The following is a 121,896-nucleotide window of genomic DNA, read 5'->3' on the forward strand; positions in this document are numbered from 1 at the left end:
TTGCTAGCCTTAAAATTACATGCTCTAACAAATAAGAATATGTAATTATTTAACTATAATTACCCTTTAACCTCACAGATGATACATATAGTTGAATGATTCATTATGTCAATAATAGGTTTCTGGTATTGGAAATTATTATTGGCCTTTCACCTTTTGATTGTATAATAATAGATGGTTCCTGGAGGCACCTCTGTCTCAGATTGAATGTTTCTGAAAGGTTTTTACATTGAAAGGGCAGCATTTATACTGAAATAGTCGAAATATTCTTAAAGGTGTATATACCAAATAAAGTTATCCGTCAATAATTATCTGCAATACCACATTATATACAGTCACTGACACAAAATTATCAGGTAAGAATAAGGAAAAAAAAAAAGGAAATTTATGCTTACCTGATAAATTTATTTCTTTTACGATACGACGAGTCCACGGATTTCATCCTTACTTATGGGATATCACCTCCTGGTCAGCAGGAGGCGGCAAAGAGCACCACAGCAGAGCTGTATATATAGCTCCTCCCTTCCCTCCCACTCCAGTAATTCGACCGAAGTTAGGAAGAGAAAGGAAAAGCCAAGGTGCAGAGGTGACTTAAGTTTAACAAAAATAAATGGGTGGGCCGTGGACTCGTCATATCGTAAAATAAATACATTTATCAGGTAAGCATAAATTTCCTTTTCTTTTACAAGATATGACGAGTCCACGGATTTCATCCTTACTTATGGGATACAATACCAAAGCTATAGGACACGGATGAAAGGGAGGGACAAGACAGGAACCTAAACGGAAGGCACCACTGCTTGAAGAACCTTTCTCCTAAAAACAGCCTCGGACGAGGCAAAAGTATCAAATTTGTAAAATTTGGAAAAAGTGTGAAGAGACGACCAAGTTGCAGCCTTGCAAATCTGTTCAACAGAAGCATCATTTTTAAATGGCCATAAGGAAGCCACCGTCCTAGTAGAATGAGCCGTAATTCTTTCAGGAGGCTGCTGTCCAGCAGTCTCATATGCAAAACGTATGATACTCCTCAGCCAAAAAGAAAGGGAGGTAGCCGTAGCTCTCTGGCCCCTACGTTTCCCAGAAAAAACAACAAATAATGAAGATGATTGACGAAATTCTTTAGTCGCCTGCAAGTAAAACTTCAGGGCACGGACCACGTCCAAGTTTTGTAACAGACGCTCCTTCTTAGAAGAAGGATTGGGACACAATGAAGGAACAATTTCCTGATTAATATTTGTTGGAAACAACCTTAGGAAGAAAACCAGGTTTGGTACGTAACACTACCTTATCGGAATGAAAAATAAGGTAAGGAGAATCACATTGTAGAGCCGAAAGCTCAGAAACTCTGCAAGCAGAAGAAATAGCAACCATAAACAAAACTTTCCAAGATAACAACTTAATATCTATGGAATGCATAGGCTCAAACGGAACCCCTTGAAGAACCTTAAGAACTAAATTCAAACTCCAAGGAGGAGCAATAGGTCTAAACACAGACCTGATCCTAGTCAGAGCCTGACAAAAGGATTGAACATCCGGAATATCTGCCAGACGTTTGTGTAGCAAGATAGATAAGGCAGAAATCTGTCCCTTTAAGGAACTTGCTGATAACCCCTTCTCCAATCCTTCTTGGAGAAAGGACAAAATCCTAGGAATCCTAATCTTACTCCATGAGTAACCCTTGGATTCGCACCAATAAAGATATTTACGCCATATCTTATGGTAAATCTTTCTAGTAACAGGCTTATGTGCCTGAATCAAGGTATCAATGATCGAATCAGAGAACCCTCGCTTAGATAAAATCAAGCGTTCAATCTCCAAGCAGTCAGCTTTAGAGAAATTAGATTTGGATGATGAAAGGGTCCCTGAATGAGAAGGTCCTGCCTCAATGGAAGCTTCCACGGTGGCAGAGAAGACATGTCCACCAGATCGGCATACCAAGTCCTGCGAGGCCACGCAGGAGCAATGAGAATCACTGAAGCCTTCTCCTGTTTGATCCGAGCAATCACTCGGGGAAGGAGAGCAAACGGTGGAAACACATAAGCTAGATTGAACGACCAAGGCACTGCCAAGGCATCCATCAGTTCGGCCTGAGGATCCCTGGACCTGGATCCGTATCTTGGGAGCTTGGCATTCTGACGAGATGCCATAAAATCCAGCTCCGGCCTGCCCAACCTGAGAACCAGGGAGGCAAAGACCTCCGGATGGAGTTCCCATTCCCCCAGATGAAACGTCTGTCTGCTCAAGAAATCCGCTTCCCAGTTGTCCACTCCTGGGATGTAGATTGCTGACAGATAAGAGTGAGCCTCCGCCCACCGAATTATCTTGGATACTTCTGTCATAGCTAAGGAACTCCTTGTTCCTCCCTGATGATAGATGTAAGCCACAGTCGTGACGTTGTCCGACTGAAATCGGATGAATGTGGCTGAAGCCAACTGAGGCCAAGCCTGAAGCGCATTGAATATTGCCCTCAACTCCAAAATATTGATTGGAAGTAGAGACTCTGACCGACTCCTCACACCCTGAGCCTTCAGGGAATTCCAGACTGCACCCCACCCTAGTAGACTGGCATCTGTTGTCACTATCACCCATGAGGGTCTGCGGAAGCAAGTCCCTTGGGACAGATGATCCTGCGACAACCACCAAAGAAGAGAGTCTCTTGTCTCCTGATCTAGATCTATCTGAGGAGACAAATTTGCATAATCTCCATTCCACTGTCTGAGCATGCTCAGTTGTAGAGGTCTGAGATGAAAATGAGCAAACGGAATGATGTCCATTGCCGCCACCATCAATCCAATTACCTCCATGCACTGAGCCACTGATGGCCGAGGATTGAACTGAAGGGCTCAGCATGTATTCAGAATCTTCAACTTTCTGACCTCTGTCGAGAAGATTTTCATGGATATAGAATCTATTAGAGTTCCTAGGAAAGGAACCCTTGTCTGTGGAATTAGTGAACTCTTCTAGATTCACCTTCCACCCGTGAGTCCTTAGAAAGGATAGAACCATGTCGGTATGAGACTTTGTCAGCTGATAAGACGACGCCTGGATCAGAATATCGTCCAGGGAAGGCGCCACTGCAATGCCCCGCAGCCTGAGAGCCACCAGCAGAGACCATAGAACCTTCGTGAAGATCCTGGGTGCTGTGGTCAGCCCAAAAAGAAGGGCCACGAACTGAAAAGGTTTGTCCAGAAAGGCAAACCTTAGGGACTTGTCCCAATAGTCTCCATCTTGAAGGATGGAATTCTGAGAAACTTGATTAGACTCTGGAGAGCTAAGATAGATCTGAAAGTTCTCTCTTGGGAACTACAGACAGGAATAAAACCCGTCTCTGAAATGGAATGGGACCAATTACCCCCATAGGGGAAAGGTCTCTTAGATAGCGTAATAACGCCTCTCTCTTTATCTGGTTTACAGACAATCGAGAAAGAAAAAACCTTCCTCTGGGGAAGAATTACTGAATACCAGCTTGTATCCCTGAGACACTATTTCTAATGCCCAGAGATCCTGAACCTCCCTATCCAAACCTGGATGAAAAAAGGACAGTCTGCCCCCTACTAGATCTAGTCCCGGATCAGAGTCCAACCCTCCATGCCGACTTGGGAGTAAGCAGCAGACGTCTTGGGATGGTTACCTTGTTCCAAGACTGGTGTTAGAAGAAAGGGAAAGGAGGGTTCCCTTAAAGTTTCGAAAGGCACGAAAAATTACTCTGCCGTCCCCTCCGATTGGAGAAATTATCCAGAGTGGAGGGAATAACTTACCTCCCGAGATGACAGAAATAATCTCCTTCAAGTCAGACCCGAACAGGGTCCTTCCCTTGCAAGGAAAAGCCAAAAGCTTAAATGTAGAAGACACATCCGTAGACCAAAATTTCAATCATAAAACTCAGCGTGCTAAGACGGAAATCCAGAACTCTTAGCTGCCATTTTTAAGAAAGTATAGAATTAACTAATTTAAGAGCTTTAAGTTATTTTATATCTTAAAGCAAACTATTGTGGCGTTTGCTTCTGTGCCATCCTAAGTCACAAAGGATGAATGCACCCAAGGAACAGAACTTCCACTCTTAAAAAGCTTGTAAGCACACATACAAAGTGTAAATAGCTGCAGCAAGTTGCAAACTGCAAACCTTCCGCTAGCCAGACAGCTAAGATAACCATCAGGCTACTACAGCTAGCTGTCCTCAGTAATGGCCTAATAAAAATGAGCCTTACTGTAACCTTAACTGTAAAAAAAAAAAAGAGGGACCATTAACTAATTGTACAAAAGCAAATGATATTCGGGTGCAATATTGTACAAGCAAATTTAGGCGCCTGCCAATCTAAGGATGTAGGCGAGGAGCCAGTAAAAGGGTACCCATCGTGGGACCCTGACTAAAAGTGTTACCGACTTTATAATAAACAGTAACTAGATAGTTCACTGGGCAGAAAAAAAAAAAAACTTAGGTGATTTACAAAAGTTTATTTCAAGTACAGCTAAAAGTTAGTGTACAAAGACTGAAAGCCCCCCTTTTTGTGCTATCTTTCACTTTAAATAAACTTGTTACCAGCAAGTCTAATTTATCTGCACTAAATATGTGAAAAGTATTAAAATACTGCATAAAGCATCTAATACTTAAAATATGTCCCTTAAAACATGGGGAACAGAACAATCTGGTTAGCATTAACATACATTGCTATGTACAATAAAAAGCAATGACTAGAGCCATAATTCCCCTTGTAAGGAACCGCAGAGCACGGCCTGTGGAACATTAAAAATCTTTGGCATGTAATGACCAGTGTCAACGGACTCCTGAACAGCAATTTATAGCAGAAGGAGCATTAATAATAAAAATTACCACCACAAAAACGTTACTGTTTCTTTAAATTATAAAGTAACATTCTCTTTTGCGTTTTTTAGCAAGTTTCTTGCATAATGAGGACACTGGAGGGAAAAAATAGGCAATATTCGCCCTCTCAAACTCTTATGTAATATATCATTACAATGTAAATGAACCAGGGAAGAGATAAATAACTTCTTTATTAAACTTGTTTCCCCAGACAATCCTTTAATACAAGGAGTGACTCGGCAGAAAACGCTGACATTGAAGCGTAAACTAACACCAAGCCCATTCCGATAACCGGAAACATGATACAAAACAATACTGTTATCCCTGATCCTTCCGAGAACCGGAAGGTTAAGCAGAAAAGCGCCACAAAACTGGTGCCAGACTCCGCCCCTCGTGGGCGTGTGAACAATTATCTCCCGGTCGCCATCTTTTCAGTTACCGGGACAAGCAACGACAGGGCACTCTACCTTAAAAGGCCACTGTAAGTAAATATTTTCTATGCCTGTTACTAACTACCCCAAATACGCATTTTATCAATAGCATTTCATTAACATATCTCTACCGTATATCAGAAATATTGTCTGCAAATTTAATTGTTTTCCAAACCCACTCCGTGGGTATCCTTTGCTCTGTACCAATCCGTTTACAATACCTAGGTTTCAAAATGGCGCTTTAAACACAAAGTTATTGGTTTAAGTAATTGGAACATGCAATGCTGAAAATAGTGGGCAGGATTACGTGACATCATCGGCGAATAAAAGATATAACTTTTAGAACGTTATGAAACTTCGTTTTGGAGAAAATATAGGTCAGTAGGTTTTTATTAATGTTTATTAACTTTAATATGTTAGTTGTTTAGCTTAAAAATTATAACAGAAAGTAATCCTTTAAGTACAATAATGAGCGCCCTGGGATTAACACACCAGTCTAAACACACAGTTTATACACAAACGCAGTACCCTGACAATCTCCGCCCTCCGTGGGTGTTGCAATAGTAACCTCCCGGCCGTTCAGCCATTGTTATGGGAGAGATACCTAAATGAGCAGCAGTAGCACATGGCCCGTGTAGCATATAGTTACCCCCACACAGAGCCACAGTCTTTCCAAACATCAGATTCCTTGTACACAAATATTAAACAAAATGTATGCTTACTTGGCTTTATAGTTTTGGCTGATAGCAAGGGGAGATAAAACCACTGTTTGTCTCTCTTTTTGCCGCAAATTCAGGATTTTTTCTAAGGACTCATTGTAGGTGAATACTTGTGGAGCTGATTTACACTATTTTTCTACTAGTTCTCAGCCTTGCAGCCTGATATAGATGTGGTGCGCAGTGAAGGCCTGATCACGGTCTGGAGCCATATCTACCCCCCCCAGTACTCTGAATAATATAGAACATCCAGTCATTAGCACTGAAGTAAGAAAACTTAAGGAAAGTTAAAATATTTGATAATCCTGAAAAAAGGTGTGTAACGATTACTAAATTGCACAAAGGCAGAAGCAACCTGGGATATTGTGTCACAAAGCCTCCGCTAATGTTAATTTCCAGCATGGCGATAAATGTTGAACTGATTTTGGAAGAGTTAAGACTCACTATGGTGGAGCAGTTCAACGGTTTCATCAGAGATGTAGAAGCATTGCTCACTCCGCTGCCAGATACCATTCTAGGCGCTGAGACAATATCGGCTACATCTGAGAGATCTCCAGAACTGTCCGCACTAACGGAGGAGGCTTCTCTGGACTCGGAGATGAGGGAAAAGGCTGCCACATCTGCTAATAACTACGCTTTGGAGCTCATGCTCAAGCTTTATAAAAAGGGATTACACCAGGGATGCGACGCTGATATATTCCCCAGAGACAAAGGCAGGACAGATAGAATACTCACTCCGGCCTTTTAACAGCGCTAAGACCTCTTCCGTATGGGAACTACAACTTTTTATTGAGCATGCCGACCGATGTGTGAATAACCCTGAAGGGCTGGGGTACTTCTTGGAGCCTTCACACTACGCATATTACTGCAAGGAGAAGTCCAATTTAGCTAATCTAAACCGACTCCCCAGATTAGGAGTGGGATAAGCCAGAGGCCCGCTGCAGACGAAGCCTATCAAGCTATTTCCCACAGATATCGAGGGAATTGACCACTTGCCCTGAGTTAGAACATGAGTGCACTGATGGGGTTCTACTCTTGAAGACATATAACCAGAAAGGCACAGCTCAAGTTAAAACTATTTACTGTACAGAAACACTATGGCCATCTGGGTAACTATTGCTTCTCCCTGGCTAGAATAACTTTTACCCTAAGGTCATCACCCTGAGCCTGATATTCCGTGGACTAGCTTTTGATATGCCAATTATTTTTCTGTTTTGTTCTTATAATGTATATGGGGTCTGCATATCTATAATTTAATTGCCCTTATCTTCACATGCCTAGGTCATTATATAACACCCCTATCATGGTTTAGAATCTAGTTAGGAATGTATGGTTCCATGTTTAATAGGTATTAGTATAAAATGGAAGTTGTCAGATGCATTTGTTGTGTGCCCTTTTTCCCCTTTCTTTCAGAATTGCAGGCTAGCATGGTAGATATATCTGATTTTGACGGCCACCTTTTATGTAGTTACTGAGTCATTTTACTTGTTTGTACTATCTCTGTTAAAATATAGGAACACTAACTGACTTTTACCAATTATAACAACATTTCACTATCTTGCCCAGCTTAACTCAGGGCCAACCCTATATTACGATGATATGGTGTGAGGAAGTTTATTAAGGGGGTTTACTTCACTTGCCCTAATGTAAGTAATGGCACATAATTATTTTTATTCAACAGACCTCTGTTTATAAGATAGCTATGCAGCCAAAAGGTGTAGGGCTAGGTTGCCAAAGCATGGTAATGAAAAGTTATAGTATATCCCATTCCTATTTGCCTATAATCAGACTACTTATTAAACTCCATGCTCCTGAGCATCTCAAGTTAAATGCCATAGCACCCAAAACATATTTCTAAAGATTGCCCTGAGTTAAAGAGATCCCTCTTCTCATATGTCAATGTCTGTATATTTCTCCGCCAATAACCTGGGCTGACATACCATATTATTGTAGTTTATAGCAGACCATTATTATGTCCCTCTTGCGCTCTGCTTCTCTTAGTGGATAATTATTTTTGTGCGTTTATAAGATGTGTATTTTTCAGGCATACCTTACAAATTAGAACTATATACTACTCCTATAATTGATGTTATTAGCACATTAAAGGTCCAAAAGAGGCCTGATATGAAATGTTACCCTCCTGCTACCCTTTATAATTTACACGTCAGAGGTCCAAGAGCGGCCTCATTTATGTCAAGGAGGTAGAAAACTGAGAATTTTAATTTATTTTACACTTTACCATGCAGGCGGTATTTTTGCATTGTATTGTATTGTATCTCATTCTTATTTGCATGCTCTGTCTAGGTTTTCGTGCTATTATTGTGAAACATGTTATTGCAGATAATGTAACCTGATTCTGCGCCTGTAAATTTATTTTTTATTTTTCCTCAATAAAAAGTGTTAAAATAAAAAAATAAAAAAATGTATGCTTACCTGATAAATTTCTCTCTTGTGGTGTATCCAGTCCACGGTTTCATCCATTACTTGTGGGATATTCTCCTACCCAACAGGAAGTTGCAAGAGGACACCCACAGCAGAGCTGTCTATATAGCTCCTCCCCTAACCCCCACCTCCAGTCATTCGACCGAAGACAAGTAAGAAAAAGGAGAAACTATAGGGTGCAGGGGTGACTGTAGTTTTAAAAATAAAAACACCTGCCTTAAAGTGACAGGGCGGGCCATGGACTGGATACACCACAAGAGAAAGAAATTTATAAGGTAAGCATAAATTTTGTTTTCTTTTGTAAGGTGTATCCAGTCCACGGGTTCATCCATTACTTGTGGGATACCAATACCAAAGCTTTAGGACACGGATGAAGGGAGGGACAAGGCAGGAACTTAAACGGAAGGCACCACTGCCTGTAAGACCTTTCTCCCAAAAATAGCCTCAGAGGAAGCAAAAGTATCAAATTTGTAGAATTTAGAAAAAGTATGAAGCGAAGACCAAGTCGCCGCCTTACAAATCTGTTCAACAGAGGCCTCATGTTTAAAAGCCCATGTGGAAGCTACCGCTCTAGCAGAATGAGCTGTAATTCTTTCAGGAGGCTGCTGGCCAGCAGTGTCATAAGCTAAACGGATTATGCTTCTCAGCCAAAAAGAAAGAAGTTGCCGAAGCCTTTTGGCCTCTCCTCTTTCCAAAATAGACAAACAATGCAGATGTTTGACGAAAATCCTTAGTAGCTTGCAAATAAAACTTTAAAGCACGAACCACGTCAAGATTGTGTAACAGACGTTCCTTCTTTGAAGAAGGATTAGGACACAGACGGAACAACAATTTCCTGATTAATATTCTTATTAGATACCACCTTAGGAAGAAACCCAGGTTTGGTACGCAAAACTACCTTATCTGCATGGAAGATCAGATAAGGGGAATAACACTGTAAGGCAGAAAACTCTGAAACTCTTCGAGCCGAAGAGATAGCTACTAGGAACAGAACTTTCCAAGATAAAAGCTTGATATCTATGGAATGCAAAAGGTTCAAACGGAACCCCTTGAAGAACTTTAAGAACTAAATTTAAACTCCATGGCGGAGCAACAGGTTTAAACACAGGCCTGATTCTAACCAAAGCCTGACAAAACGCCTGAACGTCAGGAACATCAGCCAGACGCTTGTGCAAAAGGACAGAGCAGAAATCTGTCCCTTTAGGGAACTAGCCGATAATCCCTTTTCCAATCCTTCTTGGAGAAAAGAGAATATCCTAGGAATCCTGACCTTACTCCACGAGTAACCCTTGGATTCACACCAATGAAGATATTTACACCATATCTTATGATAGATTTTCCTGGTGACAGGCTTTCGAGCCTGAATCAAGGTATCAATGACAGACTCGGAGAAACCACGTTTTGATAAAATCAATCGTTCAATCCCCAAGCAGTCAGCCGCAGAGAAATTAGATTTGGATGTTTGAATGGACCTTGGAGTAGAAGGTCCTGCCTCAGCGGCAGAGTCCATGGTGGAAAGGATGACATGTCCACCAGATCTGCATACCAAGTCCTGCGTGGCCACGCAGGTGCTATCAAAATCACTGAAGCTCTATCCTGCTTGATCTTGGCAATCAGACGAGGGAGAGGAAATGGTGGAAACACATAAGCCAGGCTGAAGGACCAGGGCACTGCTAGAGCATCTATCAGCGTTGGCTGGGGATCCCTTGACCTGGACCCATAACAAGGAAGCTTGGCATTCTGACGAGACGCCATCAGATCCAGTTCTGGTTTGCCCCATAGTTGAAACAGCTGGGCAAATACTTCCGGATGGAGCTCCCACTCCCCCGGATGAAAAGTCTGCCGACTTAGAAAGTCCGCCTCCCAGTCTACTCCTGGGATATGGATAGCTGAGAGATGGCAAGAGTGAACCTCTGCCCAAAGAATTATCTTGGAAACCATCATTGCCAGGAGACTCCTTGTTCCCCCCCTGATGGTTGATATAGGCTACAGTCGTGATATTGTCCGACTGAAATCGGATGAATCTGACCGCAGCAAGTTGAGGCCAAGCCTGAAGAACATTGAATATCGCTCTTAGCTCCAGAATGTTTATCGGAAGGAGGGCCATTGCCGCTACCATCAGGCCGATCATTTCCATACACTGAGCCACTGACGGCCGAGAAGTGGAATGAAGAGCACGGCAAGAAGTTAGAAGCTTTGATATCCTGACCTCTGTCAGAAACATTTTCATTTCTACTGAATCTATCAGAGTTCCTAGGAAGGAGACTCTTGTGAGAGGGGAGAGTGAACTCTTTTCTCTGTTCACCTTCCACCCGTGAGACCTCAGAAAGGCCAGAACAATGTCTGTATGGGACTTGGCAATTTGAAAAGTCGACGCCTGTATCAGGATGTCTAGGTAAGGAGCCACCGCTATGCCCCTCGGCCTTAGAACCACCAGTAGAGACCCTAGAACCTTTATAAAGATTCTTGGCGCCGTGGCTAACCCGAAGGGAAGAGCCACAAACTGGTAATGCCCGTCTAGGAAGGCGAACCTGAGGAACTGATGATGATCTCTGAGAATCGGAATGGGGAGATAAGCATCCTTTAAAAGTCCACGGTAGTCATATATTGACCCACCTGGATCATAGGGAGGATGGTTCAGATTGTCTCCATCTTGAAAGATGGGACCCTGAGAAATTTGTTTAGGATCTTGAGATCCAAGATTGGTCTGAACGTTCCCTCTTTTTAAGAAACAACAGGTTTGAATAGAAGCCCTGCCCCTGTTCCTCCCTTGGAACTGGGTGGATCACTCCCATAACCAGAAGGTCTTGAACGCAACATAAGAATGCCTCTCTTTATCTGGTTTGCAGATAGTTGTGAGGTGTGAAATCTCCCCTATGGAGATGAACCTTTGAATTCCAGAAGATATCCCTGGGAAACAATCTCTAGTGCCCAGGGATCCTGAACGTCTCTTGCCTGAGCGAAGAGAGAAAGTCTGCCCCCTACTAGATCCGGTCCCGGATCGGGGGCTACTCCTTCATGCTGTCTTAGAGGCAGTAGCAGGTTTTTTTGGCCTGCTTCCCCTTGTTCCAAGCCTGGTTAGGTCTCGGCGAAATTTCCCTCTTGGAACGAAAATTATTCTGTTTGGTCCTTAACTTATTGGACCTATCCTGAGGAAGGGCGTGACCTTTTCCTCCAGTAATATCAGAAATGATCTCCTTCAGACCAGGCCCGAATAGGGTCTGTCCCTTGAAGGGGATGTTTAGAAGTTTAGACTTTGAAGTAACGTCTGCTGACCAGGACTTAAGCCATAGCGCCCTACGCACCAGAATGGCAAAACCTGAATTCTTAGCCGTTAGCTTGGTTAAATGAAAAACGGCGTCAGAGATAAAGGAATTAGCTACCTTAAGAGCTTTAATCCTGTCTAAAATATCATCTAACGGGGTCTCCACCTGTAGAGCCTCCTCAAGAGACTCAAACCAGAAAGCCGCTGCAGCAGTAACTGGGGCAATGCATGCAAGAGGCTGGAGAATAAAACCTTGATGTACAAAAATTTTCTTAAAGGAGACCCTCCAATTTTTTATCCATAGGATCTAGGAAAGCACAACTGTCCTTGACGGGGATAGTTGTACGCTTAGCTAGGGTAGAGACTGCTCCCTCCACCTTAGGGACCGTCTGCCACGAGTCCCGTATGGCGGCATCTATGGGAAACATCTTTTTAAAAGCAGGAGGGGGAGAGAACGGCACACCTGGTCTATCCCATTCCTTAGTAATAATTTCCGAAAACCTCTTAGGGACTGGAAAAACATCAGTGTAAACAGGCACTGCAAAGTATTTTTACACATTTTACACAATTTCTCTGGAACTACAATGGGTTCACAGTCATCCAGTCTCGCTAAAATCTCCCTATCTAAGCAATAAGCGGAGGTGTTCAAGCTTAAATTTAAACGCTGTCATTTCAGAATCAGACTGAAGCAACGCCTTCCCTGAATCTGAAATGTCACCCACAGATAGAAGCTCTCCTGCCTCGGCTTCTGAGTATTGTGAGGGTATATCGGACACAGGTATTAAAGCGTCAGAAAGCTCTGTATTTGTTCTAGCCCCAGAGCCGTCTCGCTTTCCTTGTAACCCTGGCAGTTTGGACAATACCTCTGAGAGGGTAGCATTCATAACTGCCGCCATGTCCTGTAAGGTAAAAGAATTAGACGCACTAGATGTACTTGGCGTCACTTGAGCGGGAGTTATAGGTTTTGACACATGGGGAGAGCTAGACGGCATAATCTCCCTTTTTTCAGTCAGAGAATTCTCTGGAGATAAATCTTTAAAGGGACAGTATACATTCATTTTCATATAACTGCATGTAATAGACACTACTATAAAGAATAAGATGCACAGATACTGATATAAAAATCCAGTATAAAATGGTTTAAAAACATACTTAGAAGCTGTCAGTTTGGCTCTGTTGAAAAGGTAGCTGGAAAGCCCACTGCAAGTGGCAAATAAGACACTCCCCCCCCCCTCCCCCTTCTTTTGCATATGAAAAGACCCTTTACACAAACAGCAGCAAGCTGGAGAAGGTAGCTGACAGTATTCACATAAAACTTTGGGGCTTGGTTAGGAGTCTGAAAATCAGAGCAATGTTATTTAAAAATAAGCAAAACTATACATTTATTAAAAAAAAAAAAAAAAACTTTATGGGCTATATAAATAGATCTACAAAACATTTATGCAAAGAAAAAATGTGTATAATGTCCCTTTAAGCGCCATAATATGGTCTTTATAGTTTATAGAAATTTCAGTACATTTGGTACACATTCTAAGAGGGGGTTCCACAATGGCTTCCAAACATGTTGAACAAGGAGTTTCCTCTATGTCAGACATGTTTAACAGACTAGTAATGAGACAAAAAAGCTTGGAAAACACTTCAATAAAGGTGAAACAGCAATTGAACAAAAACATTACTGTGCCTTTAAGAGAAAAAAAACTAGCACTTAAACTGCAAAATAGTGTAAAAATATAGTAAAGTCTTCGAAATTTTTACAGTATGTGTAAGGGACTAAAGCAACATTGCACCCACTTGCAAATGGATGATTAACCCCTTAGCCCCCAAACCGGATCTTAAAAAACGTCAACCACCGGTAAGACACAGTTGAGCACCTTGCCACAGCTCTGCTGAGGCTCCTACCTGCCCTCAAATATGTTTTAGTGAAGAAATAAACCCTTTATAATGGTCCTCAGATGCCAGAGGACTCCTCTAGGGAAGCTGGATGTCTCAGTCTGAAGGAAACTGCGCATCTAGAGCGCGAAAATAGGCCCCTCCCACCATGTACTGAATGTCAGAGGGGCCTTAAGAAAATACTCCTAGGAGTATCTGACTAGCCATGTGGAAAACTAGGCCCCAAATGAAGACTTATCTCCCTCAGAGAAAAAACGTTCTGTTTATGAAACATGTAAACGTTTTGTCACTAAGTAATATGAGTATTACCCTGTTTTGTAAGCATGATCCCAGTCGTTAAATCACTGCATTTAGCTTACCTCAAATAGACAAGGCTCTGTCAGCATTTTCTAGAACTTATTCATCTCTCTAGAAATAAAAATACTGAACATACCTCAAAGCAGGTAATCTGCAGACCGTTCCCCCAACTGAAGTTTTCCCATACTCTTCAGTTATGTGTGAGAACAGCAATGGACCTTAGTTACAAACCGCTAAGATCATCAACCTCCAGGCAGAATTCTTCTTCTAATTTCTGCCTGAGAGTAAAACAGTACAACGCCGGTACCGTTTAAAAATAAACTCTTGATTGAAGGTAAAACTACACTAAGTCACCACATATCTCTTGATACTTCCTTTCTTGTCGAGAGTTGCAAGAGAATGACTGGGAGTGGCAGTTAGGGGAGGAGCTATATAGACAGCTCTGCTGTGGGTGTCCTCTTGCAACTTCCTGTTGGAAGGAGAAAATCCCACAAGTAATGGATGAACCCGTGGACTGGATACACCTTACAAGAGAAAAGGGAATTCCCCTCACACTGAGCTCGAGCATCACAGCTCAGAAGAAATCTCCCGGTCGGTACCTAAAATTAAGGACCGCAAGGAGAGCCACAATTAGCCCCAGTGCTTTCCATAACGACCCAGTAACCTCTAGCACGTTAGGATTCATAGTGCAGCAACCCCTATAAGGATTATCACAGGGGGGTCAGTACAGAAATAAAGTGCTTCAACTTATTCTGAGATATCCTTCCCCCAGAAAAAAAGTTAGCACTTACCTGAAATGCTGTGCGACAGCATGGTCGTCCAACAGGTTTTCAGAGGTCCTCTCCCTCCCATAGCCCTGTGGACAAAGATCGGCCTGAGTTAGAATGTGCTAAGGCTATCTGAATTAGGGCAGCAAACATGTAATAGGAGGCGCAGTGAGAATTATGTCCCACCAGTTCCTATTGCCTTAAAGCCACCAGATGCTTCTCTTTTTGTATTGAAGAGACTGATCTGGTCTAGGGTACACCCCAGCACAAAGCAGTACTCAGAGGCACTACTTTAAAAATAAAATCTTGATTGAAGAAAATAAACACCTCACTTTGCCAGCTCCTATCTTACTAACACAGTCAAAGAGAATTACTGGGGTGGGAGGGAAGGGAGGAGCTATATATACACAGCTCTGCTGTGGTGCTCTTTGCCTCCTCCTGCTGACCAGGAGGCGATATCCCTTAAGGATGAAATCCGTGGACTCATATCTTGTAAAAGAAAAAATTATTTCCTTCTCGGCAGTGAGAGTCCACGAGAATATTCATAACCTATGGGAAATACTATTCCTGGCCACCAGGAGGAGGCAAAGACACCCCCCAAACAAGACCATAAATATCCCTCCCACTTTCCCTACCCTCCAGTAGTTCAGCCAAGGATAAGGAAAAGTGAGGAACAAAACGTGCAAAAGACTGCAGCCACTACAAAATATAATAGGGTGGGTTTGTGGACTCACTGCCAAGAAGGAAATTAAGTTAGCTTAGTTTTCCCTCTATTGGCAATGAGAGTCCACAAGAATATTCATAACCTATGGGAAACCAATACCCAAGCTGTAGAGTTCACAATGTCCGGGTGAGAAAAACGAAAAAAAGAGCAGTCCCAATTATAAGCACCATCTCCCAAATATCTCACAGAGAATAGAAAAACATAGGAACATCATGAATGAAAAGAAAGGAGCTATTGCTATCAACTACTGCTCAACCACTCAACTGAGGCCTGAACCAAAAGGCCCAAACCAAAAATCGTGATAAAGGAGCCATGCCTGTTTCCCTATAGGCCTCTGAAAGAACTCAACCACAAGAAGGAGATTCATCCCACCTGGAAAAAAAACAAAGGGCTTGATCCAACACCGTCTCCTCAAAGATGCGGTCACAAAGAGCAAAAGCTCAAACAAAACTTTATATAACCTCAAAATGAACATGCTACCTAGGGAGCAAATAGAATCAAATTAGGGAAAGCACAAGCCAAAATGTAAACAGAACTGGCAAAATAGCCAACAGAACATCAAACGTCCAAGAGTGACCCCAAACACACAGACCTTACAGTCCATCTTCAGAACCTCCTGAAGACAAGAGAAATAGACGCAGAGTCAACACTCCGCACTAAGAAGATAACACTGAACTTATCAGTGCACAGAACTATAAACAGGTCAGCTGACCTGAGAGAGAAACATTCAGGCAGAGAACATCTCTCAACCATTTAACCTCCAGGAAGTTAACTGCAGAGTATCAAGATCCTGATAAAAGAATGGACTCTGAGACAACAAATCCTGGCAAAGAGAGTGTTGCCAAAGAGGAGCAGATGACATTTTCACATTTTTAAGTCAGCATACCAAAACCTACGTGGCCACGCAGGAGCAATTAAAATAGTTTGAATTCCCTCCTTTTTGATCCAATCTACCTCTAGGAGACAAAGAATAGGAGGAAACAGATAAACCAAGTTGTAGTTCCATGAAACCACAAGCACCCATTAGCTTCACCTTAGGATCCCTAGTCATAGGGCCATACCTTGAAAGCTTGGCATTGAATCCGGAAGCCAGCAAATCTATGTCCGGAACACCTCTCTCTGCCTACCTCCATGATATGAGGCAAAGAACTACTGGAGGGTAGGGGAAGTAGGAGGTATATTTATAGTCTTGTTTGGGGTGTCTTTGCCTCTTTTTGGTGGCCAGGAATAGTATTTCCCATAGGTTATTAATATTCTTGTGGACTCACACACATAGGATATAAAAAAAAGTCAGGTTTCTGTGATGCAAAAAAATGAGACAAATAATTTCAGAACTTTTTCCACCTTTAATGTGGCCTATAAACTGTACAACTCAATTGAAAAACAAACTGAAATCTTTTAGGTGGAGGGAAATAAAAAACCTAAAATAGTGTGGATGCATAATTGTGCACACCCTCTTATAACTGGGGATGTAGCGGTGTTCAGAATTAAGCAATCACATTAAATAAGAGTCAGTACACACCTGCCATAATTTAAATTGCCTCTGATTAACCCCAAATAAAAGTTCAGCTGTCTTTCCTGACATTCTCTTAGTTGCATCCTACATAAAAAGCCATGGTCTGCAGAGAGCTTCCAAAGCATCAGAGGGATCTCATTGTTAAAAGGAATCAGTCAGGAGAAGGGTGCAAAAAGAATTTCCAACGCATTAGATATACCAATGAACACAGTGAAGATAGTCCTCAAGTGGAGAAAAACATAATTTATGCTTACCTGATAAATTTATTTCTCTTGTAGTGTATCCAGTCCACGGATCATCCATTACTTATGGGATATTAACTCCTCCCCAACAGGAAGTGCAAGAGGATTCACCCAGCAGAGCTGCTATATAGCTCCTCCCCTAACTGCCATTACCAGTCATTCGACCGAAAACATGCAGAGAAAGGAAAACCATAGGGTGCAGTGGTGACTGTAGTTTAATGGAAAAATTACCTGCCTTAAAGTGACAGGGCGGGCCGTGGACTGGATACACTACAAGAGAAATAAATTTATCAGGTAAGCATAAATTATGTTTTCTCTTGTTAAGTGTATCCAGTCCACGGATCATCCATTACTTATGGGATACCAATACCAAAGCTAAAGTACACGGATGACGGGAGGGACAGGCAGGCTCTTTATACAGAAGGAACCACTGCCTGAAGAACCTTTCTCCCAAAAACAGCCTCCGAAGAAGCAAAAGTGTCAAATTTGTAAAATTTGGAAAAAGTATGAAGAGAAGACCAAGTTGCAGCCTTGCAAATCTGTTCAACAGAAGCCTCATTCTTAAAGGCCCAAGTGGAAGCCACAGCTCTAGTAGAATGTACTGTAATTCTTTCAGGAGGCTGCTGTCCAGCAGTCTCATAGGCTAACCGTATTATGCTACGAAGCCAAAAGGAGAGAGAGGTAGCCAAAGCTTTTTGACCTCTCCTCTGACCAGAATAAACGACAAACAGGGAAGACGTTTGTCGAAAATCCTTAGTTGCCTGTAGATAAAATTTCAGGGCACGGACTAAATCTAGATTGTGTAGCAGACGTTCCTTTTTCGAAGAAGGATTAGGACACAAAGATGGAACCACAATCTCTTGATTGATATTCCTGTTAGTGACCACCTTAGGTAGGAACCCAGGTTTAGTACGCAGAACTACCTTGTCTGAATGAAAAATCAGATAAGGAGAATCACAATGTAAGGCAGATAACTCAGAGACTCTTCGAGCCGAGGAAATCGCCATTAAAAACAGAACTTTCCAAGATAACAACTTGATATCAATGGAATGAAGGGGTTCAAACGGAACCCCCTGTAAAACATTAAGAACTAAGTTCAAACTCCATGGTGGAGCAACAGTTTTAAACACAGGCTTGATCCTAGCTAAAGCCTGACAAAAAGCTTGAACGTCCGGAACTTCTGACAGACGTTTGTGTAAAAGAATGGACAGAGCTGAAATCTGTCCCTTTAAGGAACTAGCGGATAAACCCTTTTCTAAACCTTCTTGTAGAAAAGACAATATCCTCGGAATCCTAACCTTACTCCATGAGTAACTCTTGGATTCGCACCAATATAAGTATTTGCGCCATATCTTATGGTAAATCTTTCTGGTAACAGGCTTCCTAGCCTGTATTAAGGTATCAATAACTGACTCAGAAAAACCACGTTTTGATAAAATCAAGCGTTCAATTTCCAAGCAGTCAGCTTCAGAGAAATTAGATTTTGATGTTTGAAGGGACCCTGGATCAGAAGGTCCTGTTTCAGAGGTAGCGACCAAGGTGGACAGGATGACATGTCCACTAGATCTGCATACCAAGTCCTGCGTGGCCATGCAGGCGCTATTAGAATCACTGATGCTCTCTCCTGTTTGATTCTGGCAATCAATCGAGGAAGCATCGGGAAGGGTGGAAACACATAAGCCATCCCGAAGGTCCAAGGTGCTGTCAAAGCATCTATCAGAACCGCTCCCGGATCCCTGGATCTGGACCCGTAACGAGGAAGCTTGGCGTTCTGTCGAGACGCCATGAGATCTCTCTGGTTTGCCCCAACGTCGAAGTATTTGGGCAAAGACCTCCGGATGAAGTTCCCACTCCCCCAGATGAAAAGTCTGACGACTTAAGAAATCCGCCTCCCAGTTCTCCACTCCCGGGATGTGGATTGCTGACAGGTGGCAAGAGTGAGACTCTGCCCAGCGAATTATCTTTGATACTTCCATCATTGCTAGGGAGCTTCTTGTCCCTCCCTGATGGTTGATGTAAGCTACAGTCGTGATGTTGTCAGACTGAAACCTGATGAACCCCCGAGTTGTTAACTGGGGCCAAGCCAGAAGGGCATTGAGAACTGCTCTCAATTCCAGAATGTTTATTGGTAGGAGACTCTCCTCCTGATTCCATTGTCCCTGAGCCTTCAGAGAATTCCAGACAGCGCCCCAACCTAGTAGGCTGGCGTCTGTTGTTACAATTGTCCAGTCCGGCCTGCTGAATGGCATCCCCCTGGACAGATGTGGCCGAGAAAGCCACCATAGAAGAGAATTTCTGGTCTCTTGATCCAGATTCAGAGTAGGGGACAAGTCTGAGTAATCCCCATTCCACTGACTTAGCATGCACAATTGCAGCGGTCTGAGATGTAGGCGTGCAAAGGGTACTATGTCCATTGCTGCTACCATTAAGCCGATCACCTCCATGCATTGAGCTACTGACGGGTGTTGAATGGAATGGACACGGCATGCATTTTGAAGCTTTGTTAACCTGTCTTCTGTCAGGTAAATCTTCATTTCTACAGAATCTATAAGAGTCCCCAAGAAGGGAACTCTTGTGAGTGGAAAGAGAGAACTCTTCTTTTCGTTCACCTTCCATCCATGCGACCTTAGAAATGCCAGTACTAACTCTGTATGAGACTTGGCAGTTTGAAAGCTTGAAGCTTGTATCAGAATGTCGTCTAGGTACGGAGCTACCGCAATTCCTCGCGGTCTTAGTACCGCCAGAAGAGCACCCAGAACCTTTGTGAAGATTCTCGGAGCCGTAGCCAATCCGAATGGAAGAGCTACAAACTGGTAATGCCTGTCTAGAAAGGCAAACCTTAGATACCGGTAATGATCTTTGTGAATCGGTATGTGAAGGTAAGCATCCTTTAAATCCACTGTGGTCATGTACTGACCCTTTTGGATCATGGGTAAAATTGTCCGAATAGTTTCCATTTTGAACGATGGAACTCTTAGGAATTTGTTTAGGATCTTTAAATCCAAGATTGGCCTGAAAGTTCCCTCTTTTTTGAGAACCACAAACAGATTTGAGTAAAACCCTTGTCCTTGTTCCGACCGCGGAACCGGATGGATCACTCCCATTAATAAAAGATCTTGTACGCAGCGTAGAAACGCCTCTTTCTTTATTTGGTTTGTTGACAACCTTGACAGATGAAATCTCCCTCTTGGGGGAGAGAATTTGAAGTCTAGAAGGTATCCCTGAGATATGATCTCTAACGCCCAGGGATCCTGGACATCTCTTGCCCAAGTCTGGGCGAAGAGAGAAAGTCTGCCCCCCACTAGATCCGTTCCCGGATCGGGGGCCCTCGATTCATGCTGTCTTAGGGGCAGCAGCAGGTTTCCTGGCCTGCTTGCCCTTGTTCCAGGACTGGTTAGGTCTCCAGCCTTGTCTGTAGCGAGCAACAGCTCCTTCCTGTTTTGGTGCAGAGGAAGTTGATGCTGCTCCTGCTTTGAAATTACGAAAGGAACGAAAATTAGACTGTCTAGCCTTAGGTTTGGCTCTGTCTTGAGGCAGGGCATGGCCTTTACCTCCTGTAATGTCAGCGATAATTTCTTTCAACCCGGGCCCGAATAAGGTCTGCCCTTTGAAAGGTATATTAAGCAATTTAGATTTAGAATTAACGTCAGCTGACCAGGATTTTAGCCACAGTGCTCTGCGTGCCTGAATGGCGAATCCGGAATTCTTAGCCGTAAGCTTAGTTAAATGTACTACGGCATCTGAAATAAATGAGTTAGCTAACTTAAGGGCTTTAAGCTTGTGTGTAATCTCATCTAATGGAGCTGATTCAAGTGTCTCTTCCAGAGACTCAAACCAAAATGCTGCTGCAGCCGTGACAGGCGCAATGCATGCAAGAGGTTGCAATATAAAACCTTGTTGAACAAACATTTTCTTAAGGTAACCCTCTAACTTTTTATCCATTGGATCTGAAAAGGCACAGCTATCCTCCACCGGGATAGTGGTACGCTTAGCTAAAGTAGAAACTGCTCCCTCCACCTTAGGGACCTTTTGCCATAAGTCCCGTGTGGTGGTGTCTATTGGAAACATCTTTCTAAATATCGGAGGGGGTGAGAACGGCACACCGGGTCTATCCCACTCCTTAGTAACAATTTCAGTAAGTCTCTTAGGTATAGGAAAAATGTCAGTACTCGCCGGTACCGCAAAATATTTATCCAACCTACACATTTTCTCTGGTATTGCAACTGTGTTACAATCATTCAGAGCCGCTAACACCTCCCCTAGTAATACACGGAGGTTTTCCAGCTTAAATTTAAAATTTGAAATATCTGTATCCAGTTTGTTTGGATCAGAACCGTCACCCGCAGAATGAAGCTCTCCGTCCTCATGTTCTGCAAATTGTGACGCAGTGTCTGACATGGCCCTAATATTATCAGCGCACTCTGTTCTCACCCCAGAGTGATCACGCTTACCTCTCAGTTCTGGTAATTTAGCCAAAACTTCAGTCATAACAGTAGCCATATCCTGTAATGTGATTTGTAATGGCCGCCCAGATGTACTCGGCGCTACAATATCACGCACCTCCCGAGCGGGAGATGCAGGTACTGACACGTGAGGCGAGTTAGTCGGCATAACTCTCCCCTCGTTGTTTGGTGAAATTTGTTCAATTTGTACAGATTGACTTTTATTTAAAGTAGCATCAATACAGTTAGTACATAAATTTCTATTGGGCTCCACTTTGGCTTTAGCACATATAGCACAGATAGCACAGATATCTTCCTCTGAATCAGACATGTTTAACACACTAGCAAATAAACTAGCAACTTGGAAATACTTTTCAAGTAATTTACTATAATATGAAAACGTACTGTGCCTATAAGAAGCACAGAAAAAGTTATGACAGTTGAAAATTAATAAACTGAAAAGTTATAGCATCAAATCTTTGTAAAAAACACAATTTTAGCAAAGGATTGCTCCCATTAGCAAAGGATAACTAACCCTGATAGCAGAAAAAAAAAAAAAAAAATACAGAAATAAACGTGTTTTTTTTTTATCACAGTCAACTACAATCTCACAGCTCTGCTGTGAGTGATTACCTCCCTCAAAACAAGTTTTGAAGACCCCTGAGTTCTGTAGAGATGAGCCGGATCATGCAGGGAAGACAATAAACTTCTGACTGAATTTTTTGATGCGTAGCAAAAGCACCAAAAAAGGTACCTCCCCCTCACACATAACAGTGAGAGAGATCAGTAAACTGTCATAAATTAAATAAAACGACTGCCAAGTGGAAAAAAATAGTGCCCAAAACATTTTTTCACCCAGTACCTCAGAAAATTAAACGATTTTACATGCCAGCAAAAAAAGTTTAACATTAATAAATTGAGTGTTATTAAAAAGCCTGTTGCTAGTCCCTGCAAATTAGGCTAAAGTTTTATGCATACAGTATAATTCCAGTGAAGTGCCATTCCCCAGAATACGGAAGTGTAAAATATACATACATGAAAGCCTGATACCAGTTGCTGCTACTGCATTTAAGGCTGAGTTTACATTATATCGGTATGGCAGAATTTTCTCATCAATTCCATTGTCAGAAAATAATAAGCTGCTACATACCTCTTTGCAGATTAATCTGCCCGCTGTCCCCTGATCTGAAGTTTACCTCTCCTCAGATGGCCGAGAAACAGCAATATGATCTTAACTACTCCGGCTAAAATCATAGAAAAACTCAGGTAGATTCTTCTTCAAATTCTACCAGAGAAGGAATAACACACTCCGGTGCTATTATAAAATAACAAACTTTTGATTGAAGGTATGAAACTAAGTATAATCACCACAGTCCTCTCACACATCCTATCTATTCGTTGGGTGCAAGAGAATGACTGGTAATGGCAGTTAGGGGAGGAGCTATATAGCAGCTCTGCTGGGTGAATCCTCTTGCACTTCCTGTTGGGGAGGAGTTAATATCCCATAAGTAATGGATGATCCGTGGACTGGATACACTTAACAAGAGAAAACATGGTTATATTAATACACTTTATCTCTGTGATTACCTTGTATCTAAGCATCTTCTGACAGCCCCTGATCACATGACTATCTATTGACTTGCATTTAAGCCAATTAGTGCGGTGTTAGAACCCACGGGCGTCAGCACAATGTTATCTATATGGCTCACATGAACTAGCTTCCCCTGTTGTGAAAAGCAAATACAAAAGCATGTGATCATGGGGCTGTCTTTAGGGACTTAGAAACAGACAGCAATTTAGAGGTTTAAATCCCACAAGACATTTCATAATTACCTGTGAATCAGACAATGCTTAACTAGGAGTTGTCCTTTTCTTCAGGTCCACTCTCCCCCCCTGCCTAGTTAGTTTTCCCTTGGGTCACCTAAAGCTTTACTCAATTCAAGTGGTCTGGTGCTTAAATATCCATGACATATTTCCCTGTGATCATACCCCACATGTGACCCTGCACCTTACCCAGCTCTCTTAGTGGGACACCAGGAATCTGGAAACCTTAAGCTGGCTGGTGATGTGGGTCCTGAATCTGTCCAAGCTGGAGACAAGGAGGAAAGCCATCAATGACTCATGATAGCAAACAACCTACCATTATTACAAAGGGGTGACTTTTTGTACATGTACAATTTCGTGACCCTCTATGGCTTATTGGATAATAGGGCTCTAAAAACCTGCTACTCCTTATCAATAACCACCCTGTTGCCTAAAGTTGCTGGTGATCCAGATTACAGTAATTCCACCTACTAAAAAAAAGTCTGTTGTCCTCAATCAATAGTGGGTGCCTCATGACCCTCCAAATGCTCATGTTCCACCCCAAGCATGAGCCTCTGCCTTCATCCAAGTCCCCAATGAGTTAGATGTCATCATGTATCACCAGAACCTAACAATGCAAATACTGATGTTCCTCGAGAGCAAGAGGTTTATAACTGTAGAACGTAAACATTTCATATTGTAAAGAGCCAAAAATAAAAAAACACCCATGTAAGAGAAGTCAAAGCTTTATTGAGACACAGCAACACAACACTTAAAATAGCAGCCAGAGGCCATAAATCCAAATTACATCCATGTTTATCGTTCAAGGTAGTCGAAGAAAAATGCTGCACTTCGGCCATCATCACCTTTTTCCCTGTGCGCACCGTGTGTGTATATAAGTTTAATTGTTCATCTTTAAAGAGACAGCTATGACAGAACCTGCAATAAATAAAAAAAATAAAATGAGCACATGGGACAAACATTCATGCCAAACAGAAGTTTCCATCCTACAATACAATCATCTGAGCAGTAACATAGCTAAAAGGCCATTTATAATCTAAAAATAGGTTGCAATTTGAAAAGGGACAGTCAAGTACAAAATAAACATTAATGATTCAAATAGGGCATGTAATTTTAAACTTATTCCAATTTACTTTTATCACCATTTTTTCTTTGTTCTGTTGGTATTCTTAGTTGAAAGCTAAACCTAGGTAGGTTCATAAGCTAATTTTTAGACCTTGAAGGCCACCTCAAATCTGAATGCATTTTGACAGTTTATCACCACTAGAGGGCATTAGTTCATGTAAATAACATTGAGCTCACACACGTGAAGTTACCTAGGAGTGAGCAATGATTGGCTAAAATGCAAGTCTGTCAAAAACTGAAATAAGGGGACAGTTTGCAGAGCTAATCAGGAGGTAAAACGTGTATTTTATAACTGTTGGTTAATCAAAACTGGGGAATGGGTAATAAAAGGGATTATCTACCTTTTTTTAATAATAAAAAAAAAATCTGGTGCGACTCACTTTACGACTAGCGACCCAGCACCTTAGGGGTAAACTTATAGTAAAGTACCGCTTGGGACTCTTAGAGCACCGCTGGCTCAGAATGAAAGCTGCTACTGATCCTATCAAAAGCTCTTGTTACACAGCTGGGGTCGGGCAACTAGCGCTTCCTGATGAGCAGCAGTTTCTGCCCAAGACCTGCAGTGCTCTTCAGTACTTCTAACCCCTTTGGACTAATAATCATTTTATTGCATAATTTATAATAAAATCAATTTATATTAAATTGTGCAATTTGTGCTTTGGTTAGCTCAAAAGAAGGACACAAGTCAAAATGAAACCTTTATGATTCAGATAGAACGTGCAATTTTTATCAACTTTCCAATTTACTACCATTAAGATGTGCAGTCTTTTTATATTTACACTGAGTCACGAGCAGCAACACAGTAAGTACCATGGGCTGTTTGGATTAACTTGATTGGTTAAATATATTGTAAAATAATATGAATATACCCATTTTATTTGCACTGCCAATTGTACCAGTGTCCTCTTTTTAAAAAGGGATTATAAAAATAGGAATGTATATTTTTATTTCATTAGGACAACTCATTTTATTTTTCCTTCTAAAACAGACAAAAATCTGCACTTCCAGTCCAGTGCTTAAAGTGAAGGTCAATTTTCATCAATGAGTGCCCGGTTTTTAAAAATACTTTTTAAAACAGGGGCACTTTCATTGATGAAAATTAACATTGCACTGGATTTTAAGAAATACTTACCTTTTTCTCCTGCAAAACCGGATCGCCGATCTCAGCCTCAGTTCCTCTGTAGTGACGTCAGAAATGACAAAAACCGGCTTCCTCCAATCATGGATTGCACCCCAGAGCGTCCAGCTCGTGATGCCTGGCTGTGATTGGAGGAAGCCAGTTTCGTCATTGCTGTTGTCTACAGCAGGAAGAAGAAGGAGGGAGATCGTCGGACCGGCTTTGCAGAAGTAAAAGGTAAGTATTTCTTAAAATCCAGTGCAATGTTAATTTTCATCAATGAAAGTGCCCCTGATTTTAAAAGTATTTTTAAAAACCGGGCACTCATTGATGAAAATTGACCTTCACTTTAAACAATACGCTGCATATTAAATAAGTCACTGCTGTGATCAGTCCGATTACAAAGCAAGTGAGCAAATATGCTATTAACCATTCCTGAATGTCAATACACTACCAAACGCAAAACCGTTCATTCTTACCTAGCTTAATGTCACTGGGCTAAAGTCACAAGTTGTGTTCCAATTATTCAATAGTTGCATAAAGGCGTTCGATTAGGTTCTCTGTAATCTGTGAAAAAAAACACAAAACACACACTTAGCGTAAGAAACCAGACAACTTGATGCTTTAGGTGAATCAAGTATACAAATGTACAGAGTTGTTGCCTTTCCCATATTAGCATAAAAAAAACCATATCAACAATTTGATTTGAGAAATCTCTTCCGTCTGTTTTGCATGAAAATCTAAACGGTGAAGAATTCTATTTGAAGTGAAAAACAAGAATGAAGTGAAAAGTGATGGTATGGAAACCATTTATCTTTTGGGGACTACCTACCCAACTGCTAAGAATGCACAACACATGCTATCAGCTCAAAATCTCAGATATCAGACAAAAGTAGAAGAGATGCCTTATTATGCAATCTCTCTTATACTTGGAGATTCACATATATTCAATATACAGGGTACTCAAGGAGAATGCACACAGTGCAATACAGACAAGCCAAGGCTTCGGAGCCACTCTGCTGGCTCACTCTCTCCACCAAGGAGCATGAACGTGTGTCGATTGCTCACACCTATGAAAGCATAAGCACCGGGCAAAGAAAATGCCAGATTACACAAATTGAAGTCTTTTCAGAGGATTTCTTGTAACTGTTCCATCAAGGTCGGTCACATCCCGAAGACCCCAACGGTAAAGAAATTTCTTTCAACCACTGACGGTATGGAGAGACAAATAGGAGGGACCATTTACCTTTTGGTCACTACCTACCCAATTGCTAAGAATTCACAACACACGCTATCAGCTCATCACATAAGGGAAAATTGTGCCAAAGGCAACTTCCCTAACTATGCATGGCCAAAAGAACCGATTGCGCTCTGCTTCCACTTCCCATGATCACAGAATGTGGGAACAGCCGCACTCTGCTCCCACAGCCTGTGAACACAGTTGGCAGTCACAGAATGAAATGTTTACCTTCTGACCATGTTGAGAAGACATTTCCCTACCTATTTCCCTTAGGCTCAGAGAGATAGCACATGAAGTAAACATTAACAACTGGGTCAGCGCACAAGCCATAAAAAACAAACAATATTGTACACAATATCGTATCAGAGGTGCGCACACAAATAAAATATATGGAACGTAAGACTGTAAAATATGATAGCACAATCAAAAAAGGCAAAACAAATGATCACACAATTGGGGAAAATTGATTAAAAAGTCAGTTGAGAAATATCTGTGACCAGATTATCTCAATCCAATATTATGAGCAGTCTGTTCTCTTCGAATGGTGAAAAATACAATGTCCTAAGACAAAAGTAGAAGAGATGCCTTATTAGTCTCTTATACTTGGAGATTCACATGTATTCAATATACAGGGTACTCACAAGGAAAATGCACACAGTGCAATACAGACAAGCCAAGGCTTCGGAGCCGCTCGGCTGAATCACCCTCTCCACCAAGGAGCATAAAACGCGTGTTGATTCCTCACACCTATGAAAGCATAAGCACCAGGCAAAGAAAATGTCAGATTACACAAATTGTGTGATTTCTTTGAACCACTGACGGTATGGAAAGACAAATAGGAGGGACCATTTACCTTTTGGTCACTACCTACCCAATTGCTAAGAATCCACAACACACGCTATCAGCTCATCACATAAGGGAAAATTGTGCCAAAGACAACTCCCTACCTATGCATGGCCAAAAGAACCGATTGCACTCTGCTTCCACTTCCCATGACCACAGAATGTGGGAACAGCCGCACTCTGCTCCCACAGCCTGTGAACACAGTTGGCAGTCACAGAATGAAATGTTTACCTTCTGACCATGTTGAGAAGACATTTCCCTACCTATTTCCCTTAGGCTCAGAGAGATAGCACATGAAGTAAACATTAACATCTGGGTCAGCGCACAAGCCATAAAAAACAAATAATATTGTACACAATATCGTATCAGAGGTGCGCACACAAATAAAATATATGACACTGTAAAATATGATAGCACAATCAAAAAAGGCAAAAAATGCACACAATTGGGGTACATTGATTAAAAAGTCAGTTGAGAAATATCTGTGACCAGATGATCTCAATCCATTATGAGCAGTCAGCTCTCTTCGAATGGTGAAAAATACAATGTCCTAAAAGAAAAAAGTAGAAGAGATGCCTTATTATGCAGTCTCTTATACTTGGAGATTCACGTGTATTAATTATACAGGATACTAAAGGAGAATGCACACAGTGCAATACAGACAAGCCAAGGCTTCGGAGCCACTCGGCTGAATCACTCTCTCCACCAAGGAGCATGAACGCGTGTCGATTCCTCACACATATGAAAGCATAAGCACCGGGCAAAGAAAATGCCAGATTACACAAATTGAAGTCTTTCTTGTACCTGTTCCATCAAGGTCAGTCACATCCTGAAGACCCCACCGGTAAAGAAATTTCTTTGAACCACTGACGGTATGAAGAGACAAATAGGAGGGACCATTTACCTTTTGGTCACTACCTACCCAATTGCTAAGAATCCACAACACATGCTATCAGCTCATCACATAAGGGAAAAGTGTGCCAAAGGCAACTCCCTACCTATGCATGGCCAAAAGAACCGATTGCACTCTGCTTCCACTTCCCATGACCACAGAATGTGGGAACAGCCGCACTCTGCTCCCACAGCCTGTGAACACAGTTGGCAGTCACAGAATGAAATGTTTACCTTCTGACCATGTTGAGAAGACATTTCCCTACCTATTTCCCTTAGGCTCAGAGAGATAGCACATGAAGTAAACATTAACAACTGGGTCAGCGCACAAGCCATAAAAAACACCACCAAACAAACAATATTGTACACAATATCGTATCAGAGGTGCGCACACAAATAAAATATATGACACTGTAAAATATGATAGCACAATCAAAAAAGGCAAAAAATGCACACAATTGGGGTAAATTGATTTAAAAGTCAGTTGAGAAATATCTGTGACCAGATGATCTCAATCCAATATTGAGCAGTCAGCTCTCTTTGAACAGTGAAAAATACAAACAAACAATGTCCTAAGAGACAAAAGTAGAAGAGATGCCTTATTAGTCTCTTATACTTGGAAATTCACATGTATTCAATATACAGGGTACTCACAAGGAGAATGCACACAGTGCAATACAGACAAGCCAAGGTTTCGGAGCCGCTCGACCGATTCACCCTCTCCACCAAGGAGAATGAACGCACGTTGATTCCTCACACCTATGAAAGCATAAGCACCGGGCAAAGAAAATGCCCAATTACTCAAATTGAAGTCTTTTCAGAGGATTTCTTGTAACTGTTCCATCAAGGTCAGTCACATCCTGAAGACCACACCGGTAAAGAAATTTCTTTCAACCACTGACGGTATGGAGAGACAAATAGGAGGGACCATTTACCTTTTGGTCACTACCTACCCAATTGCTAAGAATCCACAACACACGCTATCAGCTCATCACATAAGGGAAAAGTGTGCCAAAGGCAACTCCCTACCTATGCATGGCCAAAAGAACCGATTGCGCTCTGCTTCCACTTCCCATGATCACAGAATGTGGGAACAGCCGCACTCTGCTCCCACAGCCTGTGAACACAGTTGGCAGTCACAGAATGAAATGTTTACCTTCTGACCATGTTGAGAAGACATTTCCCTAACTATTTCCCTTAGGCTCAGAGAGACAGCACATGAAGTAAACATTAACAACTGGGTCAGCGCACAAGCCATAAAAGGCATGAGCACCGGGCAAAGAAAATGCCTGATAGCTGTAATTGAAAGTCTGTTTGCTGATGCAAACACAAATGGAAGTCTTTCCAGTTGTCTATTGACAACTGGTTGAACAGAAGATGACAACAAATAAAATCTAGCAGTCACTGCAAGTTGATAACAATAAAGCATATGACATAGGAAAAGGTCCTTACCTGTAAACAGTCGTCATGGTTCCACTGCAATGAGCGAGAATCTAGTGACAGCGTGGAAGAATTTCTTCTGCGTAAACAAGAGGTGAAGTGAGCTTCTCTCCATACACGGTCACATATGCTGAGGAAGAAAAAAAGAAAGCTTTCATGCTCTCGTAGTGCCATATATATTTTACTGCAATTAGAAAAAACCTCTCAAAGCCACCTTGGTCCCACTAGAAACCAACAAGCGTTATATTTCTCACCACCTCTAATTTTATCTGCACAATAACAAAATTAGCTTGCATTTTCTAAATACGCTTCCATAAGTTGTGTCACCTTAAAAACAATTTTACATTTCAGCAGAGGGTATTAGAAGACTTTTTTTTAGTGTTAAACAAAGTTATAAATTATCAAATGGAGCTCAAAATGTAAAATTTTGAATTAAAGATCCCTGAAAGAATTTTATGGATAAAGTAAAAGTGTTCTCCCCAAGACCTTTTTGATTAGGGCACTAAGTCTACTATTTTACTGACCCCAGATAAAATGTAAGCCAATATTAAGCTAAAATAGCCAATATTCATTTTTCAATGTTTTCTTGCCTAAAAAATTAAAAACTTTTATACAAAATTGTGCAATTAATGTGTGCTTTGTATTATAACATTTTCTGCCAAAGTATTGCACTGCCCCCACTCAGCAACTTCCTCATCCCACCAGGATGGCTACATTTTCTGTGAGTGTTTTAGCCCTGTATCATAAAATCTATACTCTACAGTGTGCTTTACTTCATACACTACTCCCTACAGTTAGTATTCCTTTCAAGGGACATATATGTTAATATATTCACAATTATAAGGGAGATTAAAGTGACACTTTTCTGGTCCAGTAATTTTAAGAGACAATTCAATTTACTTATATTAACTAAATGTACTTTTATCTCTTGAACTCTTTTTGCACTTCTACGTATATCTAAAGTGAACTTCACAATCAAGAGGAAGAACAATAGCGTGATAAATAACCATGTACCCATCAAATTATGGTCCCTTTACGCAAATACATTGGAATTGGTACACATCACAAAATACACCTATGTATATTAGCAAGTGTTCTCTTCAGGGCATATTTAGTGGGTGTACCACCAACAACTAATTTTACAGACCACCTAAATAAAATTTAAGCCAGTATTAAGATAAAATAAGCAAATAAATATTTGTAGTTCAAATTATCATTTAATCAACATATGTTAAAAACTCAGCAATTAATGTGCGATTTGGAAAGTTTAAAAAAGACACTAAACCCATTTTTTTTCTTTCATGGATTATATAGAGCAGCAATTTTAATTCATGTAAGCTTACCAAGCTGGCCCATTTTCAGTTCAGAACCCTGGATAGCGCTTGCTTATGGGTAAGTCGCCAATAAGCAAGCATAACCCAGGTTCTCAACCAAAAATGAACGGGCTCCTAAGCTAAACATTCCTGATTTTTAAATAAGGATAGCAAGAGAAGAAAAAGTGATAATGGGATTAAATTAGAAAGTTGTCCTAAATCATGAAAGCATTTTGTGTGTGTGTGTGTGTGTGTGGGGGGGGGGGGGGGGGGGGAAAATTTAGTGTCACTTTAAAGTAAATGTAAAATTAAAGCATTTAAATATTTACATTTTGTAATCTAATACATTAACAATGATTTATTGCTAGGCTTAAAGGGACAAACTATCCCCAATTTTTATTTTTTGTGTAACAGCAAGTTGGAAACCCCCCCCCCAAAAAACTTACTTATATTAGCAAATTTACTTTATTTTCATGCATTTCTTTAAGAGATACTTCTGTAGAAAGTGTGCACTTGTCTAGAGAACTATAAGGCAGCAGTTTTGCAAGAATGCTTTTGAGCACTAGATGGCAGCAGACTACACACAATGTACAATATTGTTACAAGCATTTTTGTAAAACTCCTACAATATGGTTCTCCTGACACATGGATGCTCCTGAACCTATTTACCTATTTTTTCTTTTGTTTTACTTAACATAGGATAATAGAATATACATTTGCTAATAGACATAACATGAGAGACATAGGTTGTCCTGAAAAATTAACAAGATTACCCAAAGTTCTAGTATCAGAGAGAAAAAATAAAACTACAAAGATAAACTAAAATAAATCATTTTGCTGCTGATCAATGCCTATAGATTGAGTTGTTTTTTTTGTGGTTTGCTCCCCAAATTTTAAGCTTTTTTGTGAGGTACCCATATAAACATACATCGTTTTCAGGCGCCCAAACATTAGAAAATAACTTTAGTTTACAGAAATAGAGTAAATGCCACCACACGCAAACTTGTAAAGATTCCACTCTGTATTGTAGGAGTTAATGTCAAGTGTAAGGAACAGGATCCAACATCACTGATTTGTGAATGTGCGCTGCTTATGTCACACAGGGTGCAAGAATACGAGAGATGGAAGCTTCATCAATTGGCACCACTAAAAGTTTAAAATAAAAAGTGCAGTTTTGAAGACCGCAGCCAGCACAGGAGGGAAAATAATGTCTTAGTGAGTATTAACCCACTACATGGTGCAGACACATTAAAAAGGGACACTAAACCCAATTTTTTTCCTTTTGTGATTCAGTTATAGAATGCAATTTTAAGCAAATTTCTAATTTACTCCTAATATCAAATTTTCTTCATTCTCTTGCTATCTTTTATTTAAAAAGCAGGAATGTGATGCATAGGAGCCGGACCATTTCTGGTTGAGAACCTGGGGTTATGCTTGCTTATTATCCATGGTGCTGAACCTAAAATGGGCTGACTCCTATGCATCACATTCCTGCTTTTAAAATAAAGATAGCAAGAGAACAAAGAAAAATTGCTAATAGGAGTAAATTAGAAAGTTGCTTAAAATTCCATGCTCTCTGAATCATGAAAGAAACAATTTCGGTTCAATATACCTTTAATAAGAAGATACCTAGAACTAAATGCTAATCTGGATTAAGAATCTAACCCCCCCCCCCCCCCAATTAAAAGTATACAGATTGCAAGCAGCAATATACATATGCTATGTTATATAGCTCACACATACTACAAAGAAAACAAACACCTACCTAGGTATCTACTCAACAAAGAACACCATGAGAATGAAGCAAATTTGAGTGCAAAAAGAAATTGGAAGAGAGAAATTGTGGGTTTAATATCCCTTTTAAAGGAATAGTAAGTGGTAGTATACATTTGTAAGTGCCTATGGCAGAAATATGAAGGATACTACCACTTACTATTCCTTTAAAAATGGATATTAAACCCACAATTTCTCTTTTCCAATTTCTTTTTGCTCTCAAATTTGCTTCATTCTCATGGTATTCTTTGTTGAGTTGATACCTAGGTAGGTGCCTGGAGCACTACATAACAGGAAATACTTGTTAAACTGCTGCCATATAGTGCTCCACAGCTTACCTCAGCTTTTTAAAAAAAATTAAAAAAAAAATACCAAGAGAAACATTTTGTTTATACAAGTTAGAAAGTTCTTTAATCCCTTCAATGCACAAATGTGGGGAATCGCCGATCAAAATAGTTTTTTGGTAATCCCATGCAATGCAGGCCGGGGACCATTAGTGATCTAATGGACGGCACTCCCAGGCTTCACAGGAGTGCTGGTGATGTCACCACGTACGTGATTACATCACAAAGGGGCTGAACCAGGATGCACCAGTAGCAGAAAGGGAGCTGGATGGGGGGGGGGGGGGGGGGGATTTTCAAAGCCTTCAAGACCCCTTCATTTGAAAGAGAAGAGTCTACTTTTTCAAATGGTGGTCATTTTGGAGTAGTAATAAAAAGCAGATCTTTTAAAAAAAAAGTAAAACAAAAACCACATGGGGATTTGCAGGGGGATGGGATATATGCAAAATAAAACATTGTCTAGAGATCCCTAATCAAGTTTATTTTCTAGCAGACAAGTCCCTCTCTTAAAAATATATTAATTTTGTCTGTAAAGTCCGGTTGGTAACAGTGAGTACCTTGCAAGGAAAAAAAGTACTTAATTCTGTACCGCACAGTGGGGCCTCTCCAATCTATATTATAACCCCTAAAAGCCTTTATGGCTACCAATGACAGCAATGGGGCAAGGTGATCACAGTAACAGCATTAGTTATTGAGGAATATTAATTATTATTTACTAAAACAAAATGTTTACAGTTTGACGCAGCTATCTCACATGACAAATATTGTGAATCTGCTGCCCTGCAGAAAAACAAAAAACAGTGAGCGACAGTGTGGGTCACTCACTCAAAATCTGGGTTTTATGTCCCTTTAGCAATATACAAGTATTAAAAGTACAATCATACCACAAATGGCAGTGGAGAAAATTACACTGATCATTTTGGTGCAGACAGTGGCGTATATAGGTTTTGTGCTGCCCTAAATTTGAATGTGTGGCTGGCAGTTTTAATTGGTGGTCGAGTTAAGTGAGGGGAATACATGGGTGTCTTGAGGGATTCCGCCCAGGGCACCAGGGACTACTTATAAGGCTCTAGTTGCACCGTGACACCGGTTGTTGTCAGGCTCAGCCTTAGAGGAAAGATGGTGCCAGCTTCCCCAAATCTGCCGCTCTGGCACATACCTTGTTGGCCTAGGCTAGAATACGCCCACGGGTGCACATTTATTAGCCATTATGGAGGAAACACGCAGCTCATACACTATGAATTTACTTTAGTTTAATTCTTACCTGCGCTAAGATCACAGGACAGAAGAAATTCTTCTACGAACCAGGCACTGTAAGGTTTATCGACTTCTCACCTGTGGCTGTAGATCATTTAAACTCCAGCATCACCTGCAGATCATAGAAATGTTACTTAAATATTGTGATAAATTTGCCTTGCCTATAAGTTAATACTCAAGCAGAAAATGGAGATAAGCAGACTTGTTAAAAGAGCTTGATACAAATTTACAGGGCAAAGCATAAGTCATTGCATAAAAGGTAATGGTCACAGAAACTGTTCCGTATTCCTATTCTTGGCTGGGCACAGTCTGTATTTACAGGGTTTATTACATTAACACACACACAATTGCTCCATAGTACTATAATGAATTAAGTACATAGCTTCCAATTCCTAAAACTACAGCTGCCATGGAGATTGATTGCTAGCGAATTTGCACTAGAAGGATAGATATGCCATGTTCGAGGTAATCATGTTGGGAAAACATGGGGAAGGCTTGCAGGATATAGATCTCTGCCCAAGAGGTATACTTAGATATGCAATGTTAGAGGCAGTCTTGTGGAGAACTAATGGAAATAATTTATTGGTTCAAATATGGATATATTTGGGTCTTATTTTATCCTAACTACATGTCCAAACGCTTCAATGACAGTTCACAACCTATCAATAGCTTTACAGGTGCACACTGCTTCAAATGTCTAAAAGTGTAGCTGCCACCATGTGCAGATTGCTCACTGTAATGTTTGCCAGTGGCCATGTTGGGCCTAACAGCATTTTGAACAATATGGCGGAAGTTAAGGTGCCATTTTAGAGGCATTATAGCTGTACCCGTGGACACAGGGGTAGGTGCAAACTGCTCCTTATGTCCACAAGCACAGCTACCACCATGTGCAGATTGCTCACAGTAATGTCTGCCAATGTTGGGCAAAACAAGACTTTGGGAAAAATTAAAATGCCATGTTAGAGGCATTAATAATTTGTTAATTTAAATTCATGCCCAGAGGCTTCAGAGACAGATGACGCTATACCCGTGGGCACAGAGCGGACTGTTCCTTGTGTCCACAAGCGCAGCTGCCACCGTGTGCAAAGTGCCCACTGTAACATCTGCCAATGACAATATTGGGCCAAACAAATAAATCAGTCTGCACTTATCGGTAAACTGGCCTCATAACCTTATAAGAAATAAAGTTGCCATATTTTTCCGATTTCTGCAAATGCATTCCTAACTGCTGGAGCCATTTCCAAAGTGAGCAGATATTCCTGCAGATCAAATTAACTGATAAACCAAAATTAAAATGCATTGTTTAAATAAATGCCCAGAGGCTTCAGAGACAGTTCACAACCCACCATAGCTTTAAAGCTATACCCATGGGCACAGGGGGTAGCCACGGACTGCTCTTATGTCCACAAGCACAGCAGCCACCATGTGCAAATTGCTCTCCATAACGTCTGCCAATGAGCATGTTGGGCCTAATAAATAAAGCAACCGGCACTTACCTGCAAACTGGCATCATAACCTTATGATAGAGAAAGTCGTTATATTGTTGCGATTTCCCAAAATGCATTCCTAACTGCTGGAGCCATTTCCAAAGTGATAAGAGATTCCAGCAGTCCAAACTGGAAGATATAAAAAAAAAAATTAAATTAAAATACCATGTTAGAGGCATTATTAAAATGTTTGTTTAAATATATGCCCAGAGGCTTCAGCAACAGTACACAACCCACCATAGCTTTACAGCTGTAGCCGTGGGCACAAGGAGCAGGTGCGGACTGCTCCTTATGTCCACAAGCACAGCTGCCACCATGTGCAAATTGCTCTACGTAATTTCTGCCAATGACCATGCTGTGCCATAATGGAGCCATTGCTGAATTTTTTTTAAAATACATGCCCAGAGGCTTCAGAGACAGTTCACAACCCACCATAGCTTTACAGCTGTACCAGTGGGCACAAGGAGCAGGTGCGGACTGCTCCTTATGTCCACAAGCACAGCTGCCACCATGTGCAAATTGCTCTCCGTAACGTCTGCCAATGACCATCCGGTGCCATAATAGAGGCAATACTGAATTTAAATACATGCCCAGAGGCTTCAGAGACAGTTCACAACCCACCATAGCTTTACAGCTGTACCCGTGGGCACAAGGAGCAGGTGCGGACTGCTCCTTATGTCCACAAGCACAGCTGCCACCATGTGCAAATTGCTCTCCGTAACGTCTGCCAATGACCATGCTGTGCCATAATAGAGGCAATATTGAATTTAAATACATGCCCAGAGGCTTCAGAGACAGTTCACAACCCACCATAGCTTTACAGCTGTACCCGTGGGCACAGGGGGCAGCCGCGGACTGCTCCTTATGTCCACAAGCACAGCTGCCACCATGTGCAAATTGCTCTCCGTAACGTCTGCCAATGAGCACGTTAGTCCTAATAAATAAATCAACCTGCACTTACCTGCAAAGTGGCATCATAACCTTATGATAGAGAAATAATCATCATATTCTTGTGATTTCCCCAAATGCATTCCTAACTGCTGGAGCCATTTCCAAAGTGATAAGAGATTCCAGCAGTACAAACTGGAAGAGATGAAACAAAATTAAAATACCATGGTAGAGGCATTAATAAATTGTTACTTTAAATACATGCCCAGAGGCTTCAGCGACAGTTCACAACCCACCATAGCTTTATCCATGGGCACAGGGGGCAGTCGCAGACTGCACCTTATGTCCACAAGCACAGCTGCCGCCATGTACAAATTGCTCTCTAACGTCAGCCAATGACCATGCTGTGCCATAATGGAGCCATTGCTGAACTTTTTAAATTTAAATACATGCCCAGAGGCTTCAGAGACAGTTCACAACCCACCATAGCTTTACAGCTGTACCCGTGGGCACAGAGAGCAGGTGCGGACTGCACCTTGTGTCCACAAGCACAGCTGCCACCATGTGCAAATTGCTCTCTGTAACGTCTGCCAGTGACCACGCTGTGCCATAATAGAGGCAATACTGAATTATTTTAAAGGGACACTCAATCAAAATTAAACTTTCATTATTCAGATAGAGCATGTCATTTTGAACAACTTTCCAATTTACTTCCATTAACAAAATGTGCACAGTCTTTTTATATTTAAACTTTTTTTAGTCACACGCTCCTACTGAGCATGTGCAAGAATAAGTGTGTATGCATTTGTGAATGGCTGATGGCTGTCACGTGGTATGTGTATGCATTTGTGACTGGCTGCTAGCTGTCACATGGTACAGGGGGAGTGGAAAAAGACATAACTTTTAAAATTGTCAGAAAAAAAATCTACTACTCATTTGAAGTTCAGACTAAGTGCTATTGCATTGTCTTGTTATCTTGCATTTGTTGATTATGCAAATCTACTGTGTTGACTGGTCCTTTAAATTTAAATACATGCCCAGAGGCTTCAGAGACTGTTCACAACCCACAATAGCTTTACAGCTGTACCCATAGGCACAGGGGGCAGCCGCGGCCTGCTCCTTATGTCCACAAGCACAGCTGCCACCATGTGCAAATTGCTCTCCGTAACGTCTGCCAATGACCATGCTGTGCCATAATAGAGGCAATACTGAATTATTTTAATTTAAATACATGCCCAGAGGCTTCAGAGACAGTTTACAACCCACCATAGTTTTACAGCTGTACCCGTGGGCACAGAGGGCAGGTGCGGACTGCTCCTTATGTCCACAAGCACAGCTGCCACCATGTGCAAATTGCTCACTGTAACGTCTGCCAATGGCCATGTTGGACATAAATAAAATCAACCCGCACTTACCTGCAAACTGGCATCATCATAGAGAAATAAAATTGACATTCTTGCGATCTCCACAAATGCATTCCTAACTGCTGGAGCCATTTCCAAAGTGAGCAGATATTACAGCAGACCAAACTGGAAGAGATAAACCAGAGTTTGTACAATTACATATTAGTATATTAACCAAGCAGAGGTGCTGTGGAAATCGCAAAAGAAATAATTTATTATTAAAAAAAAAAAAAAAAAACACACAAAAAAAAAAAAAAAAAACAACCTTCATTTTATGTAAAAATGTCCCATGCTTCCTGTGAGTCTAAAAAGCTACTTTGTAACCAGCAAAATTAAAAAGGGACAGTTTTATTTAGGGTTGCACCGATACCATTTTTTTTATGACCAAGTACAAGTAACGATACTTGTTTTCAAATACTTGCCGATACCAATTACCGATACTTTTTTTTTTAATGTCATGTGACACTTTACCAAGCACAATACAGACTAATTATTTAAGATTCTTTCTTTATAATTATAAAGGACTGTAATTCCAAAGACATTATGAAATAAAAAAAGTTCACTGAACATGTTTATAAATAAAAAATATTACAATAAAATATTAAATTTAAAGGGGTGATACAATTGGGTTGTAGGGCTGTTATATAACATCAATCTGACATTTGTATGGAGGTTCGACTCTAAGCCGAACAGTCTCACTTTCCACACTACTGCATGGGGCAGAAAGATATTTTTGGGCCATTTTAGCCAGAGCTGGAAATCTGTTAATTAACTGCCCAGTACTTCAGGGGTTTGTCTGAACGAGGTAAAGTGATCTCTCCTACAGTAATACAAATAACAGCAATTTTTATTGGCAGAACAGTGAAATGGGAACATGCAGTTTGAAAAAACGCCACAAGGTAGCATATGGGTAGGTAGTGGACGTATTGGTATAAGTATCGGTGCATTTGCACGAGTACAAGTACTCATGCAAATACTTGGTATCGGTGCAACCCTAGTTTTATTGTATTAAAAGATAGATAATCCCTTTATTACCCATTCCCCAGTTTTTCACATAAAACACTGTTATATTAATACACTTTATCTCTGTGATTACCTTGTATCTAAGCATCTTCTGACAGCCCCCTGATCACATGACTATCTATTGACTTGCATTTAAACCTATTAGTGCTGTGTTGTTAGAACCCACGGGCGTCAGCACAATGTTATCTATATGGCTCACATGAACTAGCTTCCCCTGTTGTGAAAAGCAAATACAAAAGCATGTGATCATGGGGCTGTCTTTAGGGACTTAGAAACAGACAGCAATTTAGAGGTTTAAAGGTTATAAAGTATATTAATATAACTATGCTTTTGTGCAAAGCTAGGGACTGGGTAGTAAAGGGCATTATCTATCTTTTTAAACAACAATTTTTGTGTTGACTGTCCCTTTAAAGCAGTTGCAAAACAAGTTTGCTTTTTGGCTTATTTGGGGAACGTGGAACTGAGCACAAAACCAATGGTGGTTAAAAAGGGAAACAAAATCCAAATTTTTTTCTTTCATAATTTAGGTAGAACATGCAATTTTAAACAACTTTCCAGTTTACTTCAATTATCTAATTTGCTTCATTCTCATTATATACTTTGTTGAAAAGCCTATCTAAATAGGCTCAGTAGCTGCTGATTGGTGGCTGCACATAGATGCCTTGTGTGATTGGCTCTCCCATGTGCAGTGCTACTTTGTCAAAGGAAAGAAATTAAATAGAAGTATTGGAATGTTTAAAATTGTATTCTTTATCTGAATTATGAAAGAAAATGTTGGGGTTTCTTGACCCTTTACCTTATCCAAAAGCTAACTATTAAACAGATCAAAAATACAAGTAAATTGGTGTCTTTTTCTATAGAAGTTTATAAAGAAAGCCAGTTCCTCTCAGTAAAATTAGACAAGAAATAAACTGATCTGCAGGTGTGTGTGTGTAAAACTGCTGACTACAAGATACATATTGGGGTAGATTTATCAAGCTGGGCACAGCCAATCACACGCGGGCAGGCGCTGTCAATCTCCCCGGTCAGACGAGTCCGGAGAGATTGAAATTCGCCACCTAAGAGGTGGTGAAAAGGTTAGGGAAGCAACAGTCTCATGACCGCTGCTTGTTAAATACGTACTGCAGGTTGGGAAGCCTGCCGAAGGGTTTGATAATCGACCCCATGACAATGTAAACACAATTAGGAAATGTGGCATAATGCAAACCATTTTAAACTTCCAGCTGCAAATAGCCTCTGTACAGGAAGTAACCAATACTTAAGACAGGTCAGAGTGAAGGTGGGTCCGTTTAAAGGAACATGAAACCAAACATTTTCTTTCATGATCTAGATAGAAAGTACAAATTTAAAAATTCCAATTTACTTCTATTATTTAATTCTTAAGATATCCTTTATTGAAGTAAGAGCCATACACATGGGTGAGACAATCATATGAGGCATCTATGTGCAGCAGCCAATCAGCTGTTACAGAGCCTATTTAGATACTTTAAAACAAAAGATATCAAGAGAATGAAGCCAATTAGATAATAGAAGTAAATTGGAAAGTTGTTTAAAATTGCATGCTCTAAATCATGAAAGATAGATATTTGCGTTTCATGTTTCTTTAAGCTCAACTACAAATCCCATAAAACTTTGCAAGGCTTTTTGATCGTGTGGAATACAACCACCAAACAAAAAAGTTTTGTGTTCTATTTTTTTCATTTTAAACAAGCTTTTTGTATTTATAACATTGTATGAAAAGTGAATTTCCGACCAAAAAATATTTCTTAAATACGTTTTAAGTAGTTTTAAATTGTTTTCATTATTTGCCTTCCAAGTTACCAAAAAACACATTTTAATAGAACCTAATCAAAATGTATTTTAAATTATATGCAATGTATCTATGATACATTGGTTTTTAGAGCTCTTTGGCAATAAATATTTAAATATTGCACGTGATATGATCCATATTTAGGTGAGTAAAATCCCTGTTTCCCCATAGACTTTGCCAAGGCAGCACCTACACATCAGCTTCTTTCACCTACATGTACATTGTATGAAACCCTCAGCCTACAGTTTTGTATTAATTTCAGCGATTTTTTACGTATAACCGTTTGCTTTACACAGAGACATAAAGCGATCCTGCCAGTACCAACTCTATAGGCACCAACTGCTGAGACACTAATATTCTCACAGCACAGTCTTAAAGTGAAGGTACATTGATGAATTAGTGCCCAGTTTTTAATAAACCTATTAAAAACAAGGGCACTTTAATTCATCAAAATTGACATTTCACGGTTTTCTTCAAAAACTTACCTTTTAATCCTGGCAGCCGCTCCAGCGATTCCCCAGGCCGTTGGAAGCCTCCACAGACGTCAGAAATGGATGAATCCGGCTTCCTCCAATCACAGCTTCCCCCAGGGGAATCTTGGCCTGATGCAACGCTGTGATTGGAGGAAGCCGGATTCGAAATGTTGGACCCGCGAAGACGGCTTGCGACGGGCGGAGGAAGTGCTGGAGCAGCTGCCAGGATTAAAAGGTAAGTTTATGAAGAAAACAGTGAAATGTCAATTTTGATAAAATAAAGTGCCCTTGTTTTTACTAGGTTTATTAAAAACCGGGCACCAATTCATCAAAATGGACCTTCACTTTAAAAAGTTACAGCTCACTGCATGCTCACACAGGGTTAAAAAGGCAGGCACACAAAAACCACACAGACTTTAAAGAGACAACTCACACCATACACAGTCTTAGACATATTATAGCATGCACATGCACATCCTTGTACAGTCCAGTGCTCGACAAATCTGTTTAAAAGTTAGGAGCCAGTAACAATATTTAGGAGCCAGGCATATTTTTAGAAGCCAGACAGTGGTATTTTTATATAGATATATAGGAAGTTAACCAAAAAACTTAGCTGCCAGGGATAGAATTCTAGGAGCCAATGGCTCCCTGGCTCCGTCGAGTCCTGTTTTACACATTCAAATTCTTAAAGGGAAAGGTACAGCTTACACCACATGCAGTCACATCAAGTGCACATTCTAAAATGGACAGATCACAGTATCCACATAATCTTGCATGCTATCAGTCATAAAAAGAGGGACACTCAGTCTTAAAGGGACAGGCGCTCCCCACAAGAAACGTACAACTCACTGCACTCTTACTCTAAAGAGATACTGACTCCAAATGTATACTTTCTTGATTCAGTTAGGAGTGAATTAGAAAATTGCATGCTCTATTAATTGTTATTTGTTCTCTTGGTATCTTTATTTGAAAAAGCAATAATGTAAAGCATAGGAGCCGGCTCATATTTGGTTCAGCACTTTCTGATTGGTGTCTAAATTTAGCCACCAATCAGCAAGCACTTCCCAGGTGCTTAACCAAAAATGGGCCAGCTCCTAAGCTTACATTAAAATAAAGATACCAGGAGAACAAAGAAATGAATAGGTGTAAATTAGAAAGTTGCTTAAAATTGCTGCTCTGTCGGAATCATAAAAGTTTAATTTTGACTAGACTGTTCCTTTCCATGGAAAGTTTTTTTATAAATGCATGCTCTAGCTGAAACTTGAAAGATATGTTGAGTTTTGTGTCCCCTTAAAGCAGGGATGGGGAACCTTGGCACTTGATGTTTCAGAACTACATTACCCATGATGCTTAGGCACCCTGAAGCCATGTTGAGCATAATGGGAAATGTAGTTCTGAAACATCTGGGAGGGCCAAGATTTCCCATCCCTGCTTTAATGTGAAGGTCCATTTTGATGAATTAGTGTCCGGTTTTATATAAACCAAACAAGGGCACTTTAAATCATCAAAATTGACATTTCACCGTTTTCTTCAAAAACTTACCTTTTAATCCTGAATGCTGCTCCAGCGATTCCCCCGGCCGTCAGAAGCCTTGGCAGATGTCAGAAATGACGAATCAGGCTTCCTCCAATCACAGCTTCCCCCCAGGGGAATCTTGGCCTGATGCAACGCTGTGATTGGAGAAAGCCGGATTCGTCATTTTGGATCCGCGAAGACTGCTTGCAACGGGCAAAGGAAGGGCTGGAGAGGCTGCCAGGATTAAAAAGGTAAGTTTTTGAAGAAAACCGTGAAATGGCAATTTTGATTAATTAAAGTGCCCTTGTTTTTAATAGGTTTATTAAAAACCGGGCACTAATTCATCAAAATGGACCACTAAACACATTTGATGCACCTCTCTGGGTGCTGCCATTATGGAACCTAGGTTACACTGCAGGTATATGAAGGAGGGTTACTGCACATGTCTAAACAGGTCAAGCAATGGAACGTAGTGAAGGATTTCAACACGGCAGCACCCATGGCTAGAGGAAGACAGGGAATAACCTCAATGCTCCGCTTATAAAAATGTATTTAGCATTTAATGCCCCTTTACAGGAACAGCTCCCCACCCTCACACAAAAGGACAGATGCACTCACAACATTAAAGCACAACAAATATAGTCTTAAAAGGACATATTACAGAGTGCACAAAAACAGACATGGTGCATGCACTCTTAAAGTGACAGCTAACACCACACCGTCTTAATGGTACAGTACAAAGCCTTAAAGGAACATCTCACAACATGTGAACAGCTCATACCACACACCAATCCTTAAAGTGAAGTTCAATTTGGATGAATTAGTACCCTTGATATAAATAAATTATAAAGTTGTTTGAAATTTCATGTTCTATTCAATCAATTTAAAGGGACATAATTCCCCATATTTGTGTCTACCATGATTCAGATAGAACATATTTGAAACTTCCCAATTTACTTCCATTATCAAATTTTCTTCATTCTCATTTGCTGAAGGAGCAATGCATTACTGGGAGCTAGCTGAACACATCTAGTGAACCAATCACAAGACAAATGTGTGCAGGCACCAATCACAATCTAGCATCCAGTAGCGTAGAAATTTACATATTTTTCAACAGGGGATAACAAGCATGTTAGAAAATAGAAATATATTTAAAGGTGTTTTTAAAAAAAATGACATGCTCTGTCTGAATCATGCAGGTTTAATTTTGACTTCCCTATTTCTTTAAAGAGACACTGAACCCCAATTTTTTTTCTTTCGTGATTCAGATAGAGCGTGTAATTTTAAGCAACTTTCTAATTTACTTCTATTATCGCCGTGCAGTAAAACAGGCTCCCATGGGCGCCGGATTTACCGGAGCTAAGAGATGCGATCGATTGAATCAAATAAAAGAGCTGTCTACATGAAGCATCTTATACTTCATGAATGAAAGTGCCCTTTATTTGTTTCAATAGTAAATCCTAGCGTTCGTAAAACACTAGGATTTACTTTCACTTTAAATGTGACAATCATAATTTAACAAAAATTACTATTAGACCGAATTTTAAAAAAAAAAACAGACACAAACTGAAAGCATCTTTTTAAAATATTAAACACCTCTTGATGTTGTGTAAAAATTATGCTTTGTTCCAAGCTCCATTGGAGTCTAAAAAGCTACTATGTAACCTGCAAAATGTAAAGCAATTTTAAAACCTAAGTTAGACTTTTGCTTTTTAGATTATCTAGGGAACGTGGATTCCAACATCAATTTGGTTAATTTCCCTTTACCACAATCCAAAAGGTTACTATTAAACAGAACAAAAACACAAGTAAAATGGTGTATTTTGTATAGAAGTTTATAAAGAAAATCAGTTCCTGTCAGTTATATCAGAAAATATCTTCCCTGTACTCTGTATAAGAGATCTTCTATAACATAACCATAGTAAAACAGTGCCAAACACACTGCAAGTTTCAGCACTTCAATCCTACAAAACTAAATAGAGTTTAGATATTTCCAGAAATATCCAGCAAACGAGCATAAACTACTGAGGTTAATACAATGATTGTGCAACTTAGCTGCAGCTAAACAGATGAGCTGGTGAAATAAACACAGAATATAAGGCGCAATAAGCAGTTACACAAATCTGCAGATTAGGCTGCTGAATTAAACCGATAAGCTGGTGATATAAAACCACGTACACTATAAGGCGCAATAAGTCTTTAGACAAGAAAAACGCACACAAATCCGCAGATTAGTTTAACTGCCAAATACGAGATACAACTTACAGTTTGAAACAACTAGGAAGTGGAACAGTAACATGCAGCAAACAATTTCAAACTTCCCGCTGCAAAAGTGCAAATGGCCGCTGCTGTCCCGACCCGGAAATCTCATCTACAAATCCCATCAAACTTTGCAACAGCAAGGCTTTCAGATCATGTGGCATAGAACGAACCAATCAGATTATTATTATTATTATTTTTAAAACACGCTTTACGTATAACATTGCATCTGAGAACAAAGTGAATTTATTTCTGACAAATACATTTTAATAGGACCTAATCAAAGTTTATTGTAATTAAATTTAGTTATTCTATGGTGCTTTGGTTTTTAGAGCTCTTTTGCAATAAATATTTAAATAAATATTATGTGATATGATCACTTCACTTAGACAAGAAAGAAGCACACAAATCCGCAGATTAGTTTAACTGCCGAATACGAGATACAACTTACATTTTGAAAACAAGTAGGAACAATAACATACAGCAAACAATTTCAAACTTCCCGCTCCAAAGTGCAAATAGCGTGTTATCCCGACCCGGAAGTCACTTATACGTCTTTAATAAGTAGGTCAAAGTGCAAGTGGGTGGGTTTAAGTCAACTACAAATCCCATCAAACTTTGCAACAGCAAGGCTTTCAGATCATGTGGCATAGAACGAACCAATCAATAGATTTATTTTATTTATTTTTTAAACACGCTTTACTTTTATATAACATTGCATGAAAAGTGAATTTATTTCTGACAAATACATTTTAATAGGACCTAATCAAAGTTTATTTTAATTACAGGTGTTGTATCATAAATGGTTCCCCTGTAGAATTCCGTGACTTCGGCTCTTCGGCAAGAATCGGAACTCCGCCCCCCACCGCAGCCACTCCCATCTCATACATTTCCATATCCCGTCTTGAAAGCTCAGTCTTCATGCTCGTGCATGAGAAACGTCCCCTCCCCCGCCACCCTGCTATCGGCACAGCTTCTTCTGCTTATATAATGCAGCTTGTCACACGCTCCCTGCTCCCTTCTATATTTCATTAGACAGCTCGAATACCTATTGCTCTTCCAAAATACTACAATACATATTCTGCTGCATTTTGTTTATGTGTTTAAAGAAACAGTTTGTAAAATCATCCAATAAAGATTATTAACAATAATGTGCATGGTTCTTTACTACTTTTGTTCTCTGGAAATCCTTTGTTGAAAATACTTTTCTCAAATACTACAATACATATTCTGCTGCAATTTTTTTTTTATTGTTTAAAAAAACAGTTTGTAAAATCATCCAATAAAGATTATTAACAATAATGTGCATGGTTCTTTACCACTTTTTTCTCTTGATATCCATTGTTGAAAAGACGTTTTTCAAATACCACAATGCATATTCTGCTGCAATTTTTTTTATTGTTTAAAGAAACAGTTTGTAAAATCATCCAATAAAGATTATTAACAATAATGTGTATGGTTCTTTACCACTTTTGTTCTCTGGAAATCCTTTGTTGAAAAGACTTTTCTCAAATACTACAATACATATTCTGCTGAAATTTTTTCTTTATTGTTTAAAGAAACAGTTTGTAAAATCATAAATAAAGATTATTAAGAATAATGTGCATGGTTCTTTACCACTTTTGTTCTCTTGATATCCTTTGTTGAAAAGACGTTTTTCAAATACCACAATACATATTCTGCTGAAATGCTTTATATTGTTTAAAGAAACTGTTTGTCAAATCATCCAATAAAGATTATTAACAATAATGTGCATGGTTCTTTACTACTTTTGTTCTCTGGAAATCCTTTGTTGAAAAGACTTTTCTCAAATACCACAATACATATTCTGCTGCAATGTTTTTTTATTGTTTAAAAAAACAGTTTGTAAAATCATCCAATAAAGATTATTAACAATAATGTGCATGGTTCTTTACCACTTTTGTTCTCTTGATATACTTTGTTGAAAAGATGTTTTTCAAATACCACTATGCATATTCTGCTGCAATGTTTTTTTATTGTTTAAAGAAACAGTTTGTAAAATCATCCAATAAAGATTATTAACAATAATGTGCATGGTTCTTTACTACTTTTGTTCTCTGGAAATCATTTGTAGAAAAGACTTTTCTCAAATACTACAATACATATTCTGCTGAAATTTTTTTCTTTATTGCTTAAAGAAACAGTTTGTAAAATCATCAAATAAATATTATTAACAATAATGTGCATGGTTCTTTACCACTTTTGTTCTCTTGATATCTTTTGTTGAAAAGATGTTTTTCAAATACCACAATGCATATTCTGCTGCAATTTTTTTTATTGTTTTAAGAAACAGTTTGTAAAATCATCCAATAAAGATTATTAACAACAATGTGCATGGTTCTTTACTACTTTTGTTTCTTGATATCCTTTGTTGAAAATACTTTTCTCAAATACCATAATACATATTCTGCTGCAATGTTTTTTTTATTGTTTAAAGAAACAGTTTGTAAAATCATCCAATAAAGATTATTAACAATAATGTGCATGGTTCTTTACTACTTTTGTACTCTTGATATCCTTTGTTGAAAATACTTTTCTCAAATACCATTATACAAATTCTGCTGCAATGTTTTTTTTATTGTTTAAAGAAACAGTTTGTAAAATCATCAAAAAAAGATTATTAAGAATAATGTGCATGGTTCTTTACCACTTTTGTTCTCTTTATATCCTTTGTTGAAAAGACGTTTTTCAAATACCACAATACATATTCTGCTGCAATTTTTTTTATTGTTTAAAGAAACAGTTTGTAAAATCATCAAATAAAGATTATTAACAATAATGTGCATGGTTCTTTACCACTTTTGTTCTCTGGAAATCCTTTGTTGAAAAGACTTTTCTCAAATACTACAATACATATTCTGCTGAAATTTTTTTCTTTATTGTTTAAAGAAACAGTTTGTAAAACCATAAATAAAGATTATTAACAATAATGTGCATGGTTCTTTACCACTTTTGTTCTCTTGATATCCTTTTTTGAAAAGACGTTTTTCAAATACCACAATACATATTCTGCTGAAATGCTTTATATTGTTTAAAGAAACAGTTTGTCAAATCATCCAATAAAGATTATTAACAATAATGTGCATGGTTCTTTACTACTTTTGTTCTCTGGAAATCCTTTGTTCAAAATACTTTTCTCAAATACCACAATACATATTCTGCTGCCATTTTTTTATTGTTTAAAGAAACAGTTTGTAAAATCATCAAATAAAGATTATTAACAATAATGTGCCTGGTTCTTTACTACTTTTGTTCTCTGGAAATCCTTTGTTAAAAAGACTTTTCTCAAATACCACAATACATATTCTGCTGCAATGTTTTTTATTGTTTAAAGAAACAGTTTGTACAATCATCCAATAAAGATTATTAACAATAATGTGCATGGTTCTTTACTACTTTTGTTCTCTGGAAATCCTTTGTTGAAAAGACTTTTCTCAAATGCCACAATACATATTCTGTTGCAATGTTTTTTTATTGTTTAAAGAAACAGTTTGTAAAATCATCCAATAAAGATTATTAAGAATAATGTGCATGGTTCTTTACTACTTTTGTTATCTGGAAGTCCTTTGTTGAAAAGACTTTTCTCAAATACTACAATACATATTCTGCTGAAATTTTTTTTTATTGTTTAAAGAAACAGTTTGTACAATCATCCAATAAAGATTATTAACAACAATGTGCATGGTTCTTTACTACTTTTGTTCTCTGGAAATCATTTGTAGAAAAGACTTTTCTCAAATACTACAATACATATTCTGCTGAAATTTTTTTTCTTTATTGTTTAAAGAAACAGTTTGTAAAATCATCAAATAAATATTATTAACAATAATGTGCATGGTTCTTTACCACTGTTGTTCTCTTGATATCCTTTGTTGAAAAGATGCTTTTCAAATACCACAATGCATATTCTGCTGCAATTTTTTTTATCGTTTAAAGAAACAGTTTGTAAAATCATCCAATAAAGATTATTAACAATAATGTGCATGGTTCTTTACTACTTTTGTTCTTTTTATATCCTTTGTTGAAAAGACGTTTTTCAAATACCACAATACATATTCTGCTGCAATTTTTTTTATTGTTTAAAGAAACATTTTGTAAAATCATCCAATAAAGATTATTAACAATAATGTGTATGGTTCTTTACCACTTTTGTTCTCTGGAAATCCTTTGTTGAAAAGACTTTTCTCAAATACTACAATACATATTCTGCTGAAATTTTTTTCTTTATTGTTTAAAGAAACAGTTTATAAAATCATAAAAAAAGATTATTAACAATAATGTGCATGGTTCTTTACCACTTTTGTTCTCTTGATATCCTTTTTTGAAAAGACGTTTTTCAAATACCACAATACATATTCTGCTGAAATGCTTTATATTGTTTAAAGAAACAGTTTGTCAAATCATCCAATAAAGATTATTAACATTAATGTGCATGGTTCTTTACTACTTTTGTTCTCTGGAAAGCCTTTGTTGAAAATACTTTTCTCAAATACCACAATACATATTCTGCTGCCATTTTTTTTATTGTTTAAAGAAACAGTTTGTAAAATCATCAAATAAAGATTATTAACAATAATGTGCATGGTTCTTTACTACTTTTGTTCTCTGGAAATCCTTTGTTGAAAAGACTTTTCTCAAATACCACAATACATATTCTGCTGTAATGTTTTTATTGTTTAAAGAAACAGTTTGTACAATCATCCAATAAAGATTATTAACAATAATGTGCATGGTTCTTTACTACTTTTGTTCTATGGAAATCCTTTGTTGAAAAGACTTTTCTCAAATACCACAATACATATTCTGCTGTAATGTTTTTTATTGTTTAAAGAAACAGTTTGTACAATCATCAAATAAAGATTATTAACAATAATGTGCATGGTTCTTTACTACATTTGTTCTCTGGAAATCCTTTGTTGAAAAGACTTTTCTCAAATACTACAATACATATTCTGCTGAAATTTTTTTCTTTATTGTTTAAAGAAACAGTTTGTAAAACCATAAATAAAGATTATTAACAATAATGTGCATGGTTCTTTACCACTTTTGTTCTCTTGATATCCTTTTTTGAAAAGACGTTTTTCAAATACCACAATACATATTCTGCTGAAATGCTTTATATTGTTTAAAGAAACAGTTTGTCAAATCATCCAATAAAGATTATTAACAATAATGTGCATGGTTCTTTACTACTTTTGTTCTCTGGAAATCCTTTGTTCAAAATACTTTTCTCAAATACCACAATACATATTCTGCTGCCATTTTTTTATTGTTTAAAGAAACAGTTTGTAAAATCATCAAATAAAGATTATTAACAATAATGTGCCTGGTTCTTTACTACTTTTGTTCTCTGGAAATCCTTTGTTAAAAAGACTTTTCTCAAATACCACAATACATATTCTGCTGCAATGTTTTTTATTGTTTAAAGAAACAGTTTGTACAATCATCCAATAAAGATTATTAACAATAATGTGCATGGTTCTTTACTACTTTTGTTCTCTGGAAATCCTTTGTTGAAAAGACTTTTCTCAAATGCCACAATACATATTCTGTTGCAATGTTTTTTTATTGTTTAAAGAAACAGTTTGTAAAATCATCCAATAAAGATTATTAACAATAATGTGCATGGTTCTTTACTACTTTTGTTATCTGGAAGTCCTTTGTTGAAAAGACTTTTCTCAAATACTACAATACATATTCTGCTGAAATTTTTTTTTATTGTTTAAAGAAAAAGTTTGTACAATCATCCAATAAAGATTATTAACAACAATGTGCATGGTTCTTTACTACTTTTGTTCTCTGGAAATCATTTGTAGAAAAGACTTTTCTCAAATACTACAATACATATTCTGCTGAAATTTTTTTTCTTTATTGTTTAAAGAAACAGTTTGTAAAATCATCCAATAAAGATTATTAACAATAATGTGCATGGTTCTTTACTACTTTTGTTCTTTTTATATCCTTTGTTGAAAAGACGTTTTTCAAATACCACAATACATATTCTGCTGCAATTTTTTTTATTGTTTAAAGAAACATTTTGTAAAATCATCCAATAAAGATTATTAACAATAATGTGTATGGTTCTTTACCACTTTTGTTCTCTGGAAATCCTTTGTTGAAAAGACTTTTCTCAAATACTACAATACATATTCTGCTGAAATTTTTTTCTTTATTGTTTAAAGAAACAGTTTATAAAATCATAAATAAAGATTATTAACAATAATGTGCATGGTTCTTTACCACTTTTGTTCTCTTGATATCCTTTTTTGAAAAGACGTTTTTCAAATACCACAATACATATTCTGCTGAAATGCTTTATATTGTTTAAAGAAACAGTTTGTCAAATCATCCAATAAAGATTATTAACATTAATGTGCATGGTTCTTTACTACTTTTGTTCTCTGGAAAGCCTTTGTTGAAAATACTTTTCTCAAATACCACAATACATATTCTGCTGCCATTTTTTTTATTGTTTAAAGAAACAGTTTGTAAAATCATCAAATAAAGATTATTAACAATAATGTGCATGGTTCTTTACTACTTTTGTTCTCTGGAAATCCTTTGTTGAAAAGACTTTTCTCAAATACCACAATACATATTCTGCTGTAATGTTTTTATTGTTTAAAGAAACAGTTTGTACAATCATCCAATAAAGATTATTAACAATAATGTGCATGGTTCTTTACTACTTTTGTTCTCTGGAAATCCTTTGTTGAAAAGACTTTTCTCAAATACCACAATACATATTCTGCTGTAATGTTTTTTATTGTTTAAAGAAACAGTTTGTACAATCATCAAATAAAGATTATTAACAATAATGTGCATGGTTCTTTACTACTTTTGTTCTCTGGAAATCCTTTGTTGAAAAGACTTTTCTCAAATACCACAATACATATTCTGCTGCAATGTTTTTTATTGTTTAAAGAAACAGTTTGTACAATCATCCAATAAAGATTATTAACAATAATGTGCATGGTTCTTTACTACTTTTGTTCTCTGGAAATCCTTTGTTGAAAATACTTTTCTCAAATACTACAATACATATTCTGCTCAAATTTTTTTCTGTATTGTTTAAAGAAATAGTTTGTAAAATCATCAAGTAAAGATTATTAACAATAATGTGCATGGTTCTTTACTACTTTTGTTCTCTGGAAATCCTTTGTTAAAAAGACTTTTCTCAAATACTACAATACATATTCTGCTGAATTTTTTTTATTGTTTAAATAAACAGTTCGTAAAATCATCAATTAAAGATTATTAACAATAATGTGCATGGTTCTTTACTACTTTTGTTCTCTTTATATCCTTTGCTGAAAAGACTTTTCTCAAATACCATTATACATATTCTTCTGCAATTTTTTTATTGTTTAAAGAAACAATTTGTAAAATCATCCAATAAAGATTATTAACAATGATGTGCATGGTTCTTTACCACTTTTGTTCTCTTGATATCCTTTGTTGAAAAGACTTTTCTCAAATACCCCAATACATATTCTGCAGAATTTTTTTTCTTTATTGTTTAAAGAAACAGTTTGTAAAATCATCCAATAAAGATTATTAACAATAATGTGCATGGTTCTTTACTACTTTTGTTCTCTGGAAATCCTTTGTTAAAAAGACTTTTCTCAAATACTACACTACATATTCTGCTCACATTTTTTATCTTTATTGTTTAAATAAACAGTTTGTAAAATCATCAAGTAAAGATTATTAACAATAATGTGCATGATTCTTTACCACTTTTGTTCTCTTGATATCCTTTGTTGAAAATACTTTTTCTCTATTACCACAATACATATTCTGCTGCACTTTTTTTTTTTTATTGTTTAAAGAAACAGTTTGTAAAATCATCCAATAAAGATTATTAACAATAATGTGCATGGTTCTTTACTACTATTGTTCTCTGGGAATCCTTTGTTGAAAAGACTTTTCTCAAATACCATTATACATATTCTGCTGCAATGTTTTTTTATTTTTAAAGAAATAGTTTGTAAAATCATCTAATAAAGATTAATAACAATAATGTGCATGGTTCTTTACTACTTTTGTCCTCTTAATATCCTTTGTTGAAAATATTTTTTTATAAATACTCCAATACATATTCTGCTTCATTTATTTTTAATGTTTAAAGAAACAGTTTTTAATATCATCCAATAATGTGCATGGTTCTTTAATACTTTTGTTCTTTGGATATCCTTTGTTGAAAAGCCTTTATTGAAATACTGAAATACATATTCTGCTGAATTTTTTTTTTTTTTAATGTTTAAAGAAACAGTTTGTAATAACACCAAATAAAGATTAATAACAATACTATGCAAGGTTTTTTTTACTTTTGTTCTGTGGATATCCTTTGTTGAAAATACTTTTTTGAAATACTCAAGTACACAAAGAAATAGGTTGTAATATTCATCCAATAAAGATTAATAACAATAATGTTCATGATTCTCAGCCTGGACCAACGATATTTATGGCAAATAAACTGATGCCAACCTTGCCACTTTATATATTTTCTAATTAAGTAAATATTTTAAAATGGTTGAAATCCTTTGGGACACTGTTTTTAGTGTGGTTTTATAGGGTGTGAGCACCTTTATACAATCTACGTATTTTCACACTGTATTGTTCAAAATATTTCTATGGCAACGAAACCATTTCAAAATATCAGTAACTTATTTAGAAAAGGTTAAATATGTGATTTGACAAGGTTGTCATCAGTTTGTTTGTCATAAAAATCATTGGGCTAGGCTGAGAACATGTCTGTGACATAAAGGGGCTCACGCCCTGTATTTATCCACATAGAAATGAGTGTCTCAGAGGATTTTTACCCTTTTAAAATAGCGCCTATTCTGAAAAGGTAAAATATATGAAGTGGCAATGTTGTTACCATTGCCAAATTGCCATAAAGAGCGTTGGGTCAGGCTGACAACATTTCTGTCCTATGATGTGTTCATGCCTTGTATATATTCACACATAAATGAACGGCCCACAGTATTTTAACCCTTTTAAATTACCAGTTGTTTATTCAAAAAATGTAAAATATATGAGATGGCAAGTTTGGCACAATTTTGTTTGCTCCAAAAAGCATTGGGCCATGCTAAAAAAAACATGATTATCCTATGAAGGTCTTCAAGTCCTTGTATGTATCCACACAAAATGTATTGGCCCAAAGGATTTAATTTTTTTTAAAATAACAGTTACTTATCCAGAAAAGGTAAAGTATGAACTGGCAAGGATGGCACCATATTGTTTTCCTTAAAAAGCATTCGGTCAGGCAGAAAATACGTGTATTCTATAAATGGGGTTCAAGCCCTGTATATATCTACACAGAAATTTGTGACCCAAAGAATGTTAAGCCTTTTAAAATACCAATAACTTATTCATAAAAAAGGTAAAAAATATGAAGTTTCAAGGTTGTCATCAATTGTTTTTCCATAAAGAGCGTTGGGCCCAGTGGCGGCTGGTGACTTTTGAAGATGGGGGAGCACTAGCCCTGCCCCATCAGATGGCTCCGCCCATTTTAATGTATATATATATATATATATATATATATATATACACATACACAGTATATATATATATATATATATATATATATATATACACACACACACACACACACATGTACATATATACATACACACACACAGACATATATACACACACATGTACATATATACATACACACACACACAGACATATATACACACACATATACATATATACATACACACACACAGACATATATACACACATATATATATATATATATATATATATATATATATATATATATATATATATATATATATATATCAGGGCAATTACATTCTAAGATAGCATGATCACACAAAATAAATTGTGTTTGGTATATATACTCAGACACTTGACCCTAACTTACAACAAAAAAAAGATAGCAATGCAGGCTTAGTAGTTTAAGGCTGATGTTAAGAAATTTATAAGCAATTGGCTGTCAATTATTGTAACATCTAGCTATACTCTCTATAGCAGCAATAACCAAATAAAATTAAATAGGCACTGGATTTCATTGGTGTATGCATTCACAAGCAAAACGTTGATGGATGGAACATAGAAGAAATTATAAATAACTTAAAGGCAGATAAAATTAATTCAAAACCTTAACATCCACATTTTTATATTTTAGAAATGCACTTATATATATATATTTTACAGACTGTATATTCTTTTCAAGTTTTGATTTTTTTTATTGATTTTTTTAACAAAATTAATTTTAGTAGCCAATTAGTGAAAATATAGATGCACAATTTTAATAATTATAGATCCAATTAGACTTTTTGCAAGAATCTGTTTAAGTGTGTGAAACTGCAGAGGGAAGGGTAAATTGTGCCTAATTTTTTTTTATACTACATGTACAGCAGCTTAAGAGTTAAATTAAACAGTCCATGCCACTTTCAGTGTTACCAGTAAGGAACACTTTTCCCCTTTCACAGCCTGCATAGCTCAGGTGATTTATGATTAGCTCTGTCTTGTGTATTTTGGATTTTCAGGAGAGGCTGCAGATAAACCTGCAAGTTAACCACTCGTCTGTGTCTCTGAGAAGCGCTACTCTCTGAACTCTTAGTCTGCATTCCTTGTTAGGCAGTTTAATTAATTGCTCTTGCTCAATCAAGAAGTGACTAACAGGAAGGATCCAACACATGCAGCGTCCCTAGTTCAGTTAGCTCATATACATTGCTGCTCTATTTGATAAGCCCATTTGTAAATGTTTAAAGCTGCAAGCCTGATATGTTAAACACACAAGAAAACATTTGAGAGTTATAGATGCACACATCTAGCTGCCGATGTTTACACTATAAGTTATAATGTAAACATCGGCAGCTAGATGTGCTGCAACCCCCATGCCTCAGTCTGAATTCAATCCTTCAGAAGCAAAGGGGGGGGAGGGGGCACATAAAAATGTAAAGCATTTAAACAAAGAGCGTAACGCTGCTCATCCTTCATCCCAGACCCCACACATTGAAATTATATGTGCTGATTAAATGTGAAAGTGCTGTGCTAACAGTCAGGTGTTGTATCAAATATAACCAGGACATATATTTTAATTTGTGGGGGTCTGGGATCCCTAAACATAGGAGCCATAGCATTGCTTATTTCTTACCGGTCTAACAGCCTGCCACTGCATACCTCTCACATGGTGCCTCAAGTTCAGCAGCGGTAGTATCGAGTAGCTGCTCCAGCTCCATCCACTCCTCTCTGCAAGTGCAAAAGCCCGCGCAGTGAATGTTTACTGGCTTCTTTCTCAAATTGGAAAACCCACCAGTGTCACCCGGTGCAGGCCACACCCCCCTAGTGACGCTACTGCCTCCACACACAGCTCTTAGTGTGCTAGTGTCACGTGACAGCTGGCTCTCGCACACTAAGAGCTGTGCGGTTATGAAGACCTATGGGCTGGCCTGTAGGTGGCACTGCTGTCAATGCAGCTTTAGAGTGGGAAGAGCTTTTGCCTATTCTTCTAGCTATCGCACTGCACATCATGTGCGATAGATAGAAGTATTAGGCAAATGCCCATTCCACTTTCAGCCTAAATAAGGCAATTTTAATGTTTTTACTGTGGAGCCTGGAGTATTTCGGGAGTATTTTTTAATTTAATTAACAAAAAAGTTTAAATATTTATTTATTTATTTTATTTCTCACGTTTTTTTTTTTTTTCTTTTTTTGCTCATCAGGGGTCAGGGGGCATCAGGTGTCAGGCCCAGGCCCAGGGGGTGCACGTGCTCAAGTGCTCCTATAGAGGAGCCTCCACTGGTTGGGCCAGGCTGATAACATGTCTATCCTATGATGGGTTCACGCCTTGTATATAGACCACACATAAATGAGTGTTACAAAGGATTTTAACCATTTTTTAAATACCAATTACTTATTCATAAAATGTAAAATATATAAAGTGGCAAGGTTGGCAATAAATTGTTTGCCATACAGAGCGTTGTACAAGGCTGATAACATGTCTGTCCTATGGAGAGGCTCACGCCTTGTATATATCCACACATAAAGGAGTAGAACAAAGGATTTGCAAACTTTTATAATATCAGTTACTTATTCAAAACAATCAAAAATATGCCATGTTTTCTATCTGTTTATTGCAGTATAAGCTGATTGTTTTTTATATAATGTAATTTTCTTTCGGTTTTTGGAAAGTGTATTATTTATTATGAAATAAAAAAAGGATAGTAATTATAAACTGTAACACTTTAACAATATATTTTTTTATTCAATTATGCAATATATAATAAAAACAACTTTTAGAGTATATGTATTAACCACTTAAAGATACATGTTCGGTTTTCACAATGTTTTAATTACATACAAGGTACGTTGCTGATTTTTAAGCGTTTAAATAACTAATGCATAACATCACTTCTATTTTATATTTTTACAGCGGTAGCAAATAAATTCAGAATCTTTATTGTTTGGCCTTTGTGATTCTTCAATGCATAAACAATGGAACCAATAATTGCACACATCACATGCAACCTGAAAAAGAAAAAAAAAAAGTTACCTTTCATTTTGAAATATTATATTTTCATCATCAATTTCTGATTTCAATGGTCAATTCAAACATTTCCATTTAAAAAATAAAGAAATTATACCACATGTACATTCTAAATAAATGATATATTCCTTGTGTAAATAGTGAGTATAAATTCTAAATTTTTCCTTGACCTTCTCTGCATCACACAATCCAAAAAGTTATTTTCAACATTTTAAGATTTTTTTCCCCACTACGGCAATATCAGTATTACTGCGCAATTATAATGAAAAAAAATATAATAATGTTTACCCATTGTTCATCTCCATCCGCTTTATCAGAATTTTGACTTGCGCAAATGCAGCATAAATTATCTATATTTTCTGTTTAAAAAAAATATTATCAATTTAAATACAATTCATGTTATGTCATTTTTAAACATTTTGTTTTTGGTAATAAAATGAATCTTTAAAAGAAAAGGTAAAGTCTACTTGTTAAAAAATAAAATAAACATTTAAACCTTCAAAGTATATTCAACATAATTTTGGTTATATAATTTACATAGCAAATACAATTTTTCAAGAATTGTATTATTTATTTATATTATCTCATTTAATAATTTATGTAGGTACCCAGTTTATAGCATTAAAAGGACATGGAACCCAAAACATTTCTTTCATGATTCAGATAGAAATATAATTTGAAACAACTTTCCAATTTACTTCTATTATTTAATTTGCTTCCTTCTCTTGTTATTCTTTGCTGAAAAATGTATCTATAAAAGCTCAGGAGCAGCAAAGAACCTAGGGTCTAGCTGCTGATTGGTGACTGCATAAATATACCAATTGTCATTGGCTGATCCCATGTGTTCACCTAGAAACCAGTAGTGCATTGCTGCTCCTTCAACAAATGATTCCAAGAGAATGAAAGAAATTAGATAATTGAAGTAAATTAGAAAGTTGTTTAAAATTGTATGTTCTACCTGAATCATGAAAGAAAATGTTTGGGTTTACTATTCCTTTAAGGCCCTGTTAGCCTCAGCACCTCATTGCTGTTTGCTGATTTACTACATGCACATGTGGGTAAAAGCACTAGTGATGTCGCAAACCTAAAATTTTCGGTTCGCGAATGGCGGACTCGAACTTCCGGTATTGTTCGCGAACCCGCATTGAATTCAATAGGCAGGCGAACTTTAAAACCTACAAGGACACTTTCTGGCCACAATAGTGATGGAAAAGTTGTTTCAAGGGTACTAACACCTGGACTGTCGCATGCTGGAGGGGGATCCTTGGCAAAACTCCCATGGAAAATTACATAGTTTATGCAGAGTCTGCTTTTAAGCCATAATGGGTCTAAATCAACTAACATTCCCAAAGTGGCTGTCTCAAAACATCCCGGACAGAAGATAGATTGATAGATAGGATAGATAGATATACATAGATTGATAGTTAGATAGAATCGATAGAAGAGAAATAGATAGATTTGTTAGATATATAATTACCCTAATAAAGTCTAATAATTAAACATGCGTTCTTGGACCCAACTAGCTTGTGTTAATTAGTACTTTTCTTAGCACTTTAATCCCTGTTCCCCCCCCCCTATCGGGGGTGTTCTATATGGCCTGCCAGATTACCCTGAAAAATTATAATAATAAGACATGCGGTCTGCTACCTATTTTAACTAGGTTGTGTTTTAAGTACTACCATTCTTAGCACTTTAATCTCTGTAACTCCCCCTATTTGGTGAGGTCTATACAGCCTGGATGATTACCCATACAAAATATAATAATAAGACATCTGCTCTTGGTATGCGACCCATGGTAACTATGTTGTGTTAATTAGTAATGTCCTTCGCATTTTAATAGCTGTTACTCATACTCACCCTATTGGTGGGGTGGAGGTCTATATGGCCTGCATGATTACCCTTACAAAATATAACAACCAAACATATGCTCTGGGACCCATGGTAAGTAGGTTGTGTTAAGTAGTACTGTTCTTTGCAGTTTAATACCTGTTACAACACCAAATGGTGGCAGGTCTATCAGGCCTTCATGATTAGCTGCACCCAAACCCAAAAAAAAGCCGAGTGGTCTTAGACTAACACCCATGGCTAACTCGGTTGTTTCAATTAGTACTATTCTTAGCACTTTCATCCCTGTTACGGGTGGTCTACATGGCCATCATGATTAGCCGAACAAAATACTACAATCCAACCTTTGCTCAGTCTTCATAGGCCCTTCATTGTCTGTATTTTGATAGTACAGTTACACTTATTATTTTTATAGCTGATACAACACTGAATGGTGGCAGCTCTATATGGCCTGCATGATTAGCAGCACCCAATACAAAAATAAATCCAAGCGGTCTTGGATTAACACCCATGGCTAACTCTGTTGTTTCAAGTAGTACTATTCTTAGCACTTTCATCTCATCATCCCTGTTACTTCCAGGACTCTCAGTGGTGGTGGTCTACATGGCCATCATGATTAGCCTAACCAAATACTACAATCCAACCTTGGCTCAGTCTTCCTAAGGCCCTTCATTGGCTGTATTTTGGTAGTACTGTTCTTATTAGTTTAATAGCTGATACGACACCGAATGTTGGCAGCTCTATATGGCCTGCATGAATAGCCACACCCAAAGCCAAAAAAAAAGCCAAGCGGTTTTGCACTAACACCCATGGCTAACTCTGTTGTTTCAAGTTCTACTATTCTTAGCTCTTTCATCTCATCCCTGTTACTTCCAGGACTCTCAGTGGTGGTGGTCTACATGGCCATCATGATTAGCCTAACCAAATACTACAATCCAACCTTGGCTCAGTCTTCCTAAGGCCCTTCATTGGCTGTATTTTGGTAGTACTGTTCTTATTAGTTTAATAGCTGATACGACACCGAATGTTGGCAGCTCTATATGGCCTGCATGAATAGCCGCACCCAAAGCCAAAAAAAAGCCAAGCGGTTTTGCACTAACACCCATGGCTAACTCTCTTGTTTCAAGTTCTACTATTCTTAGCTCTTTCATCTCATCCCTGTTACTTCCAGGACTCTCAGTGGTGGTGGTCTACATGGCCATCATGATTACCCTCACCAAAATATAACAACAATACGTGCGTGCAGGGAACCATGGTAAGCTTACTTCCTTTCGCAAAATCAAGTATAACAGTTGCAGGCAGAGTTTCTGACCCTGCATTATGGCTGCACCTCTCCCTAAAAGAGGCATGCGTTACAGAGTCTGTGGGCATGTATGCAAAGAGCTGGCCTGCCTAAAAAGAGGAGCAAGGCTGTACAGGTTGTTCTCCTTCAGCCGTTTTATACGCTGTCCCACGGCCACGACCCTCAACAACCACAACAGAATGAAACACCACATATGCCATCCTTTTGAACAACCAAGTACAGGTATGGCATTGATTTTAGTTACACAGCGATATTTATTATGAACCGTGAAATAGAAAACAAAAACATGATTGGACACCCAGTACAGTACAGGTCATTCTCCTTCTGCCTTTTTAGAATAGTGTTCCGGACCCCCAACAAAAACAACAGCAGGAAAGATGACATATGGCATCCTTTTGAACAATAGATGACAGGTAAGGCATAGATTTTACAAAGCCATAGATAATTTTTTTGCAACTGTGAAATAAAAAAAAACATTGATTGGACACCCAGCACACTTCTTTATCCTTAGGCCTTTTTATAAGAGGCTCCCAGAACCTCAACTGAAACAACAGCATGAAAGAGGATATATGGCATCCTTGTGAACAATTGATTACAGTTAAGGCATTGATTTTAGAATCCCAGAGATCATTTATATGACCCGGGAAATAGAAAAAAACATTGATTAGACAGCCGTTACACTTATTTATCCTCAGGCCTGTTTAATAAGAGGGTCCCGGAGCCTCAACTGAAACAACAGCATGAAAGAGGAGATATGTCATCCTTTTGAATAATAGATTACAGGAAAGGCATTGATTTTAGAAACGCACAGATCATTATTTGCAACTGTGAAATATAAAAAAACATTAATTAGACACCCGTTACACTTTTTTATCCTCAGGCCTTTTTAATACGAGGGTCCCGGAGCCTCAAAAAAAAACAACAGCATGAAAGAGGAGATATGTCATCCTTTTGAATAATAGATTACAGGAAAGGCATTGACTTTAGAATCCCAGAGATCATTTATATGACCCTTGAAATAGAAAAAAACATTCATTAGACACCCGTTACACTTATTTATCCTCAGGCATTTTTAATAAGAGGTTCCCGGAGCCTCAAACGAAACAACAGCATGAAAGACGAGATATGTCATCCTTTTGAATAATAGATTACAGGAAAGGCATTGATTTTAGAAACCCACAGATCATTTATATAACCCGTGAAATAGAAAAAAAAATTGATTAGACACCCGTTACACTTATTTATCCTCAGGCCTTTTTAATAAGAGGGTCCCGGAGCCTCAACCAAAACAACAGCATGAAAGAGGAGATATGTCATCCTTTTGAATAATAGATTACAGGAAAGGCATTGATTTTAGAATCCCAGAGATCATTTATATGACCCGGGAAAAAGAAAAAAACATTCATTAGACACCCGTTACACTTATTTATCCTCAGGCCTTTTTAATACGAGGGTCCCGGAGCCTCAACCGAAACAACAGTATGAAAGAGGAGATATGTCATCCTTTTGAATAAAAGATTACAGTAAAGGCATTGATTTTAGAAACCCACAGATCATTATTTGCAACCGTGAAATAGAAAAAAACATTGATTAGACACCCGTTACACTTATTTATCCTCAGGCCTTTTTAATACAAGGGTCCCGGAGCCTCAACCGAAACAACAGCATGAAAGAGGAGATATGTCATCCTTTTGAATAATAGATTACAGGAAAGGCATTGATTTTAGAAACCCACAGATCATTATTTGCAACCGTGAAATAGAAAAAAACATTGATTAGACACCCATTACACTTATTTATACTCAGGCCTTTTTAACCCCTTAATGACCACAGCACTTTTCCATTTTCTGTCCGTTTGGGACCAAGGCTATTTTTACATTTTTGCGGTGTTTGTGTTTAGCTGTAATTTTCTTCTTACTCATTTACTGTACCCACACATATTATATACCGTTTTTCTCGCCATTAAACTAACTTTCTAAAAATACCATTATTTTCATCATATCTTATAAATTACTATAAAAAATAATATAAAATATGAGGAAAAATTGAAAAAAACACACTTTTTCTAACTTTGACCCCCAAAATCTGTTACATATCTACAACCACCAAAAAACACCCATGCTAAATAGTTTCAAAATTTTGTCCTGAGTTTAGAAATACCCAATGTTTACACGTTCTTTGCTTTTTTTGCAAGTTATAGGGCCATAAATACAAGTAGCACTTTGCTATTTCCAAACCACTTTTTTCCAAAATTAGCGCTAGTTACATTAGAACACTAATATCTTTCAGGAATACCTGAATATCCCTTGACATGTATATATTTTTTTTTAGTAGACATCCCAAAGTATTGATCTAGGACAATTTTGGTATATTTCATACCACCATTTCACCGCCAAATGCGATCAAATACAAAAAATCGTTCACTTTTTCACAAATTTTTTCACAAACTTTTGGTTTCTCACTGAAATTATTTACAAACAACTTGTGCAATTATGGCACAAATGGTTGTAAATACTTGTCTGGAATCCCCTTTGTTCAGAAATAGCAGACATATATGACTTTGGCGTTGCTTTCTGGTAATTAGAAGGCCGCTAAATCCTGCTGCGCCTCACACGTGTATTATGGCTAGCAGTGAAGGGGTTAATTAGGGAGTTTGTAGGGAGCTTGCAGGGTTAATTTTAGCTTTAGTGTAGAGATCAGCCTCCCACCTGACACATCCCACCCCCTGATCCCTCCCAAACAGCTCCCTTCCCTCCCCCACCCCACAATTGTCCCCGCCATCTTAAGTACTGGCAGAAAGTCTGCCAGTACTAAAATAAAAGGGTTTTTTAAAAAAAATAAAATATTTTTTTTAGCATATTTACATATGCTAGGGTGTAGGATCCCCCCCGTAGCCCCCAACCTCCCTGATCCCCCCCAAAACCGCTCTCTAACCCTCCCCTCTGCCTCATTGGGGGCCATCTTGGGTACTGGCAGCTGTCTGCCAGTACCCAGTTTGCAAAAAAAAGTGCTTTTTTTATTTTTGTTTGGCTTTTTTCTGTAGTGTAGCTTCCCCCCCCCCACACAGACAAACCCCCACCACCTTGCTGATCTTTTTTTTTTTATTAAATATTTAGACATTTATAAGCTTTTTATTAATACATTTTCTGTAGTGTAGCGGTTCCCACCCGCTCCCTCCCCGTGCACGCGCCCGCCCCCGCCCTCCCGTGCACGCGCGCGCGTCCGTGCGTGCCCCCGCTCATCCCCGCCCACGATCCCGCCCCCCCTGCACATAACCAGGGCCATCGATGGCCGCCACCCGCCTCCCGGTCCGGCTCCCACCCACCAACGCAGGGAGCCACCGATCTCCGGTGCAGAGAGGGCCACAGAGTGGCTCTCTCTGCACCGGATGGCTACCAAAGGTTATTGCAGGATGCCTCCATATCGAGGCATCACTGCAATAACCGGAAAGCAGCTGGAAGCGAGCAGAATCGCTTCCAGCTGCTTTCCACACCGAGGACGTGCAGGGTACGTTCTCAGGCATTAACTGCCTTTTTTTTGAGGACGTACCCTGCACGTCCTCGGTCGTTAAGGGGTTAATAAGAGGGTCCCGGAGCCTCAACCAAAACAACAGCATAAAAGAGGAGATATGTCATCCTTTTGAATAATAGATTACAGGAAAGGCATTGGTTTTAGAATCCCAGAGATCATTTATATGACCCTTGAAATAGAAAAAAACATTCATTAGACAACCGTTAGACTTATTTATCCTCAGGCATTTTTAATAAGAGGTTCCCGGAGCCTCAACCGAAACAACAGCATGAAAGAGGAGATATGTCATCCTTTTGAATAATAGATTACAGGAAAGGCATTGATTTTAGAAACCCACAGATCATTATTTGCAACCGTGAAATAGAAAAAAAACATTGATTAGACACCCGTTACACTTATTTATCCTCAGGCCTTTTTAATAAGAGGGTCCCGGAGCCTCAACCAAAACAACAGCATGAAAGAGAAGATATGTCATCCTTTTGAATAATAGATTACAGGAAAGGCATTGATTTTAGAATCCCAGAGATCATTTATATGACCCGGGAAATAGAAAAAAACATTCATTAGACACCCGTTACACTTATTTATCCTCAGGCCTTTTTAATACGAGGGTCCCGGAGCCTCAAAAAAAAACAACAGCATGAAAGAGGAGATATGTCATCCTTTTGAATAATAGATTACAGGAAAGGCATTGATTTTAGAAACCCACAGATCATTATTTGCAACCGTGAAATAGAAAAAAACATTGATTAGACACCCGTTACACTTATTTATGCTCAGGCCTTTTTAATACGAGGGTCCCGGAGCCTCAACCGAAACAACAGCATGAAAGAGGAGATATGTCATCCTTTTGAATAAAAGATTACAGGAAAGGCATTGCTTTTAGAAACTCACAGATCATTATTTGCAACCGTGAAATAGAAAAAAACATTGATTAGACACCCGTTACACTTATTTATCCTCAGGCCTTTTTAATACGAGGGTCCCGGAGCCTCAACCGAAACAACAGCATGAAAGAGGAGATATGTCATCCTTTTGAATAATAGATTACAGGAAAGACATTGATTTTAGAATCCCAGAGATCATTTATATGACCCGGGAAATAGAAAAAAACATTCATTAGACACCCGTTACACTTATTTATCCTCAGGCATTTTTAATAAGAGGGTCCCGGAGCCTCAACCGAAACAACAGCATGAAAGAGGAGATATGTCATCCTTTTGAATAATAGATTACAGGAAAGGCATTGTTTTTAGAAACCCACAGATCATTTATATGACCCGTGAAATAGAAAAAAACATTGATTAGACACCCGTTACACTTATTTATCCTCAGGCCTTTTTAATACGAGGTTCCCGGAGCCTCAACCGAAACAACAGCATGAAAGAGGAGATATGTCATCCTTTTGAATAATAGATTACAGGAAAGGCATTGATTTTAGAATCCCAGAGATCATTTATATGACCCGGGAAATAGAAAAAAACATTCATTAGACACCCGTTACACTTATTTATTATCAGGCATTTTTAATAAGAGGTTCCCGGAGCCTCAACCGAAACAACAGCATGAAAGAGGAGATATGTCATCCTTTTGAATAAAAGATTACAGTAAAGGCATTGATTTTAGAAACCCACAGATCATTATTTGCAACCGTGAAATAGAAAAAAACATTGATTAGACACCCGTTACACTTATTTATCCTCAGGCCTTTTTAATAAGAGGGTCCCGGAGCCTCAACCAAAACAACAGCATGAAAGAGAAGATATGTCATCCTTTTGAATAATAGATTACAGGAAAGGCATTGATTTTAGAATCCCAGAGATCATTTATATGACCCGGGAAATAGAAAAAAACATTCATTAGACACCCGTTACACTTATTTATCCTCAGGCCTTTTTAATACGAGGGTCCCGGAGCCTCAAAAAAAACAACAGCATGAAAGAGGAGATATGTCATCCTTTTGAATAATAGATTACAGGAAAGGCATTGATTTTAGAAACCCACAGATCATTATTTGCAACCGTGAAATAGAAAAAAACATTGATTAGACACCCGTTACACTTATTTATGCTCAGGCCTTTTTAATACGAGGGTCCCGGAGCCTCAACCGAAACAACAGCATGAAAGAGGAGATATGTCATCCTTTTGAATAAAAGATTACAGGAAAGGCATTGCTTTTAGAAACTCACAGATCATTATTTGCAACCGTGAAATAGAAAAAAACATTGATTAGACACCCGTTACACTTATTTATCCTCAGGCCTTTTTAATACGAGGGTCCCGGAGCCTCAACCGAAACAACAGCATGAAAGAGGAGATATGTCATCCTTTTGAATAATAGATTACAGGAAAGACATTGATTTTAGAATCCCAGAGATCATTTATATGACCCGGGAAATAGAAAAAAACATTCATTAGACACCCGTTACACTTATTTATCCTCAGGCATTTTTAATAAGAGGGTCCCGGAGCCTCAACCGAAACAACAGCATGAAAGAGGAGATATGTCATCCTTTTGAATAATAGATTACAGGAAAGGCATTGTTTTTAGAAACCCACAGATCATTTATATGACCCGTGAAATAGAAAAAAACATTGATTAGACACCCGTTACACTTATTTATCCTCAGGCCTTTTTAATACGAGGTTCCCGGAGCCTCAACCGAAACAACAGCATGAAAGAGGAGATATGTCATCCTTTTGAATAATAGATTACAGGAAAGGCATTGATTTTAGAATCCCAGAGATCATTTATATGACCCGGGAAATAGAAAAAAACATTCATTAGACACCCGTTACACTTATTTATTATCAGGCATTTTTAATAAGAGGGTCCCGGAGCCTCAACCGAAACAACAGCATGAAAGAGGAGATATGTCATCCTTTTGAATAAAAGATTACAGTAAAGGCATTGATTTTAGAAACCCACAGATCATTATTTGCAACCGTGAAATAGAAAAAAACATTGATTAGACACCCGTTACACTTATTTATCCTCAGGCCTTTTTAATACGAGGGTCCCGGAGCCTCAACCGAAACAACAGCATGAAAGAGGAGATATGTCATCCTTTTGAATAATAGTTTACAGGAAAGGCATTTATTTTAGAAACCCACAGATCATTATTTGCAACCGTGAAATAGAAAAATAAATTGATTAGACACCCAGTACAGTTATTTTTTTTCTGGCCTTTTTAATAAGACCCGGGAAATAGAAAAAAACATTGATTAGACACCCAGTACACTTATTTATCCTCAGGCCTTTTTAATAAGAGGGTCCCGGAGCCTCAACCGAAACAACAGCATGAAAGAGGAGATATGTCATCCTTTTGAACAATAGATTACAGGAAAGGCATAGATTTTAGAAACCCACAGATCATTTATATGACCCGTGAAATAGAAAAAAACATTGATTAGACACCCGTTACACTTATTTATCCTCAGGCCTTTTTAATAAGAGGGTCCCGGAGCCTCAACCAAAACAACAGCATGAAAGAGGAGATATGTCATCCTTTTGAATAATAGATTACAGGAAAGGCATTGATTTTAGAATCCCAGAGATCATTTATATGACCCGGGAAATAGAAAAAAACATTCATTAGACACCCGTTACACTTATTTATCCTCAGGCCTTTTTAATACGAGGGTCCCTGAGCCTCAACCAAAACAACAGCATGAAAGAGGACATATGTCATCCTTTTGAATAATAGATTACAGGAAAGGCATTGATTTTAGAAACACTGAGATAATTAGCATACGAAGAGAGAAGCGCTCTACCAGGAACGAACAACAGCTCAGTGGCTTGTTCTATGGCGATTTACCACCCGGAAGCAGCCTCTTTTAGACCAGTGTGCTTTTCACAGAAGAAAACTTTCCTGAAGTATATCAGTCTGATCCTGCCAAGTAAGGTCAGTCCAGCCCCGAAATACCAGGCAATTCTAATCTGAACAAGGAACATGACAACCCCAGATGATCGTTTCGGCCTCCTATGGGCCTCGTCAGCGAGGTGCAGCCACATTCCTCTAAGCACACTGGGCAAGGAGTCCACGTCTGGTTTCCCCCATCACCCATAGGGAGATAATTAGTTGCAACCGGGAAATAAAAAAAAACATTGAACAGACACCCAGTACACTTCATTATCCATAGGCCTTTTCAGCAGAGGCTCCAGGACCCTCAACAAAAACAAGAGCAGGGAGCTGGGCATAGGAGTACAATGGAGTGTGACAATAATAATCGTGGGAACTTAGTACTTGCAATGACCTTGCTCTGGTGAATCCATATCACAAATGTGTTATTTAAGCCACTGTTTGTCTATTTTTTTGAATATCAGCATTTGGTAAATGAAGCTCAACTTAAGGCTGGTGAGAACCGGCCTTTCTTTTGGCTGTTTGCAAATGTTGTGGCTCTGGACAAACATGTGAATAAGGGGCCATCAGCCATATTCTGCACGCAACCCCTTTGATGATTGACGATAAACATGTGTCACCTGCAAGCAGAGCTTGTTACTTCTGTCTAAATTATCTTCCTGGTATGGACAGGCCACTGTTTCCCACAGCAAGTACGAAGCTTGAAATACAAGATTGTCTTGAGTATGGTAGGAAACCAAAGTTTATTTAATTATGTACTATCACCACAAAAACTGAACTTCTTGAAGCTACGAAAATGCCAGCAATTTCATGTGCTTATGGATGACAAGGACGTCCTGTCCTGTGGTGCACAGAGATGGAGAGGATTTTTGCCCTCCCTGTACACTACCCAGATGTCTCAAACATCACCAGAAACACAATACAGCCACTCTTGTGAAGTTCCTGGAGTGTTCCGGTAGCCATCTCTTTCCGCTCCTAAAGGAATACTTTATCAGTGTTTTTGTATACATCCGACAACAGCTTCGGAGACTGTGGTGACGCACATGTTATTTACTGTTGTTCTAGCTGTGGCAATATCAATTGGCATTAAAAAGTTAAGATTTTTTCTCTCTGTAGCTTTCAGGAGGATCAACTCTTTTGGACTTCCTGTTGGAGGCGGGGCATGCAGGTATCTGCAGGTAGCTGCAGGTGTTGTGAAGCTCCGTGCCTTGAGAGAGGCCTAAAGACATCACGAACATATGCTTTGTTTCCCTTGGCCATGCACAGGCTTGGGAGTAAGGATTTCGATCCAGCATGGGAAGTTAAAGTTGCAGCCTAGATATGCACGGTGGCTGGTGCACACCATTTCTACAGGGGCTTCTAAGCACCGGAATAAACTCCTTTAGATAAAGCCCTCTTATTATGCCCAGGACTTTACGTCGACGATTACTAGTCTCCTTACCTACTGCATCTGTGTTTTAAAACCCAAACTGTTACGGGACTTGCTCATACAGGTGCAGACCCCTGGAAAAACTATCTACACGCTGAGTTATCTCAGGGAGGGAGAGCTTACTCACCTGGCTGAGACTTGTGATTGCTCTGGCAGCGGCTCCCTCTGTCCCCTAGCGGGTTTTAGCCCGTTCGTTGAAAGACCTGAGTTGGGTGAGCCCACCTGAAGTTCCAGTATCGGAAGTGACAGAGTCCCTCTCCCTGGCTAGAGAGTGGATCGAAGACAGCTGTGAGATCATCATGGAAAGTCTGAGCCCCCTGGTTGGGCAAACGGCCAAGAGGATCCCGCCTCCCCCTGCGTGAGACGACGGGGGTGTTGCCGTATACCGGTCCTGACCGCTGCCTGTCCAAGCTCTCCTGTTCTGCGGCCCGCTACAAATGGTGAAGAGGGGTCGGTGTGACCGATTGAATTGTCGCTCTCCCTGATGTGGGCGGGCTTATCCACTGCACAACCGACTCCCTACCCTGGCCGCAACCGCGGTCTCCCTCAGTGAAACGTAAGCAGGGAAGATCGAAGAGACAAGGCTCCCGGTTAGACACCTGCAGCGAGGTATCGTATCTTGATTTGTTTAATGGTGTCCTGCAGGGGAGCAAAGTATCTTGACTCTGTGTAGCGTAGTTGCACAGACTGCTTAAGTATTTTTGCTGGACATAATATACAACGCATTGGCCCCCTGGCAGATGCATTGACCGAAGTAATAACTGATGCTGACTGGGCAATTGGCTGCGGCGGCAGTGAAGATAATAGTGGGACTTATTATGTGGTCTCAATAAATTTAACCTGAGGACTTAATATGGGGAAATTATTACCCTCAGTTTTGCTTATAACCTATTGGGTGTATACTATACTGTTATAAGGCCTTTTTCCTTTCCAGGCTTTATTATTGAGATTCTGGCACCTCTGAATGTTAGATTAAGAGGGTACAACAACTGCAGAAGATCTCTTGGTAATTAAGCATAGCGGCTAGATTATGCAGAAATTTCTTCCTGGCATTTAGCACCTGTAAGAGATTGCCAAGGCTGAGTTTTATACACCCTAGTTAAGTAATATAGATAAGTATTATATAATATTGATGCGGTTAAGATAAAATACTAACTGCTTTGGATAGAAGTTTTCCTTAAATCAATAGTATTGAACTATAGGATTTTGAACCCTATGTCTATCTAACTAAGGGTATAACTGTCCATTACTGTAGATCCACATACACAAGTTATTTTGGGTAATTTTTACTAGGTTGCTTTAGGATAGGATAAGAAGTTGTCTACCTATATATATACCTATCTATTCACATCTATCTATTTAAAAGTTTTGTGCTACTAGCTTTAACCCTACACACGTTAGAAAGGGTTTTGAAGCAAGTAATAGCCCTCTTCTCACTTTAGATGAAATTGTGGTCCAAGGAATTTAAGGAATAGAATGGATACCTGACATAAAATAATATTTCTGCTGGAACATAAGATACTATGCCATATATGTTGTGCTAAATATTAAGATATCAGGTGCTGTTTTTTGTTTTTTTTTTGTTTATAGTATTGAATTACAATACTTCAAACACAAGCACTATTAATTAAGCCAACAGTTATCTATCTTGGTAGGTTTATATGCACAAGCTATCTGGATAATTCTTTACTGGGTTGCTGTATGTTAAGGAATTATTTATCTCTACCTATATTTATTCATTTATAATTATCTATTCAAAAGCACTGTTACTAGTATTAACCTCACGTTACAACACACATTAGAAACTATTTTGAAGTAAGGAATAACTTTTTAAAATTTTTTTACACTTTACACTTTAGATAAAGGTAAAGTTTGATCTAACTACTAGAAGGGATACTTGGGGTTAAAACACTATCACTTTGGGAGTATAAATTGTTTCAATAAATTAGGAAAGTTAACACTCTTTCTCTCTGTACACAATTATATCTTCTGTAGAATATAGGAGGCCCTATATAAAGTATACTATTTGGAGATAGTTTGTCAGAGCATAGGTGTTTTTTTTTTTTTTTGCTCTAAGATATATAGTTAACATCTGTCACGATACAGACACATATCAGTTAGTCCCTGTCCATGGACAAATATATGCAGCAAAGGAGCTCTCCCTCCAATATGGCTCCTAAAACAAGAGAAAAAAAAGGGAGCAGCAGGAATTTGGATACTAGCATTGTTTCCCCCTTGGAAAAAAGCGCTTCCATTCCCTCCCCTAACAATATGATAGAATTTGCAGCGGAAGTGGCTAAAATTCTGACACCTCAGTTTGATATGATCAAACAGGAGATCAAAAATGAGATATCAAACCTCACCTTGGAGGTCAGACAATTTTCATCTAGATTAGATGAAATTGAGAACCGGATCTCAGACCTGGAAGACAGATTTAATGTTGCTGATCCTACAGTGGATACTCATAGTAAAATTATCACTTCTTTGCAAGCTAAGATTGAGGATCTCGAGGATCGATCGAGACGTAATAATCTTAAAGTGATTGGTCTGCCCGAGTCCCCGGAGTTCCAAGACCTAATGAATTTTGTCACCATTACATTACCACAAGCTCTGCAGATCCCAGCTCCTGCTGCTCCCTTTATGATAGAAAGGGTGCATAGGATAGGCCAACGACGTGAATCTAGTGAGGTCCTGAGACCCAGACCAGTAATTTTTAAATTTGTGAACTTTCAAGACAAATTACTATTCCTCATTACAGGAAATGTAGTCCTCTTTCCATAGGCCCTCATAAGTTACTATTGTTTCAGGACTTCTCTTCGGAAACACTTACCAAGAGAAGAGATATGTCTTTTTTTTATGGGAGACTACAGAAAGAAAATTACAATATCAGATTAATTTACCCTGCAAAGTTAATTGTGCAGAAAGATGGTAACACACATACACTCAACAATGTTATGGAGGCTGAGGCCTTCTGCAGGGAAGCAGGGGTCCCATGAACACGTATCTAATTTTCTAAGAGAGGTTTTATGTTTATAGAACTAGAATATCTAGTTGCTTAGAGGTAGTTAGCCGGTTAATATGGTATCTGAATTCAGGTATATGGTAGTTACAGAAATGGTGTTTGTAGGTCCTGCGGGGGGGTTATGTGGGGGTTGTGTTGTGTTTCCTTTTTTTTTTTCTTTTCCTCTCTTTCCTCTTCTCCGCCGCCTGCTTCTCCCCGTTCCCTGTCTGTCCCTACTTGCGTACCATTGTTAGAGCTGGCCCCCTGGGTTCCCCTAAGCGGGAGGTTATGGGGAGTACCCCCTTTGACATCCAGGGTCGTCAAAATAAATAAGTGTTGATGGCGTATAACCTTAAGCTATTGTCTTGGAATATAGGGGGCATTAATTCACCCATTAAAAGAAAAACCGTAATAAAACATCTGGGGAAATTTAACCCCGACATAGTTCTCCTACAGGAACTACACCTTAACGTTAGTGAAATTTCCAAACTTAAATCTAAATGGGTGGGGGAAGTTGTGGCGGCTCCATTTACCTCAAGGAAGAGGGGGGTCGCAATTCTATTGAATCGAAAACTAGACTACCGAATAGTTAACATTGAACCCGATCCTGAAGGGAGAGTTCTAATACTGGAATTGGAAATCAATAATATTAGATACATACTTTGTAACATATACGGACCTAATCAAATTGACCATAATTTTTGGTCAGCTCTTTCCGTTAAATTACATAGATTTATAGGGCTCAATTTAATTATCGCAGGAGATTTTAACCTGGTTGCAGACCCCTTTTTGGATAATTCTAATAGGAGGGCGCTAAACAGCAGAAGCAGAAAAGTCCGGATCTTTCAGAAGTTATGCTCACACCTGGGTATGGTCGATTTATGGCGAGTGCAGAACCCAGATGCTCGCACATTTACGTGTGTATCTCAGGTTCAACGCTCCTTCTCTCGGCTTGACTACTTTCTGATATCAGAATCAATGCTTTCTAGGAATTGGGCCACTAGAATTGAAGACATAACTATTTCTGATCATGCTGTGATAGCATTAAATCTTACTATCGGACATAGTCGGCCTGGTAAGAATTATATTTCTTTTCCCAGATATTTAAGTAATAATATCAAATTCCAGAACCATTTACGTCTGAAATGGGCAGAATACCTTAAGAATAACGGTAATTACATAGATAAGATCGAGACATTCTGGGAGGCCTCTAAGGCCGTACTACGCGGAGAGATTAAATCCTACACACTCTATTGGACAAAAAAAACGCAGTTTATTGGCTAGACAATTAGCCAATCGGGTCAAGAACACATATAGAGCCTATATTACCAGGCATACTAGAGAATGTTGGGAGGAATATATTGCAGCTAAGACACTGCGGGATACACACATAAAACAGACCAGTGCCCAGGAAGAACTTAGAATGAAAGCCAGATATGGGGGGTTCACAGGTAGATCAGCTAAGTTCCTAGCGAAGCTAACTAAACCTTCAGCTAGACACGCAATTGCTGCTATCAAACAAGGATCCACGAGATTTACGAGGCACACAGATATAGAAAAAGGGTTCTTTGACTTCTTCCAGGATTTATATAAACAAGACCCTCCTAATCCAGATAAGAAAGAGGCCTTTTGGGGAAAGATTAAAGTACCGCGTTTATCCATAGAAGCTAGGGATAGCATTAATATGCCCATTACTGAAGAAGAAATATTATGGGCAATTAAAAATGCAAAACTTAATAAAGCACCTGGTCCAGATGCCCTTCCCATCGAATATTACAGAATTCTACAACCTCAGGTGTTACCTATACTTACTAAGTTATTTAATCTTTACTTCTCTGAGAATACAAGGTGCTCTGCCTCCTTCTCAGCTGCAAATATCTCTCTGATATTAAAAAAGGGGAAAGATCCCGAGTTACCAAGCTCCTACAGACCTATCTCGGTCTTAAATACCGACTATAAGCTGCTCGCGTCTATTGTAGCCTCACGATTGAAACCTCACATGGGCGATTTAGTCCATGAGAATCAATCTGGTTTTATGCCTGGACGTAAGCCGGTAAGGAATATGAGGAAATTGTTAATCCTGATGGAATCCTTCTGGAATACATACAAGGCTATGAGTCTCACGAAAGTATAGATAAGGCTATTTTAACGGTCGACGCGGAAAAGGCTTTCGATAGGGTTAGTTGGGACCATCTGTTTGGTGCGTTAAATCAATTTGGGTTTTCGGGTTCTTTTAATAACTATATACGTTTAATCTATAGTACTCCCTCTTCCGCGGTAATTATTAATAATACATCTACTAATCGATTTAACCTATTCAGAGGGACTAGACAAGGTTGCCCACTCTCCCCCTTCTTGTTTAATCTTAGCGTAGAACCTCTGGCTATACGATTACGTCAAGAGCTTAATGGGATTTCATTTGCAGGTGAGAAGATGGTTCTTCTCCTCTACGCGGATGATCTTCTTCTATTTCTATCTAACCTTAAAGTGTCATTACCCGTTTTACAGAGTATTACCCAAGAGTTTGGTGAAATCTCAGGGTTCAAGATCAATACTTCTAAGTCGGAATTAATGTGGATATACAAAAACACCTCACCGCAGGTGAACCATCCCTTTCAAGAGGTCCTCCAGATTACATATCTTGGCTTAAGACTATCCAGAAATCCGGAAGAATGGTATAGCTTAAATCATAAGATGGTGATGGACTCCTGTAAAAGGGAGCTGGAGGAATGGGCCAGGTTACCGATTTCATTAACTGCACGGGTGACTCTGATTAAATCAGTTATCTTCCCAAAGCTTCTCTACATCTTACAAAATATCCCATGGTTCTTGCATAAAAAAGATATTACTATATACAATAAGGCTTGTTCCAAATTCTTATGGAATGGCAAGAGACCGCGGATTGCCTCTCATAGGCTCATGAACTCCAAGATAGCAGCGGGTCTGGCACTACCTAATATCCAGACATACAATCTGGTTATTATAGCTAGATTTGCAATAGATTGGTTAACTGGGAAGGAGCAAATTACTTTGTGTACTTGGGAATCACAGGTTGTGGCTCCCTTCCAGGTGAAAGCTCTTTTACACTGTCCACTCACCTCAATCCCATCCAACATATTTCATCTAGGCACTTTTAAGAATGTTATTATGGCTTGGCAAAGGCTATGTACAGAACTGGGTAACTCTCCCTATGTTTCACAATATTTACCCATGGTGGGTAACCCAGAGTTTAGTCCTGGCATTTCCAACCAGATATTCAAAGATTAGGAGGCAAAAGGTCTCCAAACTTTGTGGCAATTACGAGATGCAGGAGGATTTCCATTATTATTTCAGGAAATTGCAACTCGGTTTGATATAGGTACGCGTCAATTCTATGCCTATCTCCAAGTTAGACAATTTCTCCAGCAGCTGCTCACAAAATACAGAAATAATTGGTCACTAGGTGAGCTGCAGACAAGGATCTCTATCTATGCAGCAGGAATATATGCAATCTCTCCTTTGTATCTACTGTTAAACCAGAAAGCGTCAAACTTACAAGTAAATGAGATAATTGATAGATGGGCTACCCTATTTCCGGATATAGATGAGCAGACTATTGTGGGGAGTTTTAAAATAGTCCAACAGAGTTGGGTCCCGACATCATGGAGGGAGTCACAGATGAAAGTTGGGTTACAGAGATACCTTAACACCTGCTGTCCTCTCTAAATGGTACAAATCAAAGGTTCTCTGCCCTAGATGTTCAGCCATAGGAGCTGACTTATTCCATTGTTTATGGAGCTGCCCACTGGTTTGCCAATACTGGGGGAAAATCATATTTTGGATGACGGTAATTTTGAAATTGGACTATAAAATATCTCCGATTGAGATTTTTTCTTGGTAAAATTCCAGGGTATACCTAAGAATTATAACCTAATAAATACTATTATATTAGCAGCACGTAACCTTATCTTTAAAACATGGAAAGCATCTACTGCACCTACAATGGCCCAATTCAAAAGGGCTTTGACGGATCAATTCATAATAGAACAGATTAACATACCATATCCACAAAACAAATATTTAGCAGTATTTAAAAAAAAATGGGAGGTATATGTAAGATCTTTGCCCCTAATACATCAAAAAAAGTTAATTAAACCAATCAGAAACGCGGAATTTATACAGATGAATATCTTGGCGGGCCATTTTCCGGGTGAATGGCTAGAGGACACCGAGTGAGGGGTCGGGGGGAGGTGGGGGCTGGGAAGAGAGGATAGGCCTTTTTTTTTTTTTTTTTTTGTCGTTTTTGTTGCGGGGGTGAGGGGTGGGGGGGGCGAAAAGATAAAAATGCAGCTAAGATAAAGAAAGATTAGTGATTTGATAAAAGTTTACACGGTTACACTATGCACTTTTTAACCGATATATGAATGCTTGTTCTAACAAGTTTGTAAGATTTGTATTTATGCACGGACACTTTAGAATTCTTATTTAACTATGTATGTATGCTTTATAATTATTATGACACCTGTATTTGCTCTTATTTGCTAACCGTCAATGTAACAAATTTCTTTGTCTTTGTTATAAATAAAGATAAAAAAAAAAAAAAAAAGTTAAGATTTGTGGGTGGCGGAGCCTATAGCTGTTGCGGTAGGACGTGTGTTTGAGGAGCTCCAGGTCTTACAAGTTACTTTGGAGTTAGTTTTCAACCTTAATTTAATTTTCTTTTTGGGATTCATAGTCACACTTTCTGGGGCTATCCAAGAGGAGCCTGGTAAAAGCACTATAGTCACCCCTTATATCAACGGGTACGGAGACCTGTTTTTTGCCTTTCCAATATGGCGCCGGACACCCCTGAATGAAAAAAAAAAGGTCAGATTTTGACTAGTGACGCACATTTTATGCACGCTGTGGCAATTGCAATTTGCAATAAAAATAATCTGCTAACAACAACCACTACCTACGACCACACCTGACTCCTGAAGTCATGCATCAGTTATTAAGTCAAGTTAAATTATTATTTTTTTTTTTTTATTATGCTCAGCAGAGGCTCCAGGACCCTCGACAAAACCAGCAGCAGGAAAGAGGACATATGGCATCCTTTTGAAAAAATGATTATAGGAAAGGCATTGATTTCAGAAACACAGAGATCATTAGTTGCAACCGGTAAATAGAAAAAAAACATTGATTAGACACCCAGTACACTTATTTTTCCTTAGGCCTTTTTAATAAGAGGCTCCCGGAGCCTCAACAGAAACAACAGAATCAAAAAGTACATATGGCATCCTTGTGAATAATAGATTACAGGAAAGGCATTTATTTTAGAAACCCGTGGATAATTTTTTGCAACCGTGAAATCTAAAAAAACATAGATTAGACACCCAGTACACTTCTTTATCCTTAGGCCTTTTTAGCAGAGGCTCCAGGACCCTCAACAAAACCAGCAGCAGGAAAGAGGACATATGGCATACTTTTGTAAATTAGATTACAGGAAAGGCATTGATTTTAGAAACACAGAGATAATTTATATGACCCGTGAAATAGAAAAAAACATTGATTGGACACCCAGTACACTTCTTTATCCTTAGGCCTTTTTAGCAGAGGCTCCAGGACCCTCAACAAAAACAAGAGCAGGGAGGTGGGCATAGGAGTACAATGGTGTGACAATAATAATGTGAAGGGGAAGATTGCGGAGTTGTGTCATTTTAATTTTGTTATTGTGGGAAATACTTGCAATGACCTTGCTCTGGTGAATCCATATTGCAAATGTGTTTTTAAAGGCACTGTTTGTCTATGTTTTGAATATCAGCATTTGGTAATTGAAGCTCAACTTAAGGCTGGTGAGAACCAACCTCTCTTCTGGCTGTTTGCAAATGTTGTTGCTCTGGACAAACATGTGAATAAGGGGCCATCAGCCATATTCTGCACGCAACCCCTTTGATGATTGACGATAAACATGTGTCACCTGCAATCAGAGCCCGTTACTTCTGTCTAAATCATCTTCCTGGTATGGACCGGCCACTGTTTCCCACAGCAAGTCCGAAGCTTGAACTACAAGATTGTCTTGAGTATGGTAGGAAACCAAAGTTTATTTAATTATGTACTATCACCACAAAAACTGAACTTCTTGAAGCAACGAAAATGCCAGCAATTTCATGTGCTTATGGATGACAAGGACGTCCTGTCCTGTGGTGCACAGAGATGGAGAGGATTTTGGGCCTCCCTGTACACTACCCAGATGTCTCCAACATCACCAGAAACACAAGACAGCGACTCTTAGTCTTGGGAAGTTCCTGGAGTGTTCCGGTAGCCATCTCTTTGCGCCCCGAAAGGAATACTTTATCAGTGTTTTTGTATACATCCGACAACAGCTTTGGAGACTGTGGTGACGCACATGTTATTTACTGTTGTTCCAGCTGTGGCAATATCAATTGGCATTAAAAAGGTAAGATTTGGGTGGGCGGAGCCTATAGCTGTTGCGGTAGGACGTGTGTTTGAGGAGCTCCAGGTCTTACAATTTACTTAGGATTTAGTTTTCAACCTTAATTTAATTTTCTTTTTGGGATTCATAGTCACACTTTATGGGGCTATCCAAGAGGAGCCTGGTAAAAGCACTAGTAGTCACCCCTTATATCAACGGGTACGGAGACCTGTTTTTTGCGTTTACAATATTGCGCCGGACCCCAAACTAATCCTGAATGAAAAAAAAGGTAAGATTTGGACTAGTGACACACATTTTATGCACGCTGTGGCAATTGCATTTTGCAATAAAAATAATCTGCTAACAACAACCACTACCTACGACCACACCTGACTCCTGAAGTCATGCTTCAGTTATTAACTCAAGTTAAATTTAATTTTTTTTTTATTATTATGCTCAGCAGATTCAAAACATACCATTCTTCAATCTTCTAGTCATATCACACAACATGTCAAAATGCTGCATGGAAAATGGCAGTGTGCAAAGTCATAATCTTAGTGAACCTATAAGTGCATTACATTTTCTAAAATAAACAGAAATACAGAGAAAAAAAAAAAAAGGAAAGAGGACATATGGCATCCTTTTGAACAATAGATTACATTTAAGGCATTGATTTGAGAAACCCAGAGATAATTTGTTCCAACCGTGAAATCTAAAAAAACATAGATTAGACACCCAGTACACTTATTTATCCTTAGGCCTTATTAGCAGAGGCTCCAGGACCCTCAACAAAACCAGCAGCAGTAAAGAGGACATATGGCATCCTTTAGAAAAATAGATTTCTGGAAAGGCATTGATTTTAGAAACACAGAGATCATTAGTTGCAACCGTGAAATCTCAAAAAAATTAGATTATACACCAAGTACACTTATTTATCCTTAGGCCTTTTTAGCAGAGGCTCCAGGACCCTCCACAAAACCAGCAGCATGAAAGAGGACATATGGCATCCTTGTGACTAATAGATTACAGGAAAGGCATTGATTTTAGAAACCCGGGGATAATTTGTTCCAACCGTGAAATCTAAAAAAACATAGATTAGACACCCAGTACACTTCTTTATCCTTAGGCCTTTTTAGCATAGGCTCCAGGACCCTCAACAAAACCAGCAGCAGGAAAGAGGACATATGGCATACTTTTGTAAATTAGATTACAGGAAAGGCATTGATTTTAGAAACACAGAGATCAGTTATATGACCCGGGAAATAGAAAAAAACATTGATTGGACACCCAGTACACTTCTTTATCCTTAGGCCTTTTTATAAGAGTGTCCCGGAGCCTCAACAGAAACAACAGCATGAAAGAGGACATATGGCATCCTTTTGAAAAATAGATTACAGGAAAGTCATTGATTTTTTGAAACACAGAGAAAATTTGTTACAACCGGGAAATCGAAAAAAACATTGAATAGACACCCAGTACACTTCTTTATCCTTAGGCCTTTTTAGCAGAGGCTCCAGGACACTCAACAAAACCAGCAGTAGGAAAGAGGACATATGGCATCCTTTGTGAAAAAAAAGATTATAGGAAAGGCATTGATTTTAGAAACCCGGGGATAATTTGTTGCAACCGTGAATTTGAATAAAAAAAATGATTGGATGGACACCCAGTACAATTCTTTCTCCTTAGGCCTTTTTATAAGAGGGTCCAGGACCCTCAAACAAAACACCAGCAGGAAAGAGGACATATGGCATACTTTTGAACAATAGAGTACAGGAAAGGCATTGATTTTACAAAACCAGAGATCATTTTGGTCAATTGTTAAATAGAAAAGAAAAATGAGTGGACACCCAGTACACCTTTTTCTCCTTAGGCATTTTTATAAGAGGGTCCAGGACCCTCAAACAAAATACCAGCAGGAAAGAGAACATATGGCAAATTTTGGAACAATAGAGTACTGGTACGGCATTGATTTGTGAAACCCACAGATTATTGTTTGTAAAAGTGAAATAGCCCCAAAAACCATGCTTGGACTCCCACTCCAGGTCGTTCTCCTTCAGCTTTTTTATAAGAGGGTCCAGCACCCTCTACAGAAACAACTGCAGGAAACAGCACCACATATTCCATCCTTTTGCACAAGCGAGTACAGGTATGGCATCCATTTTAGAAACCCAGAGATAATTGAGAGGAACCAGGAACATTTTTCTAAAAACTGGATGGGGCACCCATTACAGGTCGTTCTCCTTCAGCCTTTTTATATCATGGGCCATGACCCGCAACAGGCACAACAGCATGAAACACCACATATGCCACCCTTTTGCACAATAGAGTACAGGTATGGCATAGATGGAACACAGAGATAATTTGGAGCAACCAAGAGACGGATAAAGATGCTTGGTCGGTCCTACTCTTTCAAATTTGTGGCATTTTGCGTTCAATTTAATGGTCCACCGGATATGAGTGGTGTGTTAAGTTGTACAATTCGTAACAGTTTAATCACTAGTGTTATGTGCCTTTTTTTTTTATTTGAGTTTTGTACCCACAGAGCTGCAGCAGAGGCCAGAAAAATTCGGAATGTACAAATGACTGAAAAATTGGGGTATTGTTGTAGCAACTGCTGTAGCAGCGGCCAGAAAAATCGATGTTTGTAAAACATTTATAAAGTGCCCTAAAAGCTTGTGGCTTGAACACTAGTTCTGGCGGATAAGTCAAGCAAGTCCTCCGGCTTTATAACCAAAAAAAAGGCCAGCCTGTGTACCAGTTGTAGCCCAAGCCAGCTCATCTCATCATCAGGACTTTTTTTATTCAAATGTATCGCCCAATGTCAGTCCCTTCGGGATCCAGCCCTCATTCATTTTTATAAAAGTGAGATAGTCAAGGCTTTTTTGACCTAGGCGACTTCTCTTCTCAGTGACAAAACCTCCTGCTGCACTAAAAGTCCTTTCGGACAGGACACTTGAAGCGGGGCAGGCCAGAAGTTCCATTGCAAATTGGGATAGCTCAGGCCACAAGTCCAGCCTGCACACCCAGTAGTCAAGGGGTCCATCGCTCCTGAGAGTGTTGAGATCCGCAGTTAAAGCTAGGTAGTCTTCTACCGGTCGGTTGAGTCTTTCTCTAAGGCTGGATCCCGAAAGGCTCTGATGGTGCATGGGAGTTAAAAATGTACGCATGTCCTCCATCAACAAGACGTCAGGAAAGCGCCCGGTCCTTGCCGCCGTGGTCGTTGGAGGAGGAGGATTAATTTCATCTCTTCCCCTGTGACATCCCCGTGGTGCTGTGACATCACCCTTATACGCTGTGTAAAGCATAGTTTTTAATTTATTATGAAAATGCTCCATCCTTTCCAACTTGCGGGAATTTGGTAACATTTCAGGCACTTTATGCTTATACCGGGGGTCGAGGAGCGTGGACACCCAGTACAGGTCGTTCTCCTTCAGCTTTTTTATACGAGGGTCCCTCAACAGGCACGACAGCATGAAAGAACCCATTTGAACAAGGTTGGATGCTGAGCTAATCATGTCGCGTTCCTCCTCCTCACTGATCTCACTGATGGTATCTTCTTCCCCCCAGCCACGTACAACACCACGGGTACCAGAGAGGTGACAACGAGCACCCTGGGATGACTGTTGTGCTTGGTCTTCCTCCTCCTCCTCCTCCTCCTCCTCCTCCTCCTCCTCCTCCAAGCCACATTCCTCCTCTGACTCCTCTTCCTCACAATCCTCTTCCTGCGTTGCCGCAGGTCCAGCAAGCAATGCTGATTCGGCTGTTTGCGGGGGTGATGGACACCACAACTCTCCCGCTTCCTCTTCACGCTCATCTACTGCCTGATCCAGCACTCTTCGCAGGGCACGCTCCAGGAAGAAAACAAATGGTATGATGTCGCTGATGGTGCCTTCGGTGCGACTGACAAGGTTTGTCACCTCCTCAAAAGGACGCATGAGCCTACAGGCATTGCGCATGAGCGTCCAGTAATTTGGCAAAAATATCCCCAGCTCCCCAGAGGCTGGCCTAGCACCCCGGTCATACAAATACTCATTAACAGCTTTTTCTTGTTGGAGCAGGCGGTCAAACATTAGGAGTGTTGAATTCCACCGTGTCGGGCAGTCGCAAATCAAGCGCCTCACTGGCAGGTTGTTTCGACGCTGGATATCGGACAAGTGCGCCATGGCCGTGTAGGTACGCCTGAAATGGCCACACACCTTCCTGGCCTGCTTCAGGACGTCCTGTAAGCCTTGGTACTTATGGACAAATCGTTGTACAATTAGATTACACACATGTGCCATGCACGGCACATGTGTCAACTTGCCCAATTTCAATGCCGCCACCAAATTACTTCCATTGTCAGAAACAACCTTGCCAATCTCCAGTTGGTGCGGAGTCAGCCACTGATCCACCTGTGCGTTCAGGGCGGTCAGGAGTGCTGGTGCGGTGTGACTCTCCGCTTTCAGGCAAGTCAACCCCAAGACGGCGTGACACTGCCGTACCCGGGATGTAGCATAGTACCTGGGGAGGTGCCATAGATGTGGAGCAAGACGCAGAAGTTGAAGAGGACTCAGCCGAGGAAGAGGTTATGGAAGAGGATGGAGTAGGAGGAGTAGAGGAGGTAGCAGCAGGCCTGCCTGCAAGTCGTGGCGGTGTCACCAACTCTTCTGCAGAGCCACGCATTCCATGCTTGTCAGAAGTCAGCAGGTTTACCCAATGCGCAGTGTAGGTGATATACCTGCCCTGACTATGCTTTGCAGACCAGCTATCCGTGGTCATATGGACCCTTGCCCCAACGCTGTGTGCCAGACATGCCATAACTTCCTTTCTCACAACAGAGTACAGGTTTGGGATTGCCTTTTGTGAAAAGAAATTTCTGCCAGGTACCTTCCACTGCGGTGTCCCAATAGATACAAATTTTTTGAAAGCATCAGACTCCACCAGCTTGTATGGTAAAAGCTGGCGGGCTAAGAGTTCAGACAAGCCAGCTGTCAGACGCCGGGCAAGGGGGTGACTTTGAGAAATTGGCTTCTTACGCTCAAACATGTCCTTGACAGACACCTGACTGTGGGCAGATGACCAGGAACTGCTACGTAAGAGAGACTGAGTGGAGGATGGTTGAGAGGGGGCAAGGAGGACAGCACTGGTTGACGTGGCTGAAGATGCTGGAGCAGGAGGGCGGCTTTCACTTTGTGTGCTGCTTCTACTCATGTGTTCTTCCCATCGGCCTTTGTGATGGGAGACCATGTGCCTTCGCAAAGCAGTTGTACCTAGGTGGCTGTTGGACTTCCCACGACTCAGTTTCTTTTGGCACAGGTTGCAAATGGCATCGCTGTTGTCAGAGGCAGACACACAAAAAAAATGCCACACTGCTGAGCTCTGCGATGACGGCATTCTGGTGGTTGCAACAGCATGCGTTGATGGGCATCGGCGTGCTGTCTGGCTGACCCCTGGTGACGATGCATGCTGTCTGACTGTGCCACTAGCTCCTTGAGACGACCTCCCCGTGCTTCCAAATCGTCTCCTCCTCCTCTCTGTCTCCCCATCTGAACTTTCCCCCTCTTCTTCTTCTCTTCTAGCAGGCACCCACGTGACATCCACCGACACATCATCATCAACCGCTTCACTTGTATCTGAAACATCAAGAAAGGAAGCAGCAGCGGGTACATCATCATCACACCGTACCTCCATGTCAGTAATGCTGCCTGACTGAGACTGATCACTATTATCTACATCCTCTGTCAATGATGGTTGCGCATCACTCATTTCTTCCAAATGATGTGTCAATAACTCCTGTGACAGATCAAGTGAAGCGGCTGTGGTGCTAGTGGTCACTTGAGACCTGCGCAAAGCACAGCTGGACTTAGATGGTGCATCAAGGTTAGGAGGACTAGCAGCGGAAGCTGAAGAAGATTGGGTGTCCTGTGTTAGCCATTCAACTAGGTCCTCCTCAGAAGTTTTTGCGTCCCCCCTGGCACCCGGCGTCTGAACAATGTGCATATTTGTAGGGTCTAAAGGAATCACAGCACCACGACCACGGAACCTGCGGGGTGGCCTGCCTCTGCCTGTCATTTTTTTTAAATGGACACTAACAATACTATTACACCAATTGAGTGGTGGCACTGTGAAAGTGGGCACAGTATACGCTGTGAGACTGACAACAACAAAAAAGACAGATGTTTTAAAAATCACAAATTGTTAATTTTTTAAAATATTACAACTTACAAGTACTGTGGCAACAAATATGATTGTTTGGCACTATTTGTCAAATGGGCCTGTCTGACACACACGCTGGGAGAAAGGAAACTGCAATTCAATGGCACTGGGAGACTGAAGAATCACAGTCAAAACAGTTTTGATTAACAAAAATTCCAATCCTGTTACAATAAATATGAGTGGTGGCACTAATTGGCTAGTTGGGACTGGCACACAGGCAGGCAGGAGGAAAATGCAATTCAAGGGCACTAGTAGACTGCAGATTGACAGTCAAAACAGTGATGAATGACAAATTTTGCAATACTGTTAAAAGAAATATGATTGCTGGCACTAATTGGATAGTTGGGCCTGGCACACAGGCTGACAGGCAGTAGAAAAGTGCAATTCAATGGCACAAGCAAACTGAGGATTAAGATCAACAATCAAATTTTTTTTAATTTTAATTAGTAACTATACTGTGACAACAATTATGATTGGTGTAAATAGTTGGCAAGACGGCCTGGCACAAAAGGCTGGCAGGCAGGAGGTAGATGCAATTCAAGGACACTAGGAGACTGATTACTGACAGGCAAAACAGTGATAATTGACAATTTTTGCAATACTGTTAAAAGAAATATGATTGCTGGCAACAATTGGCTAGGTGGGCCTGGCTCACAGCAGGCTGCAAGGCAGGAGGAAAGTGCTATTCAATGGCACCAGCAAACTGAGGATTCACAACAACTATTACCAAAAATTTTAATTTTTAATTATTAGAATACTGACACAACAAATATGATTGGTGTAAATATTTTTTAAGTAGGCCTGGCACACAGGCTTGGAAGGCTGTAGAAAAGTGCAATTGTAGGGCACGAGCAAACTGAGGATTAAGATCAACAATCAAGATTTTTTTAATTTTAATTAGTAACTATACTGTGACAAAAAAAATTAGGATTGGTGTAAATAGTTGGCAAGACGGCCTGGCACAAAAGGCTGGCAGGCAGGAGGTAGTAATCAGTCTCCTAGTGTCCTTGAATTGCATTTACCTCCTGCCTGCCAGCCTTTTGTGCCAGGCCGTCTTGCCAACTATTTACACCAATCATAATTGTTGTCACAGTATAGTTACAAATTAAAAAAATCTTGATTGTTGATGATTTTAATCCTCAGTTTGCTCGTGCCCTACAATTGCACTTTTCTACAGCCTTCCAAGCCTGTGTGCCAGGCCTACTTAAAAAATATTTACACCAATCATATTTTTTGTGACAGTATTCTAATAATTAAAAAATAAAAATTTTTTGGTAATAGTTGTTGTGAATCCTCAGTTTGCTGGTGTCATTGAATAGCACTTTCCTCCTGCCTTGCAGCCTGCTGTCAGCCAGGCCCACCTAGCCAATTGTTGTCAGCAATCATATTTCTGTTAACAGTATTGCAAAAATTGTCAATCATCACTGTTTAGACTGTCAGTAATCAGTCTCCTAGTGTCCTTGAATTGCATCCGACAGTCAAAACAGTGATTGACAATTTTTGCAATACTGTTAACAGAAATATGATTGCTGACAACAATTGGCTAGGTGGGCCTGGCTCACAGCAGGCTGCAAGGCAGGAGGAAAGTGCTATTCAATGGCACCAGCAAACAGAATTAAGATCATCAACAATCAAGAATTTTTTAATTAGTAACTATACTGTGACAACAATTATGATTGGTGTAAATAGTTGGAAAGACAGCCTGGCACAAAAGGCTGGCAGGCAGGAGGTAAATGCAATTCAAGGACACTAGGAGACTGATTACTGACAGTCAAAACAGTGATGATTGACAATTTTTGCAATACTGTTAAAAGAAATATGATTGCTGGCAATAATTGGCTAGGTGGGCCGGGCACACAGCAGGCTGCAAGGCAGGAGGAAAGTGCTATTCACTGGCACCAGCAAACTGAGGATTCACAACAACTATTACCAACAATTTTAATTTTTAATTATTAAGAATACTGTCACAACAACTATGATTGGTGTAAATATTTTTCAAGTAGGCCTGGCACACAGGCTTGGAAGGCAGTAGAAAAGTGCAATTCTAGGGCACGAGCAAACTGAGGATTAAGATCAACACTAAAAAATGTTTTTATTTAAATTACTAACTATACTGTCTGTGACAACAATTATGATTGGTGTAAATAGTTGGCTAGACGGCCTGGCACAAAAGGCTGGCAGTGGCAGGCAAGAGGTAAATGCAATTCAAAGGCACTAGGAGACTGAATATTTGCAGTCCAAAAAATTATGATTTTTTTTTAATTACTGTTACAAGAATTGTGATTGGTGCCACTAATTGGCTACTTGGGCCTGGCAGACAGGCTGGCAGATATGAGTCGTGGATGGTAGGTAGGGCAGCAATTTAACACAGTATGCTGTGTAAGTGACAAAAACACAGGACTGATAGAAAATAAAGTTAGATTACACTAGCAAAATATTTTAAAATTTTAATATTAAAATTGTTAAGAAGTGCAATGCACATATGACTATGAGTGGTCGCACTGGCTGGCTGCTACGTAGGGCAGCAATTATAACAACAGTATGCTGTGTAAGTCAGAGACAGTTAGACACAGGCCTGATAGAAAACACAATTAGATTACACTAGCATAATGATTTAAAGACTTTTTTTTGGAAATTTTAAGAAAAAGGTTAAGCACATACATATGAGTCGTGGCTGATAGCCTTGGAAGGGCAGCTATTAAAAACAGTAGGCTCTGCAAGTCAGATACACACACACGCCGGATAGAAAATACTATTAGATTACACTAGAAAAATGAATTTATTTTTTTTGGGGGGGGGGAATTAAAAAAAGGTTAAACACATATGAGTCGTGGCTCATAGACTAGGGAGGGCATCAAGTAAACACAGTAGGCTCTCTATGTCAGCAAAACACACAGGCCGGATAGAAAATTATATTAGATTACACTAGCAAACCAATTTAAACTTTTTTTTTTATATTAAAATTAAGGGGAAGAATAGATATGAGTGCTGGGTGGCTGCCTGGCACAGACCAATTAACCAAAAGACTGAAAAAAAATGAGGTATATCAATGGTATATTAATGCTGAGTGAGCCTGACAGACACAGGCATGATAGTAAATGTAATTAGATTACACTAGCAAAATATTTTTTTAAATTTAAAATGTTATAAACGGATATTAACACTGGTGGCTGCTGGCTGGCACAGAGCAATGAACCAGAGTATATGCTGTGTGACACTGGCCTGATAGAAAATGAAAAAAAATTACACTAGAAAAATAATTAAATTTTGGGTTAGTTAAATTTAAACTAATGTTGTTAGGGACATATCAGTGGTGGCAGTAGTCACAGCATATGCTGTGAGCCTTAAACACACAGCTGAAAGCCAGGCAAATGCTAATAAAAAAAAAATAGAAAAAAAAACAAAAAAATGGCACGAAATATAGCCCTAAAAAGGGCTTTTTGGGGTGCTGTGCTTGCAGCAGAGATGAGTGGAGTCCTTCTGGACTGTAAATACACTAGCCTAGCTATGTTTTTCCTATTAATGTCAGGAGCAAAAACACAACACGTCCTCATTAAAAAAGCAAGGTCGTTATGAGTCTAAAATGGCGGATTCCGAGTAGCTGGGAGTGTGTGAGGGAGTGTCTGATGTTGATTGGCTCTAATGTGTCAGGCGGCTGTGACATAAAGGGTCAAAGTTTCAACAATGATATCCAATGATATGCTATATCAGCTGAGGAGTTTATAATGCACATAAAACATGTTTTTGTCCAAAATTTCATTAAAACAATGTAAAATTTTTTTTTTTTTAAATATCAATTTGACAGCCACATTAAGTTTGCGATTACTTCTAAATCTTCATGCTTACATACCTGTTCTCTAAAGGACATTTAAAGGGTAACTAAACCAAAATTCATTCTCTCGATTCAGATAGAGCATGCAATTTTTTTTTTTTTAAATTATATTTTTTATTGAGGCATTAAGTATATACAGAACAAAAAGTATGTCCAGGCACGGAGCATAATCAAGAAAAAATACTTATACACTTTACATATGAGAAAAAGGCAAGTGGCGCGCAAATATGGCAACTGTTATTGCAATAACTAACCTATAGCAGTGTAATATTGGTATAAGAGGAGTCAGTGTCATGAAATATAACTGGGGTATCAATAAAAGGAGAACAATTGATATAGATAATAGCACCATCTCGGTAACCATGGGAATAAAATGTAACACATTATATATGAGTCATATGCAACTGGATCAAATAGGAGTAAAGCCTCAGTTTTTAAATGCAGATAAATAGTGGTCCCTACCTCGCTATAAAAGGTAATCTATTAGCTGTGAGTGACGGGAGGTAGTGAGTTGGCTTATGTCAGGCCTCCCGTAGGCCTTAGTGTATGGGGGAAGGGGTTCAGCGGGCACGAGCCGCTTGTAATGGGGGGGGCGGAGCCAGTTAGGATGCAAGGAGGGCATAGACTACAGGCTGATCAACCTCATAAAGTAAAAGATTCCAAAATAAGAAAAACTAGGAGTTGTCCTTTTCTTCAGGTCCACTCTCCCCCCCTGCCTAGTTAGTTTTCCCTTGGGTCACCTAAAGCTTTACTCAATTTAAGTGGTCTGGTGCTTAAATATCCATGAAATATTTCCCTGTGATCTCTTACCCCACATGTGACCCTGCACCTTACCCAGCTCTCTTAGTGGGACACCAGGAACCTGGAAACCTTAAGCTGGCCGGTGATGTGGGTCCTGAATTTGTCCAAGCTGGAGACGAGGAAAGCCATCAATGACTCATGATAGCAAACAACCTACCCTTATTACAAAGGGGTGACTTTTTGCACATGTTCAATTTCGTGACCCTCTATGGCTTATTGGATAATAGGGCTCTAAAAACCTGCTACTCCTTATCAATAAGCACCCTGTTGCCTAAGGTTGCTGGTGATCCAGATTACAGTAATTCCACCTACTAAAAAAAGTCTGTTGTCCCCTATCAATAGTGGGTGGCTCATGACCCTCCAAATGCTCATGTTCCACCCCAAGCATGAGCCTCTGCCTTCATCCAAGTCCCCAATGAGTTAGATGTCATCATGTATCACCAGAACCTAACAATGCAAATACTGATGTTCCTCGAGAGCAAGAGGTTTATAACTGTAGAACGTAAACATTTCATATTGTAAAGAGCCAAAAATAAAAAAACACCCATGTAAGAGAAGTCAAAGCTTTATTGAGACACAGCAACACAACACTTAAAATAGCAGCCAGAGGTCATAAATCCAAATTACATCCATGTTTATCGTTCAAGGTAGTCGAAGAAAAATGCTGCACTTCGGCCATCATCACCTTTTTCCCTGTGCGCACCGTGTGTGTATATAAGTTTAATTGTTCATCTTTAAAGAGACAGCTATGACAGAACCTGCAATAAATAAAAAAATTAAAATGAGCACATGGGACAAACATTCATGCCAAACAGTAGTTTCCATCCTACAATACAATCATCTGAGCAGTAACATAGCTAAAAGGCCATTTATAATCTAAAAATAGGTTGCAATTTGAAAAGGGACAGTCAAGTACAAAATAAAACATTAATGATTCAAATAGGGCATGTAATTTTAAACTTATTCCAATTTAATTTTATCACCATTTTTTCTTTGTTCTCTTGGTATTCTTAGTTGAAAGCTAAACCTAGGTAGGTTCATAAGCTAATTTTTAGACCTTGAAGGCCACCTCTAAACTGAATGCATTTTGACAGTTTATCACCACTAGAGGGCATTAGTTCATGTAAATAACATTGAGCTCACACACGTGACGTTACCTAGGAGTGAGCAATGATTGGCTAAAATGCAAGTCTGTCAAAAACTGAAATAAGGGGACAGTTTGCAGAGCTAATCAGGAGGTAAAACGTGTATTTTATAACTGTTGGTTAATCAAAACTGGGGAATGGGTAATAAAAGGGATTATCTACCTTTTTTTAATAATAAAAAAAACATCTGGTGCGACTGTCACTTTACGACTAGCGACCCAGCACCTTAGGGGTAAACTTATAGTGAAGTACCGCTTGGGACTCAGAGCACTGCTGGCTCAGAATTAAAGCTGCTACTGATCCTATCAAAAGCTCGTGTTACACAGCTGGGGTCGGGCAACTAGCGCTTCTGATGAGCAGCAGTTTCTGCCCAAGACCTGCAGTGCTCTTCAGTACTTCTAACCCCATTGGACTAATAATCATTTTATTGCATAATTTATAATAAAATCAATTTATATTAAATTGTGCAATTTGTGCTTTGGTTAGCTCAAAAAAGGGACACAAGTCAAATGTAAACCTTTATGATTCAGATAGAACGTGCAATTTAACAACTTTCCAATTTACTACCATTAAGATGTGCAGTCTTTTTATATTTACACTGAGTCACGAGCAGCAACACAGTAAGTACCATGGGCTGTTTGGATTAACTTGATTGGTTAAATATATTGTAATATAATTTGAATATACCTATTTTATTTGCACTGCCAATTGTACCAGTGTCTGCAAAATTTTAAGAACCACTGTTCTAGACAACTAAACTTTTATAGGGTCCTCGTTTTAAAAAGGGATTATAAAAATAGGAATGTATATTTTTATTTCATTAGGACAACTCATTTTATTTTTCCTTCTAAAACAGACAAAAATCTGCACTTCCAGTCCAGTGCTTAAACAATACGCTGCATATTAAATAAGTCACTGCTGTGATCAGTCAGATTACAAAGCAAGTGAGCAAATATGCTATTAACCATTCCTGAATGTCAATACACTACCAAACGCAAAACCGTTCATTCTTACCTAGCTTAATGTCACTGGGCTAAAGTCACAAGTTGTGTTCCAATTATTCAATAGTTGCATAAAGGCGTTCGATTAGGTTCTCTGTAATCTGTGAAAAACACAAAACACACACTTAGCGTAAGAAACCAGACAACTTGATGCTTTAGGTGAATCAAGTATACAAATGTACAGAGTTGTTGCCTTTCCCATATTAGCATAAAAAAACCATATCAACAATTTGATTTGAGAAATCTCTTCCGTCTGTTTTGCATGAAAATCTAAACGGTGAAGAATTCTATTTGAAGTGAAAAACAAGAATGAAGTGAAAAGTGATGGTATGGAAACCATTTATCTTTTGGGGACTACCTACCCAACTGCTAAGAATGCACAACACATGCTATCAGCTCAAAATCTCAGATATCAGACAAAAGTAGAAGAGATGCCTTATTATGCAATCTCTCTTATACTTGGAGATTCACATGTATTCAATATACAGGGTACTCAAGGAGAATGCACACAGCGCAATACAGACAAGCCAAGGCTTCGGAGCCACTCTGCTGGCTCACTCTCTCCACCAAGGAGCATGAACGTGTGTCGATTGCTCACACCTATGAAAGCATAAGCATCGGGCAAAGAAAATGCCAGATTACACAAATTGAAGTCTTTTCAGAGGATTTCTTGTAACTGTTCCATCAAGGTCGGTCACATCCTGAAGACCCCACCGGTAAAGAAATTTCTTTCAACCACTGACGGTATGGAGAGACAAATAGGAGGGACCATTTACCTTTTGGTCACTACCTACCCAATTGCTAAGAATTCACAACACACGCTATCAGCTCATCACATAAGGGAAAAGTGTGCCAAAGGCAACTTCCCTAACTATGCATGGCCAAAAGAACCGATTGCGCTCTGCTTCCACTTCCCATGATCACAGAATGTGGGAACAGCCGCACTCTGCTCCCACAGCCTGTGAACACAGTTGGCAGTCACAGAATGAAATGTTTACCTTCTGACCATGTTGAGAAGACATTTCCCTACCTATTTCCCTTAGGCTCAGAGAGATAGCACATGAAGTAAACATTAACAACTGGGTCAGCGCACAAGCCATAAAAAACAAACAATATTGTACACAATATCGTATCAGAGGTGCGCACACAAATAAAATATATGGAACGTAAGACTGTAAAATATGATAGCACAATCAAAAAAGGCAAAACAAATGATCACACAATTGGGGAAAATTGATTCAAAAGTCAGTTGAGAAATATCTGACCAGATGATCTCAATCCAATATTATGAGCAGTCTGTTCTCTTCGAATGGTGAAAAATACAAACAATGTCCTAAGACAAAAGTAGAAGAGATGCCTTATTAGTCTCTTATACTTGGAGATTCACATGTATTCAATATACAGGGTACTCACAAGGAAAATGCACACAGTGCAATACAGACAAGCCAAGGCTTCGGAGCCGCTCGGCTGAATCACCCTCTCCACCAAGGAGCATAAAACGCGTGTTGATTCCTCACACCTATGAAAGCATAAGCACCGGGCAAAGAAAATGTCAGATTACACAAATTGTGTGATTTCTTTGAACCACTGACGGTATGAAGAGACAAATAGGAGGGACCATTTACCTTTTGGTCACTACCTACCCAACTGCTAAGAATCCACAACACACGCTATCAGCTCATCACATAAGGGAAAATTGTGCCAAAGGCAACTTCCCTAACTATGCATGGCCAAAAGAACCGATTGCACTCTGCTTCCACTTCCCATGACCACAGAATGTGGGAACAGCCGCACTCTGCTCCCACAGCCTGTGAACACAGTTGGCAGTCACAGAATGAAATGTTTACCTTCTGACCATGTTGAGAAGACATTTCCCAAACTATATCCCTTAGGCTCAGAGAGATAGCACATGAAGTAAACATTAACAACTGGGTCAGCGCACAAGCCATAAAAAACAAACAATATTGTACACAATATCGTATCAGAGGTGCGCACACAAATAAAATATATGACACTGTAAAATATGATAGCACAATCAAGGCAAAAAATGCACACAATTGGGGAAAATTGATTAAAAAGTCAGTTGAGAAATATCTGTGACCAGATGATCTCAATCCATTATTATGAGCAGTCAGCTCTCTTCGAATGGTGAAAAATACAATGTCCTGAAAGACAAAAGTAGAAGAGATGCCTTATTATGCAGTCTCTTATACTTGGAGATTCACGTGTATTAATTATACAGGGTACTCAAGGAGAATGCACACAGTGCAATACAGACAAGCCAAGGCTTCGGAGCCACTCGGCTGATTCACTCTCTCCACCAAGGAGCATGAATGCACGTTGATTCCTCACACATATGAAAGCATAAGCACCGGGCAAAGAAAATGCCAGATTACACAAATTGAAGTCTCTTGTAACTGTTCCATCAAGGTCAGTCACATCCTGAAGACCCCAGCGGTAAAGAAATTTCTTTCAACCACTGATGGTATAGAGAGAATAATAGGAGGGACCATTTACCCTTTTGGTCACTACCTACCCAATTGCTAAGAATTCCCAACGCATGCTATCAGCTCATCACATAAGGGAAAATTGTGCCAAAGGCAACTTCCCTACCTATGCATGGCCAAAAGAACCGATTGCACTCTGCTTCCACTTCCCATGACCACAGAATGTGGGAACAGCCGCACTCTGCTCCCACAGCCTGTGAACACAGTTGGCAGTCACAGAATGAAATGTTTACCTTCTGACCATGTTGAGAAGACATTTCCCTAACTATTTCCTTTAGGCTCGGAGAGATAGCACATGAAGTAAACATTAACAACTGGGTCAGCGCTCAAGCAATAAAAAACAAACAATATTGTACACAATATCGTATCAGAGGTGCGCACACAAATATATGAAACGTAAGACTGTAAAATGATAGTACAATCAAAAAAGAAAAAAAAAAAAATGCACACAATGGGGGAAAATTGATTAAAAAGTCAGTTGAGAAATATCTGTGACCAGATGATCTCAATCCAATATTATGAGCAGTCAGCCATCTTCGAATGATGAAAAATACAATGTCCTAAAAGACAAAAGTAGAAGAGATGCCTTATTATGCAGTTCCTTATACTTGGAGATTCAAATGTATTCAATATACAGGGTACTCACAAGGAGAATGCACAGTGCAATTTAGACAAGCCAAGGCTTCAGAGCAGCTTGGCTGATTCACCCTCTCCACCAAGGAGCATGAACGCGTGTTGATTCCTCACACCTATGAAACCATAAGCACCGGGCAAAGAAAATGCCAGATTGCTGTAATTGAAAGAAAGAATGTTTGCCACATCCTGAAGATCCCACCGGTAAAGAAATCTTTGAACCACAGAAGGTATCGAGACACAAATTGGGACTATGTACCCAAATTGCTAAGAATTCAACACATGCTATCAGCTCATCACATAAGGGAAAAGTGTGCCAAAGGCAACTCCCTACCTATGCATGGCCAAAAGAACCGATTGCACTCTGCTTCCACTTCCCATGACCACAGAATGTGGGAACAGCCGCACTCTGCTCCCACAGCCAGTAGACACAGTTGGCAGTCACAGAATGAAATGTTTACCTTCTGACCATGTTGAGAAGACATTTCCCTACCTATTTCCCTTAAGCTCAGAGAGATAGCACATGAAGTAAACATTAACATCTGGGTCAGCGCACAAGCCATAAAAAACACCACCAAACAAACAATATTGTACACAATATCGTATCAGAGGTGCGCACACAAATAAAATATATGGAACGTAAGACTGTAAAATATGATAGTACAATCAAAAAAGGCAAAACAAATGATCACACAATTGGGGAAAATTGATTCAAAAGTCAGTTGAGAAATATCTGACCAGATGATCTCAATCCAATATTATGAGCAGTCAGCTCTCTTTGAACAGTGAAAAATACAACGTCCTAAAAGACAAAAAGTAGAAGAGATGCCTTATTATGCAGTCTTATACTTGGAGATTCACGTGTATTCAATATACAGGGTACTCACAAGGAAAATGCACACAGTGCAATACAGACAAGCCAAGGCTGCGGAGCCGCTCAGCTGATTCACCCTCTCCACCAAGGAGAATGAACGCACGTTGATTCCTCACACCTATGAAAGAATCAGCACCGGGCAAAGAAAATGCCCAACAACACAAATTGAAGTCTTTTAAGAGGATTTCTTGTACCTGTTCCATCAAGGTCAGTCACATCCTGAAGACCCCACCGGTAAAGAAATTTCTTTGAACCACTGACGGTATGGAGAGACAAATAGGAGGGACCATTTACCTTTTGGTCACTACCTACCCAATTGCTAAGAATCTACAACACATGCTATCAGCTCATCACATAAGGGAAAAGTGTGCCAAAGGCAACTTCCTACCTATGCATGGCCAAAAGAACCGATTGCGCTCTGCTTCCACTTCCCATGACCACAGAATGTGGGAACAGCCGCACTCTGCTCCCACAGCCTGTGAACACAGTTGGCAGTCACAGAATGAAATGTTTACCTTCTGACCATGTTGAGAAGACATTTCCCTACCTATTTCCCTTAGGCTCAGAGAGATAGCACATGAAGTAAACATTAACAACTGGGTCAGCGCACAAGCCATAAAAAACAAACAATATTGTACACAATATCGTATCAGAGGTGCGCACACAAATAAAATATATGACACAGTAAAATATGATAGCACAATCAAAAAAGGCAAAAAATGATCACACAATTGGGGTAAATTGATTTAAAAGTCAGTTGAGAAATATCTGTGACCAGATGATCTCAATCCAATATTGAGCAGTCAGCTCTCTTTGAACAGTGAAAAATACAAACAATGTCCTAAGAGACAAAAGTAGAAGAGATGCCTTATTAGTCTTATACTTGGAAATTCACATGTATTCAATATACAGGGTACTCACAAGGAGAATGCACACAGTGCAATACAGACAAGCCAAGGTTTCGGAGCTGCTCGGCCGATTCACCCTCTCCACCAAGGAGAATGAACGCACGTTGATTCCTCACACCTATGAAAGCATAAGCACCGGGCAAAGAAAATGCCCAATTACTCAAATTGAAGTCTTTTCAGAGGATTTCTTGTACCTGTTCCATCAAGGTCAGTCACATCCTGAAGACCCCAGCGGTAAAGAAATTTCTTTGAACCACTGACGGTATGGAGAGACAAATAGGAGGGACCATTTACCTTTTGGTCACTACCTACCCAATTGCTAAGAATCCACAACACACGCTATCAGCTCATCACATAAGGGAAAAGTGTGCCAAAGACAACTCCCTACCTATGCATGGCCAAAAGAACCGATTGCGCTCTGCTTCCACTTCCCATGACCACAGAATGTGGGAACAGCCGCACTCTGCTCCCACAGCCTGTGAACACAGTTGGCAGTCACAGAATGAAATGTTTACCTTCTGACCATGTTGAGAAGACATTTCCCTACCTATTTCCCTTAGGCTCAGAGAGACAGCACATGAAGTAAACATTAACAACTGGGTCAGCGCACAAGCCATAAAAGGCATGAGCACCGGGCAAAGAAAATGCCTGATAGCTGTAATTGAAAGTCTGTTTGCTGATGCAAACACAAATGGAAGTCTTTCCAGTTGTCTATTGACAACTGGTTGAACAGAAGATGACAACAAATAAAATCTAGCAGTCACTGCAAGTTGATAACAATAAAGCATATGACATAGGAAAAGGTCCTTACCTGTAAACAGTCGTCATGGTTCCACTGCAATGAGCGAGAATCTAGTGACAGCGTGGAAGAATTTCTTCTGCGTAAACAAGAGGTGAAGTGAGCTTCTCTCCATACACGGTCACATATGCTGAGGAAGAAAAAAAGAAAGCTTTCATGCTCTCGTAGTGCCATATATATTTTACTGCAATTAGAAAAAACCTCTCAAAGCCACCTTGGTCCCACTAGAAACCAACAAGCGTTATATTTCTCACCACCTCTAATTTTATCTGCACAATAACAAAATTAGCTTGCATTTTCTAAATACGCTTCCATAAGTTGTGTCACCTTAAAAACAATTTTACATTTCAGCAGAGGGTATTAGAAGACTTTTTTTAGTGTTAAACAAAGTTATAAATTATAAAATGGAGCTCAAAATGTAAAATTTTGAATTAAAGAACCCTGAAAGAATTTTATGGATAAAGTGAAAGTGTTCTCCCCAAGACCTTTTTGATTAGGGCACTAAGTCTACTATTTTACTGACCCCAGATAAAATGTAAGCCAATATTAAGCTAAAATAGCCAATATTCATTTTTTCAATGTTTTCTTGCCTAAAAAATTAAAAAAACTTTTATACAAAATTGTGCAATTAATGTGTGCTTTGTATTATAACATTTTCTGCCAAAGTATTGCACTGCCCCCACTCAGCAACTTCCTCATCCCACCAGGATGGCTACATTTTCTGTGAGTGTTTTAGCCCTGTATCATAAAATCTATACTCTACAGTGCGCTTTACTTCATACACTACTCCCTACAGTTAGTATTCCTTTCAAGGGACATATATGTTAATATATTCACAATTATAAGGGAGATTAAAGTGACACTTTTCTGGTCCAGTAATTTTAAGAGACAATTCAATTTACTTATATTAACAAAATGTACTTTTATCTCTTGAACTCTTTTTGCACTTCTACGTATATCTAAAGTGAACTTCACAATCAAGAGGAAGAATAGCGTGATAAATAACCATGTACCCATCAAATGATGGCCCCTTTACGCAAATACATTGGAATGGGTACACATCACAAAATACACCTATGTATATTAGCAAGTGTTCTCCTCAGGGCATATTTAGTGGGTGCACCACCAACTAATTTTACAGACCACCTAACTAAAATTTAAGCCAGTATTAAGATAAAATAAGCAAATAAATATTTGTAGTTCAAATTATCATTTAATCAACATATGTTAAAAACTCAGCAATTAATGTGCGATTTGGAAAGTTTAAAAAAGACACTAAACCCATTTTTTTTCTTTCATGGATTATATAGAGCAGCAATTTTAATTCATGTAAGCTTACCAAGCTGGCCCATTTTCAGTTCAGAACCCTGGATAGCGCTTGCTTATGGGTAAGTCGCCAATAAGCAAGCATAACCCAGGTTCTCAACCAAAAATGAACGGGCTCCTAAGCTAAACATTCCTGATTTTTAAATAAGGATAGCAAGAGAAGAAAAAGTGATAATGGATTAAATTAGAAAGTTGTCCTAAATCATGAAAGCATTTTGTGTGTGTGTGTGTGTGTGTGTGGGGGGGGGGGGGGGGAATTTAGTGTCACTTTAAAGTAAATGTAAAATTAAAGCATTTAAATATTTACATTTTGTAATCTAATACATTAACAATGATTTATTGCTAGGCTTAAAGGGACAAACTATCCCCAATTTTTATTTTTTGTATAACAGCAAGTTGGAAACCCCCCCCCCCAAAAACTTACTTATATTAGCAAATTTACTTTATTTTCATGCATTTCTTTAAGAGATACTTCTGTAGAAAGTGTGCACTTGTCTAGAGAACTATAAGGCAGCAGTTTTGCAAGAATGCTTTTGAGCACTAGATGGCAGCAGACTACACACAATGTACAATATTGTTACAAGCATTTTTGTAAAACTCCTACAATATGGTTCTCCTGACACATGGATGCTCCTGAACCTATTTACCTATTTTTTCTTTTGTTTTACTTAACATAGGATAATAGAATATACATTTGCTAATAGACATAACATGAGAGACATAGGTTGTCCTGAAAAATTAACAAGATTACCCAAAGTTCTAGTATCAGAGAGAAAAAATAAAACTACAAAGATAAACTAAAATAAATCATTTTGCTGCTGATCAATGCCTATAGATTGAGTTGTTTTTTTTGTGGTTTGCTCCCCAAATTTTAAGCTTTTTTGTGAGGTACCCATATAAACATACATCGTTTTCAGGCGCCCAAACATTAGAAAATAACTTTAGTTTACAGAAATAGAGTAAATGCCACCACACGCAAACTTGTAAAGATTCCACTCTGTATTGTAGGAGTTAATGTCAAGTGTAAGGAACAGGATCCAACATCACTGATTTGTGAATGTGCGCTGCTTATGTCACACAGGGTGCAAGAATACGAGAGATGGAAGCTTCATCAATTGGCACCACTAAAAGTTTAAAATAAAAAGTGCAGTTTTGAAGACCGCAGCCAGCACAGGAGGGAAAATAATGTCTTAGTATTAACCCACTACATGGTGCAGACACATTAAAAAGGGACACTAAACCCAATTTTTTTCCTTTTGTGATTCAGTTATAGAATGCAATTTTAAGCAAATTTCTAATTTACTCCTAATATCAAATTTTCTTCATTCTCTTGCTATCTTTTATTTAAAAAGCAGGAATGTGATGCATAGGAGCCGGACCATTTCTGGTTGAGAACCTGGGGTTATGCTTGCTTATTATCCATGGTGCTGAACCTAAAATGGGCTGGCTCCTATGCATCACATTCCTGCTTTTAAAATAAAGATAGCAAGAGAACAAAGAAAAATTGCTAATAGGAGTAAATTAGAAAGTTGCTTAAAATTCCATGCTCTCTGAATCATGAAAGAAACAATTTCGGTTCAATATACCTTTAATAAGAAGATACCTAGAACTAAATGCTAATCTGGATTAAGAATCTAACCCCCCCCCCCCCCAATTAAAAGTATACAGATTGCAAGCAGCAATATACATATGCTATGTTATATAGCTCACACATACTACAAAGAAAACAAACACCTACCTAGGTATCTACTCAACAAAGAACACCATGAGAATGAAGCAAATTTGAGTGCAAAAAGAAATTGGAAGAGAGAAATTGTGGGTTTAATATCCCTTTTAAAGGAATAGTAAGTGGTAGTATACATTTGTAAGTGCCTATGGCAGAAATATGAAGGATACTACCACTTACTATTCCTTTAAAAATGGATATTAAACCCACAATTTCTCTTTTCCAATTTCTTTTTGCTCTCAAATTTGCTTCATTCTCATGGTATTCTTTGTTGAGTTGATACCTAGGTAGGTGCCTGGAGCACTACATAACAGGAAATACTTGTTAAACTGCTGCCATATAGTGCTCCACAGCTTACCTCAGCTTTTTAAAAAAAATTAAAAAAAAAATACCAAGAGAAACATTTTGTTTATACAAGTTAGAAAGTTCTTTAATCCCTTCAATGCACAAATGTGGGGAATCGCCGATCAAAATAGTTTTTTGGTAATCCCATGCAATGCAGGCCGGGGACCATTAGTGATCTAATGGACGGCACTCCCAGGCTTCACAGGAGTGCTGGTGATGTCACCACGTACGTGATGACATCACAAAGGGGCTGAACCAGGATGCACCAGTAGCAGAAAGGGAGCTGGATGGGGGGGGGGGGGGGGGGGGGGATTTTCAAAGCCTTCAAGACCCCTTCATTTGAAAGAGAAGAGTCTACTTTTTCAAATGGTGGTCATTTTGGAGTAGTAATAAAAAGCAGATCTTTTAAAAAAAAGTAAAACAAAAACCACATGGGGATTTGCAGGGGGATGGGATATATGCAAAATAAAACATTGTCTAGAGATCCCTAATCAAGTTTATTTTCTAGCAGACAAGTCCCTCTCTTAAAAATATATTAATTTTGTCTGTAAAGTCCGGTTGGTAACAGTGAGTACCTTGCAAGGAAAAAAAAGTACTTAATTCTGTACCGCACAGTGGGGCCTCTCCAATCTATATTATAACCCCTAAAAGCCTTTATGGCTACCAATGACAGCAATGGGGCAAGGTGATCACAGTAACAGCATTAGTTATTGAGGAATATTAATTATTATTTACTAAAACAAAATGTTTACAGTTTGACGCAGCTATCTCACATGACAAATATTGTGAATCTGCTGCCCTGCAGAAAAACAAAAAACAGTGAGCGACAGTGTGGGTCACTCACTTCAAAAATCTGGGTTTTATGTCCCTTTAGCAATATACAAGTATTAAAAGTACAATCATACCACAAATGGCAGTGGAGAAAATTACACTGATCATTTTGGGTGCAGACAGTGGCGTATATAGGTTTTGTGCTGCCCTAAATTTGAATGTGTGGCTGGCAGTTTTAATTGGTGGTCGAGTTAAGTGAGGGGGAATACATGGGTGTCTTGAGGGATTCCGCCCAGGGCACCAGGGACTACTTATAAGGCTCTAGTTGCACCGTGACACCGGTTGTTGTCAGGCTCAGCCTTAGAGGAAAGATGGTGCCAGCTTCCCCAAATCTGCCGCTCTGGCACATACCTTGTTGCCTAGGCTAGGAATACGCCCACGGGTGCACATTTATTAGCATTATGGAGGAACACGCAGCTCATACACTATGAATTTACTTTAGTTTAATTCTTACCTGCGCTTAAGATCACAGGACAGAAGAAATTCTTAACGAAACCAGGCAATGTAAGGTTTATCGACTTCTCACCTGTGGCTGTAGATCATTTAAACTCCAGCAATCACCTGCAGATCATAGAAATGTTACTTAACTATTGTGATAAATTTGCCCTTGCCCTATAAGTTAATACTCAAGCAGAAAATGGGAGATAAGCAGACTTGTTTAAAAGAGCTTGTGATACAAATTTACGGGCAAAGCATAAGTCATTGAATAAAAGGTAATGGTCACACGAAACTGTTCCGTATTCCTATTCTTGGCTGGGCACAGTCTGTATTTACAGGGTTTATTACATTAACACACACACCAATTGCTCCATAGTACTATAATGAATTAAGTACATAGCTTCCAATCTCCTAAAACTACAGCTGCCATGGAGATTGATTGCTAGCGAATTTGCACTAGAAGGATAGATATGCCATGTTCGAGGTAATCAATGTTGGGAAAACCATGGGAAGGCTTGCAGGATAATAGAATCTCTGCCCTAAGAGGTATACTTAGATACTGCAATGTTAGAGGCAGTCTTGTGGAGAACCTAAATGGAAATAATTTATTGGTTCAAATATGGATATATTTGGGTCTTATTTTATCCTAACTACATGTCCAAACGCTTCAATGACAGTCACAACCTAATCAATAGCTTTACAGGTGCACACTGCTTCAAATGTCTAAAAGTGTAGCTGCCACCATGTGAGATTGCTCACTGTAATGTTTGCCAGTGGCCATGTTGGGCCTAACAGCATTTTGAACAATATGGCGGAAGTTAAGGTGCCATTTTAGAGGCATTATAGCTGTACCCGTGGACACAGGGGTAGGTGCAAACTGCTCCTTATGTCCACAAGCACAGCTACCACCATGTGCAGATTGCTCACAGTAATGTCTGCCAATGTAGGGCAAAACAAGACTTTGGGAAAAATTAAAATGCCATGTTAGAGGCATTAATAATTTGTTAATTTAAATTCATGCCAGAGGCTTCAGAGGACAGATGACGCTATACCCGTGGGCACAGAGCGGGACTGTTCCTTGTGTCCACAAGCGCAGCTGCCACCGTGTGCAAAGTGCCCACTGTAACATCTGCCAATGACAATATTGGGCCCAACAAATAAATCAGTCTGCACTTATCGGTAAACTGGCCTCATAACCTTATAAGAAATAAAGTTGCCATATTTTTCCGATTTCTGCAAATGCATTCCTAACTGCTGGAGCCATTTCCAAAGTGAGCAGATATTCCTGCAGATCAAAATAACTGATAAACCAAAATAAAATGCATTGTTTAAAATAAATGCCCAGAGGGCTTCAGAGACAGTTCACAACCACACCATAGCTTTTAAAGCTATACCACATGGGCCACAGGGGGTAGCCACGGACTGCTCTTATGTCCACAAGACACAGGCAGCCACCATGTGCAAATTGCTCTCCATGCGTCTGCCAATGAGCATGTTGGGCCTAATAAATAAGCAACCGGCACACTACCTGCAACACTTGCATCATAACCCTTATGATCAGAGAAAGTCGTTATATTGTTGCGATTTCCCAAAATGCATTCCTAACTGCTGGAGCCATTTCCAAAGTGATAAGAGATTCCAGCAGTCCAAACTGGAAGATATAAAAAAAAAAATTAAATTAAAATACCATGTTAGAGGCATTATTAAAATGTTTGTTTAAATATATGCCCAGAGGCTTCAGCAACAGTACACAACCCACCATAGCTTTACAGCTGTAGCCGTGGGCACAAGGAGCAGGTGCGGACTGCTCCTTATGTCCACAAGCACAGCTGCCACCATGTGCAAATTGCTCTACGTAATTTCTGCCAATGACCATGCTGTGCCATAATGGAGCCATTGCTGAATTTTTTTTAAAATACATGCCCAGAGGCTTCAGAGACAGTTCACAACCCACCATAGCTTTACAGCTGTACCAGTGGGCACAAGGAGCAGGTGCGGACTGCTCCTTATGTCCACAAGCACAGCTGCCACCATGTGCAAATTGCTCTCCGTAACGTCTGCCAATGACCATCCGGTGCCATAATAGAGGCAATACTGAATTTAAATACATGCCCAGAGGCTTCAGAGACAGTTCACAACCCACCATAGCTTTACAGCTGTACCCGTGGGCACAAGGAGCAGGTGCGGACTGCTCCTTATGTCCACAAGCACAGCTGCCACCATGTGCAAATTGCTCTCCGTAACGTCTGCCAATGACCATGCTGTGCCATAATAGAGGCAATATTGAATTTAAATACATGCCCAGAGGCTTCAGAGACAGTTCACAACCCACCATAGCTTTACAGCTGTACCCGTGGGCACAGGGGGCAGCCGCGGACTGCTCCTTATGTCCACAAGCACAGCTGCCACCATGTGCAAATTGCTCTCCGTAACGTCTGCCAATGAGCACGTTAGTCCTAATAAATAAATCAACCTGCACTTACCTGCAAAGTGGCATCATAACCTTATGATAGAGAAATAATCATCATATTCTTGTGATTTCCCCAAATGCATTCCTAACTGCTGGAGCCATTTCCAAAGTGATAAGAGATTCCAGCAGTACAAACTCGGAAGAGATGAAACAAAATTAAAAATACCATGGTAGAGGGCATTAATAAATTGTTACTCTTAAATACATGCCCAGAGGCTTCAGCGACAGTTCACAACCCACCATAGCTTTATCCATGGGCACCTTATGTCCACAAGCACAGCTGCCGCCATGTACAAATTGCTCTCTAACGTCAGCCAATGACCATGCTGTGCCATAATGGAGCCATTGCTGAACTTTTTAAATTTAAATACATGCCCAGAGGCTTCAGAGACAGTTCACAACCCACCATAGCTTTACAGCTGTACCCGTGGGCACAGAGAGCAGGTGCGGACTGCACCTTGTGTCCACAAGCACAGCTGCCACCATGTGCAAATTGCTCTCTGTAACGTCTGCCAGTGACCACGCTGTGCCATAATAGAGGCAATACTGAATTATTTTAAAGGGACACTCAATCAAAATTAAACTTTCATTATTCAGATAGAGCATGTCATTTTGAACAACTTTCCAATTTACTTCCATTAACAAAATGTGCACAGTCTTTTTATATTTAAACTTTTTTTAGTCACACGCCTCCTACTGAGCATGTGCAAGAATAAGTGTGTATGCATTTGTGAATGGCTGATGGCTGTCACGTGGTATGTGTATGCATTTGTGACTGGCTGCTAGCTGTCACATGGTACAGGGGGAGTGGAAAAAGACATAACTTTTAAAATTGTCAGAAAAAAAATCTACTACTCATTTGAAGTTCAGACTAAGTGCTATTGCATTGTCTTGTTATCTTGCATTTGTTGATTATGCAAATCTACTGTGTTGACTGGTCCTTTAAATTTAAATACATGCCCAGAGGCTTCAGAGACTGTTCACAACCCACAATAGCTTTACAGCTGTACCCATAGGCACAGGGGGCAGCCGCGGCCTGCTCCTTATGTCCACAAGCACAGCTGCCACCATGTGCAAATTGCTCTCCGTAACGTCTGCCAATGACCATGCTGTGCCATAATAGAGGCAATACTGAATTATTTTAATTTAAATACATGCCCAGAGGCTTCAGAGACAGTTTACAACCCACCATAGTTTTACAGCTGTACCCGTGGGCACAGAGGGCAGGTGCGGACTGCTCCTTATGTCCACAAGCACAGCTGCCACCATGTGCAAATTGCTCACTGTAACGTCTGCCAATGGCCATGTTGGACATAAATAAAATCAACCCGCACTTACCTGCAAACTGGCATCATCATAGAGAAATAAAATTGACATTCTTGCGATCTCCACAAATGCATTCCTAACTGCTGGAGCCATTTCCAAAGTGAGCAGATATTACAGCAGACCAAACTGGAAGAGATAAACCAGAGTTTGTACAATTACATATTAGTATATTAACCAAGCAGAGGTGCTGTGGAAATCGCAAAAGAAATAATTTATTATGATAAAAAAAAAAAAAAAACACACAAAAAAAAAAAAAAAAAAAACAACCTTCATTTTATGTAAAAATGTCCCATGCTTCCTGTGAGTCTAAAAAGCTACTTTGTAACCAGCAAAATTAAAAAGGGACAGTTTTATTTAGGGTTGCACCGATACCATTTTTTTTATGACCAAGTACAAGTAACGATACTTGTTTTCAAATACTTGCCGATACCAATTACCGATACTTTTTTTTTTAATGTCATGTGACACTTTACCAAGCACAATACAGACTAATTATTTAAGATTCTTTCTTTATAATTATAAAGGACTGTAATTCCAAAGACATTATGAAATAAAAAAAGTTCACTGAACATGTTTATAAATAAAAAATATTACAATAAAATATTAAATTTAAAGGGGTGATACAATTGGGTTGTAGGGCTGTTATATAACATCAATCTGACATTTGTATGGAGGTTCGACTCTAAGCCGAACAGTCTCACTTTCCACACTACTGCATGGGGCAGAAAGATATTTTTGGGCCATTTTAGCCAGAGCTGGAAATCTGTTAATTAACTGCCCAGAACTGGTAGTGCCTGTCTAAGAAGGCAAACCTTAGATACCGGTGATGATCCTTGTGAATCGGTATGTGAAGGTAAGCATCTTTTAAATCCACTGTGGTCATGTACTGACCCTTTTGGATCATGGGTAAGATTGTCCGAATAGTTTCCATTTTGAACGATGGAACTCTTAGGAACTTGTTTAGAATCTTTAAATCTAAGATTGGCCTGAAAGTTCCCTCTTTTTTGGGAACCACAAACAGGTTTGAGTAGAACCCTTGTCCTTGTTCCGACCGCGGAACCGGATGGATCACTCCCATTAATAACAGATCTTGTACACAGCGTAGAAACGCTTCTTTCTTTATCTGGTTTGTTGACAACCTTGACAGATGAAATCTCCCTCTTGGGGGAGATAATTTGAAGTCTAGAAGGTATCCCTGAGATATGATCTCTAGCGCCCAGGGATCCTGAACATCTCTTGCCCAGGCCTGGGCGAAGAGAGAAAGTCTGCCCCCCACTAGATCCGGTCCCGGATCGGGGGCTCTCGGTTCATGCTGTCTTTGGGGCAGCAGCAGGTTTCCTGGCCTGCTTGCTCTTGTTCCAGGACTGGTTAGGCTTCCAGCCTTGCCTGTAACGAGCAACAGCTCCCTCCTGTTTAGGTGCAGTGGAGGTTGATGCTGCTCCTGTTTTGAAATTCCGAAAGGAACGAAAATTAGACTGTCTAGCCTTAGCTTTGGCTTTGTCTTGAGGTAGGGCGTGGCCCTTACCTCCTGTAATGTCAGCGATAATTTCTTTCAAACCGGGCCCAAATAAAGACTGCCCCTTGAAAGGTATATTAAGTAATTTGGACTTAGAAGTAACATCAGCTGACCAGGATTTTAGCCACAGCGCCCTACGTGCCTGTATAGCGAATCCTGAGTTCTTAGCCGTAAGTTTGGTTAAATGTACTACGGCCTCCGAAATGAATGAATTAGCTAGTTTAAGGACTCTAAGCCTGTCCGTAATGTCGTCTAGCGTATATGAACTAAGGTTCTCTTCCAGAGACTCAATCCAAAATGCTGCCGCAGCCGTAATCGGCGCGATACATGCAAGGGGTTGCAATATAAAACCTTGTTGAACAAACATTTTCTTAAGGTAACCCTCTAATTTTTTATCCATTGGATCTGAAAAGGCACAGCTATCCTCCACCGGGATAGTGGTACGCTTAGCTAAAGTAGAAACTGCTCCCTCCACCTTAGGGACCGTTTGCCATAAGTCCCGAGTGGTGGCGTCTATTGGAAACATCTTTCTAAATATTGGAGGGGGTGAGAACGGCACACCGGGTCTATCCCACTCCTTAGTAACAATTTCAGTTAGTCTCTTAGGTATAGGAAAAACGTCAGTACTCGCCGGTACCGCAAAGTATTTATCCAACCTACACAGTTTCTCTGGTATTGCAACGGTGTTACAATCATTGAGAGCTGCTAAGACCTCCCCTAGTAATACACGGAGGTTCTCCAATTTAAATTTAAAATATCTGAATCCAATCTGTTTGGATCAGAACCGTCACCCACAGAATGAAGCTCTCCGTCCTCATGCTCTGCAAGCTGTGACGCAGTATCAGACATGGCCCTAGTATTGTCAGCGCACTCTGTTCTCACCCCAGAGTGATCACGCTTGCCTCTTAGTTCTGGTAATTTAGACAAAACTTCAGTCATAACAGTAGCCATATCTTGTAATGTTATCTGTAATGGCCGCCCAGATGTACTAGGCGCCATAATATCACGCACCTCCCGGGCGGGAGATGCAGGTACTGCCGCGTGAGGCGAGTTAGTCGGCATAACTCTCCCCTCGCTGTTTGGTGAAATTTGTTCACATTGTACAGATTGACTTTTATTTAAAGTAGCATCAATACAGTTAGTACATAAATTTCTATTGGGCTCCACCTTGGCATTGGAACAAATGACACAGATATCTTCCTCTGAGTCAGACATGTTTAACACACTAGTAATAAACTTGCAACTTGGTTATAATCTTTTTTAGCAAAAACGTACTGTGCCTCAAAGAGATACTAAACGATTAAATGACAGTTGAAATAATGAACTGAAAAACAGTTATAGCATCAAACTTTAAAACAACACAACTTTTAGCAAAGGTTTGTTCCCATTAGTAAAATAACAATAATTAAATTTGACATAAAAATTACAGAGCAACGTTTTTATTCACAGTCAATATAAAATTCTCACAGCTCTGCTGAGAGAATCTACCTCCCTCCAAAGAAGTTTGAAGACCCCTGAGATCTGTCAGAGATGAACCGGATCATGCAGGAAATATAAAAGTAACTGACTTGAATTTTTTGATGCGTAGCAAAGAGCGCCAAAAACGGCCCTCCCCCTCACACACAGCAGTGAAGAGAAACGAAACTGTCACAATTAAAACCAAACAACTGCCAAGTGGAAAATAATGCCCAAATATTTATTCACTCAGTACCTCAGAAATGTAAACGATTCTACATTCCAGCAAAAACGTTTAACATGATAAATACTTATTAAAAAGATTAGTGACTTTTAACAGAGTAGTTCCGGTGAAATACCATCCCCAGAATACTGAAGTGTATACATACATGTCATTATAACGGTATGGCAGGATTTTCTCATCAATTCCATTCAGAAAATAAAAACTGCAACATACCTCAATGCAGATTCATCTGCCCGCTGTCCCCTGATCTGAAGCTTTTACCTCCCTCAGATGGCCGAGAACAGCAATATGATCTTAACTACTCCGGTTAAAATCATAGTAAAAAACTCTGGTAGATTCTTCCTCAAACTCTGCCAGAGAAGTAATAACACGCTCCGGTGCTATTGTAAAATAACAAACTTTTGATTGAAGTCATAAAAACTAAGTATAATCACCATAGTCCTCTCACACATCCTATCTAGTCGTTGGGTGCAAGAGAATGACTGGGACTGACGTAGAGGGGAGGAGCTATATGCAGCTCTGCTGGGTGAATCCTCTTGCATTTCCTGTTGGGGAGGAGTTATATCCCAGAAGTAATGATGACCCGTGGACTGATCACACATAACAGAAGAAAAAAAAAATTAAATTAAAATACCATGTTAGAGGCATTATTAAAATGTTAGTTTAAATATATGCCCAGAGGCTTCAGCGACAGTACACAACCCACCATAGCTTTACAGCTGTAGCCGTGGGCACAAGGAGCAGGTGCGGACTGCTCCTTATGTCCACAAGCACAGCTGCCACCATGTGCAAATTGCTCTACGTAATTTCTGCCAATGACCATGCTGTGCCATAATGGAGCCATTGCTGAATTTTTTTTAATTTTTTTTTTAAAATACATGCCCAGAGGCTTCAGAGACAGTTCACAACCCACCATAGCTTTACAGCTGTACCAGTGGGCACAAGGAGCAGGTGCGGACTGCTCCTTATGTCCACAAGCACAGCTGCCACCATGTGCAAATTGCTCTCCGTAACGTCTGCCAATGACCATGCTGTGCCATAATAGAGGCAATATTGAATTTAAATACATGCCCAGAGGCTTCAGAGACAGTTCACAACCCACCATAGCTTTACAGCTGTACCCGTGGGCACAAGGAGCAGGTGCGGACTGCTCCTTATGTCCACAAGCACAGCTGCCACCATGTGCAAATTGCTCTCCGTAACGTCTGCCAATGACCATGCTGTGCCATAATAGAGGCAATATTGAATTTAAATACATGCCCAGAGGCTTCAGAGACAGTTCACAACCCACCATAGCTTTACAGCTGTACCCGTGGGCACAGGGGGCAGCCGCGGACTGCTCCTTATGTCCACAAGCACAGCTGCCACCATGTGCAAATTGCTCTCCGTAACGTCTGCCAATGAGCACGTTAGTCCTAATAAATAAATCAACCTGCACTTACCTGCAAAGTGGCATCATAACCTTATGATAGAGAAATAATCATCATATTCTTGTGATTTCCCCAAATGCATTCCTAACTGCTGGAGCCATTTCCAAAGTGATAAGAGATTCCAGCAGTACAAACTGGAAGAGATGAAACAAAATTAAAATACCATGGTAGAGGCATTAATAAATTGTTACTTTAAATACATGCCCAGAGGCTACAGCGACAGTTCACAACCCACCATAGCTTTAGCTTTATCCATGGGCACAGGGGGCAGTCGCAGACTGCACCTTATGTCCACAAGCACAGCTGCCGCCATGTACAAATTGCTCTCTAACGTCAGCCAATGACCATGCTGTGCCATAATGGAGCCATTGCTGAACTTTTTAAATTTAAATACATGCCCAGAGGCTTCAGAGACAGTTCACAACCCACCATAGCTTTACAGCTGTACCCGTGGGCACAGAGAGCAGGTGCGGACTGCACCTTGTGTCCACAAGCACAGCTGCCACCATGTGCAAATTGCTCTCTGTAACGTCTGCCAGTGACCACGCTGTGCCATAATAGAGGCAATACTGAATTATTTTAAAGGGACACTCAATCAAAATTAAACTTTCATTATTCAGATAGAGCATGTCATTTTGAACAACTTTCCAATTTACTTCCATTAACAAAATGTGCACAGTCTTTTTATATTTAAACTTTTTTTAGTCACACGCTCCTACTGAGCATGTGCAAGAATAAGTGTGTATGCATTTGTGAATGGCTGATGGCTGTCACGTGGTATGTGTATGCATTTGTGACTGGCTGCTAGCTGTCACATGGTACAGGGGGAGTGGAAAAAGACATAACTTTTAAAATTGTCAGAAAAAAAATCTACTACTCATTTGAAGTTCAGACTAAGTGCTATTGCATTGTCTTGTTATCTTGCATTTGTTGATTATGCAAATCTACTGTGTTGACTGGTCCTTTAAATTTAAATACATGCCCAGAGGCTTCAGAGACTGTTCACAACCCACAATAGCTTTACAGCTGTACCCATAGGCACAGGGGGCAGCCGCGGCCTGCTCCTTATGTCCACAAGCACAGCTGCCACCATGTGCAAATTGCTCTCCGTAACGTCTGCCAATGACCATGCTGTGCCATAATAGAGGCAATACTGAATTATTTTAATTTAAATACATGCCCAGAGGCTTCAGAGACAGTTTACAACCCACCATAGTTTTACAGCTGTACCCGTGGGCACAGAGGGCAGGTGCGGACTGCTCCTTATGTCCACAAGCACAGCTGCCACCATGTGCAAATTGCTCACTGTAACGTCTGCCAATGGCCATGTTGGACATAAATAAAATCAACCCGCACTTACCTGCAAACTGGCATCATCATAGAGAAATAAAATTGACATTCTTGCGATCTCCACAAATGCATTCCTAACTGCTGGAGCCATTTCCAAAGTGAGCAGATATTACAGCAGACCAAACTGGAAGAGATAAACCAGAGTTTGTACAATTACATATTAGTATATTAACCAAGCAGAGGTGCTGTGGAAATCGCAAAAGAAATAATTTATTATGACAAAAACAAAAAAATACTTCATTTTATGTAAAAATGTCCCATGCTTCCTGTGAGTCTAAAAAGCTACTTTGTAACCAGCAAAATTAAAAAGGGACAGTTTTATTTAGGGTTGCACCGATACCATTTTTTTTATGACCAAGTACAAGTAACGATACTTGTTTTCAAATACTTGCCGATACCAATTACCGATACTTTTTTTTTAAATGTCATGTGACACTTTACCAAGCACAATACAGACTAATTATTTAAGATTCTCTCTTTATAATTATAAAGGACTGTAATTCCAAAGACATTATGAAATAAAAAAAGTTCACTGAACATGTTTATAAATAAAAAATATTACAATAAAATATTAAATTTAAAGGGGTGATACAATTGGGTTGTAGGGCTGTTATATAACATCAATCTGACATTTGTATGGAGGTTCGACTCTAAGCCGAACAGTCTCACTTTCCACACTACTGCATGGGGCAGAAAGATATTTTTGGGCCATTTTAGCCAGAGCTGGAAATCTGTTAATTAACTGCCCAGTACTTCAGGGGTTTGTCTGAACGAGGTACAGTGATCTCTCCTACAGTAATACAAATAACAGCAATTTTTATTGGCAGAACAGTGAAATGGGAACATGCAGTTTGAAAAAACGCCACAAGGTAGCATATGGGTAGGTAGTGGACGTATTGGTATAAGTATCGGTGCATTTGCACGAGTACAAGTACTCATGCAAATACTTGGTATCGGTGCAACCCTAGTTTTATTGTATTAAAAGATAGATAATCCCTTTATTACCCATTCCCCAGTTTTTCACATAAAACACTGTTATATTAATACACTTTATCTCTGTGATTACCTTGTATCTAAGCATCTTCTGACAGCCCCCTGATCACATGACTATCTATTGACTTGCATTTAAACCAATTAGTGCTGTGTTGTTAGAACCCACGGGCGTCAGCACAATGTTATCTATATGGCTCACATGAACTAGCTTCCCCTGTTGTGAAAAGCAAATACAAAAGCATGTGATCATGGGGCTGTCTTTAGGGACTTAGAAACAGACAGCAATTTAGAGGTTTAAAGGTTATAAAGTATATTAATATAACTATGCTTTTGTGCAAAGCTAGGGACTGGGTAGTAAAGGGCATTATCTATCTTTTTAAACAACAATTTTTGTGTTGACTGTCCCTTTAAAGCAGTTGCAAAACAAGTTTGCTTTTTGGCTTATTTGGGGAACGTGGAACTGAGCACAAAACCAATGGTGGTTAAAAAGGGAAACAAAATCCAAATTTTTTTCTTTCATAATTTAGGTAGAACATGCAATTTTAAACAACTTTCCAGTTTACTTCAATTATCTAATTTGCTTCATTCTCATTATATACTTTGTTGAAAAGCCTATCTAAATAGGCTCAGTAGCTGCTGATTGGTGGCTGCACATAGATGCCTTGTGTGATTGGCTCTCCCATGTGCAGTGCTACTTTGTCAAAGGAAAGAAATTAAATAGAAGTATTGGAATGTTTAAAATTGTATTCTTTATCTGAATTATGAAAGAAAATGTTGGGGTTTCTTGACCCTTTACCTTATCCAAAAGCTAACTATTAAACAGATCAAAAATACAAGTAAATTGGTGTCTTTTTCTATAGAAGTTTATAAAGAAAGCCAGTTCCTCTCAGTAAAATTAGACAAGAAATAAACTGATCTGCAGGTGTGTGTGTGTGTGTAAAACTGCTGACTACAAGATACATATTGGGGTAGATTTATCAAGCTGGGCACAGCCAATCACACGCGGGCAGGCGCTGTCAATCTCCCCGGTCAGACGAGTCCGGAGAGATTGAAATTCGCCACCTAAGAGGTGGTGAAAAGGTTAGGGAAGCAACAGTCTCATGACCGCTGCTTGTTAAATACGTACTGCAGGTTGGGAAGCCTGCCGAAGGGTTTGATAATCGACCCCATGACAATGTAAACACAATTAGGAAATGTGGCATAATGCAAACCATTTTAAACTTCCAGCTGCAAATAGCCTCTGTACAGGAAGTAACCAATACTTAAGACAGGTCAGAGTAAAGGTGGGTCCGTTTAAAGGAACATGAAACCAAACATTTTCTTTCATGATCTAGATAGAAAGTACAAATTTAAAAATTCCAATTTACTTCTATTATTTAATTCTTAAGATATCCTTTATTGAAGTAAGAGCCATACACATGGGTGAGACAATCATATGAGGCATCTATGTGCAGCAGCCAATCAGCTGTTACAGAGCCTATTTAGATACTTTAAAACAAAAGATATCAAGAGAATGAAGCCAATTAGATAATAGAAGTAAATTGGAAAGTTGTTTAAAATTGCATGCTCTAAATCATGAAAGATAGATATTTGCGTTTCATGTTTCTTTAAGCTCAACTACAAATCCCATAAAACTTTGCACGGCTTTTTGATCGTGTGGAATACAACCACCAAACAAAAAAGTTTTGTGTTCTATTTTTTTCATTTTAAACAAGCTTTTTGTATTTATAACATTGTATGAAAAGTGAATTTCCGACCAAAAAATATTTCTTAAATACGTTTTAAGCAGTTTTAAATTGTTTTCATTATTTGCCTTCCAAGTTACCAAAAAACACATTTTAATAGAACCTAATCAAAATGTATTTTAAATTATATGCAATGTATCTATGATACATTGGTTTTTAGAGCTCTTTGGCAATAAATATTTAAATATTGCACGTGATATGATCCATATTTAGGTGAGTAAAATCCCTGTTTCCCCATAGACTTTGCCAAGGCAGCACCTACACATCAGCTTCTTTCACCTACATGTACATTGTATGAAACCCTCAGCCTACAGTTTTGTATTAATTTCAGCGATTTTTTACGTATAACCGTTTGCTTTACACAGAGACATAAAGCGATCCTGCCAGTACCAACTCTATAGGCACCAACTGCTGAGACACTAATATTCTCACAGCACAGTCTTAAAGTGAAGGTACATTGATGAATTAGTGCCCAGTTTTTAATAAACCTATTAAAAACAAGGGCACTTTAATTCATCAAAATTGACATTTCACGGTTTTCTTCAAAAACTTACCTTTTAATCCTGGCAGCCGCTCCAGCGATTCCCCAGGCCGTTGGAAGCCTCCACAGACGTCAGAAATGGATGAATCCGGCTTCCTCCAATCACAGCTTCCCCCAGGGGAATCTTGGCCTGATGCAACGCTGTGATTGGAGGAAGCCGGATTCGAAATGTTGGACCCGCGAAGACGGCTTGCGACGGGCGGAGGAAGTGCTGGAGCAGCTGCCAGGATTAAAAGGTAAGTTTATGAAGAAAACAGTGAAATGTCAATTTTGATAAAATAAAGTGCCCTTGTTTTTACTAGGTTTATTAAAAACCGGGCACCAATTCATCAAAATGGACCTTCACTTTAAAAAGTTACAGCTCACTGCATGCTCACACAGGGTTAAAAAGGCAGGCACACAAAAACCACACAGACTTTAAAGAGACAACTCACACCATACACAGTCTTAGACATATTATAGCATGCACATGCACATCCTTGTACAGTCCAGTGCTCGACAAATCTGTTTAAAAGTTAGGAGCCAGTAACAATATTTAGGAGCCAGGCATATTTTTAGAAGCCAGACAGTGGTATTTTTATATAGATATATAGGAAGTTAACCAAAAAACTTAGCTGCCAGGGATAGAATTCTAGGAGCCAATGGCTCCCTGGCTCCGTCGAGTCCTGTTTTACACATTCAAATTCTTAAAGGGAAAGGTACAGCTTACACCACATGCAGTCACATCAAGTGCACATTCTAAAATGGACAGATCACAGTATCCACATAATCTTGCATGCTATCAGTCATAAAAAGAGGGACACTCAGTCTTAAAGGGACAGGCGCTCCCCACAAGAAACGTACAACTCACTGCACTCTTACTCTAAAGAGATACTGACTCCAAATGTATACTTTCTTGATTCAGTTAGGAGTGAATTAGAAAATTGCATGCTCTATTAATTGTTATTTGTTCTCTTGGTATCTTTATTTGAAAAAGCAATAATGTAAAGCATAGGAGCCGGCTCATATTTGGTTCAGCACTTTCTGATTGGTGTCTAAATTTAGCCACCAATCAGCAAGCACTTCCCAGGTGCTTAACCAAAAATGGGCCAGCTCCTAAGCTTACATTAAAATAAAGATACCAGGAGAACAAAGAAATGAATAGGTGTAAATTAGAAAGTTGCTTAAAATTGCTGCTCTGTCGGAATCATAAAAGTTTAATTTTGACTACACTGTTCCTTTCCATGGAAAGTTTTTTTATAAATGCATGCTCTAGCTGAAACTTGAAAGATATGTTGAGTTTTGTGTCCCCTTAAAGCAGGGATGGGGAACCTTGGCACTTGATGTTTCAGAACTACATTACCCATGATGCTTAGGCACCCTGAAGCCATGTTGAGCATAATGGGAAATGTAGTTCTGAAACATCTGGGAGGGCCAAGATTTCCCATCCCTGCTTTAATGTGAAGGTCCATTTTGATGAATTAGTGTCCGGTTTTAAATAAACCAAACAAGGGCACTTTAAATCATCAAAATTGACATTTCACCGTTTTCTTCAAAAACTTACCTTTTAATCCTGAATGCTGCTCCAGCGATTCCCCCGGCCGTCAGAAGCCTTGGCAGATGTCAGAAATGACGAATCAGGCTTCCTCCAATCACAGCTTCCCCCCAGGGGAATCTTGGCCTGATGCAACGCTGTGATTGGAGAAAGCCGGATTCGTCATTTTGGATCCGCGAAGACTGCTTGCAACGGGCAAAGGAAGGGCTGGAGAGGCTGCCAGGATTAAAAAGGTAAGTTTTTGAAGAAAACCGTGAAATGGCAATTTTGATTAATTAAAGTGCCCTTGTTTTTAATAGGTTTATTAAAAACCGGGCACTAATTCATCAAAATGGACCACTAAACACATTTGATGCACCTCTCTGGGTGCTGCCATTATGGAACCTAGGTTACACTGCAGGTATATGAAGGAGGGTTACTGCACATGTCTAAACAGGTCAAGCAATGGAACGTAGTGAAGGATTTCAACACGGCAGCACCCATGGCTAGAGGAAGACAGGGAATAACCTCAATGCTCCGCTTATAAAAATGTATTTAGCATTTAATGCCCCTTTACAGGAACAGCTCCCCACCCTCACACAAAAGGACAGATGCACTCACAACATTAAAGCACAACAAATATAGTCTTAAAAGGACATATTACAGAGTGCACAAAAACAGACATGGTGCATGCACTCTTAAAGGGACAGCTAACACCACACCGTCTTAATGGTACGGTACAAAGCCTTAAAGGAACATCTCACAACATGTGAACAGCTCATACCACACACCAATCCTTAAAGTGAAGTTCAATTTGGATGAATTAGTACCCTTGATATAAATAAATTATAAAGTTGTTTGAAATTTCATGTTCTATTCAATCAATTTAAAGGGACATAATTCCCCATATTTGTGTCTACCATGATTCAGATAGAACATATTTGAAACTTCCCAATTTACTTCCATTATCAAATTTTCTTCATTCTCATTTGCTGAAGGAGCAATGCATTACTGGGAGCTAGCTGAACACATCTAGTGAACCAATCACAAGACAAATGTGTGCAGGCACCAATCACAATCTAGCATCCAGTAGCGTAGAAATTTACATATTTTTCAACAGGGGATAACAAGCATGTTAGAAAATAGAAATATATTTAAAGGTGTTTTTAAAAAAAATGACATGCTCTGTCTGAATCATGCAGGTTTAATTTTGACTTCCCTATTTCTTTAAAGAGACACTGAACCCCAATTTTTTTTCTTTCGTGATTCAGATAGAGCGTGTAATTTTAAGCAACTTTCTAATTTACATCTATTATCGCCGTGCAGTAAAACAGGCTCCCACGGGCGCCGGATTTACCGGAGCTAAGAGATGCGATCGATTGAATCAAATAAAGGAGCTGTCTACATGAAGCATCTTATACTTCATGAATGAAAGTGCCCTTTATTTCAATAGTAAATCCTAGCGTTCGTAAAACACTAGGATTTACTTTCACTTTAAATGTGACAATCATAATTTAACAAAAATTACTATTAGACCGAATTTAAAAAAAAAAAACAGACAAACTGAAAGCATCTCTTTAAAATATTAAACACCTCTTGATGTTGTGTAAAAATTATGCTTTGTCCCAAGCTCCATTGGAGTCTAAAAAGCTACTATGTAACCTGCAAAATGTAAAGCAATTTTAAAACCTAAGTTAGACTTTTGCTTTTTAGATTATCTAGGGAACGTGGATTCCAACATCAATTTGGTTAATTTCCCTTTACCACAATCCAAAAGGTTACTATTAAACAGAACAAAAACACAAGTAAAATGGTGTATTTTGTATAGAAGTTTATAAAGAAAATCAGTTCCTGTCAGTTATATCAGAAAATATCTTCCCTGTACTCTGTATAAGAGATCTTCTATAACATAACCATAGTAAAACAGTGCCAAACACACTGCAAGTTTCAGCACTTCAATCCTACAAAACTAAATAGAGTTTAGATATTTCCAGAAATATCCAGCAAACGAGCATAAACTACTGAGGTTAATACAATGATTGTGCAACTTAGCTGCAGCTAAACAGATGAGCTGGTGAAATAAACACAGAATATAAGGCGCAATAAGCAGTTACACAAATCTGCAGATTAGGCTGCTGAATTAAACCGATAAGCTGGTGATATAAAACCACGTACACTATAAGGCGCAATAAGTCTTTAGACAAGAAAAACGCACACAAATCCGCAGATTAGTTTAACTGCCAAATACGAGATACAACTTACAGTTTGAAACAACTAGGAAGTGGAACAGTAACATGCAGCAAACAATTTCAAACTTCCCGCTGCAAAAGTGCAAATGGCCGCTGCTATCCCGATCCGGAAGTCACTTCTACTTTAATAAGTAGGTCAAAGTGCAAGTGGGTGGGTTTAAGTCAACTACAAATCCCATCAAACTTTGCAACAGCAAGGCTTTCAGATCATGTGGCATAGAACGAACCAATCAATAGATTTATTTTATTTATTTTTTAAACACGCTTTACTTATATATAACATTACATGAAAAGTGAATTTATTTCTGACAAATACATTTTAATAGGACCTAATCAAAGTTTATTTTAATTACAGGTGTTGTATCATAAATGGTTCCCCTGTAGAATTCTGTTTTTAAAGAAACAGTTTGTAAAATCATCCAATAAAGATTATTAACAATAATGTGCATGGTTCTTTACCACTTTGTACTCTTGATATCCTTTCTTGAAAAGACTGTTTTCAAATACCACAATAATGTGCATGGTTCTTTACTACTTTTGTTCTTGGAAATCCTTTGTTGAAAAGACTTTTCTCAAATACTACAATACATATTCTGCTGCAATTTTTTTCTTTATTGTTTAAATAAACAGTTTGTAAAATCATCAAGTAAAGATTATTAACAATAATGTGCATGGTGCTTTACAACTTCTGTTCTCTTTATATCCTTTGTTGAAAATACTTTTTTTCAAATACCACAATACATATTCTGCTGAATTTTTTTTCTTTATTGATTAAAGAAACAGTTTGTAAAATCATCAAATAAATATTATTAACAATAATGTGCATGGTTCTTTACTACTTTTGTTCTCTGGAAATCCTTTGTTGAAAATACTTTTCTCAAATACCACAATACATATTCTGCTGCCATTTTTTTATTGTTTAAAGAAACAGTTTGTAAAATCATCAAATAAATATTATTAACAATAATGTGCATGGTTCTTTACTACTTTTGTTCTCTGGAAATCCTTTGTTGAAAAGACTTTTCTCAAATACCACAATACATATTCTGCTGCCATTTTTTTTATTGTTTAAAGAAACAGTTTGTAAAATCATCAAATAAAGATTATTAACAATAATGTGCATGGTTCTTTACCACTTTTGTTCTCTTGATATCCTTTGTTGAAAAGACGTTTTTCAAATGCCACAATACATATTCTGCTGATTTTTTTATCTTTATTGTTTAAAGAATCAGTTTGTAAAATCATCAAATAAAGATTATTAACAATAATGTGCATGGTTCTTTACTACTTTTGTTCTCTTGATATCCTTTGTTAAAAAGACGTTTTTCAAATACCACAATACATATTATGCTGCAATTTTTTTTATTGTTTAAAGAAACAGTTTGTAAAATCATCAAATAAAGATTATTAACAATAATGTGCATGGTTCTTTGCTACTTTTGTTCTCTGGAAATCCTTTGTTGAAAAAACTTTCTCAAATACTACAATACATATTTTGCTGAATTTTTTTTTTATTGTTTAAAGAAACAGTTTGTAAAATCATCAAATAAAGATTATTAACAATAATGTGCATGGTTCTTTACTACTTTTGTTCTTGGAAATCCTTTGTTGAAAAGACTTTTCTCAAATACTACAATACATATTCTGCTGCAATTTTTTTCTTTATTGTTTAAATAAACAGTTTGTAAAATCATCAAGTAAAGATTATTAACAATAATGTGCATGGTTCTTTACTACTTTTGTTCTCTGGAAATCCTTTGTTGAAAATACTTTTCTCAAATACTACAGTACATATTCTGCTGAAATTTTTTTCTTTATTGATTAAAGAAACAGTTTGTAAAATCATCAAATAAAGATTATTAACAATAATGTGCATGGTTCTTTACCACTTTTGTTCTCTTGATATCCTTTTTTGAAAAGACGTTTTTCAAATACCACAATACATATTCTGCTGAAATGTTTTTTATTGTTTAAAGAAACAGTTGGTCAAATCATCAAATAAAGATTATTAACAATAATGTGCATGGTTCTTTACTACTTTTGTTCTCTGGAAATCCTTTGTTGAAAAGACTTTTCTCAAATACCACAATACATATTCTGCTGCAATGTTTTTTATTGTTTAAAGAAACAGTTTGTAAAATCTTCCAATAAAGATTATTAACAATAATGTGCATGGTTCTTTACTACTTTTGTTCTCTGGAAATCCTTTGT

At 39.0% G+C, this 121,896-nt stretch overlaps 1 long non-coding RNA gene across 1 annotated transcript; it reads right to left on the bottom strand.

Moving 5' to 3' along the window:
- Positions 1-24,087: 24,087 nt before the first annotated feature.
- LOC128656821 (uncharacterized) lies at positions 24,088-106,835 on the bottom strand. Its single transcript, XR_008402067.1, has 11 exons — positions 106,662-106,835; positions 105,337-105,458; positions 98,200-98,317; positions 92,480-92,567; positions 38,509-38,622; positions 37,167-37,288; positions 36,215-36,334; positions 34,726-34,830; positions 30,047-30,164; positions 26,100-26,187; positions 24,088-24,296 (listed from the first exon to the last, which is right to left on the bottom strand). It is a non-coding gene; the product is annotated as an uncharacterized LOC128656821 (long non-coding RNA).
- Between the last annotated feature and the right edge of the window lie 15,061 nt (positions 106,836-121,896).

Source organism: Bombina bombina, chromosome 4, assembly GCF_027579735.1.
Source record: "Bombina bombina isolate aBomBom1 chromosome 4, aBomBom1.pri, whole genome shotgun sequence".
NCBI lineage: Eukaryota > Metazoa > Chordata > Amphibia > Anura > Bombinatoridae > Bombina > Bombina bombina.